The sequence below is a fragment of the Ambystoma mexicanum genome, chromosome 4p (assembly GCF_040938575.1).
Source record: "Ambystoma mexicanum isolate Mex_15411 chromosome 4p, UKY_AmexF1_1, whole genome shotgun sequence".
Taxonomy (NCBI): Eukaryota; Metazoa; Chordata; class Amphibia; order Caudata; family Ambystomatidae; genus Ambystoma; species Ambystoma mexicanum.
In genome coordinates, this window is record NC_090927.1 from 277,107,875 (window position 1) to 277,252,053 (window position 144,179).

At 46.8% G+C, this 144,179-nt stretch overlaps 1 protein-coding gene across 1 annotated transcript; it reads left to right on the top strand.

Moving 5' to 3' along the window:
• The first annotated feature begins 5,545 nt into the window (after positions 1-5,545).
• On the top strand, positions 5,546-104,606 carry ANKRD66 (ankyrin repeat domain 66). The gene is made up of 4 exons (XM_069605822.1): positions 5,546-5,818; positions 42,419-42,577; positions 77,577-77,805; positions 101,536-104,606. The coding sequence occupies exons 2-4, from the start codon at positions 42,430-42,432 to the stop codon at positions 101,753-101,755; spliced, it is 597 nt and encodes a 198-aa protein (XP_069461923.1). The 5' UTR covers positions 5,546-5,818; positions 42,419-42,429; the 3' UTR covers positions 101,756-104,606.
• Positions 104,607-144,179: the final 39,573 nt, after the last annotated feature.

Consider the following 144,179-nt stretch of genomic DNA (forward strand, 5'->3'; position numbering starts at 1 on the left):
AGCTGCTCCTCTGACTGCCCTCACAACTCCGAAGAAACCCAAGAAGGTAACTTGGACCGACGAGTGTGAGAAGGCCTTCAATGGCTTAAAAGACTCCTTGTGCCAGGCCCCTGTCCTCAGGGCCCCTGATTATCAAAGACCTTTTATCGTGCAGACGGACGCCTCTGACACTGGGATAGGAGCTGTACTATCACAAGTAGATGAGAAGGGTAAGGAACACCCTATCGGTTTTATTAGTCGCCAGCTTAAGGACAGAGAGCTCAGATGGTCCACGGTAGAGAAAGAATGTTTCTCTGTTGTGTGGGCCCTAAGGAAGCTGAGGCCCTACCTCTATGGGACCCACTTCACTGTGCAAACTGACCATAAGCCGTTAAAGTGGCTAATGAACATGAAGGGGGAGAATCCAAAGTTGCTTAGGTGGTCCATAAGCCTACAAGGCTTCGACTTCACTATTGAGCATAGGCCAGGTGTCCAACATAGCAATGCTGATGGGTTGTCCAGAATGTTTAACCGACCTGAACAAGAGACTCATCCAGGGGTGGATTAGTTCCCCCTGTCCATAGTCTGGAAGGGGCGAGTGTTAGGAAAGATTTCGTAATTGTAGGTAATTTTCCTTCCATGTGGCAACCCCTAAACTTTTTGCTGTTGTTTTTCACCTTGTTCTTGACTTTGCCAGAGAAGTGCAGCCTTCTGCCGCACTCCTCTGGGCTTTCGCTCCTTTCTTACGGGGAAACTGACATGAGCTTAAGACAGTCAGTACCGGGGAACGCTGTTTCCCGTGGTTTCTTTTATCATGTTGCGGCTTTCGTGTAACATGACACAAGAGGGCACTGTAAGCTAAGTTACAGCTCTCTTGGGTCTCGAGCCTTCTACGGGCCCTAGATACTCGTTTAGGATGGTATCTGATCGGTGCAAGTAATTCAGGGACGGGAATGGTGGCAGCGATCGTTTCTTTGTATTTTGAGTTCCTTTTGGCGTTCTAAGCGCGTTTTCTGCGCTTCACCCAAAATGGTGGCCTGGCTCCCAAAATGGCCAGACCACAAGGCTCCTTTGTCCTGTCCGCTGACCGTCTTGCTCCCTTCACCTTCCCCAGGTCGAGCCGACCCAGGGCCTTCCTTATTTGGGCATGTACTTTCCCGCGAAACACGGATGCTTTCGCGGGCTTCTACATGTCTTGTGTGTGCCTCCAGGATGTGGGCTGGGATCTCTGGTCCCAATACACATCCTGGGTGCCAGAGAGTCTAGGGTGGTGTGAATGCCTGGGACCACCGTGGTCCGTGATTGGTCCACGAATGGTGTGAGTGTTGATGAGCGGATCTCCCATTGGGTCCCCTCCGTTTTGGCGCGAAGGGAACCGTGGATAAGAGGGGGCTGGAAACACCACTAACATGTCGATCTCCTGAGTTCTCACGAAGGAAGGAATACAGGAGCCAAGTATCCTGCAACCAAGAGGCTGGACCGAGGAATCGCTGGTGACCCGCTGAAGGACTCCTCCTCTGCACTGCTGTCGCCTTGTGAAACCCTTTTCACCTTTGATCGAACCAGAAGGCCTGTACTGGTACTTCGACCCTTTGGAATAGCGGGAACAGCTATTCTCGGCATCTTCACCATCTCCTGCCAGTAAGCCTTCGGAAGCGTCTCTGGGCCATCCAGTTGACTGACCAGCTTACACGGGAGTCTTGGTCTGTAACCGCCGCCAGGTTGTGTAGTATTTCGAGTCCTTGTCACTCTCACACGCTTCGTACACTTGGCGTTCCCAGGTCAGAAGTGAGTAGTGTACATTAGGCTCAGATACACACGGCCGCTCCGTTGCCCTGCTGTGGTGACAAAACTGTGCAGGTTTCTTCGATTGGGACGTCTTTTTACTCAACACGACGACGAGGCGTTCCCTGCTCTTCTGAACCTGCCAGCTGCTGAAACTGACGCGGAGAAGCCTGGGTCTGCTTGCATCGGGGACCGGTGAGTAGTTTAGCTAGGATCTGGTCGCCCTCCTGCAGGAGCCCATTGCTTTTCCCCGCTGTGTAAAACAGCACCCTTTTGCCGTACTCGCGCTCTGCTTCTGCCCACTGTGGAGGCTGCGCTTGAGTCGCGGAACTTGTTCTCCTTCAATTGTGCACTGAACAGAACTGCCTGATTTCCTTAGAAGAGACTCTCCTTTTGCCCGTTGGCACCGGCGTGTGCAGGTACTTTTGAGCACAAGGCTCCACTCTTCGCAGGGCTCGGACTTCCATCTAGTTAGGTGCCTCTGAAGACGAACTGAGTCTAAAGCATTGTATCATACTGCCTGTTTTCGTTCCCTTGCAGGTGGACTACACATTTCGTGCATATAACGCTTGCGACTGTCGTATTTGTATATATATTGTGTTGATATGGTATGTGTTGGTTTACTATCGTTATATTGTGATTTTCTCGCTACGGTCATTGTTTTAAAGGCCTTGAAATAAATGTGTATATATTTTTAATATAACAACTGTTTGGAGTAGTTTGTAAGTGATCTTGCTTTGTGTGCTCATTGCGGGCTTTCAGTCACCCTCACCCCTCTTGAGACCTAGTCTTGACCGCTGCGATCGCTACCTTGATTGGTCTGGCTCGTCCAGAGGTTACCCTGTTCCAAGTAATTAGGTTGGCCTTCTGAACTTCTGCGCCACCAGGACAGAGTTCAGAAATCCGTCTTAACAATTGTGTATGCTCTGTATACTGCCTAACTCTTCTTGAGAGAAGTCTGACTGCTCAGCCACAGCTACCAGGTAAATCTGGGTGGTGCAGACTGCTACCAATTGGGTTTACTGCTAACTCCTGTGCTCTTAAACTTTTTGCAGTGGTCCCTAAGGGAACTGCACAGGTTTCTGCCTAACACCCGGGGGTCGGGGGGGTAGGTGAGGGGTGCAGTTCATCCCTACAACCCAGTGCCAACACTTTGCACATGATGACTGCACTTGCCCTTACAGTGCCGTCATGTCACAAGAATGGCATCACTACGTTTCTGGTTCTGTTGATAGTTGGGGACGTACGCATGTGCTGCACTGCACCCACGCACTTCTGAGCCATGTTTCACCCTTCAACATGCCTATTCACTTGTGTGTTGTCAAAGTGACCTGCCATGTATGTATCCATTTGCCTCCCTTCCCTGTATTTCAAGGCACTTGCGTTGTTGCATCCTGTGACACGTGTGCATTTGTTAATATTAATGTTCTTGTAGTGCATGTTGACATGCATTTTGTATGTGTCATGGACACTTCTATTTGACTTACTGCTGTGGCTATTTGGAAATTGTGCCTTGGCTAAGGCTACCTGCCATCTCTTAGTTGACATCTGTAAATTTCGCAAAGATTTATTCCCGCCAGAAGGTTGTGTGTGAAGCAGTTGATATGCAACATGCAGTACATGTGTGGGTTTTGCATTTGACACACATTCATGTCTGCTTTCAGGGTCCCCTTCCATTTCATTGCCACTGCATGCATGCCAGAGTTTGTGTCTTGTGTGACATGGCTGCCTCATGTGTTGGCCCTCAATATAGTGTTGTATATGTGTGTGGTATGTGCTGCTGACATGTGTACTGTTTATTACATTTTTTACAGGTGATGATGCACCAGAAGCAGTGGAGGAGATGGCAGGCAGGGTGAAGGGTTAAGTTCACCAACCCAGCATCAGTGGTGGTCGTGGGGTGGTAGACCACGAAAATCCCTTGGTGCTCCAGGCCATCCTGTACAGGCCTGCCTCTGGGTACGGCTCTGGGGATCTCTCTGACTCTGATGTTGAATCGGATGCTCATGAATCCATGCCGTCGACGGTGGGTGATTCTGCTATGGATTCTGTTCTGTCCGCCAAACCTGCAGTGGGGGTAGACCCCTCAAGGGGCCAGTCAGTGTTGGTATGTCGGCCTGTGGTGGTTACGGTGCAGAGTCACACTCCACACCAGTTGCTCCTGTTCCTGGTGCAGCAGATCGATGGAGGAATGCTGTCCTGCAGCCGCAGGCTCTACCGTCACAGCAAGGTCCACGTCTCCTTGGGCCCCGCAGGCGTGGTGCCCAGCAACGCGGTGGCCGTGCACCACCGGGGAACACTGGGTGGGAACAATCCATGTATGCCATTGCACAGCAACAGGGGGGAGCAATTGAGATGTTGGCTCGAGGCATGGAACGTATGGCTGATTCCATCCTCCTCCCTGATAGGCAGGTGGAGCTCCAGCAGCAGGCAACGCAGTCCATGTGCTGCTCACTCAGGCTGGGCGTGTCGGCGGCCAACAGGGCCCGCCGGGCTGGACTGGTGGCTCTGCGCTCCGCTATTGCTGCTGACGCACAGGCCAACAGGGAAGCCCTGAGGGAAGATTACTCCTCCCTCAGAAGTACTCTGGGTGCTCTCATAAGGGCCCAGGATACACGTGCAGACCAGAGGATGGTGCAGCTGGAACGCACACTCTCGGCTGAACTCCATGCAAGCCAAATTGTACACTCGAAGTGTCTGCCAGTGTTTTGTCAAAGCAGTTTTCTTAGAGTTAATTACTTAATGGGGCGATATACACCTCAGCACTGGGCCAGCCCTGTCAGTAATTGGCCGCTGCCCAAGTTAAGGGCCCGAGCAAAGCTGGCAGCAGTGCCATTACCGAAAGGCTCGTCCCATGGCTGAGGAGTATACCACCATTAGTAACTGTGTAAATCCCTACATGGGTGCTAATGGTGTTTAGTTTATTTAAATACAAAAATAAAAACGTACCTTGCTGCGCTGCCCGGTGCTGCGCCGTGGTTTCCCAAGTCCCCTTTCAATGTTGATGACCGTGACATCATCAACAATGAAACTGATTTGGGAAAGTACGGTGCAGTACCAGGCCATGCAGCAAGGTACGTTTTTCTTTTTTTATTACACACTCTTAGCTCCCTCATAGGAAACTACACAGGTGCTAAGAGGTGAGGGGGGTGGGGAAGGGAAAGAGGAACAGGGAAGGGTCACTGGCTAGCTGCACCTAGGCTGCTCGGAATGTAGGTTTGTTCCAGACAATACAGCCCACATTCCGAGCTTTCTGATTGGCCAGCGCCTCCCTCCAGGGTGCTCATTACAGTTGTAAACGTGCTACTGGTGTAAACAAAATGCCTTAACCAGGTCAGCCATCAGCCACTCGATTTATAAGCACTATGTGTGCCCTTCACTGATGTCCTGTTAAAAACAAGCATTAGCAAAGCCAACAGTTTTGGCTAATGTATGCCAAGCACTGCTATTAGATGTGTAGGTACTCGCATAAGTTTGCACTTGCTACCATCGCTAGCCAGTTAATAGCACTACAGCAGTGCCCGGTAAGTGCCTTTCCCATGCCTAGACAAATGCTTAAACTGTTGGCATTGGCAGCTTGTTAATCATTCGACTGCAACGTGCATAATTTACAATGTCTGGCCGCCTGGGATAATGCGAAACCTAGTTTCCAGATCTCACGAGGCTTCTACGTGCCTATATTATTTTCTGAGAAAGCCTCTGCTGCGCCATTGTCACTTACACGAGGGAGGGGACTGTTGCCATGTGTGCAACCCACAACAAACGTGCACAGAAGCGGGGAGGAGTTGCCAGTGTGGTGTGCCTTTGCCCTCAGCACACAGTAGTGGAGAAACGCGGCATTGTTTGTCTTTCCGCGTTTTAATTTCTCAAGCTTCTGAGGCTTGTTTTCTGCTGATTTAGCGGGGGAAGAATTGCACCCGAACAAAGGCAGGAGACTGGACTCCCTTTTTAAGCGGGGAGATTTCTTTTGCCACCAGGAAACAAGGTGCCCTTCCTCACGTCAGCTCTTGTCGCCCAGCTGCGTCTAGATAATTAGTTAAACAGTGCGGTAACGGTATGTGTAGTTTTCTTTATTTTCTATAAAATAAAATCAAGTTATTTTTAGGAAATAGTATGTGGTGCATGCTCTGTTGTATGGCTGGTAAATGTCAAGCGTATTCTCCGCCACCACAGGTGAAAACTACGAATCCCAACCTAGAAAATATGGAATAAAACAGCATGCACGCACCTGCATAATAGACCTAGCTCCAAGAAGCAGGAGAGCGCTCTGCAAAGAGCATTGCAGCAGGAACATCGGGAGCATGAACAGAGAACAGGATGCGAGGTGTCCACATCCGGTACACTGCACACTTGTAGTGAAGTGCCGAAGCTGAGAATAGAACTCATGACAACATGCTCCAAGGCAGCAAGGACTAGACACAAACCTCACTGCATTGCGATGCCACGTAGCATGCTGCTGAATAGACACAAACTACCAACAACTGAGCAGAAGGGCAAAGGGCCTCACTACAGCAGTGGTGGTAGTGGCACGTTATGTAATTGTGATTTATACCGTGCAGCGCTGCCATTTTCATGGTCTCCAGGCGCTTTGGTGGATTTCAAAAGGAAGGAGTACTGGGAGGGCTTAGTGGGATTGAGAGGGAAAAGCGCAAGAGAGCTTTGATGTGCTGTTGGTAGCTTCAGATCCGAAAAACCGGTCTCTGTGTGCTGGTTTGTTTTTAGCTGGTAGACGTTATGTGGTGTTTGGCGTATGAGTGAGTATGGGGTGATGTGTGTAATGGGTTTAGTTTCTTTTTTGGTTGGGTGTTCCTTAGTGTGTGCTGTTTGTGGTGGTTTTAGGTTTTTGTTGTGGTAGAGGTATGTATGAGTGTGTTTTGTTCTGTGTCTGCGGGTCAGTATGCTGAACATTGGAGAGTTTTTAGTAGGGTCAGTGGACTGTTGCATCACAATTCAGCTACATTCAATACAGTGGATACACTCAACAAGTATTGGAAATGCCAACAGTTTGGGCTTTTGTGTAGGCATGGAAAAGGCACTTGCCAAAGGCTGTCGTATTGGTATTAACTGGTCATTGATTGAAGCAGTTACAAAATGGTGCAAGTGCCTGGGCAGCATGGTGCAAGTGCCTGGGCAGCATGGTGCGAGTGCCTGGGCAGCATGGTGCAAGTGCCTGGGCATCTAATAGCAGTGTCCGGCAAATGCATTATACACAAGCCAAAACTGTTGGCTTTGCCAATGCTCGTTTTTAACAGGACTTCAGTGAGGGACACACATAGTGGTTAGGAATCGAGTGGCTGAAGGCAGCCCAGGTTAAGAAATGTTTATTTCACTAGTAGCGAGCTTATAGCTCCAATTAAGTAATTAACTCTCTGAAGACTGCTTGTAAACAGCACTAGCCCGCACTTCGAGTGCAATGTTTGATGGTAATGCTTAAGTAAAGCGAGCGCAAAGAGTTCCCATGAGGAGTTTTTTTGGGTGGGCCGGGGCAGAAACTGGGTCGGAATGACCATAGGGATTAACATAGGCCGTATATGGTCGGGCAAATAACCAAACAACACCTACAAACTTTGAGTCCCGTCTCATATTCCCTCTCTCCCTATCAGTACTCTAATGCAATAGTTCTATCTAACAGGTTGTGCAAAGGTCACCTAGTAGCCCAAACTAAAAAAGGGTACACAGGTATTCATAGCATGTTAGAATCCGTTTTCCAGGATCTGCAGTGTTGCTAGGACCTGGAACTGGGCATTGTCCCTATTCCTGCTGTGTTTCAGAAGGAGCTAGGGGTGTGCAACCTCCAACACTCCAGATGTTTTGGTTTGCAAACCCTTTCACCCTAGTCAGCATACTCAATGGTGTGGGATCATGGGAGGCATAGTCCAACACATCTAGAGAGCCACTGGTGGCAGACCCTGGACAGGCAGTTAATCCCCCCCAGTAGATCCTCGGTGGGGTGGCGTGCAATCATGCCCTTATTCTTTTCCTTAGTTAGGAAAATGGGTTGGTGCTTTGTGGTGAACTACAGAAGCTGTTTGACTGGAAGTCACTCTATTGAGGTAGGCACAGCACCGCAAGGTTTAAGCACTACCCGGGCTAGAGAAAGGGGTTAACATAACTACAGGGCAAGTACACTTTCTGAAGAGACTGCAATTGTTGCGAAGTGCATGTCATATGATATCTTCAACTTTTAAGCTAACCAAGCGTAAATTGCATTTTGAGAAAGTTCCTTTCACTCTAGTCTCAAATTCAATGTTCTCTCTTGTTTTCACGTCTCTCTATGGCCTTGCACCTTCTTACCTATCTTCTCTAGTCTCCTTTTATTCTTTTACCCGTGTGCTTTGCTCTCAGTCTTTCTCTCTCCTAGGTCCATATCACTGGAACCCTTTTCCTTTGTCCCTCTGCTTTATTACTTGCTGTTCCTTATTCCGTACTACTCTTAAGAATCATCTCCTTCATCTAGAACAGTGGTATTCAATCTGTGGGACGCAAGCCTCTGGGGGGCCGAGGCCTAATGTCCAGGGGGCTGTGCACTCACAGTCTGAAAAAAGAGTCTAGATTCTAGTTTTGAAAAAAGGTAATTTGTTTTCTATTAAACGCTTGTCATCCAAAACGCTTTAGAATACAACTTTTTAAACACACAAATTATTCATGCCCCAATTGAACATTATACTTGACAGGATTTTTAGATGTGCCTTGGAGATGAGCTACTCCAAAGTCATTGATTACAGTTTGTTTCTGGCCTTTCCTGGAATTATTAATATATACCCGATTCACTTGTTTGTATATGTGTTTAGGTGTTTCCATAGCATTCATGTGCTTCCACAACCCTCAGTGGTACGCGCTCTGCGGCACTTTAAACATACTGGAATGCCTTAACAGGCATGGTTCAGACAGACACAGTAGACAGAGTGAGCATCAGAACACATGCTGTATTAACTGGCTTGCTTTGCCCTCCACCCCATGAGGATCTTGTAAGCCCCAACATAGGCCTCTTATTGGAGCGGGGAAGCGAGCGACTGCGCAGGGCCCAGATGACGGGAGGTTGCAGGATTGGCTGTTCACACCAAGAACATGAAGGGCTTTGTCCCTGCTCATTTTTTGCTTTGTATTTCAAGTGCAAATAAAAAAAATGAGTCTCTTTGTTATAAGCAGAGTATTTTTATTGTGTGATTAGATGAGTGCAGACATAGTATTTGGGAGTGACTATCGTTCGAGGGGTGCCCGTTAAGAGCTGCACAATTTGGGTGATTAAAAATATAAGGGGTATATAAAGTTGCAAGAGCAATGGCTGCAAGCAGGTGTTCTTGTCATTCACTTTCTTTCCATGTGTATGGAAGTCGTTTCAGGGCAGTTTAAGTAAATCTACAGTCGTACACTTTTTGCTCAACATGTTTCTATAATGATTTATTTTTTGTCTGCTCTGTTTGGTATGTGATTTGTGTATTTTTTCAAGTCGTCACTATAAAATCAACATTATTTCTGCCCTGGGAATCCTAACATAAATGCATATCTGCAGAGGCTTTGCTGAGGGTTTAGGGGGGCTGAGTGGTCTATAGCCCCGGGTCTTTGGGTTGCAGCCCCGGCCTGATAGAAGCTCAGGGGCTACAACCAAAAGGCTAGTTAGCCTGAGTTCTGACAGTCCCGGCAGTAGCACAGCTCCGGATCTTTTCCAGTCCTAGCAACACCCCTACATATCTGTACCAACCTGAGCTGGCAAGGTATGTGGTGAAGTGATTCACTCGTGGTTTACTAGACTATACGGTAGCACTGAAAAGTAACGGCTTGTGGATAGTGACAATGTTTTCTGGGACTGTGCTGGGAGCAGGATGCGGGGAGCCATGGGATAGTGGTGGGAGCAGGGTGCAGAGAGCCCAGGGGCTTTGTTGGGAGCAGGGTGGAGAAAGCCCAGGGACTACTATACTGCGAGCAGGGTGCAGCGACGATGTACAATAATGTATAGCCTTTTGGACTTACTGTCCATTTGGTATTTTTGGGTGGCCCAGCCTGCCCACATTTTTGCTCAGGGGGACCCAGGTCAAAAAAGTTTGAAGACCACTGATTTAGAAAAACAACTTTGAATACGTTTTCTCAGTTTTTAATATTGCATTTCATTGTACTGAAAACTGTGTCCTTTTTGTTCAGAGCTTTGGCTTAAAGCGCTGTATAATTTACAAATAAAATATAAATACTAAAATAGTACTTTTGTTTTTCTCCTTGTACGTATGGGCCTACAACATGAGTCATTCAAAGCACTCTTGCTTAAAAAGCCAGGATGGGGAAAATGTCAAATGATTTAAGGCGAATTGAGGCTTCTGTGGGCTGAATACATAGGTATGTTGATTGTTGTTGTTGTTGTGTGATTGTTGCCGAAGAGGCATGGGGCAAGACTGAGTTTATGATCATTGGCTCTAGACCTAGACTTGCCAAACTCGCCCCAGTGTATGCATCTTTCCGCATTGTAGACCATGTTCTTCCAACAAAGGAAAAAATAAAAATCTTAGGTGTCACATTTGATCAGACCTTGTGTATGTCTTCCCATGTCAATAGCTTGGTAGCAGCTTCGGCCTTACATATCAGACTTCTTTAGCATATTCGCCCTTTTCTGTCTCAAAAGGGTTGCAAAACGATTGCTCGGGCTACCATCTCTTAAAAAATGGATTACTGTGGCTCATTGCTTAGAGGAGTAGGAAAAACGTATCTTACAAAACTTCAAGTGGTGCCGAATAGTACCATAAGAGTGATCATGGGCTTACGAAAGTTCACACATGTGTCGGAGGTGAGGAGAAAACTGCATTGGTTACCCATTGCAGAGAGGATTGAGTCTAGCCTGCTCACCATCACTTATAAATCTCTTAATGGATCCCTCCCATCATACATTGCAAATAGATTGACAAACCGGAGGCGTGGATCCTCCGCTGTAATGGTAAAAGACTTATGCAAATCCCACAAACCTCATTGGAAATGGTCAGAAAGGGTGCTTTCTGGGCTGCCGCCCCGGTAAAATGGAATGCTCTACATTCAGATGTGAGAAACTGCCCGACATAGGATGCTTTTAAGAAAAAAACTTAAAACTTATTTATTTAAATAAGGTAGTCTGATCAGACCTTTGCATCTTGACTAATTGGCACTCCTTCTCTTCGGTGCCCGTATGTCTCTGAGCCACTTTGGACGCGCCTTATCAATAATATTATGTAATGTAATGGGGTGCTGCAGGTTGTGTTTGCATATTTTACCCACTATCACGTCCAATACTCAGAGTAGCACTGTGGGATAAGACAGCCATATAAAACGGACTTGGGTGGTACCAGGTCAAGTTACGGTAAGAAGGTTTTCATAAATTCAGCACACAAAAGCCAATAAAAACTAAAGGGGGTCGTGGTCACATGACAACAAAGTTAACAAGAAAGTAGATCTCAGCATCCTGCGCGCAGGAGGAGCAGGGAAACAGGAAGCGCAAACATTTCCAGTAGGATGACCCCCATCCAATGGGGGAATTCGACAGAGCGGAAAGTGATGATGTTGTATCCTAGCCCAGTGCACATCGTTATATGGATGCGGCTTGTGTTGGGACACAAGAGGAAGGTTGTGAAGACGAGCAAAGTATGAAAATGAAGAGCGAACTGTGAGCATGAAGCTGGTTCCCGCTAATCATTGGGAAGGACACAACACTGGTGGAGAGCGGGCCACACTCACTTTGTTGCTAGAGCACCACCACATTGTTGCTTGTTGGCTGCGTGCCCACCCAGCTTCTGATTTACTCAAGGTGCACCACCGTTTGAACCGTACACTTTATTTTGTATTTATTTACAACGCGCCGAAAACCTGCAGGCATCAGGGTGCACAAAAACACAGCATTAATGACAGGACAATGCAGACATCTCAGTATACCAGCCATGTTTCTGTTTCTGCCCTGTGTTGTGGCAGCCACATCCTCCCGGCATGCTTCTTCATGAGTATGGATTTATGCGTTTCAGCCTAAGAATCCAGGGCTGGACCGTGTCTGCTCCTGGGGTTGGGGGTGGGGGGGAGTGTGCTGCAAACTGCCTCAACAGTTAACGCACTGCCACATGTGATATTTTCTACCTCACATCACTCGCAGAGTGGCAGCTCGTCAGATGGTCATGAGTCTACTTCCACTGGCAATCCAGCAACTCCTTCTCATGCTGGCAACATCAGCATGGAAACGTTCGCCCTGCAGGTTGCAGGGCCTTCTAATGTATCTGACTCCAGGAGCCTGAGTCCCGGGTGGGTGCACTGGACCCGTGATTCCGACTAGTGCCTTGATGCAACGGGCACTCAAGATGACAAATGCATGGGAGGGGGATTCTTGCTGTCAGTAGGCCTGGCAGTCTGAGACGTCATTTATGAGATGCCTGATGATTCAACTGCCACTTTTTTCAGACCTTAAAGGTAGTCGAAATTGTTATTTTACACCTCACCTGAACACCTAAACATAGAGTTGTTATTTTACACCTCTCCTGAACATAGAGTTGTTATTTTACCCCTCACCGGAACATAGAGTTGTTATTTTACACCTCTCCTGACCATAGAGTTGTTATTTTACACCTCACCTGAACATAGAGTTGTTATTTTACACCTCTCCTGAACATAGAGTTGTTATTTTACACCTCACCTGAACATAGAGTTGTTATTTTACACCTCTCCTGAACACCTAAACATAGAGTTGTTATTTTACACCTCTCCTGAACATAGAGTTGTTATTTTACCCCTCACCGGAACATAGAGTTGTTATTTTACACCTCTCCTGACCATAGAGTTGTTATTTTACACCTCACCTGAACATAGAGTTGTTATTTTACACCTCTCCTGAACATAGAGTTGTTATTTTACACCTCACCAGAACATAGAGTTGTTATTTTACACCTCTCCTGAACACCTAAACATAGAGTTGTTATTTTACACCTCTCCTGAACAGAGAGTTGTTATTTTACCCCTGACCGGAACATAGAGTTGTTATTTTACACCTCTCCTGACCATAGAGTTGTTATTTTACACCTCACCTGAACATAGAGTTGTTATTTTACACCTCTCCTGAACATAGAGTTGTTATTTTACACCTCACCTGAACATAGAGTTGTTATTTTACACCTCACCTGAACATAGAGTTGTTATTTTACACCTCTCCTGACCATAGAGTTGTTATTTTACACCTCACCTGAAGGTAGAGTTGTTATTTTACACCACTCCTGAACAGAGTTGTTATTTTACACCTCACCTGAACATAGAGTTGTTATTTTACACCACTCCTGAACATAGAGTTGTTATTTTACACCTCACCTGAACATAGAGTTGTTATTTTACACCACTCCTGAACATAGAGTTATTTTACACCTCACCTGAACATAGAGTTGTTATTTTACACCTCTCCTGAACATAGAGTTGTTATTTTACACCTCACCTGAACATAGAGTTGTTATTTTACACCTCTCCTGAACATAGAGTTGTTATTTTACACCTCACCTGAACATAGAATTATTTTACACCTCACCTGAACATACACCTCACCTGAACATAGAGTTGTTATTTTACACCTCACCTGAACATAGAGTTGTTATTTTACACCTCTCCTGAACATACACCTCTCCTGAACATAGAGTTGTTATTTTACACCTCACCTGAACATAGAGTTGTTATTTTAGACCTCACCTGAACATAGAGTTGTTATTTTACACCTCTCCTGACATAGAGTTGTTATTTTACACCTCACTTAAACATAGAGTTGTTATTTTATACCTCACCTGAACATAGAGTATGAGAGACACCTGTTTCCAAGGACGACTTAGACCAAAATGGAAACCATGGACAACCTTGTCTTGCATCTGCGGACACATGTAGAACACTGAGAAGGTCACATCACGTGATCGCCAGATGTGAACACTCTGCATTTTGAAAGGAACTATTGCAGAAGCCTTGCACCTCAGATGCACCTCAGATGGCACTCTGCCCTGGTGATTGAGATGGCACTCTGCCCTGGTGATTGAGATGGCATTCTGCCCTGGTGATTGACCCACAAGCTGAAACCATGGGCAAGCTTAATGTAGCGCAATCACTGCCAGCACAAACACATCAAGTGAGGGTGGAATCCCATAGAAGAAATGTGCTTTCCTTGTGGATATGGCGTTCCACAACAGGGTATATGCCTGGCCATGGAAATCGCCTGTAGGGCTTATGGTTGTGAAAACAATTGTTGGGCAGTATGTCATGCCACCAAGAATACTGACATGCCAACACAGATACTTACGTCCCACATGCCCATAGACAATTAGCAGGATGGGAGAGGGAAAGGAAATACTCACATGAATGATGTAAGAAATCACTACCATGCAAGCATCCACGTGAGTAGGGTCACAAGATTCATTATCTCCTCTCCAAGTCTCCACAACATTGTGTCTCTGACTCATCATCACGCGAGAATAGGAAGAAAAGCTATGTTTCCGCACCCTTTCCGCACCAGGAAATGTGGCAGCCACCGAGCCTAGGCCAATCCTGCTGTTAAGGAGGACCGGACGTCACCGCAGTGCCCGTTCATGTGTCTGTCTCTGCACTATAAAGCAAGCCCAGTGTGAGCATTATGCGTCACAGAGAAATCCTAGTCTCCTGCAAGGAATCGGCCACTAAGCCACCATGGCCGTTAGTTGGCTGAATTTCTGAAGGACCCGCTTCCCTTTCCCCAGTTAGATAAACTTTGCGGTGGCGTTTGTGCCATAGCGACCCCAGCAGTACTTCTCATCATGTGGAACGTGCATAGTCTTTGCCGCATCATGAGGGGAGCTGTGCCTGTCCCATCACAGTGTAGCCCTAACACTTGGCCGCAGGAGGCTGCCGATGTATAAACATCACGGGACTTTGCTTGCCAGAAGGTTCTCATAAGCTGCCCTTGGGCTAGAGCCTAGACGCGTGGAAAGCAAAGAAGAACTGAGCTGGGGTTACGCAACTTTGCCAAAGATGGCCGACATGCCTGCATGCTCCTATGCCTTTACTAGAATGAAGACGTGCTAGCATATGGGGGTGGGGGAGGGGTGCACTGCAAACTGAAGGTGGGCACTGTCTGCTAGCACAGACCTGCATGTAGGGCTTACTAGTCAGTTTAAAACTCTCCATGTACACATAGTAGACTTGTAATAGAAATGAATGGTGGCCAGGGCTCAAGTCCTAAAACGAGTGCCTGAAGGCATGCCTTCTTAGACGTTGCATCGTGTTTACAACTCCAATTAAGTCCTTAACTCTCAGAAGACTGCAATGACAAAAAAAAACCTGGCAGGCACTTGGAGTGCAAAGTCTGATGGTAAGGATTGATTAAAGCAAGCTAAAAAAATTCCCACGAGGAGTAGTGTTGGGTGGGGAGAGGCAGGAATTGGTGGGATGGCCATTGGGATTAGCATGGCTCATAACCAAACAACACCCATAGACTGTGTGTCCCTCCTCCTAAGCCATTCCTCCCTATCTGTACTCTACTGCAATAGTTTAGGCTTATAAGTGTCGCTTGCGAATATCACAAATGAAAGATTCAGCTAAATTCTATACCGTGGCTATACTAAAATATTCAGCTAAATTCAATACAGTGGCTATACTCAAAAATTCGGCTAAATTCAATACATTGGCTATACTCAAAAAGTCGGCTACATTCAATACAGTGGATATACTAAAGAATTTCAGCTAAATTCAATACAGTGGCCATACAAAAACAAACAAAAAATCCAAATTCAGTACAGTGGCTACACTTAAAAATAGCACTAAATACTAAATTCAATACAGTGGCTATACTGAACATTTCAGCTAAATCAATACAGTGGCTATACTAAAAGAAATCAGCTAAATTCCATACATTGGCTGTACACAAAAAATCAGTAAATTCAGTACAGTGGCTATACTCAAAGAACCATCTAAATTCAGTACAGTGGCTACTCTTACAAATTCAGCTAATTCAATAAGTGGCTATATTAAATAATTCAGCTAAATTCAACACCTTGGGCCTCATTACAAGTCAGCCGGTCAGGAAAGAACGGTGGTGGTAAATCCGCCACCACCGTTCTTTCCGGACCGGCTGATCTCGAGTTCTGCAGGCGGGAGGTGTCCCTCCCGCCAGCTCTGACCTGGCGGGTTTAACACAACATGGTGCCGGTGTTTCCACTTCCCCACTCCCATGGAGTCCTATCAGACTCCATGGGAATGGGGACTTACAGAATTCCGCCTCCGGAATTCCTGGGTCACCGGGGTTGTAATGCCCCAGTAATTCCGGGAATCATGGAGGCGGAATGGTAATACGAGTCCGGCGGTAACCTGCCGTTTTTTTCGGCTCGGTTACCGCCGGACTCGTAATGAGGCCCATTATTGTCTACAATCAAAAATGCAGTTAATTCAATACCGTGGCTATACTGAAAAGCTCATCTAAATTAAGTACAGTGGCTACACTTAAAGGTCAGCTAAATTTTGGGGGCGCTGTTGCACGAGGCTGAAGATGGCCGCTGCCTGAAAGAGCCCCGGCTCGACTATCCTTTTAATTATACTTGCCTTCCTGCACATGAACAACCCGTGAAGGTCTCAAGTTGGGGTGGCTAGCACTGCTGCAAAGATTCTTCCGTGATTGGAGGGAAACTGAGACCGGGCAGGGCTGGAAGCCGGAGTGCGTCCTGTGAGGGAGCGGACGGCGGGCGCTGTGGTGCTCCTGGGTAGCTAGATCCTGCAGCTGACCCACCCTGCTGATAGAGGAGAGGGACCAACGTCCTGGCGGTGAGTCCCCCTTCTGCCCTGGACCTGGCCCTACAAAGATTCTGGTGGGCAACGAGCAACCCTTGGCACCCCCCCCGAGCTGCTGTGCAGAGCATGAGCTTGTGCCGCGGGCCGCCATATCGTGCTCGCCTGCCCTGGTTCCCCTTGGAGTGTGCTGGAGCATCCACAGGGGTTCCTGCAGCGCCGCAGATGGTGGTGGGCTCTTGCATCTCCCTGTGATTAAACCTGTGGCCCACTGGGCCACTTGGAAATATACCTCTGCTGCACCCCGCTGCCCCTTGCACTTGGAGTATGCTGTGTGGCTCGGGCATAGAGGGCCTTCCTGCGGCCTGTGTGTTCAGCAAGCTGTTGCGCCTCGCCTGGTGGCACGGCCGGCCTTGCTCCTGGGTTTGCCGGATCACGGTTGTGGCCCCTGGCTGCAGGCGGGTATCTTGTGTGGGGACATTTTGGCCAAGACATGGGGAAAGCCTGTGGCTCCCAAATTCCGAGAATGGTATTCCTTTATGACTATGTGGGAACATAGAGAGAAACAATATGCGGCTTCCCTTACGGCCGCCTATTGGCCGCCATTCCGGAGTTATGTGTCTAATGTGGATGATAAGCCGACTGCCTTGCCTTGAGTAGTCAGAAAAGGAGATATTGGCTTATAGGCTAGAAATGAAGAAATGTATCATTGTAACGCTGGTTCCTTTTTCTTTGTTGTGTATGTAATTTGCTTTGCTGTGCTATGCTGATGCCCTATACTGCCATGGTTAGAGGAGCGGGAAACAGGACGCGGAAGCTCCAGGCCTGTATGTTTTGTTTACTGAAACCCAATAAAAAGATGTAAAAAAAAAGAAAAGCAAATTCAATACATTGGCTATACTATAAAATTAAGCTAATTCACTGCAGTGGCTACACCCGAAAATTAATCTAAATTCAATACAGTTCCTACACTCAAAAATTCTGCTAAATTCAATACAGCGACTATACTAAATAATGTATCCAAACTCAGTACAGTGGCTACACTGAAAACTTCAGCTGAATTCAACGCAGTGGCTATACTCAAAAATTCAGTAAATTCGAATTAGTAATAAAGTAGTGGCAGGATTTCAGAAGCACAGCCCTGGCCGTACTCTCAATTCCTACCACCATACCTGGTTGTTGCAGTAGACAGCTTTGTAGGGTCCCGAGGGCTAACAGGTGCAAACAGGCAGTAGGGAGGTGCCCATGGGAGGTGCCCTTTGGCTTGAGCTCTTCACTGGCTGCCTGGGCAAGGCTGCCCAAGGACACCCTATTAAAAGGGCCGCTTCCTGGATGGAAGCACCAATCACGGGAGGGGTGGGTGGGAGTGGGGCGGGCATAAGGACGGGGAAAGGAAGTTAGGGAAATGGAGGCATGGAGAGCATGGATGGCGCGGGAGAGATATAAAAATAAAATATGGCCAAACAGGGTGGATGGGGGCCACTCACCCAATGTTTATCCCACGCTTGGGAGCTGGAGACCCAGACTCGCTCTCATGGACCTGCAGGCACAAACAAAATGTATTGCAAATGCCTCCTTTTTTTTTATAACACTATCTGTATAGAAGCTAGTATCACATGGGATATTTGGGTTTTGGGGTACATAGAAAGTATATCATTTATTGTGGTAAATATGGGATATTTATCCCTTGCAGTTCTTTCTAAATTCCCCATGAAAGAAATATTCCATGCGATTCCAACCTGTAATTAATTAGTATTTTAAAACAAGCATTGGCAAAGCCAACAGTTTTGGCATTGTGTAGGCATGGCATAGGCATTTTCTAGGCACTGCTATAATGGTACTACTGGGCCTTAAGATGCCAACAGCTGAGACATTGTGTGATTACCTGGGCATAAGATAGCAGTGCCTGGCACAAGCCCAAACTGTTGGTTTTGCAAAGCTAGTTTTAATAGGGCTTTTGTGCAAGGAACAGACATTGTTATTACAACACTAGTTCATTTACAGCTTCAGTAAGGTCATTAACTCTCAGCAAACTGCTTAGAAATAACACTGGCAGTCACTGTTCAATGTTACTGCTTGATGTGTCTAGCCTAAAGACATCCCAAGTGGGTGTATTTTGGGCAGAGACTGGCAGGTAGTTGGTGGGAATTGCCATAAGGATTAGCATGGCCTAGGACAGCAAATTGGTGGGTAAATAACCAAACAAAGTTCACAAGATGTGTGCCTCTCCTCACATGTTATTTCCCTCCCAGCTGTACTCCAGTGTAATAGATTTGGCTTAAAGGTGGTACTTAACCACCACCTAATTGCCGTAGCTAAATAGAAAGTTTTTTAAACTACCACGTGTGTTTACCACCATACCTGTAAGAAGGCCGTAAGAGTATGTGCGCGGTTCTTGCACAGTAACCTTCGCCTAGTGTCGGAACAATAGCAATTCCTTAGGAAGGACTTGTGAGCATCTGTACAATGCACACATCAACCTGTTATCCTTATCAGCATGTGCTCTCAGAAAGGTCCTGCGTAGTTAGTATGTATTCCATGCTGAAGACTCATGGCCCATTTCCTGAAGGGGGTGACATCCAACACTGCCCTGTCTATGGCCAGTCCTCCAAGGGCCTTCATCTTCGCAGGTTCTGGTTGGCCTTCATGTTGTGCTAATGTTAGCACTGGCTGGGGCAGACTTGCAACTCTGAATCACAGTCTACAAACTGCCCATAGGTGCATAGGTTGGAGCCACAATTAAATTGTGGTATTTCCAGCTTGGGACACTTGCTTTCTTTCCTTTCCACCAGATACCCTAGAGGCGTATTCAGTAGGGATCTCTAATATGTAGATGCTGTACCCACCCCAACAGCCCTACTGCAGGCCCTTGAGTTGGTTTATTACCCAAGCTGCACCTTGCCCAATTGCTCGTCGGAATTATCTGTGACTGTCAAGAATATAGCTTATTTCCAAAAATGTGAAAATCCCCTCATTGGCTGTTCACAGGTGTGGGGAACATATTAAAAATGTGGTGGGCCGCCACTAAGCACTGCGTGGATCGGCCACACAATAGTTGCAAGAGAAGAACAACGGATACCTTTCAGATCATTTCCTAGGGCCTAACGATATCTCTCCGCTGGTAGTTCCATGCTATAGCAAAGAGATTAGGATCAAACTTGAACTATTGCCTCAAACTTCTTGTTCACTGCGGCCCATCTAAAAGCTTCACTGTCAGTGCCTCGAGGTGGTTGACTCCACAGGACCCAGGTCTATAACTATATGAAATCATTGCTTTTTTCCATTCATTCATTCGTTCTTTCTTTGTACATAGTTCATATTTAGGATGTATTTACAGTTCTTGTGCTCGGCCAACGCTTTCCTCTTTTGCTAAATCAGACTCGGGAGACAGACAAGATGTCATATTTGTAAGTGGAAGTTTATTGTATAAAAAAAGTAAAACCTGGTCTGCCCCTACTTCTACGGTGGTTCTTTGCCCTATCTAATGAAAATAACAAAAAGGTGCTTGTCAGGATGTCTTGCAATCATAAATACTCCTCTGTCCTAAAGCTTTATCTAAGTATGGTCTGACCCAACCACGAATCCACTAACATAACATGAACTCGACCAGAAAGGTCTGTAAGGGAGTCTCCCCTAGAGTTGGCATTGGTGGCTAGTTTCTGACCCCCACCTAAATGTCTTTATAGCCTCTTCCAGACAAACTGCCTACTTGTACAGTTCATACTTCAGGTTTGCTTAATGCCACTGGATTCTCTGATTTGGGTGCCATTCTCTGTTTTGTTGGGATGGCCTGCACATTATCTGCCCTGTATAATATTGTCCTTCATCCCTTTCTGGGGTATCTGCTCCTTCTCCCTAATTGGGAGACTTTTTGTGTACACCTGGCATTGCAGTAGTGCTCATCGCAGCCTTCCTTGGTGTTCGACTTCTCACACCCTGTCTTCGGCTCTTGTGCCATTTTACCAACTTTGTATTTCCTCTCTCTCACCCTGCGTTGTGCTGTTTTGCATTCACCCCATCTTGGCGTATCTTGCATCTTGCCCCATCTGGGAATTTCAGGCTTTTTTGCCTTCCTTGGGTATTCTTGAGTGTTGCTCCCTCTTGGGCTATCCCGTTTCCCACCCTTTCTTGGCTTCCCTTGAGTCTCCCCCATCTTAGGCTATCGGGTTTCTTGCCGCTTCTTGGCTCTTCTTGAGTTTCACCCCCTCTTGGGCTGTCACCAGGCCTTGCCGCCCTCCTGCTTCCTGGGTTGCGCTGTGTACCTTGTCCTCTGCCACAGTGCCCGTTGGGCGAGGTGGTCCCTGTGGCTAGTGCAGCAACTCAACTCTGAGTCCCCTACGGTCCTCTTTCTGCTTTCGGTGTGTCGATTCCTCCCATCGGTACATGACAGGACTTCGGTGTCAATTGCAGTAGGTGCCGGTCAACGTTATGTTTCCCCGTGCAATGTTATTGGGCAACCTGTTGATCCTGTGCTTCAAGCAAGGAGCTAACCCATTAAGGGTCAGAAACCATACCCGGCATTTTTAAAGGGAATTGTACATAATTGCCCTGCTCAGTTCCCATGTAGCCAACAAACAAAGAGGATTCTGTTTTTAAGGGAGGATGAGTACAAATCCTGCTTGGGGATTCCTAGTCCTTTAAGGGGGGCTTACACACAGTGATATCCTTCTTGCCCTGTCCCCTAGAGGGTGTTAAGTGCAGTAGGCTCACCTCCTTAGCCCCAAAGGGGTTGGCGCCCCCTTGTGGAGAAGGGACGAATTCCCTGGATTTGTCACACTCCGCACTGGGTCCTTGTGAGAGCTTACTCAGACAGTGGGTTTATAGTGGTAGATTTTCCATCTCTTCCAAGTATATTTAGTGCTATTAGCCTTTTTCTTTTGGGTGGATTGTCCCATCAGTAGTGGTTGTCTACCTAGGGCAAAAATAAAAAGTTTCATTGCAAATCTACAGACCCAGTGGAATAAGTGATATTAATCAAAATAGGAACACCTCAGTGGCACAATGAATGCATCCCTTCTATTCCTTGCGGCGCTTCCTGTCTGACTCACCATGAGCAAGCCTATTGCTGTAGATAAGTAACCGTGGTCTCTGCAAACAGGTTCACAGTGCCGGGCACTGGGCACTGTGGGGTGTGGTACGTGACTGCTTTTGTGGAAACGTGTAATTGTATCATAATCCATGTCATGGTGTGGACCTGTGGTCCTCCTTATCTATATGGGCATAAAGTCACTCTAATATACACACACGCTCTGTCTAGTGGCGATGGAGTAGATGTTACATCAAACTTTACGTAGGAAAATACAAAAGTGGTTTTTCCCCTGAAAATGTTGCTCCCATCTATGAAAGTTCACCAAATTTGGCATGCATCTGATAGTCAAACCCGAACACACATTCCAAATTTGGCGACGTTTCATCAAAGTTTGCTTCGGTGTTTCTGGGATTTCCACAGAGGCTGAGATATGCACTAATTAGCTAATAATACCTTCCTGCTTTGATTGTTGCCTCACACCTTGGCCTCGGGCTGAAGAGGTGCACGCTGCAAACAGTTCAAACATGTAATCAGCCAGACCTGAGATCCACATTGTAACAGCAACACAAACGTATTGCTATTTCGCAACATGCACTGTAGGCGTAAAGGAACACATTGAATTAAAACAAATATCACAAAACGCTGCACTCCCGCCTTTTCGCTCATGAGCTGGTGGATTGGAGGGGCAAAATGAAATGAAAAGTATACAGCGAAATGAAAAATATTCTGCAAAACGCAATACCACCCATCTGCTGCTCCTCTAACGTGTGGCAGAGCCACCATACATGTGCAGTAGGATTGGAGGGAAATAACAATGAAAACATATTCCACAAAATGTCTTTTTTTCATGTAATGCTATGTTGCTAAGTATTTTCACTCTGCTCATCACCACTGCGGTAGTCTTATGTAGCCTAGGTTTGCCTGGGTAGTGGCGTATTGTGCCAAGGGATTTTTCTTTCCTTCAGATCTAATATCCTAACGGGAAAGAAGGTTTCTCTTCGCAAAGTCCCAGAAACCCACAAGCAGCCCTTGATGTTAGGATCATTACATTGATATGATAGATTGTTTATAATGTGATTAATACCCAGAGGTTTCTAAGCGCAGACCCAGTATCGAACCTGTGTTGCTCCATGTCCTCTTGCTTCCAAGGTGAGCATGTTGCCCCTGAGCTATCCTCCCAAGACATTACAAGGCACACCTCATACAGTAATAGCAACCTAATCATTCCACTACAGTGTCCCGCCAGGGGGGAAAACCAGACAGTGTTCTGTGGGGGGGAAACAGGTGGGAAGATAAGGGAAGTGGGATTGCAATAGGGACAAACAGACACAAGGCTAAAAGGTACAGGGTGGTTAGGAGGAAGGAGTATAGTTGCAATTGTTGCAATCATTTGTAGAGGGTCAAACAAGTGTTAACCCTTTAACTGCCATGGGTTTTCCCCCCAGTGCCAAGGCCCTTTTGGTGATTTCAGTATTTCACCATGCCAAGCCTTCTAACATTTTTTGCTTCGTTAACCCCTTAAGTGCCAAGGACGAGCTATCTCGTCCTTGGCACTGGGGAGGTAATCCCAAGGACGAGATACCTCGTCCTTGGCACTTGGAAAATAGGGAGTAGAATCAGGCCGTAATGTAAAGTAATTTTTAGTAGAGGCTTTTTCTAGTATATTGGTTGTGTGATGCTAGAATTAGTCACTGCATGGTTCTGTGACGGACTCGTGCTAAAGCAGATCCTTGACTTGAGGCGGCTTCTTCAGGAGATAACATTTTTGAATGTTCTTCCTTGTGAACAAAAAGGATAATCTGGGGGTGGCAAGCCGACTGACAAAAGTGCCAGAGCCAAAGGTTGGCAGCTTAAAGTTGAATGCGGGGAACGCAAAAGAGGAAAGAGGGAGGGGAGATAAGGGTAGTCTCCTCCCGCCGAGGACAGTGCATGCTGAGCCACTTGACGAGGAATGAGATTCTGATCAATGTTTGCTTTTGTGATTAAGTGCGGTAGTTGCGGGAAGGCTATCAAATCTTAGAAATATATGTCAATTTATAGCAGGGGAAATTTTTGAAGTTTTGTATTTAATATGTTAAACCTAAATGTTGGCATTTCCAACACTTATAGATGTAAACATAGGCAAGTGTGCCATCCATAGTTCCTTGACATCCTTGTACATTTAACGACTAACTGTCAAAAGGCATAAGATCATAGAGCACAGATTTTAGGAGGGATTTTCAGAACTACTACAGGTGTGGGAGTTCTGAAAAGCCCGCCTAATGGGTAAAGTATTTAAAAGGTAAACCACACTGTGGAAAATAGGCTTCAGAAAGCTCATCACTCCCAATTTCTACAAACTGAGGGGTCACCAGGGAGGAAATCCAGGACACATCTCACAGCCAGGTAAAGGTAGTATAAGAGAGAGGACTTTACAAATTGCTGAGGCCACGTATTCAGGCCATTGTCCCATTGCAGAAGGTTCAAGGGTCACCAGTGCAGTGGCTGGAGTAGGTGTCGGGTTTGGGTCCGGCGAGGAGGCTGCTGCGATCTCTGAAGCAGATGGGGTTCCAGAGAAGTTCCAGCTGGACAGGACAAACAACCTTGCTCAATGTCCACTGCATCTCCCACGATGAAGGAGAACCACCGGGAGACTGCAAGCAAGCCTTGGTAGGCAGTAAAGAAGCCTTGGTCCGGGTTTGGCAGACTCAGACCTTGGCGGCGGTGGAACACAGGCTCCAGGTAGGCCCTCTTCCCAGTGGCAGTCGCTGCAATGAGAGGTCTGGCCCAAGAGCTGAAGAGCTGTCAAGTCCTAAAATCCTGCTAAGGATGGTGTTTGCTGCAGTGATGGTACCTCTTCAGGGAATGGTCAGGCCCCAGGATAATCCAGGGTCACTTCTGAAGTCCACTGATGGTAGGACAGAATTGCAGGGTATGAGAATGATTGGGGCCAGCAGTCTAGGAGAGGAAGGCACAGAAAAAGGTATTTTCTGGACCCTGGAGATGAAGCAGAGGATCTCCAGTGGATGGCTTGGGAATACTGTTTGCTTCAGCTGCAGTCCTCTCGTCTTCTCAGTGCAGTCTTCTCTATACGGATTCGTGGCTCCGGTGGGTGACCTCAAGAATTCCTTCAGAACCTCTCTTCCTATCCAACATTCATGCTGACGGCTGCTCCCGTCTATCAATGGGAAGGTTGTGCACGAGTTAAACAGGTAGTGGCTGTCTAAGCTGCCAAGCAAAATACATTCACTTGGAGAAATGTGGATTGAATCAGAAAGTCCAAATCCCAATTTCAGCCAGTTCCAGTCACATAGACACCTGATCGGTAATCCAAGGCTGGATCCCATGAAAGTGAATCCTCATGTTTGGTGGTTTGTGGCCTGGAAGGGCAAGACGATGGCCAAAATGCAAGATGCCTTAAGATCAGGCCTTGTAACACAAGGAGCAGCCTTTTTGGGTACTGAAAGGGGCATTATTAAAAAGATGCTGTACGTTAGTGCACCAAAGGAAGTTGTAAAACACGGTTCTCTACCACCAGTCTGTTCTTGGCACATCCAATGGCACCCAAAGGCATTGAAAATGTTGCTTAAGTGATACAAAGTGTCCCTGTAACATTCCACTGAAGGAGCGTGGTGTTACAAGGTAAACATATAGGAACATGTACATAGGAACTCTCCCTACACTGGCAGCCACAAGGTCTGACTAGTCCCCACCACACCAAATAGGCTGAGCAGCTAAAAGCAGCCAGGATAACAACACACAGATATAGCTATGCTGTGGGTGCCATTGAAGTCTATGAATGGAAATTAAGTCTAGTTTGAAAAACAGAGTCAGGATCGTGGGAAATTCCCTCATGTCCAAAAAAACAGAGGAGTCCAGAAATGTGACAAATTCCTGCTTTATTAGTCCAAGCAGGGATACGCACACAGATTCTACAGCTCCAAATGCACTCTCAGCTCATTACAGGCCGGCAGTGAGTTTTTAAAATGGATGACCTCACAACCAAAAGATGCATTCCTCGCTCTTAGGCGAAATGGGATTGGTTGAACATTATAGGCATAATTACAGTCTATAGGGGACAGATCATTTGATTGGTCTGGCTAGATCTGGTAGCACCGCCTGGCACCACCCCCATGAGGTCAGTGAAAGCCTTGTCAGTGTCGGAAATTTACCAGCACGGCTTCAATTTGATAGGAACAACCTTATCTGTCTGAATGGGCTTTGTTCTTCAGCTCCAGGTCACGTGTTCAGGGACCGTAAAAAGGATTTTCTCAGCTGGCATTTATGAGGGATTTCGACCTTTTTGTCCTCACAGGTGTTGTATCTTTTCAGCTGACTCAAGCTCTCTGCCCCAGCGTCCGTGGCAGGGCCGGACATGCCTCCAGACCTGCTTTGCATCTCTTCGAAAAGTCAGTGTATCAGGCATCAGCCCTCTGTTTCGAGCTTTCCCAATTTATCAATGCAGCTGTGGTTTCCATTTTGCTTTCATGGCTGTTCATGGTAATTGCTTTTTCGGTGTCAGCAAGGAGGTCATGTGTGTTGTTTTTCACTTGGCTAATGTCTCTGCGGTGTGTTCAGCCATGTTGCCTTTTCATGATTACTTTGGTGATGGCATCTGGGTATGGTCTGTGGGGGTGCTTCAGTGGGTGGCATTCATCATCTTGGGGGTATGTTGGAGGGGGGGTTGAGACCCCCTCAACAGAAAGTTGCAAAAAAGGAAAAAAATCCTTAGCAACAGGCAACGTGTACTAAAGGCCATTGCAATCTGTGGCTTGGCTGTCCTACCGTCTGTGGTGATTCTGATATGTATTATAATGCATTAAGTACTGTAGCTTCCTTTGTCAGAGATGGGCATTACAAATCAATATTTCTGTATATCACTACTAGTGAGAGACTGGCACAACCATTGCTAGCAGACCTAAGGGTGGAGTTGTGAGAGCAACTGCTGCAGTATCTGCTTGCATACAAAAAAGTACCCCTTTTACATAGGGCTTGCCTCTTATCACTAAAATATAGTTTTGATTACAACCCAGTTTAATGGTGCTCACCTTCCCGACATCTGAAGGCTAAGTGGCTGAGCCTTTCTTGCCAGTATTTGTGGCTTTATCTTGCAGGTTGTTGTGAGATGTCCAGGGTGAGGACTTCACTTGCTGAGCCATCGTGCAGGCTGTACCTCTCTGTTCTCCTGAACTGCTGCCTTTGCCCATCTCTCCCATCTCTATGGTGGCCAAATGAACCCCAGGTGAAATGGGCGCACGGCTAAACTTATGACTGACTGTTTCCTGGCTCTGAGGCAAAAGCACCAGTCTCCTTTACTCCTTTCTCCCGGGTCCCAGCCCACCACCTCTTGCTTCCAGGTCTGCATCCATGAGAACAAGGGTTCACAGAGTGTGATTAAAAGAAAAGGCTCAAATCAGAAGCATGCATTATACTCATCCTAGAACTGGGCGATCCAGTCAAAGGAGGTTTTCTGGATTGTCATTCACAGACAATCTGATCATATTCCTGTGTTGCCCCTGGTAATACCTTTTAACAGAATGCCATTTGTAAAGGTTTAGTCTTATGAGTTATATTTTTGTCACATAAAGTAAAGGTGTTTTTCCACAAGTGAATATACTCTGCTAAACATACTCTTTTAACTTATGGCCCATGGTTCTAATATGGTGTCTGTGGTTACATGTGAGTTGACCGCTGGCTCGGAGAGTGAGTAACAATCACTGTCATCCTTACAGTGGGTACGTATATACTTATGCTGCCCTCAGTCCAAACGTTAAATGGCCACATTTCATATACAGAATTTGTGTACAGCTTCCAAAGTACACATGAGAAAGCATGGATCTGGTTTCACATCTTATCTGCCTACACGCACTCAATGGCACTAGTGAGATGGACTGTTATTGCGCAGGTGTCTATTGGCATCTCTAAGTAATGAAAGTTAATAGACAAGGACAGTATAATATTAATCAGGAACGTTTGCTGAGGCTCAAACCCACCTGACAACCATGAGGCTACATTTCATTGCATAAGGTCACATGATAAAACTCATCGATATTTCCAATATTCATTCATTTTTCATATCAGCATCCTATTGCCCTATACAAATGCAAGTTATAGCCATACCTGTTTATTAAAAGAAATAGTTACTAAACTTCCTATCTCAAGATAAGCAATGTCTGGTTGAGTGTCCCCTCTTCAGAACTGACACTGGATGCTTTCAGCCCATCCCAGGAAGCCCTTTGTCATCCTGAGGGACAGTCTCACACATCATCGGCTTGCAAATGTGAAGGCGTCTATGGGTGATTCAGGCTGAACCCATATCCTACTCTTCAAGCATGTTCAACAGGGGGTGCTCAAGGCAGACAGAGCCCTCTGGTGCCTGGGAGGCAGGACGTAGGCGGAGCTAAGGCAGCATTGGAATTCTAAAACAGAAAAGATCCTTTTCACTATTTTGGATTACCTCAGAATGCCTAACTGTGACCCACAGCAGCTCCACTGGGAGCAAGGCTTTCTGGAAATTGTTGCAAGAGGGGAGAACACCCAAATAGAGAGGTGTCCCCATTCAATGCTAGCAGGAGGAATGCAAGCGACCAATCCTCTGCCTAGATTAATCTTTAACGGGGTGGTAAACCCCTAATCTGTTGGTTATTTGTTGGCGCTGTTATCAGTTTGAGGAGGAAGATAGACCCTTCCCCTTATGTCCCTGGTGCACATAAGGGCCACTGTCTGGGCTGACATTGGAGCTTGCTTATAGCTGAGCTGCAAGAGACCAGGACACCTAGGTACCTGAGGCAGAGTGTGTGCCTGGAGGTGCCTCAAACACCTCAGTCTGAGGTGGAGGATGCAGTAGAGCGGTCCAATTCTGTTGTATTCTCTGCAGGAGACCCCCAGAACCCCAACGTCCAGAGGTATTACCTCTGTCACTTGCTATTGCTCAGCAAACAAAGAAAGTACTTTGAGCCTATTTCAAGCCTTTGAGCCACAGCAAACGGTGATCGAGCTGCAACACCACTGCATGCACCCGACACCATCTGACCTTTGAGCTACTGTGACACCTGCAGAGCTGCCTAAGAAAGCCAGGTGAGCTTCCGGGTTTTAAGTAATTCATGCCGTGCTCAAGAATGTTTGCCACTCACCAGTTTTGACAACTCTTGGCGGAATGTTCCACTTCCCCTAACTTCAAGCCACATTTTGAACCCCTGGGAAGCACCTAGAAGACTTCCCAGGTGCTGGTAAGCTGCCTTAAAAAACCTGAGGTAGAGAACATCTGCACTACATGCCATTCCAGGTATCCTCCGCCCCTTGACCAACTGGCATTACCTTAGACACCAAGGACTGGTTCGATTCCAGGCTCCATATTGTATCCAAAAACATTGTCAGTTAATCGTTTTGCCTCATCAAATTCTACAATAATCCCAGTATCAGTCTGTTTATTGAGGCTAACCAGCCGAATTGACTGTGTTTATTTTCTTTGCAGGTCTGGGTATTGGTGTTTTTAATAATTGTTTGTGCATTTTGCGAAGACTGTCATCTTTATAGAACTTTGCTTGAGCATTACCTTTACTTTGGTAGTTGCTGGGCTGTGATGTTTGGAAGCTTCTGCTGCCTAGCCACCTCTCTGGAGGGTATCGTCTGCCATCTACCCACATTACCAAACCCACAAGAAGGAGGTATATTGCTGACTTCTGTCTCTTTAACCTATGTGAATGAAACCCATTATAGCCAAGTTGTAGAACATGTTTGGGCGTAGTGCATAGAAGCTTAAGCTCCCACTTGCACTACTTATGTTTACAATTGGATTTCTCTCCTGCTTGGATCTTCCTACATTTGAGGGAGCCCTTTCAAAAGATGGAAGTCGTTCATTGGCCTATGCAAGGAGATCCTCCGACAATGTCTTCTTGATCTCTTGGATATCATTTAACCTAATCTTGCACTTTCCACAATAGGGGTTGCTTTACCTGAATCTACCAAATCCAAACTCATTTTATTGCTACATTAGTTGCTATACCAAGCATGGAAAAGCATACACAATACACACTTGCATAACTACCGAAGTTGTTGTTACTTCTTAGAAACACATTTTACTTAGGAACAATTTTTAGCACCATGATCTAGATTATATACATACATCAATATACAGTAGCATGCAATAGAACACAGCAGCCTGCTTTAGTTAATACGGTATCTAAAATGAACTCCCTTTCATGTCCAGTCAAACCAGCCTGTGGTCAATTAAGCAGAGCAATTCTACTAAGGTCTTCCTGTTGATTTGATTTCAATATTTGAGATACGGGCTGCTCTGCAGCACCCACCTGCCTCTGCTAAAATCTTAGCCATCAAACATTGCTTCTTTAACTCTTGTTATGAGGGTAACACTAAGGATAACAGCAGGTTGTATTTGCTCATGCTGCCTCAGTTTACCATGCACATGATTATGGGACAGCCAGTATTTACTGCATGCCTTATTCCTTGGAATACCGCATGCGGTAGTCCCGGAGAATCCTTTGTGTCTGGGTGCTAAGATTTTGAGTTTTGTTGGCTTCAGTGAATCTCCTGGAGTTTGTGTGAAGGATTGCCATCTGACAAGGGCATAGGCGCCCTGGCTGTTTTGATATTTATTAAACAGAAAATTATGAGGGTAATACTCTCTCCTAGAGGGTGGTCTGCTGTTTAGATGCACCCCTCTCCACAAACTGCACCAAAAGCATAGTGCACCTGTTCCCTGCTGAATCAGTGTCCTGCAGGCTTAGTGAGCACAGGCGACCTCTGACACCTGCACTGACAGCCAAGCCTTTGCAGGGCAGGGGCTGAAATTAAGATATGCTGTTGTAAACTTGAAACATAAGTCATACCGGAGTTAGGGCATGGTGGCTCGCAAATCTCATAATTATTACAGCCACATCCATTTGATATCATATCTGTGTCAGCAGTCTGAGCCCAGCGCAGTTATGGAGGAGGTATGTGTATTCTGGTCAGACAGATTGGCCCTGCCAAATGACAAGGTAGCCGACTGGATAGCTATACATCTCCTTTTTATCATTTGTGAGGTTGGGTAATACCTCCATCTAGTGAGCCAGCCTCACAGCAGGAGCTGGCTAGGGGAACAGGACGCAAAGGGCACTCCCATCCCAAAAAGCCTAACACAAGGGTGCTGCGTACCAAAAGGGCCTTTGATGCTATTGCCAAGTAAAAGGGTGGAGTTAGTGTGGACAGGGGGAGGTTAGACCAGCTGGAGGAAGATTCCACCATGTCGTTTTCTATCTTTATCACTCTTCCTTCCTGTCCCCTCCACTTCCTTTAACACAAAGCATTTGGGGTCTGATGTCAGAAGGCAAAGTCCATTTTGGGATCGCTGTTGGTTTGTAGATGTGTGAGGGCTGAGTAAGTGGGTTCACCACTACTCACCCTTATACTCCTTCAGAGCAGGAGTCATTTCGCCACAGTTTGTTCTCTGAGTTTGTGCTTGACCCTGCTTTCCTTTTACTCGTTGGTGCCTTGTTCCTTCTTCTGCACCCCTCTTTAACTAACTTCAGACCGTTGCCGCTTGTGAGGGAATCCTATGCTGCTGTTATGTTTTTCCCTCTGCTGCCTGTTGAGTATGCTGCCTTCCTCGTCACTTACAGTTCATTGAGATGTGCTTTGTGCTCTGAATCTCTAGCCCTTTCATTGATCTGGTAGACGCAGTGTCTACGCTGTGAAACTGAATGTACTTTGCTTTTTGTTCAGTCCTTATATTGCCTGGAGTTTCCCAATCCGCTCCCAGGTACCAGCAAATTATGTTGCTAACCTGCTTCATTTTTCTAACGTGAGTAAGCCCGGGCTGACACCCTATGCAATCAATAGTGTGTGCGAGTTACACTTGGCCTCGCTGTACATTTCCTCGGTGCCAGAAAATCACCATTGCACACACCTTGCTATATGTCTCTCCTCCTGTTCTGGTTAAGGTGACTCATGTGTAATCATCATTGCCTCTCAGCATTCACCTTTCCTATGACTACACCCTGCTGTCCTACTGAAAGTCCCTGCTGGCTCCGAGCCTCATATGTTATGCAACATTTGATACTACCATATCTAGGGAAATGTTGCTTAATGGTAAATGTTGCTTGATAGATTTGTAATTGTAATTGTGTATTTGTAAAGCGCTTATACACAAGTGAAGTGCTTCAAAGCACTAAGGGATCAAGGGGATGTCATCATCATTCTTAGGCCTTGAAGATTCCGAATGATCTAACAGTAAAAACTAACATACCAGACCGGGGTATTTCTAGTGTGTGACAAAGAGTGGGGGGAATAAAGGGAGGGGGGGAGCGGGAGAGGAACATGCAAGACAAAAAAGGTTGGTCATCAGTGCGCCTATGCATGCAGGCATAACCAGTTAGGGAGGGGAGCCAGAGGAGGACAGGACAAACAAACATGCTAAGCCTAGTACCTTCAAGGTCTTGCAAGTGAATAGACAGAAGTGCCAGGGACGGGGAGGGGGACAAGTGCGCCCTCTCCAGCAGGGCCCAGGGTTCAGTGCAGAGTGGGTGCCACTCTCATGGAACGTGTTCCGAGTGCAGTAATACAAGGCAGAGTGCGGAGGCCCGGAGGCAAGTGCAGGACTTGCGGGGGAACCTGGGACCTGTGAAGGTCTGCATGTGCACCAAACGACCAGTCTGCTGACTGAGCAGATTTGGGAAGAGAACGAGGGAAGGGGGATCAGGAGAGAAGAGAAAGAGTTTAGCAAGGGAGAGGGAGAGAGAAAGAGGAAGAGAAGAGGAAAGTCTTGAGGAGTTTCTGGAATTTAAGGAGCTCCGGCTCAAGACGGTGAGAGGCAGGGAGGCTGTTCCAGAGGGAGGCACCTGCAGAGGATGAGGATCTAACCCAAAATATCTGTTTGGAAAAACGGCTCACCCGCAGAGAGTTGAAGGAGGCAGAGCGAGGGCTCTGGAGGGAGAGTATTTAGGAAGAGAGCATTGTAGATGGAATAGGACGAAATTACTGAGGTAGAAAAGTCTGACCACCAAAAGTCTGACCCCCATTTATTTGCATATGTATATGTTGGGGGGGTAAAGTTAATAGAAATGTATAGGTGTAAGGTGGGGGAGGGCTGTGGGGGGTCTCCCCCACATATATATATATATATATATATATATTTGATGAGACTGCTTTTCCTACAGTCAAGGTGAGAGGCACTCCCCTGTTCCGCAGAGAATTACCATGAAACTAGTTTCTTGTAGAAAGGTATCTTCTTTATTAAAGAAATCATGCACACCACATGACTGTCAGTAAAATCCACATAAATCGTGGTGCTCCATATTAAATGGCCAAAAAATGACACGTTTCGCGGTTACCTCACCGCTTGATCACAACAAGTAGAAAAGTCTGACCACCAAAAGTCTGACCCCCATTTACTCGCATATGTATATGTTGGGGGGGTAAAGTTAATAGAAATGTATAGGTGTAAGGTGGGGAGGGCTGTGGGGGGTCTCCCCTCACATATATATATATATATATATATATATATATATATATATATATATATATATATATATATATATATATATATATATATATATACCCAATATATATAAAAAAACAGAAAAAAACAGAAAAAACAGACTTTCGGTGGTCGGACTTTTCATCTCGGTCATTTCACGCAGATCCTTGTAGATAGCTTCTCTGAGTCTCTGTAATTTCCCTGCATGCACTAGAACTAGGCACTACATGTTTAACATTTGTAGGAGGTCCAAAGAGGGGACAGGGACCTATATCCAGATTGGGGGCTACCTTTAAAATTCTGGTCAAACCACACATCTACCTCTGCTAATTTTACAAATACAGAAGCCATCTTGTAATATGTTTTAACATGCAGGGTAAGTAGGGAAGAGGGCAACCCTTTCGTAGCTTAGTTTGGCTGTGCCGCTATGTTCACCTGTATCTGTGCCATGGCTCCCAGATCAATGTATAACTTTGTGTAATAGCCAAAAATACTTCTGATCCTTTCCAGCATCTTTTCCAGCTCACCTTTATGCTACTTAGCGGAGCCTTATGGGAGGCTGTGCGTCACCATCTTTTCCTGTCTGCAAAAACTGCCCACCTGAACCTTTTGCTATGGACCAATCATCATGTCCCAAACCATTTGTCCAACTGTGCTCCTACACTACCATTGTTTTTAAGTGTGCTAAGGAAGTGGCTCAGATAGGAATAATTAATTTGTTCAGGTTTTGTCCACAAGTTTAGTTATTTCCACTGTTTTCCAGTGTTCTTCAAACATACCCATCACCAACTTCATGATGTAGGGTATTTTATTATGCACAGCCTGAAGAGGCCACTGACATTTATTTTTGGGGCATCTCAGTTTAGCTGATATTCTTCCTTCTTGCCAGCCTTCTTCCTCCAGAGATTAAAAAAATGCGGCATGCAGGTTCCACAAAGATCCCTGGAGATCTACAGATATGTGAACCTGGCCCTTGGAAGAAATCCTCTTAAATGGCCTCCCTTTCCCCAGATCTTCAAGGCGCTTTGTCGGTATTCTCCCTTGTTTGGTACAGCACCTGTTTTTAGTAGCTAAATTTGCTCTATATACACCGTATTGTAACGCTCACCTGGTATCCACGGGGATGTCACTCAGCCTGTTCTGACCTTTTACGACCTCGAACCCTTCCCTGGAGTCTACTCGACTGGAGACTGGGCCTTGTTTTCTTGGAAAGTGTGCTCTCTGTCCTGCTTTCAGCGCAGGGGCGCGTTGCTTGATGCAGGCTCGTTGCTGCCTAGTTACTTCACTGGCAAGAGTCCAACAGGTATGTATAATGAGTCTTTTGAACAGTTCTCTAACTTCATTCGTTTCCTTCTTTAGATGATGGCCAGCGTCCGGGGATGGCAACGTGCTGCTGAGATGAGTAGCGCTGAAGGTGAGTGAGAGCGCGATGCGCGATGCGACCCTTTCGCATTTGTATTGAACTGAGTTCTTTTTCTGTGTCTTTTAGGTGCTGCAACGTTTTCAGCGTGGATGCCGGTTATGAAGAAGAAATGCGGTGCGTAAGCGCGGTATGCGGCGCCTCTAGATGTTTCCACACTAACCTGGAATGTCTTTTCCCTCTTGCAGATGGATGAGAAGTTCCGGAGACAGAGTTCCCCCAGAGTGGCTGGGATTCAGGTAAGCGTTTAAGGCCCATACAGTCTTTAAAAATAAGCAAAGATTTGCTGAATGCTTACTAATGCCTTTTTTCTGTTCTTTTGCCTTTTCCTTAGGAAGCGGCGTGGCGGGATGGGAAAGACACCGCCGAAGATGCCTGCAGAACAGAAGAAGCTATGAATGATGGGCAGAAGCGCCGCAAGGTAAGGCTGTTCCTAACAGTGTTTTGCAGGAGCTGAGCGCAGAAGAAAGATGCAGGCCTACTGGAGACCGATCCGAACACAGTGAGTGTCACGCTGCAGGTGCAGAAAACACAAAGCATGTTTCTCAGCCTGGATGTGGCTTAAATAGTCTCTGGGTATCCCAGGTGTCTCTGGGCTAAACCACACCCAAAAGACTAGACCACACATGCAGTTCTGGGAACCGAAATATGTGGGGGCATCCATCTTGTCACCATCAATGCACTACAAGTCCAATCCCCAATGTTATCCTATGGGAGTGAGTGAGTCTGGTGCCACAAGCGCCAAGTCTGACTCCAAGTGGGTCTTTGGAGGGATGGAGAGGCCCTTGAGGGCCATGTAGGTGATCGTGGCCTGGCTCCAACCGGAAATCTTGGAGGGCTGGGGAGATGAGGGGCAGGAATCATGACACGTATGCATGCATGCATAGGTATGTGTTGTACTTTCCCCTGCACAACTGTAATATGCATGCAAAACAACTGCCTCATGTAAAACTCATAATGTAAGGCAGACAAGCCTCGAAACACATTGTGTAAAGGTGCATTATAAATACCCAATAAATACCCAATAAATAAAATAAATTACCCACTTTTATCACCCAACCATGTCAGTCTCACTCCAGTGTTATAGAAAGCATACTGAAAGAGAGCTCCTAATACATGTTCTTTAAATACTGCCATTGTTACTACATGTCATTTTGCATTCCTGCACCAGTTTATTGCTTGGAGACATGAAAAACATGCTTATGATTCATGTAGGTAGAGGACGGATACATTTATATAATGCTAAGAGCCTTTCCTTTCTTTTGCCTAAGTGAAACCGCAAGAATATATGTGGACCAAGCTTGCATATGCTTTATTGCAACTAACCATAAGAAGCCATGAAGACACATAGGGAACCTATAGGGGGACTGAAGTGAATCAGGTTGGAAAGAGAGGCCTCAGATACATGGGAGGGGAGACATGATCCCTGCAGCACGAGGCGCGGACCTGGTGTTTGCAGAGCTGGTGTTCACAGCCAGGGGTAAGGGGGGTTGAGGGGTGGAAAATTCCTGGTTCCCGAGGCAGCAAGCCACCTGCAAGAATTACAAAATAAATCCTCATAATTGCAGGAGGAGGGCTTCACTTTGCGGTCCCCTCACACATGACCCAGCAGAACAGGACAATGCTCATTTACTCGTTGTGGGAAGAGAAACTGTTCCCAGCGAGACAGAGTGGAATGATACAAGTGTTGCCCACCAAAACTGCAACCTGCAGGCACTCTCTCAGGCTAGTTGACCAGTGGCAACAATATAGAACACACTGCCCTCCTTATTCCTTCCCATCACCTTCAAAAGGTACACTGAGCTCTGGGACCAGAAAGCTTACCAGGCCTGGGACGACCCGCTCTAGCCAATCCAGAAGCTCCATTTGTGAGATGGTATAAAATGTTGTACGGACAAATGGTCTTCCTGCGACCCTGTAACAGTGTAGTTTATAACTTTTAGCGGTAGTCTCAGGCAGAGCCACCTGATATGAGGACCAATAAACAGTCATTTATATTTTTTATATACATAGTTTGCCCAAACTGACATATGAGGACACCCTGTAGGTTTTTGTAGTGGCTCCGTTTTTGTGGCATCACACATGCATAAAACCTTGTGACACAGGCTCAGAAGCTGAGAATGCTGGAGATGTATTTGTCCTGTATGATCTCTGTCTGTGTTGGATAATAAAGACAGTATATTTTGCCCCATGGCTAAGTCTTCTGTTCTTGCGGCGGGAAGTCTTTGTTGGGCCCAAGTTCTTTTGCTAGGTATCTGGACACATGCTATGAGGCCCCATCCGCAAGCCCTTAACAAGTTGAACTACTTTCAGGACACAGGCCCCCTCCAGGAGAGCGCGTGGTAAGGTCTCCTGCTCATAGTCACGTTTTAACAAAGGCATGCATCAGATGCATGACATTCACAATTACACTAAAATGTTTAACACATTCGTTTCGCATTTCCTCACACCCTCATCAGCTGCCAAGAACAGGGTGGGCTCTGGGCCAATGAGGGCGGGGCCTGCCTCTCATGCCACATTACGACTACTCCATTGGGACTCAATTGGGACAGTGTTTTTTAATTAAAGACTAACCCGGGCATTGTATTCGTTTGGCAACTTCCTGCATTCCTTTTAGGCAGTGGATGGTGCCATGTGAATCCCCAGACATTCCAGCAATAAAGTAAGGGTGCAGTTTACTTTGCCGCCTCCAGCCAGGCTGCTTCCTCTGCACAGACTCTGCTATTATAGACCTGAAGTACCTGCACTTGAGCTTCAGCCCAGCTGCTACTGGTGCTGGAAATCTTGATCACTAGGTACAGCTAAGAGAGTTCCTAAGCATAATTTTGAAAATGGCCCTCTGCACACCTCATGGCGACCCTTGAACAGAGAGATGGTATACAAGTGTGCACCAAATGCAAGAAGGGTCTTGTGGATTCAACCACTGAGAGCAAACCTCTGCAAAGAAGAGGCTGAATACTAGTTGTTTGCCTCTTTGGGTCAAGCTTTCCTACAGATCCCACCTCTTGGGATGCCGATAGGGCCTGGAAACACTCTTTTGGAATCCATTAATCAAGTGAGTTTCTCAGCAGTATTCACGCTCTTGGTGTACATTTGTTTACCTGTGAGTCTCAAGAGGATGCCTGACCTTGCATGGGAATTCTCCTCCTCGCGTAGAGAGGTAGTTACGTGTTGAGCAGAGGCAGCTGCCGGTCATGGTTTGATGGTCTCAGCGGACTACTCGATCACATTCTCATGGATTATGGCATTCCGAAGGTCATCAAATCAGATAATGGCCCACCTTTCACGGGCCAGGACTTTGTGAATTTTGCTCAGTACATGGGTTTTCAACATCGTAACATTACGCCCCTATGGCCCCAGGCCAATGGCAGAGTTGAACGATTTATGATGAATATCAAAAGGGCCCTACAAGTGGCACAGGTGGCAGGCAAGCCATTTGAACAAGTGCATCAACTCCTCAGAGATTACCGTAATACCCCTCACAGCACCACGGGATTGTGCCCGACTGACCTCATGTTCGGTAGGAAAATCAGAACCAGGATCCCTGCAATTCCAGTGGTCATACGAGAGGAAAAACAATGATGGGCTGGCCTGTGCTAAGGACATGGTGGCGATGATGTCGATGAAAGTGTATGCTGATTGGAAAAGAGGTGCCCAGGAAGGGTCCACTGCCGTAAGTGATCAGGTGGTAGCACGACAAGTGAGACAGTGCAAGGAAGATTACACGTTTGCTCCAGAAATCCTGATGGTTACGCGAAAGACTGGCTCCATGATAACAGCAGAAAACGAAGAGGGAAGGACTGTTACAAAGACCATATCCTACTTTATGAACACGGTCTGTGGAAGGCCCATAGGAGTCAAAGGGGATGGGACTCGGAAGATTCCTGCCAAGGAGGAAGTGAAGCATCTGGCGAGGCGTGTGAGGGGCCGGATTAGTAGATTCCAAGAGTAAGCCCGGAAGGTGAGCGAGAAGGAAGACGTGTCCTAGTGAAAATAAAACCTAGAAGACTCCTTGAAGAAATGGGTTGACGGTTATATTCCACGCATCCGCCTCATTATGTGGGAGGCGGGGGTTTGAGGCATATCCCCTCATGAGGGGAAGTGATGTGCAAGGACGGGAAGTCCTAGTTCTGAAATGAAGGTGGTTGAACCAGTCCTGTTGTGCGGGCTCCCTCATTTCAGGCCTGCACTGCCTGAATCGCTGACTGGGAACATGACCCCAGAACCTGCCAGTGGTGCCACCTCTCTCTTTCCAGGATTGCAACGTCGTTTTTGCCTGAGAAAAGGATAATGGCGGGCAGCACTCTGTGGCCAGCAAAGGCCATATTTTTGGCCGGGTGGAATCGTCCATAAATTAGGTCGGAGAAACCATATAGGTGTGCCACATTCATGAATCACAATTTGTGATTTTTCACATCAAACCTAGAAGTATCAAACACATTTTTGGATCTTTGCTGTTGTTGTTAAATGTTGTTTTTATGAGAGCGTTTGGCCAGTAGCATTGCTGCACATTGCTGCATAATAGCCGGTTGTATAATGCAATAACCCATCCAACTGGTCCACATTGGCCAACAAAGCAAGCCCACAGGCCCTTAAAGTATTGCTCTATAGAACAGTCCGGACCTTCGTGTGACTTTAGGGCAGGAACAGGGCTCTCAGGCTTCCAGTTCTCGTGTGGGAAATCCACTCCATATTTCAAGCATATCCATACAAAGAAAAGTTTAAATGCAGTGGGTCTCAAAAGGAGTTTGCCTGTATTATCTGCAATAATAGTGTCAAACAGAACTACCACTACCCCATGCCGCCCCCAGTCATTAAGGGCACGGGTCCACATGATGCAGAGTCATGCGGACCAGTTGGACTCCATGGGGGTTGCCATAGTAACACATGCAGTATTAGCCTATGTGATGATATTGTATCTTGAGATGCTTTTGTGTGGAGGAGATGGCTTCCACTCAACACTCACTGGGTTCATTTGGTGAGTTTCAAGGTGGGAACTTGGAACATAGCACTGTGGTGAGGGTGGCATAACTTCCATCAGCGCCACTTTTTCATGGCACTGCCACACTCTGAACGAGGCCCACGGACTATAAGTGTACATTATTTACACAGCCAGCGGTTAGCTTGAAAACCTGGTGCGATTCTTGCTCTCGAGGACTGGAGTCGGGGACTGGGGCCTGGAATTCAGGAAATAAACCCTCACGAACCTTCCCAATGCGGAAATCTGCATTGCTTTAGTACGTTTTTTATAAACCTCTGATAGCAAAGAATTTCGAAACAATTCAGATCAGGCCCCTTTTAAAAGGGACATTTGTGTTATAAATAACCAGACGTTTGTATAATCTCTCGCCAGACAAGGTCATGTGGAATGCTCTCTTCTGCACAACAAATGGGCCAAGGTGTACCTTGAAGAAGGGCAAGTGCGCATCGCGTCCTGAGCAAGGCCGCCGTGTTCCTGCTCACAGCCGATGGCCGCCCCGGGAGAAGGGCGCATCCCATCAGATAAAGTCCATGCACTTGTGACGTGTGCTCCCGTTACTCAGCGCACTGGATAGCATGCGTTGCTAAGCGATTAGCCCGTCTTGAAAAGATCGACCCGATAGACAGCTAAACTAGAGAAATACATGGGTCTTCAAATGAGCAACTCATGCGAATAAACATTGAAATCATCAAATCACCGTCAAGGACTAATGCATAACAAAAGAGGGCCTTTCGCAGAGGGTCGCGCCTGCACTAGTAGAGGCATGGATGAGGCTTGCAGCAGGTTTTCTCACCCAAAGAAAAGAAAAACATGGACCCTTTTTAAATCGGGGCATGGGTTGAGAATGTAATGCATATGCCCCCTCCCCTTCTTTGCCTACCCCCTCCCACCAGTTAGGCATTCAAAGCCCCCCACCCCCAGACTATTTCTATTCCGTGCACTCACAATGACACACCCCGCGTTCTGCACTATTGTGTGTGCCTGTGTAGTGGCAATGCCCCCCTGCTGGCATTTCAGTGGGGTGGACTGAAGGGCCTCAGGGCGTCTACTTTCGGTTGCAGACTCCACATCAGCCCCCATATCTCCCACTCAGCCCCCTATGACTCCTGATCTGCCTCCTGAGCCTCCCCAGCACCCCACATTCCCGCAGCACCCCGACGGCCTCCTAGGAACCCCGTTACAAACCCCACCCCCACCCCCACACACCCATTCAATCCTACATGACTCCCACACATTGCCCATACCCCCCAGCAGCCCTCCATAGCTCCCCTATGGCCTGCTATGTCTTAAACCTGCCCACATTGCTCCCCTATGCCCCCTGGACCTCCATCACCCCCACGCAATCTCATATGACTCCCACACATGTCACCTGTCTCCCAATGTCTTCATGTGACTTCTATGCAAGTGTTCTGCGTCTTCAAGACCCCATGTCTCCTCCATGATCCCGCCACCACAGCACAATATCTCCTTATCACTCCCATATTTCCCTGTAGCCCCATATCACATGGTTACGCATTTTACTGCCCCCCCCATGACCACCATGCCTCCAAATGTACATCTCTGTTTCCCATACATCTCCCCCCTCGACCTGTACGTCTTACAGTGAGTCCTCAAAATCCCACAGCCCCCTCGCTGGACTCTTCCCCGCCATCGTTCCAGGTCTCCTCATCAGCCATCCATGTCTCCAGCTGAGCCACACCATTGCTGTGCTCATGCCACCTCTTGCCCTCATGTCTCCTCCTCATCACCCCCCTTTTCTGCTCTTTATCCCTTTATGGCATGCTATATTTCTTCATCCATAGCCCATCAATTCTCCACTCTGTCCACCCGCCCCCCGCCTTTCCCCTCAGCTTTCAGTTCTCACCTCCACTATCCATGTCTGGACCGCGTGGTGCCCCATTTCTCAGCACAACTCAGCAAATCCCCAGCACCCTTCAACTCTCCACTGACAATGTCTCGCTGCCCCGCCTTCAGCCCCTAAGAGCAGCCCACCAGCTGATTCGCGTCTGCCATCTGATAACCCTTGCCGCACCTTCAGCCCACATGTCTCCCCCATAGTCTCCCAAATCTTGTGGTCAGACCTCATGTCGACCCCACAGACCGACTAACTGTCCATCAGCTCCCTGAATGTACTCCGTGGTTCGCCACGCCTCCCACTAACCTCGTGTATTTTCAACACCCCATGCCCACCCATCAGCCACCCATGCGTACCTCTCCCACACGTCTGCCACAGTCTCTGCGCCCAATAGCCATGTCTTGACTCACCCATGGCCCCCATATCTAACCATAATGCCTCATGACTCCTCGTGATCCCATCAGACCCCCATGTCCCTGTCACAGTCTCACTCAGGAGACCTTCTTGATGACCCTTTCTCCCCAATGACCTCAGTGGCTCCTCATCTGAACCCATGTCTCCACCACATCCCACATCTTTTAATCAGTCACCATTGTCTCGCCCATGGCCCCCATGTTACCTCTCCCCCTCCTTCGTCTCCCCAGCTATTTCCCCCAACCACGTGGTTACTAGACATGTGCACGAGTTCTGTCTCCATGGCAGCAGCACCCACTTTTTTTTATCAGGCGCTCCAATGCAGCTTCACACTGGCGGCCTGAATACCCTGCTCGCGAGGACATCACTGTATCTGATTGGCTTAATGGGAATGGGGGCTGGTGCCGATAAGCAAGATTGGTTGCATGGAAGAAAACAGAAGCCTATAGCATTTTGGATACAGACGTTATGGAAATGTTGAGGCAGCACCATCCATCTTACGAAGTAGCACAGGCCCTTATCTTCTAAAATGATAAACCTGCGCATAAGTGCTAACTATGGAAAAAAGGTATAGTCTGATTAATTACATTAAAGGAGTGAATCCACAGGGAGTCACATTATTGCAGCACCCCGGCAGCGATACTGACTGGGGCACTCAGGCAAAAACCTGAAACATGAACGGATCTCAAAGAAGCAGCATTGGGATGGCTCATCCATTCTGCACAAAGCATGTCATGTCCAGAGACTGAAGTACTGTGCACTCATACGTGTTGTCCATCTCTTGCCAGCCTGCGCCAGAATGTCCGACAGGACTGAGCTTCATCAAGCGGCGGCCTTGGGAGATTACGACCTAGTGGCAGAGGTTCTGAGGAAAGGAGAATGTGACCCCAACCACAAAGATATCCATTGGAACGACAGGACACCATTACACTGGGCTGCAGCAAAAGGTAAATGACGGCACCTGTCCGTGAGTAATGTCCAGTGGTGGAAATGGAAAAAAAAAATTGGTGGGGGATCCCACAGGGGTGGGGGCGGAGTTTGGGGGAAGGGGGCGGTGTCTGAGGAGGCGGGGGGTTATGGGAGCGGGGCTGGCAGTTGACCTCCGATCAAAGAAAATGTCCAAAATAATAGTTTAAAACGGCGCTATTTCTTTCATGCTGCTTCTTTTCCAAACTAAATATAAATTCCACGTTCAACCAATTCCATGGCGCTGGTGATGAGTTACCTCACTATGCAGATAATAGTTTTGACGAGTGTTGCTTGCTTGGGTACTATTCAAACAGGGTGATTTCTGTTCCCAAAAAGCAACGTTTTCTTTTACTTGAACCCCACCCTGCACAGCTCCTGCAGCTCCCTTCTGAAAGCAGTTGGGTGGCTGCATCGTGTGGGATAGTTCCAATGTCAATAGGGGTATTTATAACTGTTTATTTATTTATTTATTTATGCAATGTTTGTTGGATACAGGTACCCAGCAAGCATTGCATAAATGAATAAATGATCTGGATCCATGCGTACGACAAACATTGCATAAATAAATAAATAAACCGGGTCTTGGCTGAGGACTGTAACTTCCTCTTGTGACCCCTTGCACAGGGTCACCAGAGGAAGTTACAGTTTTCACAGTTTTCTCGGGGGCGTTTTTTTTTCTCTTGTCCCAGCGCTGACTCTGGCCGGATCCCGAGATCCGGCAACACATTTGGTGCCGGATCTCGGATCTGGTGAGAGCTGGCCCAATCGCCAGCGCTGGTTATGTCTGGATCTTTTAGCAGCTGGATCTGCTACATTATCCACAGATCCCAATGTTGGTTTGGCCCAATTCCAGCTTCTACATCCACCATGCACAGCTTTTCGAGGCGCTGTTTATCATAGGTAGCTCCATGTCATTTAACAGGGGTGAAATCACTAAAACCTTAATTTGCTGGACCTGAGCACAGGCGCACTGTTGTTGTTGGGCGAGGGGTCTGTCATAGGCGTCCTTCCAAGCCACTTCCTTTGTCAGCTATGGCTGCAGGCTGGAAAGCCTACCTGGGGCATAGGTGATAGACTGGAGACCAAGGTTTCGATGTGTTGGCAGCTTCATGAATTGGGCAAATGCCTCATCAATTGGGTGACCACTAATTAACTGGGTCACAGGATTCAATCTGCCCCGCCATTGTTAGTTTTAAGCCATTAAATCGGAAACCTGCAGTCTTCATTGGGTATTTAGTTATGCTGCTGGTTTGGATTTTCCCATTGCTTTTTTCATGCGTTTTTATATAGTCACATTTTTTGGGTGCAAGTAAATAAAGCACCAGCTAATTTGTGTCTGGTTATTGTTTTTACAGTGCATATTGAGAGCAGAGGGCATACTGGTATGTACTACATACAACAGAAACAATCTACAGTACAATGCACGTCTTCATTAATCCCAGCTCCACCACCTTACTCAAGTGGTGTTCAGCGGAAGCTGTCTACTCCCCCTTCCCCTGCCCCCTCATCTCCCCTCCCCCAGCCACTAACACCTGGCGGCAGTATCAGGGTCCCATGTGAGAAGGTGTGTACACCTTGGCAATGCCCAGAGGCAGTAACCACCACTTTGCAAGAGGTTAATGTCTCTGAATGGCTGGGGCACCCACACTCAACCCACAGCCAACACAACCAGCCACCTACTGTAAACCCAAAATTCAAAGGCAAGGCAAGAAAGGAAAAAAGGCTGCCAAAACTGTTGTGCACATTTGTATCACTCTACTACAAATTGACAGTGCCATGCCACACTCTGCAATGCTCATTGCCACTCTGAGTTTGTCTAGTTTTGTTTCCGTGTCTACTGTTGCAAAACCAATGAAAACAAGCATCGTCAGAGCAAGGTCTGCCTTTTGTACGGGCATTTATCAGGCATTCGCCATATACCAGTTATTTCCATAATTTGCTCTGCCATTCACAACATATGTGAGGTATTGCTATTACATACAAGCTATTGCCATAAAAAGAACAGGTATTCCCACCACTGACATATTTTGACATCAAATGTCCAGGTACTTGCACAGTATCTCCTTGAAATGTGCCCTCATATGGGCAGGTGCTAATTTAATTGACAATTAAATCACCCTCTGTTAATGCAAAGAGAGAGACCGCAAACTAGAGGTCAGTTGCTGTTCTGTTGCATTGTTACTTACCGCACGGCTGAGGAGGGGGCACACAATGTCTATCTCTTGTCTATTGCCGTTCCACCCTGCACCTGCCCATTGCACCTACTGTACATTTGAAATCTCCACGTCTGACTGCTCTTACAGCAAAGTGGTGCATTCACACCTGGCCTATATACCTCCCCTCCTTTTGTAATGTAAAGACATTGTAGTTGGCAACTGTTAAGGTTGCCTGGCGTTTCCAATTAACTTGCTAATGGACATTTGGCAGCTGTTCTCAGGTACGTACACTAGCATCTGTGGTCATGGATGGTGTAGGGTTAGAGCTGTGAGGGGAAGGTGGCTAAGACTACAGCTAGTAATGTTGATCAATGTTATGTTAAAATACTGTGTTTCTTCTGAGCGTTTGCAGGACTTTATTTCCACAGTCATACAATGCAACATTAAACGTTAATAACCAAATAACTACAAGACAAGATGTGTACAGCTGTTCCTTTTGGGAGATGTATCGCCACTGTATAGCGGAATATGCTGCTGCTCTGTGTTATCCAGCAGGGAACGTTTACCGACAGTACAGGCCCATAACGGAAGGCATTTTAAAATGGGGCTCCATTGCCACCTTGCTACACACACCTTTAAATAAATAGCCTAGTCCTTTTGGGCTACAACTCCCATTAGCTTTAGTCAGCATTGTCAATGCAAAGGGTTCACAGGTGTTGTAGTCCAAAACAAAAGGAGAATCAACGGTTGCAGACCCCCATTAAAAAAACAAAATTGTCTTGGCTAATGCTTGTTTTTGGTTTTGTAGCAGCAAAAATGGAAGTAGAAACAGATATACGCTAGGGGTGGCAATGAGCATTGTATGCTGTGGGACAGTGCAATGCAATTGGCACTTTGTATCAGAGTACATTATGACTTATAGGGAAGGGTTGATGCTCTTCTATGCTTCTTCAGACTTCTTCTTCACAGTGTTGGTGATGAAGCAGGCGGCCAGCAGAGCTTTGCTTGTCTCTTACCCCACCATTGCCTTTTTAGAAATGACCTTTTTTAAGCTTGTTTTGGTCCTTTTGCTTTGACAGCTTAAAGCAATTAAAATACAAAATAATTAATTGAAAACACAGAATGCAAATACAAGTCACAGTTTACAGCGCTGCATGTAGGCTGATGAACTCTTGAAGCAGCATTTACTGTTCCAGCTTGATTGGCTGGAGGTTCTGGTCAGTGACGTGTTCGCTGTAGATCTATGTATCGAGATGTGCATATAGATCTTGAAATAATACATCTATCAAATAGCACAGATTTGGAAATACTTAACAACCCTCTTCATTTTTGGCTTTTGGATAAAATAATTTTGTATTGAGAAGTGCACTATGGTTTGGGCTGCCTTTTTTATTTATTTCTTGGTGCCTGTTTTGGTGGCGATGTCAACCTACCGTAGAGTGCTGTGAAGGGTCGGAAGAAGGAGTCAGACACACAGAAGACATGTTCCAGGTTCCTTTTAATAAAACTAATATGAAAAGGCCTTACTATCCATATCCCTAGAGGAGATACCCTTCCTTACTAAGAAACCAAGGGTGCTCCTCTGTCTTTGCAAAGTTCAAACGGATATTGACCTCGTCCAACTGCCCTATTAGGCCCCACCACTATTTGAAACTAATGTAAATAGACCAAGGGAAGTCTTTTGTTCGCCTGGCCTGTACAGTTCATTCTCCAGTTAAGGTGTATGTCTTTCCTATCTGTGGGACAGACAGTCTCTTTGATCAGTTCCTGTAGCTCTTCAAGCAGACTTTTATCGCTCTTGCGATAGAGGCTCTTCCACTGTAACCGTTCTTGACAATCTGTTTCTTGATATATTTTATTTATTTATTGGACATTTGTATGGCGCCTATACACGTGTTTCCAAGCGCCACAAGACAAGCTATTATTTTCTCAGGTCTTCCTTTTCATAGTACTTGTCTGCAGTGTTCTTCCCCCTCTCCTAGGCTATCTTCACCATCAATTCTCAATCTTATTAATGTCTCTTCCTTTACTGCTTGAATCCCAGAGATATGGGTTTAGCCCGTCTCTTCCAGGCTGTCCAGTTCGGTTCTGACTTCATGTGGGATTTATTACCCAGTCTTGGGTACTGGGACAAGGCTTCACCTTCATACAATAGTTTTCTTTTACCTCAGGCATCTTTGTTATTTGTTTGCACCACAGTGTCCCACTTTCTCATTCTCGTGACTTGCACATGTTTTTGCTGATTTATAATGATATCCCACGGTCCTTCTGCTTCTCCCGGTTGCCCAGATACCTGTCTCTTGATGGGGGCCTGTGGTTGGGCTTGGCACTTTCCCGGGATGATTCGCTCTCGCTCCTGCCTTCTCTGCTTCATGTCCTTGGGTCCACTCTGGTACGGCGTCTCGGAAGTGTCACGCCCTTCCAATTTGGGCAGTCTCTGCCTTGTTCCTTGGGCATCCTGCCCACCACTTCCACTTTGTGGTCACGCCACCCCCGGTTTCTGATTGCTCTCTCGGTCCTGCTGACACTCCTCTCGTGTCTGCACTTGCTGGCCTTCCAGCCTCTCGCACTAGTCTTCTCTCACTCTCCACAAGTTGCGGGCTGCGCAACGGACCTCGGCTCCGCCTCTGGTCGGCATAATGATGTCAGGGGCTTCCCTTGTGCATCAGGTTCTCCTCTTCTCTTCCGCCTCGGCGCAGTTACATATACATCTTGTATTAAAGGGATATCTTCCATTTCTTGTGCACTTGACTTTATTCTTGCATTTCCTTCAGTCAAAGAAAGCGGTGTCCTATTCTTCATCTTACCAGCTAGTGCCATATAGGCAATTGTATAGGTTTGTCTAGGGAGTTCCTCACACGAGTCCTTGTCATGAAAGGGGAAGTCTCTCCTGGTGAGGTCCCACGTGCCTCGACCTCTAGGTAGTGTGTTGCACAGCACACTCACCTCCCTAGCCTCACAGGGTGGGACCCCCACTTAGGGACAATGCTTAATGCTACCTCTGTTCACAACATGAACCTTTTTACGTGGGACCCAGTTGCTGTTAGGTGTGAACTGCTCAGGATAGGGAGATGAGCGATGGGAGGGCCACTTGAGCACTGAAAGAAATTACCTGAGACACGATTATAATATTAAGAAATGTAGTGCAATTCTGTTCCTGTTACTACTCTTTGTGGATTAGGCTTTGACTTTACAAAAGCAAGTAAAATAAATGTAAATAAAGTCAGTGTTGGATGGCCAGAGGGTTCGAACGTGGTGATTAATGTGAAATGGGAATTGTTTGCCTGCTCTTGACTTTTCATCTCGGACATCCAATTCACAAGGTTAGCTGCATACTGCAATGCCTAGGATACCAGTCTCCTTATTTTAGTTCTGTATTTCAGTAATACACGTAATAAAAAACAATACAAGACAAATTGCAAATAAGCTTCGTCAGAGGTGGTATTTGACCCAGCTCTCACGACTGCTCCTCATTCATAAGGCCGTGTCTCAGCCACTGGCCAATTCAATGCAGAGTGAAGGAAGCCCAGAGAAGCACAGACGAGCTTTACCAGAGCCCCAATGAATCCTCGTGCACTCGGCTTGAGAAGAATCTTGCACATGTGCAGTGCTCTTCCTGTCTAGCACTTCTCATGTAGAGATGATTTTCTAATGGGCAGCAAGTTGCGATGTTGGCTCAGAGAGTGTTCTATAATGTGGAACCTGCTACCGAGAAACCGTAGCTCTCGTATTCCCCACATAAGCCTTGGGAATGCAGGCTAGTGTCAGGGGTAACCTAGGCTGTAGGAGGGGTAACATGGGCTGTCTGTACATTAAGCAATAAAACATGGTCTCTCCTGCATTCCCGCGTGCCCCATTCATGCTGTTGCATTTCTGGAGTCTCGCAGCACTGTACAAGGCAGTAACAATCAAGGCACCTTCTGATCTGGAGACTAATGCAACACAAAAAGCCAGGACATTACCATGCTGTCAAAAGAACTACAGGAAGGATAAAAACACACAGGTTTGCCAATGCAACAAAACAGTGCCCTGAAACACGATGCCAATGCATACCAGCATGGCTCCCTCCATTGCCCAAGTAAGAAGAACCTACTCTTTAAAGAACATCTTGTCCGCTGCTGACCACCGGGTCTTGGTCCCACACTGGACCACCGGAGCCACTGCTCTGATTTTCTATCCTCCCCCTCTTTTGTACAGTGCTGTATTGCTTCTCGCTTGGATTAGGGTGTAGAAAATAGCTGTACATTTGTACAAGGCTGTCCATACCTAAGGACTGAGGACCAGCTGTTGAAAACTCACCGCTACTGAACAAAGCCAAAATGAAGAAGCAATCCAACCTTACTGAACTCCCTGACACATATTTCCTAGCCAATGATCATGGAAGCACAACCCCATCATCTACATTAGGCACCTCATGTCACGACTCGCTCCCTTCGCTCCGTTCCCGCCACTTGGGGGTATGTTTTGGGGTTTATTCCCTGCTGGACATTTCCTCCGAACCTAATGCTACAGTGCTGTGATGAATTGAGAGCGCTAAAACCTTATTTTCCAAGTTACTTGCCTTCCGGATCCATTCCAGGTTTTTGGCAGCCAGCATGCTACTTTACTGAAATGACTATGCTTCCCAGAATGCCTGGCTCACTGCTTTACCTCCTCCCTTGCAGGACAAGGTTGGGTGGAGTGTGCTCGTTAAGCAGCTTTAAAAGCCTCAGTTTACTTCAGTCCAGAGCTGGTCATCGTTGCAGTGTTCCTGTTGTGACTAGTCCCTTGTTCCTTGATCCTAGCTTTTGTGCCTAGTTCCTGGCTCCTGTTTCTTGTTCCTCCGCCCTGGATTTCGGATTCATGTGCTAATTGATTTCTGCTTTCTGGATTTCCCGTTCTGTCTTCCTCTGTCTGCAGGCAGCCTTTATCTGTGCTTTACCCTTTGATGCAGCCCAATTTGCCTGTGTTTTCTATTTCTTTGATGCTGTCCTTTGCTACTAAAAAAACTTGATGCATTAGTCTTTCCTTTTTTAGATTGATTTTCCTGCCTTTTCTCCTTGGATGGGTGGGTAAGGTTTCCTTTTGTGATATCATTTTCCCTGCTCCTGATCCTTACTTCCTATTGGGATCCATGCCATGTTTTCCATTTCACTTCTGCATGTATTTCCCATTTGATTATTTAGGTGTGGGGTGCTGTAGTAACTAGTCCCTGTGTGAATGCCTTTTGTTTTCCTCACTATTTCTTTAATCACAATTCCTACTTGCTCCTTGACTTAGGTTTTAGGTATTTAGTTATCCTCCACCCATTGCTGTTATAGCCTTCTGGGTCCTTGTTTGATCAACTGGGTTCGTGGGTTTACTGACATTCAAGTGGTCTTTCCGGTTCTCGTGAGTACTGTTTCTAAGTTCCTTATTCAGTATCATCCAGAGTGTCAGCACACAGAACCTGTCTTTGCTATCTACGTGGGTTTAGCGCTGTCAGTATCTGTAAGAGCATAGTGGGTAAGGAGTTTGCCGACTTTCCTTTCAGTCATAAGGAGGTTCTAAGTGCTTACCCCACATCCCTTTTCATATATAGGTATTTTTGTTTCACTCTATCTGCACTCCTGGTTTTTAGTATTATGAGTCGTGGTTCTTGTGTGCACGTTGTTTGCTTCAAGGTTATTCACTGTGCGATTTTGTGCACATTTCCCTTGCTATATTCGCTGCCTTTGTACTCACCTGATTAATCCTGACAACTCATGACTGGCAGAAGGTACATGATGGAGTACCTCAGGGGTCAATACCTGGACTGTACTCAACATATGTCACAGATGGCCTCGAGAACACACCAACTCCCAGATAAGGTTCACAGGTTTTTATTTGGATTCCCAACTGGCCTATTGACTCTCCCCTCTCTCTAACCTCGGGATGGCCAATCCCACCCTAACCTGTGCTTCCCTCAACTCCAGATTGGTGCTAGTGATTGGTAACCCCTACTATCTAGGCCCACAAAGGGAGCAATCTAGGGTTCTATCCAACAACTTTCCCCAAGGTATGATTCAGGGTTGTACCTTCCAAACACATGGGTCTTTCCCTTCTCTGGTCCTTCTGCACTCTGATATTCCTCTCCCTATTGCTCTGTATAACTCTGCCTTCCTCCTACTCCCTCACTAGTTCTTCCTTCTCTGTCCCTCTGATGTTCCTCTCTCTTTGGTCTACTTCCTCCATTCGATCTTAATTCCTACTTCTCTCCCGATATCACTCTCTCCTTCCCAAACTTCTCCTACTACTCCCTCCGCACCACGGCTTCTCCCACCACCTCACCACTACTACTCCTCCTTCCTCTGTGCTACTACTAATCCCTCCACATTACTACCACTCCCCCTCCACACTAATATGCAGCCCCCCTCCTTCGACCTCCTCAGTCACCCTTTCACTCACTCTCTACTTTTCTACGACCCCTCTCACTCACATAACGTGCACGCACATTATGCACACAGTACCACTTTCTCTCACCAGCCAATGCCTCATCTTTTCTAGAAATTGCCCTGACTCTCCTCCACACTTTACTTCCTCCTATTGGTTTATAGTCCGCCACTTCCTTCTCCTCTGACCTCACCCGAATGATCCACAACGTCCTGTTTTGTCCCTTTTATCTTCATCCTTATTTGCTGACTCTATGTGATGAAATTGACTTCTACCCTGCAAGAGTACAAGGAGGAATAGAGGCTAAAGTGTAAACTCGGCACTCACTTGTCTACAAACCAAGAGCCAACACAATCGCAAAGATAAAACAGGCACAGTTAAGAGATATAACTCCATCGCCTTTTGTGGTAACATGGGCCGGGGGAAGGCTATACTCTCAAAAGGGCATGTGAATGTGGTTCATTAGAAATCCCAACAGTGAAGTATAACAGCCCAAAATAAAGGAATGCCCAATCAAGGTTCTATTTAATAATATATTTAATGAAACACACCATGCACAATAATAACTAACTAGAAAACACTGTAAGCCACCCCCCTGTAGAAAGAACACAGAATATGCAAAGATAGAATAGATGCAGCACCCTTGAAAGATGACAATTCATCACACTGGCCTCTTCTGGTACCCCGGCCCAGTCATGCCTTGCCTTCCCTGCCCAGGAGGTGTTACAAATAATTGAACACATAAAAGGATGCCAGCCACGAATCGGTAATGGTTGCCCGCTACAATCAGAGTTTCAATTCGTATTAGGACACAAAGCATGACTGTGGCAGTTGCTTTTAAAGTGGCGCCCGTGGCTCCATTCTCAGTAAGTAGCCGATGTTGCTGATAGTGCATGTCACCAGGTGAGTCTGCGGCTCTGACTCAGGTGAACGTCGCTGTCGTGGGAAGTGGATGGAAGTATTCCACATCTGCGCTGGTTCTGCTTCCATGTCCTGTAGCAGTTCTCTTAAATGATTCCGCCAGTTGGGGTGTGCTGACATTGAGAGTCTGTGGAGTGTCTCTGGTGGGTTGCTCTATCCGGCTCACTGCTGAGGCTGATGGTTCTTGTAGTTCTCTGGAGAAAAAAACAGAGAAAGGCTATCAGCAATTGATGATAGAGGTTTGGGGTGATCGAGAGTGGTACTGCAATCGATTGCACAGGCATAAACGAAAGGGAACGGGACTAGGGGCCTCCCAACTGGCACCTCCCTCCCGTGGGGTAGGAATGGCTCTGGTTTCTACCCCGGTAAACCCTCCTACCACAGGCTGAGATGGTTCCCTATCCCTCCTTTATGGGGTCAGGCAACTGTCAGGCATACTTAGCTCGTTTTGCGTTGTATAAAACGTAAACCATACATGAGAATGAAAAGGGTGCTGAGCAACGAGGGGATAAGATACAGTGGTAGGATCGGGTATTATAGATAGAAATAGAAGGTGAGAATGTTACTGTACATCTAGAAGGCTGTGGAGGGACTGGGCTCAGAGGGTCAAAGGCAGGGGGATTCTGCAGACTATCGGTCTGAGAGATGCTCTTTGCAGGGCTATATTTCCAGCCCTTTTCTGACTAGCAGGCGGTTGGGGGCCAGTTGGAGAAGGTTTGTTTCCTGGCCTTGACCTTTCTGCAGTTCCTGCAATGTGGCACTGTCCAGAGTTCTGGTATGTCACTGTCCTCCAGAGTTGCTACATCTGCCTGCTGCGGAAGCGAATGATCTAAAGGAGGGAAAGAACTATTTTGAAAATCTTGACACCCATACATTGGGAAAGTGGTAGACACTATAAAGAACAGAGAAGAATCGGATAACGATGTGAATAGACTAGAAAATTGGGTTCAGGCGATAGTATGCTACTTAACTCGAGCAGTTCTGAAAATGGTGTGGGTACATTTAAAAGTACACAATTTACAAGCAACGTGAGCAGTTACCTTTAGCCAGTGGCAGAAAAGGCAATAGCAGTACTTGGTGGTATGCAAATAGGTCTAACACATAGTTGAAGAAGGGAACACATTCAATTCATAGTGCATGAGCAGCTTTCGGATACTCTGTCCCTTTATCACTGCATAGTATTAGCACGCATTGAAATAGATGGCCGCTAAGATTGCTCAGTCGGTTGAGCGATCACCGCTGCAATCGGGGTGTGATCTGCCAGTTGCAGGCTCGCATCCCATTAAGAGCTACTCAGCCTTTCATTCTTCCGAGGTTGGTAAATGATTACCAACCTCAGCTGGGTGATAATTGTTTGGAAACGTTGTGTTGGTAAAAGCGTAATTTAAATACTTTATCATGACATTGTGTTGTGGTGACCGCATCAAGGAAAGTGCTAGCAGATTTCACATTACAAAGAAGAATATTTATAGTACATAACTTTTTAGGGGGGTGATAATTAAGGTTGTGAATTCATCTTAATTGGCAATTGTCTTAACTTCCGCACTTTTCCCCGACCCCCTTCCCCTGCACTTGCGCGATCTGAATGGCACTTGGCCTAGGGGGATCACTGTCTCTGTCTTCCCTCTGTTCCCCCTCCCTTGCCAGGTCGCGCCTTGAAACACTTGTGTGTAGGCGCGTTATAAATGCCATATCGTATCCTATCAATTGCTCTGGACAGTCCTCCAGACCATAATATTCAGCCTGTCATATGTTTACAGAAGAGGAGCGAGCATATGCATGTCAGGCTTGGTGCCACCCCAAAAGAAGCAGTCCAGCCCAACCTGATAAGTCACATCCCTTCTGCACGCAGCCACCTGCAATCCCAAACATGTTTCGGCTTCATTGGGCTTCATCAGCTAGGGTCTCCATAGGCACAGCAGGCCCAGGGGATGTTTTAGACTAGTCAGGGCTGTTCACATTGGGAAGTCTCTAGCGGGAGGAGGAGGGTGGATATTTGTTACACGGTTTCAAAGAAAGCTTTCATAAAGTACAGAATTCATGGGTACAATGAGTGCCTGGGACACGATGATCCCTGGGCCCGTTCCAATTCTGCAGTTCTGTGTGAATAGGACCCCAATGTCCGATTCAGCCCACATATTTTCCAGAGCGTGCTCACTGCATGCCTTTCCAGCTTGGGTTCCGTGGCTGCATAACCTGGCGGATTCCATCGCGTGCTGTGAATTCTAATCTCGCTGGGACTGTGGCTCAGCAGGGTAAAGCCTCCGCTCAGACATGGCCCCTTCCTGATTTTCTCAAGTTCGAATCCCGAGCCGACTCAGACCTTCATCATCGGGTTTGGACACATGAGTACCTTTAACTCGGGTAGCAGGAGAACCGCTGAACCACATGCTGCTGCCCCTCATACTGATAACCTCGGCTGAATGCAGCTTCCGCACAGGGGCGTAGGAGACCCATCAAATCTGGGGGGGACACCTTGGGACTTTTCTTTATTTATTTATTGTTTTTTAGTCAAAGAACTCGACTTTTCACAAAATTAAAATAGAAGTACATATTAAATCACATATATCATCATTGGATAAAACCAGAGAAAAGAAAAAAAGAAAACAGAAGAAAATTAAGAAAAAGAAAAGCAGTTCAGTCAGAGTACAAAATCCTTTTATTTGGCGTCTTACTTCAGAAGGCTCAGTTCAATTAAAAATGTTACCACTTCCCAGGTCAAAAGGCTTTCATGGCCTGCGCATAGCTTGTCTCAAAAAGATTGGGTGCCCACCCACCATTCCTGGCTTGTCCACAAATCTCACAAACTGTACAACCCTCTTAACGGGGGCTTTGCTGCAGACACATGAGTATTTTAGCGGCCCTCACAGCCTTCAGCCAGAACTGGCCAAGAGCACGTCAGATCAGGGGTGGACTGGTAACCAAAAATAATGTTCAAAGTGGCCCAATATTACACATTTTCAGCAGGCTCAACCCTTTTCCTATGAGAAAATTAGAAAATTCATTAGGTTCCCACACAAAAGAGGCCCAGGGTGCAGAGGCCTAACAAGAAATCTTTAGAGTTTCCTATAGGCCAGTCCAGCCCTGCATCAGATCCTGTGGCCAACAGTCCCACTTTTTCGGTTATACCGATGAGATTTATTTTTAAAGTGATAGTACGCAAAGGGTTGCTGAAAGGAGTGACAAGCAGTGTGTTGGTGGTGGGTGACTGTTTAGCTAAGCTTACACTTTTTGGGAGGCTAATAACCTAAGTGTGGTTTGATGAAACTGTGTGAAATGTTCCACTTCACATTTTGTTGCAAGGTTTAAAATGATGCTGTTCCATTCAAGTACATGGGGGATTATGCTTTGTCTGATAGCAAACAGAAACACCTCTGGGTGGATTTGCACCAACCACATGCTGTGCATCCTATTGTGGCAGCCCATTCAAGCGGCTCTGTATTTAAATAAAAAGGTTGGTTAAACGTGATTTGTCAGGATGCTATTTTGGTTTTCATCATGCACTAAAAAATACAAATTGAAAAGGGTGTACATCTTCACCCGGGGATGTCAAGTGCATGCCATTGCCCCCGGAGGGTTGGACGATACCATTTTCATGGTTGGTTGTACCCAGTGCCTTAATTCGGATATGAGATGCATTGTGATGCAATATTTGGGGGTGTTGGCCTAAAAAGAGGCTTGCGCTGCCTAAAATTCCAAGTAACTAATAATGCTTTAAGAGAGGAGTGGCCTGTGTAATTAAAGGACTGGCCTGACAAAGCCAATGGAGTTTACATATGTGCAATAAAAGGGTTAAACATTCTTCTTTAAACTATGTATTTAAATATAGTTAATTGGATGTAAAACATTTCAGCAAAATACGTATTTTCAGATATGAAACAGAACATGAAAAGGGGTCAGTACACCATGCAATCCCACAGTTCTTCTGAAAAGAATCCATTATTCATACATACTAATCAAAGGCATGTTAATCATAATACTTTAATACAATGGCAAAAAGCAAACAATGTATTCTCTTATAATTTCCTTTTCGAAACGTACCTCATTTCAACTGCCTTCAACTGATGTTGTGATTCGAAATATTGCTGAAGGTGACATGTAATGGCAAAGAGCAGTATTGCCACTCATATGTTTAAAGACATTTAGTGACAGAGGTCAGTTAGGAGAGCCCTGTCAGAGCCCTGGCTTTTGGGCAATATTGAGAGACTGCTAGGGCTGAGCTCTGGCTAGCCCTTGCCCACTTAAAGCTCTGTAGCCTCATTCCACTAACCCTTCACTCCTTCCCTTTTCCTTTCCGGTGCAGTTTACAATGTGGATACCCCGGCAGGGGGCACAGTATAGCAACTTCCATACACGCCTGAGTGGTTTGAAAGGACTATGGTGATGATATGGCGCAGTATGAAAGATTTCAATCAAAACATTGTCTTTTACTCGCAGACTTCATCGCCCGAAAGTTTCAAAAACTATTAAAACAAATGTCCAAAAATCACTAGACCACAACTCCCGGAACCATTAGACCACATCTGATGTCACAACTGGATCACATCTCCAATAACCACTAGACCCCATCATCTGCAACCATTACACCACGTCTCCTGTTACCACTAGGCCACATCTGTTGTAACCACTAGACACAGCTCGTAGAACTACTACAACACATAGGTTTGCACCACCAGACCACATCTCCAGGAACTAGTAGACCACATCTCCAGTAACCACAAGAACACATTGCCTGTAACCACTAACTGTAATCTTATGCATCATAAGACCACATCTTCTGTAACCACCAGACCAAATCTACTGTTACCACTAATAAACCACATTACATGTCACCAGTAGAGCATATCTTGTGTAACCACTGGAATGCATTTATCTGTAATCTAACCACTAGACCACCTGTTTTGTAACCACTATATCACATCTCCTGTAACCACTACACCACATCTACTGTAACCACTAGACCACAGGTCATGCCGGCACTATTAGCTCATGCATGTGTTCTGTGGGCTCATGGCCTTGCATAGAATTAAAGGCCCACCGGGCACACTGCCTTTTTGTGCTCGCATGCTACAGCATCCCTGCAGGCCTGGGACAGCGCAGGTGGGTCTGCACGGTTCTCATGGAGCCCCCATGGGAGGGGTTACTCACTGGCAAGCGTTTCAGGTGGCTAGGGGTAAGCGCTGGAAAAGATGCCTGCTTGCCTTAAATTTGAGGACTGGGGGCACGTTGGATAGGTCAGGAGTGGGGTCATTTTGGATTGGCGCAAACTGTGAGTGGCCCACATCCCCATGTAGACAAGCGTGAGAGCAAGAGCATCAGCCAGGGGCTGCGCATTCCTTTACGCTGCTCTCTACTGCGCCGACGTGTCCCGTTTGCAGCCACTTCGTAGCGCTACCTCCCGCCTGATGCCGGAGGGTTGTATACATGGATGACTTGACCTCTCCCGTGGTGAGGTAGGATATTGAGAGGCCCACTCTCGGGTGCCGCCGCGCCCAAGGCATATGCCTCTGCCAAGAGCAAGGGGAGGGTGCTTGCATTGCTTCTTAAAATGGCGCCACACTAGGCTGCTCCCAATGGACCTCTATTTGCTGCAAAATGGGAAAGGAACGCCTAGGGTCCTCCACTCCCCACCTGTATTTAGGGGCACCCTGTGCGTGGAGTTTCACAGCCTTCCAAGCAGGCTCAGAGTGTTGTTTTGTTTTGTCTCCATTATATGGACTGCCTATTTTATTCTCGTTACTTATACTTGCAAGAAAGTCATAGACACACCCGGTTGCACACAACATGGCTAGGTGCATTGCCCCGAAAGACCTCCCCAAATGGAACAATTCACAACCAAGAGAGCATTTAAAACCCACACACTTTACGTGGCCTAGACACTCACTGCATTATAAACAGAATTGCGCTCTAAGCAACACCTCCCACCTCCCCATTCAAATGCGCGCTGCGCCCCACCAGCACTGTGGCCCGGCCTGCAATCAGGGGGACCAGGCCAGCCCATTTTGACTTACCTTGAGGTCGCCGTCTCATCGAGTCTCTGCCTCTCAGGGGGTTGTTGCCGGCATGACAGCGTCGCAGGAGTAGTTGGACAGTTGGAGTCGAGTGACACACTCCCAGCATGCGTCGCTGCCTGCTGCTTGCCATGGCTTCTGGAAGGTGAGGGGGAGGAGGCTGCGCAGCTGTGCGCTGCGCACTCAGGGCTGGCACGTGCAGTATGTTCCCGGGACTCTGGGCCCGGCAGATGGGGAGCAGGTGGGTCACCTGGCCTAAGCCCCGCCAGCCTGGTACCTTCCTGCCTGCTGCTCTTTTTCACCACTTAGCAAACCCCACACACCTTGTGCCTTCCTTCACCATCACTGTCTTGTGGCCAATGCTGGATTTGCCTTTTATGGACTTCATTCATTCACTCTGCGTCACTCTTTCTCAACTCTCATGCTGGACTTCCTTTGCATCTTGTACTCATGGTGGCCCTGAATCATGCTGTTCCCATCTTCATCTTGTATCCTGGCTTGCAACATTATGTGTTACTAATAACTTCTGCAATTGTATTCGCTCTCCACTCTTGCTTTTCCACTCTTTTTGACTGCTTACTCTCTTTTCTCTCCTCCTTTCCCTTCTCCCTTTTCCTATCTCCTCCCCTTACTTTCTTCTATGCACTTACTCTATCAGAATTGTCGCTGGACCTAATATGATAGCAACCTCGTCTGTTTCCTCCACCCTCCCATTACTGTTTTTTTCCTCCCCACCACACCTCCAGCACTATCTGAAATGTCGTCAGGCCTAGTATGATAGTCGCTTGTTTTGTTCCTCCCCTCCCTTTCTGCACCCCTCTCCCTCACCTTTTGTTTTTCTCCGGCTCTACCAGAAATGTCGTCAGGCATAGTATGGTAATCGCCTGTCTGTTTCCATTTCCTTCCCACTCTCCCCCTCCGTTCCTTATCTATGTCTTAGCTCTTGCACTATCTGAAATGTCGTCAGGCCGAGTACGATAGTTAATTTCACATCCTTACTGTTCATGGCCTGTAAGAATGTGGTTATATTTTCCCTTGTTCCCTCCCTTGCCTTGAAGCGCTTTGAAACACATTGTGTATAGGCGCTATATAAATAAACAATCATATCATATCAATGCGCAGGCGTGGAGGGGAGAGGGACGCACAACAATCTTCTCCTGCTGCTGCTTAAACAGCTGAACTGCGGGCAAAGTAATCTTAGAGTCAAGTTTGCACGCATCACTCTGTAAAAACATGTACCATACATGACAACTCACTGTCATTGACACTTTAGGCAGGGAGCTGGCTTCAAGTTGACAGTGCGTACGAAAGGAGTCTTGGGGTTTCCTGTCTCCTTTGTTTTAGCTTCGGCAGCCAGGCCCCATGTGGACCTGTTTGAAGTATACTCGATTAGTATGTTAATTGGCCCCACCATCTGCAGAGGGTAAACAAACAGACATGGCGGATCCATTGAGCCTTTGAAAGTTAATTAGGCTGCCATGGCAGGAGGAAGGTTTTGCACCTCCCCCTTCTGAGATGCATCGTGTACTTCACCTGTCAGATCCCAACTAAATATGACACGGATGACTACGCCTGTAGGCTGTGTCCACCCATAGTACACAGGTCTATGTGTATGTCGTGCGGTGAGCATAGGAAAATGTGTGCGCATTAGCTCCACACGTTATCCAGCGGTTGAGCTACTATCATTCAATTTCATAGAACATTTCTAAAAAGCCCAGGTGAGCGCACACCCACTGTGCGGATGGACAAATTCCTCACAGTCCAAGTATAGGGTGACCTGATTTGAGGGGTTATGGAGGAGAGTAAAGGAACTTTAAATCTTGTTGAATACCTGTCACGATGTAGAAGGTGGATTGGTGCCCTTTATCTGCAATTTAGCCTACCTGTGCAATTTGATATTAGCCTACCTGTGCAATTTGATATTAGCCTACCTGTGCAATTGATACTGGCCTACTTGTGCAATCGATATCAGCCCACCTAATGCAATTGATATTAGCCTACCTGTGCAATTGATATTGGCCTAACTGTGCAATTTGATATTAGCCTACCTGTGCAATTGATACTGGCCTACTTGTTCAATTGATATTAGCCTACCTGTGCAATTGATATTAGCCTACCTGTGCAATTGATATTAGCCTACCTGTGCAATTGATATTGGCCTACCTGTGCAATTTGATATTAGCCTACCTGTGCAAGTGTTACTGGCCTATGTGTGCAATTGATATTAGCCTACCTGTGCAATTGATATTAGCCTACCTGTGCAATTGATACTGGCCTACTTGTGCAATTGATATTAGCCTACCTATGCAATTGATATTAGCCTACCTGTGCAACTGATACTGGCCTACTTGTGCAATTGATATTAGCCTACTTATGCAATTGATACTAGCCTACATATGCAACTGATACTGGCCTACCTATGCAATTGATATTAGCCTACCTGTGCAACTGATACTGGCCCATTGGTGCAATTGATGTTAGCCTACCTATGCAATTGATATTAGCCTACCTATGCAATTGATATTAGCCTACCTGTGCAATTGATATTAGCCACCTGTGCAATTGATATTAGCCTACCTGTGCAATTGATATTAGCCTACCTGTGCAATTGATACTGGACTACTTGTACTATTGACACTAGCCTACTTGTGCAACTTATTTCTTTGCCTACCCCAACCCACTAGTGCAATTGTTGTACAATCAACACTAACCTGCTACTAGCCTACTAAGTGAATCTCACCTGACCCAAAACACCATCTGAGATCCCACGGCATAGCCCTGAACATGCTTGACAACCTGAGTACCATACCTCTAGTATTTACATTCAGCCTCCTAGTCACTATGTCTCTAGCCAGCCGCCTAACGCGCCCTCCTCTGGATAGAACTATGAGACTTAGATCCAGACTATCCCGGCTCTATGATCCTAAAAATACCAATAACCGTACAGTGTTACCCTCTCCTAACACCCGGATCCCGTCCAATATAGTAAAAAAAAACCTTGCTAGCCCCAATAAACATGAAACCAAACCTCCCTCCAACATCACAAATAAAAGCACACTATCCCAATCGGGATAACTTATCAACGCCAGATCCCTAGTAGCCCATGCCTCTGAAATTGCAGATACTTTGCACAATGAGAATCTAGACCTACTAGCCGTAACTGAAACTTGGCTCCATGACGCGGCAGGTCCTGCCCTCATGATTGCAATACCCGAGGGCTACCAGATACTCAGAGTGGATAGGCCTAACTCTCGCGGTGGCGGCCTAGCTATCATCGCCAAAACTAGCCTCTCCATTAGACTTGCCACTCCAACTACATGTCCCTCATCCGAAGTTCTCATGGCTAAACTTCCCCTATCTAACAACCGTACTTTAACGATCCACCTGATATACAGACCCCCTGGCCCACTAGGAACCTTTGAGGAGGACCTTACAGATATCATAACTAGCAACACTAAAATCCACTCACAAACCCTGCTACTGGGGGATTTCAACCTCGACTTCAATGAGGCTGGAAACAAACACACCCAAGCTATAGCTGCACTTCTCAAAGATCACAGACTCTCACAAAAAGTACTATCCCCCACCCACATCAAAGGTAGAACCTTGGATTGGGTGGCTGACTCGAACTGTAACATTATTATTACAGATAATGTACCACAATTATGGTCCGACCATCACCTCATTACTTTCTCAGCCACACTCGACCTCCTTAGTCCTAAAACCATTGAGATGGCACCCCCACTCCCCACAAGAAGCAAAAAGGACATCACAGCAGAAAAACTACCCCCGCACCTCCTCCCTTCTCTGAATAATGTTAACAATAATGCTGACCCTAAATCTCTAGTGGAAATCTTCAATACTGCAATGTCCCAAGCCTTGGACTCCGCCTCCCCACTAAAAATGCACAAAGCCAGACAAAAATACCACCTCAACGCATGGTTCACACCTCAACTTAAAGAGTTGAGATTACAGAAAAGAAAATTGCAAACGATCTGGTGCCACTCCCCGACTACTGTCAATAAGACTAAATTAACAGAACTCTCCAAATACTACAAAAAAGAAATAACCAATACAAAACAAAATATATTCAATGATAGAATTGCAAAAGCTAGCTCCAACACTAAGGAACTGTTCTCCATCCTCCGTGAAATGGAAGTCCCAACTCCACCGGCAGACACTGTCCCGAAGGACAAGCCATGGTGCAATGCAATTCAAAAAGCCCTCCTAAACAAAATCACTACACTCCAACAACAGAAAATAGCAATCAAAAAAGCCTCTCTGCCCCCCTCTGAGCAACAACCATCCCCTGACACAGGGTGTAACACAACTACACCATTTACCTTTAAAGAAATCTCTATTCTTGACACGGAAAAAATCATTCTCTCTCTAAAACCATCTAACTGCAAGGTCGACAGTTGCCCGGCACAAATCATAAAGGATGCGGCTAGAGACCTTGCCCCATTTATCTCCAAGCTCATAAACACCTCCTTTAAAACCAATACAGTAACTAATAACCTCAAAGAATCCTGGGTCCTCCCCCTGCTTAAAAAACAAACACTAGACCCGACCATCCCTACCAATTGTAGACCAATTATCACTGTCCCCTTTCTACTTAAAATTATTGATAGAGCAGCCTATATTCAAATTCAGGAATACCTAGAAGCTAATCACCTACTAGGATCACGACAGTCTGGCTTCCGCCCACTCCACGGTACGGAAACTGCCTTGCTAGACCTTAAGACTCAAATTGACGAGTTGAAGGACAAGGGACAAACAGCTATGCTACTTCTCCTGGACCTCTCTGCAGCGTTCGACCTAGTGGATCACGCAGTCTTATGTAACCATCTTAGATCGGCGGCGCACTTCTCAGGGGAAGTCATAGCCTGGGTCCAATCCTTCCTGGCCAACAGGACAATGCAAGTCTTTTCCCCACAAATGGCTGCTGACCCAACTCAAATCTCCTGTGGAGTACCCCAAGGATCCTGTGTCTCACCCACTATGTATAACATCTTTACTAAGCCTTTGTTCGACAATTGGACAGACTGGGTATCACCTACACAAATTACGCAGATGATACCCAGATCCTCATTCCCCTTTCGGGCAACTTTTTGGAGGACAAAGCCTTAGTAAACAGAGTATACCTCCTCATTCAGGCATGGATGGCATCTCACGGCCTCTGCCTGAATGACGATAAAACTGAGATACTAATCCTAGGCTCTGAAACTAACATAAAAAAACTTAGCCCTAACTATACCGCCTTCAATATCGACAACAATCTCATCAAGGTGATGGCAGTGGTCAAAACACTAGGCTTCTATCTTGATGCCACTCTCTCGCTTAAGAAACAAGTCAACTCACTTGCATCCTCCACAGCTTATACCTGTAAGCTTATCCGAGCTTGCAGACCATTCCTCTCTACCTCGAGTTGCATCACCCTCGCCAATGCCCTTGTAATGTCGAGATTAGACTACTGTAACACTCTCTATTCAGGTGCCAACAAAAATATCATCGACAAAATACAAAGAATGTAAAATAACACCCTAAGAGCAGCACTGAATATCCCTAGGAGAGAACACTCTCTGATGCTAGAAGAGAGGTTCACTGGCTAAAAATATCTGACAGGATCCTTCTAAAAACAGCCTGCCTTACCTCCAAATGCTTAAACAACATGGCCCCACCCTACCTTGCGGAAAGGATAAATAGAAGATCGTCCACACGTCCAACGAGAACAGCCAGTGCCCATACCCTGGAAATGCCTAGATTTAAAAGTGTCACAGCTGGAGGATCTAGCTTCCCAGTTATTGCAGCACAAACTTGGAATGCACTACCGCTTGACCTCTGAAAGGAACAACCATATCCTAAATTTAGACTCAATGGGCCTCATTACACGGAAGGCGGTAAGGGTTAACGGTCACCGTTAATGGTACCGGTGACCGTTAACCCTTACCGCCTTACTACAAGGTCTCTTTGCGGGTAGGTACTTTAACACCTGCTGTTTAGCAGGCGTTAAAAACGAACCCGCAAAGGGACCAGGGTGCTAATTACGGTACCGCAATTTGCGCTACCGTAATTAGCACCTTCCCCATTCCCATTATGCCCTATGGGGCAAAAATGGGAATGGGGAAGGGCAATGGGGGAAGGGGGAATTACCGCCCCGCCAACCTTGGAATAGGGCGGTAATTCCCCTTTCCACCAAGGCGGTGCCAGTATTTTACCGGCATGGACCAAGGTGCTAAAAGTACCTTGGTCCTTCGCCTACCGTGAAAAGAGGCCCAATGTAATTAAATGGCTATGAACGAATGACTGTTAGCCTACCTTCTCGGTACCTTGCACTCCTGTCTCTGCTGCATGTCTCTTAACTTGCTTCCTTCTGTATGCCACTGTAACCATCCTGGCAACCTATTTTCAAACTGTCTTGTATATTTTATGCTTCTTTGTACACATTGGGCCTCATTAAAACCCTGGCGTTGGACCATGGTGCTCTTAGCACCATGGTCCATGCCGGATTCCGCCATGGTGGATGGCGGATTTACCACCCCATTCCAAGGTTGGCAGGGTGGTAAATCCCCATTCACCATGGCCCCTTCCCCATTCCCATTTTTGGCCCATAGGGCTCAATGGGAATGGGGAAGGCGCTAATTACGGCACTGTAAATTACGGTGCCGTAATTAGCACCAAGGTCCCTTAGCGGGTTGGACTTTAACGCCTGCAAAAAGCAGCCGTTAAAGTGTGAATCTGGCGTTAAGGGTTTAACGGCGCCGCAGCCTTTTACGGCGCCGTTAACCCCTTAACGCCAGGGTTGAAATGAGGCCCATTATGTAACCAAGTTTAAGCTGTCTTGACCTCTACAGCCCCCGCTACCTAATGGGTTTGGCGCGCAATACCAAATAAATAAATAAATAAACAAACAAACAAACAAACAAAATCCGGATGTGCTGAACATCTTTACATTTTGTATTCTATTTAAATGGCTGCGAGGGGAGGGGGGTCCCCATATGCCTTCATTCAACCTAATCTGCCCATTCACCCCAAACCCCCACATCCCTGCCTGCACTGCCTTTTTGGTGAACAGTTGAAGTTTTGAACAAATATGCATTATCTTTCTATTTTGACAAAAATGCACATTTGTGATTGTGCATGCCATGGAAAAGGCACTTAGTACTGAAGCTGATGTCCATTAACGGTGAGCGCCATACCTGCGTCTCTGCCACTGGCAACCTCCCTCCCCGCAAACCGGTTTATTATTTTCACATGCACATATTTGTCACACCAAAAAGCGTTTATTTTGGGTGAAATGTATAATTTTCCTCGCATTATATATGAAGCATGCTTTTTTCAAAAAGGACCCTCTGTTGATTCCCCGCACATGTCCTTGGTATAAGGAGAGATGCACGTAGCTCATGGGGGAAACTGAGGGGGATAAATGCCATTGTATCCCCCCACTTAAAATTTTGGGGGGGATTTGAACCCCCCGTCGCCCCCATGTCCTACGCCCATGCTTCCACAGGCTGTGCCTGCGTTTTCTGTGCCTGGGTTTTCTGTGCCAGCAGGCACCTGACGAACTTCTTGAAAGTGAATGAGGCAATCGTTTTTAGCATGGTTGTATGCAATGCAGCCAGATCTGCACTGCGCGCATGTGTGTGGCTGAGATCTCGTGCAGAGAAATCCATGGACGCTTGGCCGGATACCGCGCTTCCTATGTTTTTCACTGCACCCATGCAATGACTCCCTGATCCTTCTCTGCCATGTCTGGGGATACAGCAGAACCACAGTGCAGACCGCTCTTTACTGCGACTTAACAGCGGGCATCGTTATGAGCCCGTCAATCTCATCATCAAAGAAACCTTAAATGTGCCAGCTCTTTGTACTCAATGTACTGAGGCACCAAGGTCTCACTCAAGCAGGAACCCACATACATTTGATTAGCCACACGGGCTCCATGAAGTTGAACAATAATAAACATTTAAACACATCAGAACCGTATAACTTGAAACACTCTATAACATAATCCTGCAGACATGCTGGCTGTTTTCTGGACTCTCTCTGAGGGTACCTCCTCCCTTCTACCTGCTCTGGGACAACTTCCACCTCAACATCAGGAGCACCATGTTCTTCAGTGTTCCAAGAGGCCTCTTCGTCAGGGAGATCCTGAACATGCTTATCACTGTGACTACTGTAACTATCAGCACAGGAGTAGTATGGAACACTCACTTCTTGCATGGGGTTCCTGGCATCCATCTTCTTGAAGAAACAAGAGGTCCTGGCCACTGTGTCACGACCATTGGATGCCGTCACCATAGACACTTTTACATCCACGATTTCCAAAGGTCTGGGCTCATACGCGAGAGATAGTTTGCCTTCTGGGTGTCAGCACCTCACCAGCACGGTGTCTCCAGCTGCTAAGTTGTAGTCCAGCAGACCTCATCTGATGCTCTCATTGTTGTTCCTCACGCTCCTGTCTTCCGAACACCTGCTTATTGACAATCACACCTGGTGCTTGATTGTCTGGGTCAGGTATCAAACCCTGGGGACATCTGCCAAATAATGCTTCTGCTGGGGGAACCCCACATAGAACGGTTTGGTGTGGTGTGTTACTCACACAGGAACTGATAGAGGGTATGTTTGAGACATAGTCCCTTGCTATGGGTGGTCTGGAATGCCTTGTTCAGCGTTCTCATAAACCGCTCTGCTTTGCCATTCGCCCGGGCACACAGAGGTGAGATATTTTGATGGTGATTGCCACATTCTTGCAGAAAGATTGCCAACCCCTCACCCTGAAACAGTGGCCCATTGTCCAAGCATATTTCCTCCAGAAAACCACAGGATGCAGAGATCTTCTCCAGCACCGGTAACACATTGCCCAGCGCATTGGATGACACAATCTCCACCTACTGGTATCTCGACCACTGATCGATCGCCACCAAAATATGAGTGTTCTGGCCAGTGAAGCCAAAACCAATGTGCACGATTTGTCATGGCCTGTCACTGTGTGGCATGGATTAAATCTAGGACTCCCTTTGTATCGGAGCGAAGGCCTGACACCAGAAACATCTCCTCATAAAGTCATCAATGCTGTCCTCCAACCCCAGAAACCACACCTTCATGCGTAGGTGTGACTTTTATTTGGCCGCCTCTTCATGCCCTTGGGACCAGCTTGGAGGGAATGACAAACCTCGAGCCTCTCAACACTACGACATCATCCGCAAATGTCAATTCACCCCTGACTCTCCACAACTATTGCAGTGCCATTCTGGCAGAAGACGTTCACTTGGCCAGATTAGCCAGCCCCAATTTCCAGTCACCTTTTTCCACCGCCTTACAAGGACATCGAGTTTGGTCTGGCAGCTTCCATAGGGAGACAAACAAAATAATCAGTCTCCGCAGCCTCTTCAGCAACGGCAGAACAAAGGTTGGCAGGATGTCTTGACAAATAGTCTGCAGGGTTGTCATGGCCATGGCGATAGACCAACTGCACTTGGTAATCCAACAACGCTGGTATCCACTTTTCAATCCTGACTTGCAGCTTGGATGAGGATTAGTCCATAATTGGAATCAGGGACTTATGATCCATGACCACAGTGTGAGAAACAAAAGGGTGTCTCACCCGCTAGTCCTAGGGGACTTGTCATCCAGGTGGGCAGGACACGGCCATCACCTTTGGATCCAGTTCCTGGGGGTAGACCAGTGCGGGAGGATCACCTGGGTGAGGGGTCTTCAGGAAGTTGGGGTGAGGCAACCGATGGTGAGAAATGGAATTCCCCCTTTTTTGTTCATCTACCCCATCCAATTTTATAGGATTTTCCAAAGTCCCAACTCCCCCCACCCCCTTTTCACAAACACTGGGCCGCGGAAGAGGGTGACTGAGAGTAACCAGACTAACTCTCTCACATTGTACTAGACATGTCCCGTTAATCGGGTAAGGCAAAGTCAGGTACTTTACACTAAGTGCATACACCTGATACCAGTTAGCTCTCCTCACATGAATAAAAGGCAACACCTAAAGAAACACTCTGAACAAGGCGGAACATGCATACGAGCAGAACTTCCGTGATGAGGGCACACCCACTGGAGCAGAGCAACGGACCAAGGGACGTGAGCAGCAGGCTGAAAACCCCAAGGGTTCCCTACTGGAGGTCGTTGCCTCTGACAGACTGCGAAAAACACATGGAGAAGGCCAGATACCATAAGTGAAGATTGCATTGTGTTCCAAGGACGTCACTGACCATCCCGGGTGAACGGCAGAGTTGGGGAGGGAAGGCCAATCCTGTGGTACTAACCTTGACTCGTGATTTGAAAATAGCAAAACAAGAAAGAAGCGCTCACAGCCGGTGAGATGACAAGTGACCTGCGAGACTGCTGCGTGTTAAAGCCAATGAAGTAGCAACAATAAATCACAAGTGAAGCCTGCATGCATGTGGATGAGATGCGAATAAAGGCAGACCTGTGAATGAACTTTGAAGTAAAAGGCAGCTGTGAGATCAGTGATACTAAGTAACAGAGTGGTCCAGCGAAAGGAAGTAGCCCTTTTGAAAGTCTCTGTGAAAGGTACTTTGTTTGTATTTATAAAGTAAACCGACAGAAAAAGCAAATTAACTGAAAGAAAACGTGAACTTTGAGTCAAAATGGTCCTGGTCTGGTAAAAGAACCAGGCACATTCAAAAGTCTTTGACATCCGAAAGGGGTCCGAGCACGATTGAGGGAGACCCGAAGTACAAAAAGCTTGGGGAAAGGAGCCCCTTGCATGTATGTGTTGAATGTGATGTGAGAGGTCTGAGCCCAACAGAGGGGGCCCTACATTTGTATTTTTGTATTTTTATTTATAAAATCTTTATATAGCGCTTTACGCCAAAGCGCTTTACAAGAGGACCAAAAGAATAAAATAAGCATTGTAAAACAACATGTGAATCAAGTAACAGAAAGCAATACATGCAACAATTTACAGCAGTTTATTTGAATGCAGAGGTGTAACATGAGTGATGTAAGACTGTAGTGGGAGAGGCAACAAGGAGGAGTTAGGATGGGTGGTAGGATCAAGAGAGAGAGGTAGTAGAATATGTCAGGGTGGGGATTGGAGGAAATTTGATTTTAGAGAAGATCGGAAAGAGGGGTAGGAGGAGATAGAGCGGATAGGGAGAGGGAGACGGTTCCAATAGTAAGGAGCAAGAAGTTGGAAGGAACAGAAGCGGGCTGGGGCGCAGGGTGATGGAAGAGGAGCGAGTAGGAAAAGATCGGCAGACTGGAGGGGGCGAGAAGGGGTGTAGAAAGTGAGGAGAGAGGAAAGGTAAGGTGGAGCAAGACCATAGAGGGATTTGAAAACGAGACAGAGGAAATTAAATTTAAGCTGGGAGTGAAAAGGGAGCCAGCCTAAGGAGGAGACAGAAGAGGAGATGGAATCATAAGGTGAAAGAAGAAAGAAGGGGTGGTAGCAGAGTGGTATATACCTTTAAGGGGGAAGATATGGCAGTGAGAGAGATATGGTGGGAGAGGGTGAGATTAGAATACATGTGAACGCCAAGATTGCGAGCATGGGGAGAGATAGGGAGCTGAGAAGGGGAGAAGAGAATAGATGGTGGGGGGAGGGAGGAGGATGTGTGTTAGCAGGGAAGAAAAGGACTTCTGTTTTGTCTGTATTGAGAGTTAGAAAGTGAGAGGACAGCCAATGGTTAATCACAGAAACGAAGGAAGAGAGCTTAAAGTGGATATCAGAGGTGAAGGAAGAGAAGGAGAGGAAGAGTTGGGTGTCATCAGCATAGACATGATGTAAGACACCGAAGGAGGAGATGATAGGAGCCAGGAAGGAAGTGTAGAGTGAGAAGAGAAAGGAGCCTTGGGGAACGCCATGATTGAGAGGATAGATAGGGGAAGTTTTACCGCCCCAGGAAACAGGAAAGGTGCGATTGGAAAGATGGGAGGAGAACCAGTTGAGGACAGAGTGTTTGAGACCAAGGGAGGAGAGAGAGTTTAGGAGTAGAGGGTGATCAACAGTATCGAAGGCAGCAGAGTGGTCGAGAAGGATAAGTATGGAGGAGTGCTTAGAGTAGCGAGCAGAGAGGAGAGAGTTAAGAACAGAAGTGAGGGCAGTTTCAGAGGTGGTCGGTAAGGCAGATCAAGGGGGGCAGGAGGCGCAGTAGAGTAAACAGAACAGTGGTTAAGGTGAGTAGGAAGCGCCTAAGTTGTAGGGTACGTTGTGGGACAATAAAGGCGAAGGAGGGAGGAAGCTGTGGAGGGCTGGCAGGCAATACAGGAAGGCAGGGCAGGTGGGATGAAGGGTGCAGTAGGAATGAGACAGTTCATGTTGCTGGTGAAGATAAAAAGAGGAGGCAGGTAGCAACAAGTTGGTAAAGTCAATGATGGCAGAGAGGTCCAGTGTTCACGAGGAGGAGCTGTAACGAAGCTGACAAGCTGTGGCAGCAGGCACAGTGGAGAGTGCACATTGGCCCGGTGGGTAAAGACCAGGATGGCAGAGAGAACCAGGGTCACTGTAGCTGTAGCAGAGGAGCAGTAGTAGAGGTGCTGTAGCGAAGCTGACAAGCACTGGCAGCAGGCACAGTGGCGAGTACACAGTGTGTAAAGTTCAGGATGGCAGGGAAAAAAACAATTGTCTCGAGGAGGAGCTGTAACGAAGCTGACACGCTGTGGCAGCAGCACAGTGGAGAGTGAACGGGAGGAGCTGTTGCGAAGCAGACAATCTGTGGCAGCTGCTACAGTGGAGAGTACACAGTGGGCCGGTGGGAAAAGACCAGGATTGCAGAGAGAACCAGGGTCATTGTAGCTGTAGCAGAGGAGCTGTACTAGAGGTACTGTAGCGAAGCTGACAAGCTGTGGCAGCAGGCACAGTGGTGAGTACACAGTGTGTAAAGTCCAGGATGGCAGGAAAAAACAACAATCTCGAGGAGGAGCTGTAGCAAAGTTGTCGAGGAGTGTCAGCAGGCACAGTGGAGAGAACACAGAGGGCCAGAAGGGGGGGGGGGGGTGAGCTGTTGTTGTCAAAAATGGGGACCAGGATTGAGGGGTAAGTAGTGACCACTAGGAGAAGCAGGGGTGCAGTAAGGTACAATGGCAGCTGGAGCCAGTCACCAACTGGGTGGAAGGGGGGGAAGGGGGGGCGGGGGTGCAGTAAGGTACAATGGCAGTCGAACCCAGTCACCAACAGGGTGGAAGGGGGGGGCTCAGCTGGGGAACAGTGGGAAGCACCACCAGCACTGGATGCAGATAACGCCAGCTGGACAGGGAAAGCTGTCGGGAGGGCTGAAGGAGAAAGCGAGACGCTATGGGCGGGTCAGGTGGGAATGAGGGAGATAGCAGAAAACATGAACTGTGTGCTGTATGGTCTGAGCCCGGCAGAGGAGGACTTACATGAACTGTGTGCTGTAAGGTCTGAGCCCAGCAGAGGGGGACCTACATGAACTGTGTGCTGTAAGGTCTGAGCCCGGCAGAGGGGGACCTACATGAACTGTGTGCTGTAAGGTCTGAGCCCAGCAGAGGGGGACCTTTGTGAACTTTACGTTGGAAGGAAAAAAACTTTGTGAACTTTACGTCAAGAAAGAGACTTTAAAGTGGAAGGCCAAAAAAACAGTGCCATTCTTGTATGGCAACATTTCTGCAGGGATATTATCACATAGAACCCTGCTTAGTGTGTTAGAAACCGAGCCAGAGTGTGTCGTCCTGCCTATGAGGACAACCTTACTCCGTGAGGTTTAACGTGAGGAGGAGAGCTGGCTCAACTACCTTTATTCTTTTGAACACTGATTTTTCCTTTGCATTCTTTTACACCTTTTGTACAAGAGATAGGGCAGGCGTTAGGTTTTGTTAGCATAGGCCATTTTGATTTGACAGACTCCACTAGGACTCTTTTATTTATAGTTTGATGGTTGTGAATACTCCCATCTTAGTTATAGGGCAGAAAAGGAGATTCTCCAACCCCAACGTTTTTCAATAACGGTTTTACAAATTGTATCCATTGTGTCTGCATCATACTTGTGATACCATGCCTTCCCTTCTACAGTTACAGGTTCACCATAAATGTACAGATAAAAATGCCAGGAGCCCCACAATACCACCAGAGCCTCCTTTTCAATCTGTGAATATCGATGTTAAGCAGCCGGCAACGCCCCGCTGGCAAACGCCACTGGCTTCACACAACCCCACTTGTCAATCTGGGTCAGCACATCCTCCAGCCCTAACAGGCTCACATCCACGACAACCTCTAATGCCATCTCAAGATCGAAAAAAGGCTGTGGGCTGTCAGCAGGCAGTGCCTCCTTGATCTCTGCAATTGCTGACTGCTCAAGGGGAGACCACCTCCAAGGAGTGCACTTCTTAGTTAGGCTGCGTAACGGCTCTGATATGGTTGCCAGATCCTTGATCAAGCCACCACAGTATGTTACCATCACTAGGAAACTCCATACCTCAGACACGTTCTCTGGGGGTGTGGCTTCCTTAATGTCCTTCACCACAGCCAGATCTGCTGAAAATCCTCCTTCCTGGAACACAAACCCAAAGAATTTGAGTCGCCTCTGCATGAACTCTCACTTCTCCTATTGCAGGGTTAGGCTGAGTGAGCAGATGCGTTCCAACACCTTCTCCAGCCTTTCCAGATGTTCACCCTCTGATCTGGCAAACACTAAGATATCATCACTAATGTTCAACGCACCAGGGCAGGGTTGGCGTCAGCGTGCCTCTGATTGAATTTTAGAAACATTCTGCAGCGGTGGACACCCCAAAATTGAGCCTCTTATATCAGTAGAGCCCCTTGTGGGTGGAAAATGTTGTAATGTATCGATTCGCCAGGTGTAGGACCAGCTTGTGGCGCCCTGCGCTGAGGTCCAGCTTGCAGAAGATTACAGCCCCCTGCAAGTCTGCCACAATTTCATCTAGGGTAGGTGTTATATGCCTCTCCTGCTTGATGGCTTTGTTGGGGAGGCGGATGTTCACACAGATGTGCACTGAGTTGGGTTGCTTCCGTTTACGAGCCACCACAATCAGGGAGACCCAAGGGGTGGGACCTTCCACCTGCTCGATAATGTCTTGCTTGACCAGATTGTCCAGTTCCTTCTCAACGTTTCCCTCAGATGAAAAGGGACTCTTTGATGTTTGAGGGCCACCAGCTGCACTGACCTGTCTACGTGAAAGCAAATTGGCTCCCCCTTCATCAGTTCAATCCCAAAAAACACATCTGAGAACTTGGAAACAAGTGTCTTCCTTGTACACCACGAATGCAAATTTTATAATGTCTAGGGCTTCAGCCGCAACACATCTCAGGAGCTTGTCTTCACTGACCTTGGAAACATACAATCTCGCCTTAATCTTCTTCCCTCTAGTGGGGGAGGATGGTCCTGCCACTGAACGTGAATATGTGCACTTTGGGGTCGCCCAACTCAGGAGGACCATCCAGCGTGTCAAAGTGTGATTGGGCCATCGCATTCACACACACCTCGCAACAGGGCTAGCGTGTCTGCTTCTGCTTGATTTCTTTCACTCTGGAAATGAAGAACACATACTCTCCATATTCCTCCTCCATGCATGAAGGCTCCTTCTGCATCTTGACCAGGTTTATTTGTGCCACCCTCAGCGGCTGTCATGGGGCAACTGGCAGAGGCCTGGCTGGGCCACTGGGTGGGGCAACAGGCACAGGAGTGTAGCACACCATTGCAAAATGGTTGGAAATACTGCACCTTCTGCATGTATGCCCCTTAGCTGGACAGTCAGTGTAGTGTGGCAAAACATACACACACTGCGTGCAAAGCGGAGTCACATCAGTCCATTTCTCTTTCTTAGGCCATGCCTTCTTCCTGATCGGCTGTTGTCTGCTCGCAGCAGCACGCACATCTTTCAACTTAATAGTCTTCATAGCAGCATCCATTTTGAACGTCGACCAGCCCGTGGGACTGGCCCAACTGAAGGATGCGAGCCAGTGTGATGCCAGACTCCCTCAAAATCTGCATTCTCATCTTGCTGGATGAACAGCCCTGAATCAGTTGCTAGCAAACCACCTCTTCCTCATTGTTCCACCCACATGGCGTAGCCAGATGCCTCAACCTGCCATGAAACACATCCAGCGATTCATCATCTCTTTGGTTGGCCGAGCACATCACACATCGTTCGTAGTCTATATTCACCATCGGGGTGAAATATTCCCTCCACACAGCTCTGGCCACCAGATACGGATTGTCCACAGACCGCAGTGTCTTAAAAATCTTGTGTACAATGGGGCCAGCAGAATACAACAGTGTAGCTTTCTTGGCTTCATTGTCTCTTCCCCCACAGCCACAAAATACTTCTCCAACCTCTCCATCCATAGATTCCACCTCCGGCCTAGACTGGACGGGGCACCCAAGACATCATATTCCACCACTAGGCCCAGTGCACCCTGTTGTCTTGGCACCACCACAGGCACAGCGCCTGCATTATCTGGATTGTCAACCATCTTGATGAAAGAAGATTGGTCACCACCAACCTAATCAGTGATTCTGAGCACACAAGCAATCCCGGGGGAGTTGCAACTCAAGCGTGGGAAGGCACCTCCAGGCGTGCCACCACCATAGCCTCACAGAGACCACACGCCCAGCAGGTCACTGCTACACAGGCGGGAGATGAGTGTGCTATGACGTGGGGAAGCACACAAAAAGAGACAGAGAGGGAGAAAAACAACAACAAAATCCTCCCCTATTCTTTTCTTTTTGTTTTTTTGGTTCCCTGAGGTGCACAAGCACTCCAATGAGGAGCCACAACCCCAGGGAGAAGAAACCATTAAGGAGAACAGTCCAGGGTGTGCCCAGTGGAGCTCAGAGCTACTCACATGGTGATTACACTCACCATGTGCGTTGGGGAGCTGGCGTGCTGCTCTGAGCAAGCACACAGCACGTGCAGTCTCTGGCATCGTTGAAGCCACACGGCTTCAGTCGGTCGGGGGGCGTGAGGCAGCACATTGGTGACGATGAAGCAGGAACCCACAAACACTTAATGTACCACACGGGACTCATGTTTGACTTTCGGGCTCCGCTCGTGCACTGAGAACCTTTGCGGTGCAACATGTATCACCGGTCTTAGGGACCTCACCACACTCAAGTCAAACTGTTATTGCCATTAGGTTTATAAGAGAGATAGAGAGAGGGGCTGACGAGCAACCAGCTGATCGGCCCCCAACACACAGATCTCTTGGTTGATGTTATCTGCGGAACGACGATGTACTAATCAGATAAACCCAGACATGTTTCCGTTTTTCTTTTAAATCCATGATCTTGTTCCTGATCATTTAGGCGCTTTTTCTTCTGAAGCAATGCTCATCCTACGAATGCGTCATCATTACTGATATTTCCTTAGAAATAACTTGCATATCTATGACCGCCACACTTGTGCACAGTGATCCTACACCACCCAAGCTGCAAGATCTGGTGCCAGCAGGTGGCAGGTGGAGACACATTCACTGTATTTAAAAAGCAAACGTTTTCTACGCTTGCTGAATTTAATCTGTTTAATAATTAAATATAGTAAATTTGAAAACTGTACATACATCCCATAACGTATAGATGTAGCCAAATGGCCATAGTTGTGTTATACTTCCACTGGCACATGTATCTAGCAGGAAAAGTGAAGTGCGCTCGGACTATGTATGCCAGTTTAAGATTTATTTTACATTTCTTGTGTTTTGGTTTATACAAAACTTTCACAAGAAAAAGATACCAAGAAAAGATAGAGTAAGATGAACATTTTCTAAAATGACAATACTCGACATAATACGATAAACTATTTCATACATTTTATACATGAATAATCCAAAAAAGCACAAGAGCAATTCTTTTTAATTGCATCTGTGTTTCTCTCTCACACTATGAAGCATTCTTTAGCTTATTTGACTTGGGCTAAAATGTAATTGATGGTTCTAGTCCCGGCTATCGTTAATGATATCATAGAGCCGTCAAGCAGCCCCTACCAAACATGTTCCACTCATAGACACATTTTGCTAAATGATGCAATCGTAATTAAAGGGTTGCATTGCAATCAGTATTTTTTCTTTTATCATTATCTGAAAGAGTTGTATTTTTTATTTCCCTTTCCATTATTGTTTAACAAAGTGATGCCCCTATGCCTGCATTTACATATCATGATCTGCTTAAGAGTTTGTAGACAGAGGAAATTAAGAATCTGAGACTTTTGTTTGATTGTGGCGCTTCTGTGTTTCTCAACTTTCAAGCATAGTAAAGAATTTAAAAACGTGTTTTTTTTTTATTTTATTTTTTATTTTTTTTTATTTGTTTGGCTGATATTCAACCTTTCAAATATTTAATATAAAACAACATAAGAAAGAAAGATAGAGGAAGGATTATTTTGAGTCTGTCAGTACATAACAATTTAGAATTCATTACATTTCATCTTCAACACATGAACAAAGAAAAATATATTACACCTCTTTATACTTACAACATTCCATATTAATAGAGGATAGTAGATATAAATTTAACTAAAGCAGTTAAAATCGCTGAGCATTCACTATTAATTACTAGGCCCCAAATTTCTTCCTCAGTGTGAAAGCAATAAAGCTGTAGAGAATTTTTAAAATATATTTGCCAAGGTGTCTCTAATGCAGAACATGACACTACTAGGTGTTTAAGGGTTTCAATACAGTTATTATCATTACAAAACCGACACCATTTGCTAAGGTTCTTATCGCGTCTAGACAGAATTTCATATGTAGGATGAAGATTTAAGCGCATTCTTAACGTGGTTTTGATTGCTACGATACTAAGGTATGCTTACCAGAAAAACATTGAATGCTTGCTGGGAGCAAATCCTCATTCATAATTTAGAGACTAGTTATCAAGCCTGTTATCTGATTGACTGCTGCTTGGCATGTGCAACCTAGGCATGTTACTCAGCCTTGCACACATGGGCTTGCTAGGCGTGCATATGCTATGTCCTACATTGGCTGCTAAATGGCGTCAGCTTCTTAAAGGCTCTTTGGATTTTGAAAGAGATTTATACCTAAACTACAGGCCTGCTTGTGATATGATATGATAAGTTATTTATAATGCGCTTAATACCCAGAGGTTTCTAAGTGCGGACCTGGGAATCGAACCTGTGTTGCTCCGTGTCATCTTGCTTCCAAGGCGAGCATGTTGCCTCCAAGGCGAGCATGTTGCCGCTGAGCTATCCTCCCGAGACTTATAAATGGCTGTGACACAAAGTTTAAGAATATTTCTTTAAAGTGGTATTTGTTCACTGGTTTAATGCTTGTTCATTTATGCTGCAGGTAAAGACACCGGTGGTGGCATTACCACATATGCTCCATGGGGGGGAGGTGGCGGGGGTGGATGATGGGGGGGAAGGGTAAAAGATGCTGTGGGATAGCGAGATAACGGGAGAGAGATAAGGAAAAAGGAAAATATAACGCATAAGCAGTCGCTGGAACATTTACTGGTGGCCTAAATGAACCATCAGCTACAAACAGATGTGGGGTATCACATATAGATCCCTTGACTCTTTTTGTTCTCTGTAAGGGCAAGCCGACACCGTGAAGCTGCTGATGGACAAAGGTGCGCGTGGCTGCCTGAGAACCGACGAGGGGTGGACCCCAGCTCACTTTGCCGCCGAGTCTGGACGATTGGTGGTCCTCAGGGCGCTTCATTCCCTGCATGCACCAGTGGATTTGCCAGATCTGTGCGGAAACACCCCTAAAAGGATTGCGGAAATCTACGGACACAAGGAGTGCATAAAGTACCTGGAGACGTGAGTACTGCTCAAAGAAAAAAATCTATTTTTTGTTTGAAGACGTCATCAGGACCTATATCATTATATCCCATGACTGCAGACAAAAGGGCTAGGACCCCATCTACCCTTCCCATGTACTTCCTATTTTGTAATACCCGAGCATATTTGACCCCTTACTCTATGCACTTTCTGTTGTTTCTCTCAATGCTTTTGGTGTTTTTGCCCCCACCTTTTCTACTTGATGCAATCACTATCTTTTCTTGTACTCATTTTCAGAATGTTGCTCCTGGTTCTAAAGTCTGATTTCATGTTCTTGCAGTGACCTTCTGATGAAAATGCACATGTTTTGTGTCGTTCTTATCTCTTTATCCACTTGTGAAATGTATGCATGCATGCATGTATTTATATAATGCTTTTCCATAGCACATACATAGGTGAGGAGCAATGGAGGGGAAATGACACGCTATGAAGCATGTCATGGGGTGGTGGTTAGATTGGGGATTGGGCTCTTAAGTTTGGTAACATTATCCGCTGATAAAGAAAGCCTCTGCAGACCTAAACCGTCTGGCCAATGATCAACATATTACTGTGATGCCTTTTTAGGGAAGACCATTGAGTGTGTAGGTTCCATTCAGCTTCATAGATGTATTGTTGAGGCTCTATTCCAGGCTCCTCCCCAGTTAGGCTTCTGTGTGGGGTGCAGCACCGTGACAGCGATCCTTCGGGTATTGAATGATATGCTTTGTTTGCTTGATGTTGGTGATGCCAGTCTCCTGGTATTGTTGATTCTCTCTGTGGCTTTCAACAAAATCATCAATCATGGTGTCCTTAAGATCTTGGAGCAGGGGATAGGTTTCAGGGACAGGACTTGCCCGCTTTCCTGGCCTGCTGTTTCCAGCTTGTCAGACTGGAAACAGTTGAAACACTTGTGTATAGGCGCGTTATAAATACAGGGCCATTTTAAGCATTTCTGGGGCCCTGGGCATGGGCATCTTTGGGGCCCCCCTACACCAAATCAGAGGAATTAAGAGATCAAGAATATCTGGTGGAATCCCCCCTACCCACACCGTGTTCATAACCTATAGGTTGATTTGCTGCCTCGCAGCATTCAAAATAAGCATGTTTACTCCCTTTAAGCCCCCTTACCCTATCCATACGTGCTCTAATCAGAATAATAAACAAGTAGCATTTGAAGGCCAACATTAGCAATCTACAAAGAGGTTACTTCACTTCAGGTATAGAAACAGGATACTTTTTATCAATAGCATCCGGGAAGGTATGCAGCCTGCCTGTAGTATTAATGCATGACTGTATGTAAAAGGTACATTTAACCCAGAATAGGCAGATAACTCACATTAGCTGCCCCAGAGAATGCAAAAGTGCTCAAGCATGGATGGAGTAGACCAAGTGTAAGGAAGGAGAAAGCTACACATAGCATAGCATGGATAGTGAATGTAGATTAGAAGCTACCAGGACGCTGTCGCTATTCAGACAGACTGAGATTAGAAGTGGGACATGGTTTTCAAATAGTGTTGCCATTGGAAATCAAGGGAACAAGTGCCAGTGGTGTGCAGTATATCAATGCTCACTATTGTAGTGGAAGCAACCCTATAGCCAGTGAAACCATGAGTGTAGCTTTTATGAAGATCATACCCTGAGAAGGAAATCACTCTGAATGGCTGATGATTCTGAAAGGATTAGGGACTGGCAATTCTGAGAGGTTAGGCAATGCACGATTAAATGAGATGCCCAGGATCACACATTGGTTAAGGGGTGAAGATGGGATTTGTGCCAACTCTGCAATTTCTGCATTTGAACGCTTTCTTTTTCAGCTCTTACCATGTACTAAAACAATTTAATTTTATAAAACTGACTTGCAATGTACACAAATCACATTTCCATCCTGACCATTTTTAAAACCAAAATATTACAGAAGGGTGTTAGGCACAAATGGGAATGATTCTAGCTTCATTCTCTGCATCATCAATGGAAGTATATAAGTACCAGCATACCAATCGATGTGATTTTACAGATTTAATCTAGGTATGTCTTTTGTACTTTTAAGCTTTAATTACTTCCAAAACAATGGCTTGTGAAATTGTTATTCATAAACGTGCAGAAAAACCTTTGACTTTTATACAAAAATCAAAACGTTTCTTGTGTCAAACGAGCAGACCTTAATATTTGCCTGCCCAAGGCCTAAAACATCTGGTCCGCTCTCTCCTGTCTACCACCCCTTTCACTCAAATGGCTTATATAAGAAGAAAGTTCAAGTAATGAGCTAAACGATGCCAACAGCATGCAAGAAGGCAAACCTCACAGAAGACAGTACAGTAATGCAAGAGATATTATATGATCTGACCAGGATCACTGTATTGTCTGCTGGTGAAGCCAGGATACACGCATGAACACTTTGGTCCCACATGCTTGAATTTGGATACTTTTTCACCTCTTGGACTAATAGTTTATGCTTATCTTTGGAAGGGATTGCCTAGGTTTTAGAACGCCCCATCTGAACAAACCAATTTCTAGACCTTCATCATACGAATGACATGTTAGTTTTTATGGCATACCCTATCTGGTGCAGGAACATTGCTGATAATAGCACCTCTTACGCTGTAAAACCGAGTACATATGCAGGTAGGTTTATAAACTTCCGACATAGGAAAGGATCAGCCAGCCTTGCTGGAATGTGCTCTTCTAATCTTTCATATGAACACATATTTATGCAATGAGTGCTTAACACACTGAGCTAACCTCTGAACCATTGTGGCACTCCATTTATCAATATGGATTTCAACTTTGGCTATTGCAATGATCAACAAAATTCCCACAGGAAGGAAAGAATGCTACAGAAGTTGTGCCGCACAAACTATTTATTCCCCAGTGAACACAGAAAGCATTAAATGATTAATTGATTGAGGCAGAATGTACTTGTCAAAACAGGCAGGCAATGGGTTTAGCGCCTCAGCAGCATGCCATAAAATCTCCCAGAGTGTCCTATTTAATTCTGGTGAACAATGGAATGTTACTTTAGATCAGGCAGCTTTGAGGGGGCCCCCTCCAAGGTGGCGGCCCTGGGCAAGTGCCCCTTTTGCCTCCCATAAAAACGTCTCTGTATAAATGACATATCATATCAGATTGAGGGAATATGCGCCTGTCCCCTTTTCTGTGTCCTATCCATCATGTCTTCCATTTCATGTGACTTCTGCATGGAGCCCTTGGGAGATCTACTCACTGGGCGGGGCATTTCCCTGCCCTTGGAAGTGTTTGGCACTCTCTCCTATCTGAAGGCGTCACCCTCCGGGAAGTTTGCATTGTTGAACTGTTTGCGAGAGATTAAGCAGTGGATGTCAACACATCTTTTAAACTGAAGGCCAGCCACAGAGAGCTGCTTTTCCTCTCGGCGAGCCAGTTGTCTGCTGCCTACACAGTTGCTTATGAGGTAGAGGATGGGTGGGTCCGTCCCTGGTGTCCTTTGACACATGGCGTGCTTTCTGCTGCTCGCATGATGAATGTTTCAGTCCTATGTAGAGCAGATTGCCAGAGCTTGAGAAGTCCACCTTTTATTGCTTACTACCATTGAACCCGATTATTTGGGTGGATTTGGGGAACAGTATCCTCGTTAGTTTGCCTGCCACCGCTCTTGCCTCTTTAAAGGTGTTGATGCCCGCAACCGCCAGACTGTTGACTCTTGCTAGGAGATATGAGCATGTGACTTCTCTGGAGAATCGCCACTGCCCACTAACCGTTCAGTATAGTAGCAGAGCACTGGGGTGGCGGAGGGAGGCAACTGAACCCCTTGCAACTCTCCTTCTTCCTCAGGTGCCCGAGCCCCCCCCCCCCCCTCTCCTCTCTGTGATAGCTCTGCAGGTTACACCCATTCGAAAAAGGAAACTGCACCTGGGAGCAGGTTATAGTAGCACATCTGTTGCAGTTTCTATTCACGCAAAATAATGCTGCCTTTGCTGTGTGCCTTGCATGTTCCTCCTTTGGCTTTCTGGTTGTGGCTTCAGGTGATCTGATGGTTGAGTCCTGCTGCTCCTGGGCCCAGGCGTATTAGAGGAGGTAAGTTTACAATCCCAGGGCCTGCAATGTGTGCACGTTTGTGTGAGTTTGCATGTGTGAGTGCATGTGAGTTAGTGAGTCTGTGTGCGTGTGTGTGTGCGTGCGTGCGTGACTGTGTGTGTGTGTGTGTGAGAAACTAAGCGTCTGTGCACGTGCATGGGGGCATATGGTTTGTTGGAGGGCGGCCAGACCAGCATCATGAAAGTGAAACACAGTGAAAGTGATTTATCCAAATAATACTGCCCTATATCAGCATGGACACAGCATTGTGAAGTGATTTAAAGTAGGAATTCCTCCATATCACGGGGCACAACATAAGCAGAGTGATATACAGTGACGAAGCCAGCATATTTCGTTAACATAGCATAATAAAAGTGGTTTATAAAGGCATTGATGGCAAATGTTGTGAACATCTTCATGAAAGTGGTTTACAGTGGCACGGTTAGCATATTGTGTGGGCACAACATCATCAAAGTGATTTAGAGTATGCAAACTGCCATACATTGTGGACACATCATTATAAGGCGATTTACAGTGCCAATGCTGACATATATTATGAGCGCATCACAAACGTGATTAACAACAGCAATGCTGACATACGTTGTGGACACAGCTGCTTCAAACATATTTACAATGGCAATGATGGCATTGTGAGAGCAGCATCATTAATGTGAGTTACAATGGCAATGCTGCTAAATTTTGTGAAGGGTAGGGTTATGGAAATATTTAAAAATGCTCTTGTGTACTGTGGGAGATCTAGCATCTATTGAATTTCATTTTATGTGTCGCCATAGATAAACATATTTTAAGCATATGGCATATAGCATTTTATTTTGGGAGACTGCACTGTAAAAGTCACAATTTTTGACAGCACTGTGCCTTTCAGGAAAAAGATGCTGATAACAACTTGTACTGGCACCTTTTCTGGACCGGCATACCCCGAGTCTTGCTGTAGGGGCAGTGAACTACCAGCAGACCAGACCTGCCGCTAGTTCAGGTCTCTACTGGTAGATCATTCACTGAAGCACCGGTGCTTCAGTGGTCCCCATACCATGGAGTCCAATGGGACTCAATGGGAATGGGAACTTGCCGTTACTCCGCCGCCGGTAATATCATGGTAATACCAGGATATTGTGTGGCGGACCCAGTAAGCAGAGGTTGCCTAGCAACCTTGTAATGAAGCCCATTATTTCAAAAATGTTCTCCAGGGGATGCCTCCACAGCACATTAACAGCATTATTTTGGGCTCCCTGATCAAGCTCAGTCACTGTTCTAATTTTGGGAGCTATTTAGGTCTTTCCACAGAAAATGTTCACCAGCCGCAGTTGACGGTGAATCATTTTGAATGTTGATGCTCCTTCAGGAGCTGCTCAGCCCCCTTGGCACCAAAATATATCCCCCCTCACTGCTTAAGCAGGGTATATGTTTTACAAATGCATGCTGCGCACATTAGGCAATGCATCATGGTAACTCAGTCTAGTTTGCATGGAAACTATTTATTTATTTATTTTATTTTTGTATTTGTATAGCGCCTACAGCCCAAAGGCATCGAGGCGCTGTTACAAGAAGGTGTCTTAGTTACGAGAACAGAAGGCAATGCATAGGTGACATGGAGCAAGTGCCTAAGAAAATGCAGTTATATTCAGGGATAGATGCCTAGAAGCACCATGGTCTGTGTTTCTGTGAGTTGCTACCTTTGGAAATGAGTAGGCGTAGAAGATATTCCACCTGAAATCAAGCCTGTTCTTCTTTTTATGTAATGGGAATGGGGAGGGAGGTAATAATGGGCACATTACAAATGGCCCGTTATTACCTCCCTCTTCCCCTCGCGGGACCGGGAAAAGACGTCTGATTTTACCAGGCGTCCTTACAGGGTCCCGCAAAGGGAATCTCGTAATTGTGCATCCTGTAATAAAGGGTGCCGGTCCTGTACCGGCACCCTTCATTACGGGAGCGCAAGCCTCGTAATGAGGCCCTATGTGTTGTATAGGAAACACAAGGCTTGGTTGCGGACATCATTTTTCTGGCCCGAATTTAATTCGACAATAGACTGCGAGTCATACCCTAAGCTCAAATGTAATGCTAATGTACCTTCTTGTTATTTTAATTTATTTATTTTACATTTGTAATGCCCACTAAACCCATAGGCATCAAGGCGCAACATACGTGGTAGAGAAAAAAGGAGAAGCAGAAGGAGAAAATGGTCAGTAGTTACAAGACAGCGTTAAAGTTAGTACATTACGTGAAGAGCCAAGTTTTCAGTTTTTTCCGGAAGACCCAATAAGACTTTTCCACCCTCTGAGTAGGGGATAATGAGTTCCATAGTTTTGTTGCAATGGCTGGGAGGCTTGCGCCTCCTGCCCTTGCTAGCCTGTAGTGGGCTGGATGAGCCTGTTTGCATAGTCCTTTCTGGTCAGTCTTGTGGATATGGCTCTCTGACATTTCTGGGTGAGATAAGAGGGGGCAGACTTAGAGGGGCATCTATGGGTGATTGATAACGTTTTGATTACAATTCTTTCCAGTATCGGGAGCCAATGTCCCTTACTTTTGGCTGCGGTGATGTGCTCTCATTTGGGAATGTTTAGTTCAGAGCGGAGTGCGTTATTTTGGATAATTTGTAATTTGTGGATATTTCTCTTGGCTGTGTCGGCAAACAAGGCATTGCAGTAGTCAAGTCTAGCGCCTATGATGTAATGGACATGGAGCTGTCAAAGGGTCTACAGGCGTTAATCAGTTTAGTAGTGTAAGCAACTGATGAGGCGTTACCGTTGACTTGGCGTGGGAGAGAGAGGGTGGCATCAAGGTAAACCCTCAGAGTTTCTACAGACTGGGAGACTGGGATGCAATTTCCGTCGATGTTGGAAGATGCATATTCCTGGCTAAGGATCTGGAGCACTGTGGGTAGGCCAACAACGTCATCATTTAGACAGAGAAAGTTAGCATCCATCCACTGTTGTATGGTGTAATAGATAGCATTAAGCTTCTAAGAGTCTTGGTGATAGTTGCTGTAGAGGGGGAAGAGGATATTGGTAACATTCATGTAGTTAGTGTAGGAGATAACCATTGCATCAAAGAAGTTAAAAAGAGGTTTTGTGAATATGTTTAGAGTGTAGGAGAGATACATGAGCCTTGGGGAATACCACAGGAGATGGAATCAGGAGGGGCACTAGTATTGTCAGCAAATACTGGAATTGTTCTGTCTTTCAGGAATGAAGCGACCCAACTGGAGGCTTCTGGTGAGAAATTGTCCAAAGATGTTAGGTGGTGGCAGAGGATATCGTGATCCACTAAGTCAAAAAGCTGCCGAGAGGTCCAGTAGTAGGAAAGACCCAAAAAGACAGAAAATAAAATTCAGAATGAAATATTTGTTCGAATTTCGGCCAAACAAAAATTTAGAATTGCTGAAAAATCCAGTCAAATGCCCCATTCTGTGGCATTATAGTGAAATACAGGGAGCGGGGGCTGCGGGGGTGTCCCCTGCACCCTGTTCACTACAAGGTCAGCCGGGGTAGAAAGTAAAAATGAAAAGAAAAGGACCCTTCAATTCCTGTTTCTAATCACTTCTGTGATTGGGAGCAGGCATCCCAGGGACACAGTGAGTTGGCGGAAAACACAGTGGAGTGTGCCGCCGACGGGTAGTAAGGTGGTGGGTGGGATAGGGGGATCTGAAATGGTTGCAGAAAGAAAAAAACAAATGTTATTTTCGAACAAATAACATTCAGTCTTTTCTTCCTCTGTCATTTTGGATTCTGAAAATTCACCCAAATTCTCAGTAGTAGTATGAGGGCTCATTTTCCTTCCTTCCTAAATTTCATCTGACTGGTTCTTTAGATCGAGCAAGGAGGTTTCAAGTCCCATATCCTGGGCGGAACCCAGATTGCTGAGTTCCTAGTATGTGTTTGGACTCCAAGTAATGCTGAATTTGTATATGAGCTGCTCTATCCAGGATCTTCAAAAGGAAGGGGGCCGTTGTGATCGGCTGGTAGTTTGTGAGGGTAGTGGGCTCCAGTGATGGGTTTTTTAGCAATGGGAGTACCCAGGCTTCTTTCAGACTTATAGGAACTCTGCAGGCGGTAGAAGAGGGAATGAAGGGTACAAGGGTAGAGGCGCAGTCTTTGATAATTGCAGCCGGGCAGGCCTCTCCTTTGCAGTTGGAGGGCTTTAAGCTTTTAAGTAAGGAGGTCACTTGGTCCTAAGAGATGGGGTTGAAGCAGGATGGGGTGAGGTCTTGTAGAGCTTTGGTATTCAGGGACGACTGAAGCAGAAGACTATTGGGGTTGGTGGAAGCTTGCTTCTGTAGTATGTTTGTGTGTAGCATGGCGATTTTGTCCTGGAGGGCATTTTGGACCTTAGTGCCCCATTCCCTGTCTTTAGAGAAATCGGGTGTAGGAAGGGAGGCATTTAGAATTTTCTAAGAATGGTGAAGATTTCTCGGGTGTTGGACTTCGCGTTGCCGATTCTAGTGTTGTAGGTGGCTGATTTAGCTGCTAGCATGGCTGTCTTGTAGGTTTTGGCTGCTATGTTGAAGAAGGATTTGAGAAGGTCAGAAGGGGAATTTTTCCATTTGTTCTCAGCTTCTCATTTCTTGGCATGGAGTGCTAGAAGGTCTGGTGAAAACCAGGAGATGAGGTGTGTAGTGGGTTTAGCTTTGCAAAGAGCCTGTGGTACAATTGTGTTGACTGCTTGCTGCAACGTGTTTGCATATAGGTCTGCAAGCTTGTCTGGGTCAAGCTGGTCAAGGTGCGCTGGTTGTAGCCTGTCAAGCAAGGGATGGATAGGTTCTTTGGTTAGTTTCCGTGAACTACGAGCAATGGACTGTGGCAAAAGGGGATGTTGCTACGGCTGGAAGGCTCTTAAGGGCAATGAGGAAGGTAATGATGTGGTGGTTGGTTCAAGTGCATGGGCTGTTGGACATGACAGTGATTTGACAGTTAAAGACAGTGATCAAGTCCAGGATTCTGCCTTTTTGGTGGGGAGGTGCAGAGATGCATTGTTCTAAGTCTAGTGCCTTGAGGGCATTCGCTACACTGGTCACGTTCAGGTCATTAGGGTCATTGAGACCTAGGTTAAGGTCGCCAAGAAGAATAGTTTTGGAAGTCGGTTTGATATTAGTGCTTAGCAGGTGGAGTGGCTGCTCCTCAAAGGAGGTCAGGAGACCCGGGGGATGGTAGAGGACATGCATACTGATCGTCTTTGTATAAGATAGAGGCATTTTGTGGGAAAGTACGTCGCATAGACCCAGCTGTGTCGATGAGTTTTGTCTGATGGAGAGGGTGTCTCTTGTTATCAGGGCAACCTCCCCACCTCTAGTGTCTGGTCTGTCCCAGTGAAAGATGGTGTAGCTGGGGTAAATCACGATGGAGAGACATAGGCCAGAGGTGGCATGGTGCCACGTTTCAGAGAGAGCAAGCACATCAAGGTTATTAGTGGTGATAAGGTCATGTATTTTGAGGAAATGGGCTTGAATTGACCTGACATTAATATGTGCGCATTTGTGTGGAGGGGGGTGAGTTGTGGTTGGAGACACAGGCTTTCTTATCAGAGTCTGTGGTGGATCATGCCAGATACTCTTGAGGTGCAGCGCTGCGAGCTTGACTTGGGAAGAAGCGCGGGGGTAGTAGGAAGACTTGGTAGAATATCCAGGGGGCGCTGGCCATTAACATCGACCTTCATGAGGGGGGTATATCCTGTGGTTTTTCTGCAGGGGTGGTGGCCAATTTGGCAGAATCGTGGTTGTATTTATGGGGAGGATGCAGGAGCTCCAATTGGCAGGCCTCTGGTAGGGGTGCTGGAGAGTGGCTGGTCGTGTGTTGGGCAAATTGGTATGGCATTGGCTTTGAAGGTCAAGTGGTGGTGTGATAGAAGTTCACTATTTGGCTTAAGCTTGCCTGATTTATGCAAGGAGCCACAGATCTAAGTAGGCTTAGTGTGGCAGCCAAGCCGGGCATTCCTGGAATGCATGGGCATTTCGCCCCCTCCCCCACTCCCTTTGGTTGCCTGTGATGCTGCGCGTGCCCCCCACCCCCTCATGGTTGCCTCTGATGCTGTGTGGACCCCCCACCCCCTCATGGTTTCCTCTGATGCTGTGTGTGCCCCCCACCCCCTCATGGTTGCCTCTGATGCTGTATGTGCCCCCTAACCCCCATGGTCACCTGTGATACTGTGTGTGCCTCCCAAACCACGCCCATGGTCGCCTGTGATGCTATGTGTGTCCCCCCCCCGCTCGCCTGTGAAGCTGTGTGTGCCCACCAACCCCCCATGGTCACCTGTGGTGCTGTGTGCGCCCCCCACCCTCCCTCTCGCTTTCCTCCCCCTTCCCTTTTCCCTCACTTCCAAGCCACGCCCGCCTAAACGGACTCTCTGCATTTGTATGCTGCTGCCCCCTGCAACTTGGGGTTGGGCAACATGTTTATGCCACCTAAACTGACTTTCTGCACTTGCGTGCTGCTGCCGCCCTGCAACATGGGGTTAGGCAACATGTATGTTTTTACAAGCACTTGTGTAACTAAGCAAGCCGCCTCGCAACATGGGGTTAGGCAACATGTATGTCTCTGCAAGCACTTTCTAACTAAGTAAGTCTTCTGTAACAGCGCCACGATGTCCAAGGGCTGTTGTGTGCTTTATAAATATTGTATTTAGGGCAGGACCCATATAGATATTTATCTATTAAGATGTACTGCTCTATCCCTCCCCCCATCCCATGCACTTGCGTGATCTGAATGACCCCTGGACTAGTAGGATCGTTGTCTGTCCTCCCTTTGTGCCCCCTCCCTTGCCTTGTCGCGCCTTGAAACTTTTGTGTATAGGTGCGTTATAAATGCCATATCATATGATATCATACGATATCATATCATAGATGCAAATAAATAAATAAATAAATTGAGAAGGGGAGCACCATGAAGGCAGTTCTGGTTCTGAGTGATGGAGTCATTTTTCCATGGTAGGCGGTCGCCTGGAGGTTCCAGGGCCGCTACTCACATTCATCTCTTTGTGGGAGTTACGGGGAGCGGGCAAGTGGAACTGTTCTATTTAGAGCCTATGCCTACATAGAGAGGGGAGTAAGGGGATGGGCATGATGACACATGAATATAAATTGATCGAAAGCAAGAAAGGGGTCGCAATGTAATGTGGGAAGTATGGCAGTACATACCTTATATGAGCATCAGGGCGAGGGGCGTAACGGACCAGACAGATCCATACCGGCATTGTCCTTCTGAGCAAGGCCGCAGCTTCGTCTGCCTGTGAGGGGCTGGTAGGCAGTATAGTGCTGCAAGCATCCAATCGGGAGCCATATTTAGGGTTATAGAGGCAGAATTACAGTCACAAAGATCGCAGGGTGTGGAAGCCTGCCAAAGCAGGCTTGTTTCTTTGCCGGCCACAGTGTTGGCCATCTTGGAAGGTAATCTGTGCAGGGTACAAGTCAAGGGCCTTCTTGGACGTTGTGGTGGTTGCAGTTTCTGGGCCCAGAAGGCATGAACCTGTATGGTTGTTGCTAATGGCACAGGGCCAGACAGATAATGGCCTTATGTGGAGGGCTTCAGTGCGAGGCACCGGCTTCGTCTGATGGCTCGGTGCTGGTGGGCAATATAATGCTGCAAGCGGCCAATCGGGAGTCACATTCAGGGTCATATAGGCGGAATTACACTCACGAAGTTCCTGGGGTGTGGAAGCCTGCTGGAGTGGGCTTGTTTCTTGGCTGATCATGGAGTCAGCCATCTTGTTAGGTACTCTGTGCAGGGTACCTGCTCCTGAAGGAAAGTCAAGGGCCTTCTTGGGTGTTGTGGTGGCCACAGTCTCAGGGTACAGAAGGCATGGACTTCTATAGTTTTTGCTAATGGCGGAGGGCCAAACAGGCGCTGGCCTTATGTGGGGGCAAGACCACGGCTTGCATGCCGGCTCCGTGCCGGTGGGCAGTGTAGTGCTGAACGCGGCCAATCGGAAGCCACATTTTGTATTTGGTTTACATTGCTTTATTTTCTGTTTATGCATTTTTTATTTGTGTTTTTTTTAATTGACATCAATTTATGAAACTGAACTAGTGAACAAACAGCAAGGTCCATCCCCCCTCCCAGCCCTTTCCTGCTCCACACCATGTCCATACACCATACAGTACAAACACTCCATTTATAAACTAAGCAGTAGGAACAGCAAACATGTGTCTTAAAACAGGCTCATGTTCTTCTGCCTCCCCGGATATGACTTTCTCCACAGTGACATCCTGTGCAGGTCCTGCGCCCATTCCCCCTTGTCGTGGGCTTCACTGATTTCCAACCGTGCTGGACAGAGATGTCACGGATGACAGGGCAGGACCCATACCCTGTGGCCAAGGCCTTAGTTTGGTTCCATCCCCAATTTATGCTCAAGAAAAAGATGCTTTATTGGCCAGCATGGCAACTGGGTGGTATACATAGCTTATGTGGGGAATAATAGATGCCCTTTGATGTCCTGCGAACAGCAAAGGGAATGGGCGATGCTCCTATGGCGAAAGCAGTGTCATTCGTTAAGACAAACACAGTAGAGAAAGATCTATGCTTACTCCCGGTGCTCGTGGGATGCAAAGGTCATATGGCCACCATGGTTTACTCTCTCCTTCATACGGCCGAGCCCAGCAACCTCAAACTATCATTAAAATGGTCTCGGGAATTGGGGCGCGAGGCCCAGAATACAAGCATGGAATGAGATGGGCCAGAACATTAGGCGGCTGCCATTGAACTACGGAGAGAGAGCCAGGCAGGTCAACTGTTGAGTAGGGTTTCACTAGACCCATGATAGGATGGCCGAGGGGAGGAAGGATTGACTCTGAGGTCTATTGGGATGGCAATCATAGGAAAGGAACACTTTATATGGGAGTGCAGATTCTCAAGGGAGGTCACAGACATGATGAACACTGCACTTAGGAGTGACTGGGACTTGGATTTTGAGCCACTGATACTAGGGTGCGACTCTGCAGAAGACGACTTGACATACCTGCAGACATGCTTTGCTGTTTAAAGCATTCATGGCTGCTGCAAAGTAGTTTTAATGTGTTTAATGACACTCTGATGCACTTTTGTCTGGTTCTCGACCAATATTTAACCAACCAGGTCCTTGGCATCAGCAGCTGCCGAGGGTAGAGTCTTCCATTTCTTGCTGTAATGTGTGTGTGAGGGAGCTGCAGGATGTGTGTCGGTATGCTGTTCCAGAGTACTGGTGCATAGCATGAGAAAACGTATATTCTTGTTTTCCGGCCTAGCAATGTTTATTTTCTATTTATTTTATTTAACATTTGTAGTGCGTGTCAAAACCTGAGGCATCAGGGCGCTGGTTACATGAATCGGATGTGGCGAGATACAAGTACATAGGTACATGTACATAACAGAGATACAGGTGCAGAGATAGGAGGAAGGTAGTACTACAGCAACAGATGACAATTAGATAATGAGGGCGGGGCCAGTGGCTATGTGGTATGTATGTTGCCCTCGGCTAGGGTGTCCTGGGAGAACAGGAAGTTTTTGCGCTGCTTGCGGAAGACCCCATGTGGTTCCACACTCAAGTTGTGTGGGAGAGCGTTCCAATGTCTGGCAGCAATGGCGGGGAAGCTAGCGCCCCCAGCTCGTTTCAGTCTGTAGGGTGGGATGGTTAGGCAGTTGGAGTGGAGCGATCGGGTGGGTCTGGAGGATTGCATTTTTAGTATTTTCTGCAAGAGGTATCTTGGTGCAGTGTTGGTTATGCATTTATGTGTGATGGCTAGTGCTTTGAAAAGGATGCGCTGCCCAATGGGTAGCCAGTGGGCCTTTTTCCTGGCCGCTGAAATGTGGGTGCTGTTTGAAATATTTAGCGCAGCTCTGAGGGCGTTGTTTTGAATTACCTGCAGTTTGTTAAGATTTCGAGTTGAGGTGCCTGCAAATAGTGCGTTACAGTAGCCCAGCCTAGACCCTATGAGGGCTCTTGCAATCGTGAGACAGCTGTCTTGGGACAGGAACTGCCTGAAGACATGAATGAGTTTTGTCGTGTATGACTCTGAGGAGGCAATGGCCCTGACCTGTCTCTTTAGGGACAGGGTGGCGTCCAGGTATACGCCCATGGTTTTTACGATGTTAAGTACTGGTATAGTAATTCCGACAATGATAAAGGTTTTGTAGTTGTCAAGTTTGTTGAGGGTGGTCTGGGAGCCTGTCAGGAGGATCTCGGTTCTCTCATCTTTTAGGCATAGCATGTTGGCGGCCTTCCATGATTGGATCGTATGATAGATGGAGTTCAGGGCAGTGGAGTCGGTAGCTTAGTTGCCTGAGATTGGTATAAGTATTTGCTTGTTTGCCTCGTAGTTTGTGTATGCAATTCCTAGACTGTCTAGAATGACTAGGATGTCAAATACGGGTTTTATGAATATACTATACAGTGTTGGTGAGACACAGGAGCCTTGGGTACTGTTGGACAGGAAGGACGAGATCCAGGTAGTGGCTTGTTCTGAGAAATGTGCAGCTGAGGCGAGGTGCTGGCAGAGGATGTGATGGTCAACCAGGTTGAAGGCTGTTGACAGGTCAAAAAAGGAGTAGGAGGGGAACCTTGCCAGAGTCTTTGGCCTTGTCCGTCTATTTTTCTAGATCTAGGAGTGCTGATTCAGTGCTGTATCCTGGTCTAAATCCTGATTGCCTTAGGCCCAGGAGGTTGTTGACTTTCAAGAAGGACTGGATTTGGATATAGGCTACTCAGTCCAGTATTTTGAGTAGGAATGGGACCGTGCTGATGGGGCGATAATTGGTGGGGATGTCAGGTTCTAATGAGGGTTTGTTTTTTTAGCAGGGGGAGGACCCATGCATCCTTGAGGTTGGTAGGTACTTCGCAGGTGGCGAAGGAGGCATTAATCAGGGCACTGATAAAGGGTGCCAGCTCCAGGGCGCAGTCCTTGATCATGGTAGCTCGGCAGGTGTCTCCTTGGCATCTTGTGGGTTTCAGGCTTTGCTCAAGGTTTCTTGTGACGAGATTGGCCTGAAGTGGAACTCTAGGGCTGCAGGTAGTAGTGGGAGTGTCTTAGAGGGGGTGGTTAGAGTAAGGGAGTTCTGTTTCAGCAAAATCTTTTTCTGAAGGGAGGCCAGTTTGTCAAGCAGTGCATTTTGAATGTTGACGCACCATGCCTCGTCTTTGTTGCAACTGTCTTTGGGGATGGTCGGTGTTTCTTGTTCGCGTAGAATAGCAAAGAGTTCTCGCGAGCTAGTGCTGGAGTTGGCAATTCTTTTGTTGTAAATGGATTTTTTGGCCCGGAGGAGGACATTTTTGTAGATTTTGGCTATCAATAGCAAGTTGCTTTTATTTGCGTTCTTCCAGGTGGTTTCGGCTTCTTGTTTTTTATAAGTGCATGGCTTTAAGGTCTGGAGTGAACTAGGAGTTGCAGTGCGAGAGGGGTCTGGCATTTGGCTGAGTGAGCAGTGCCACAGTGTTAATGACTTTTGCCATGGTTGAGTTGTAGATCTCAGCCAGGGCTGTCGGGTTGTCCAGCATGGTTGCTGGGTGGGTGGTAATTTCTGATAGTAATGAAAGGATATTTGTTGCTGTGATGCTTTTTGAGTTGCGCGAGAGGCTGGGGTGCTTGTGGTCGCTGGTATTGGTGGGATTCTTCTGGAGGTTATGGTGATGGGGCAGTTCATTACGACAATCCAGTCGAGTATCCGTTTCTTGGTGTGGGTGGGGCATTGGATGCATTGGGAAAATCCAAGTGCATTTAGTGCGTTGGCGAGGGAAAGGACGTTGCTGTTGTTAATGTCGTTGAATCCCAGGTTCAGGTTGCCCAGGAGAACAATTTGTGAAGAGGGCTTGGAGTAGGAAGCTAGGACCTGTACGATGTCTTCTTCAAAGGTAGAGATTGGACCTGGTGCTCTGTATACTATGCGGATGGTTAGTGTGAGGTGTGAGAGAGGGTGACTTTGAGGGACAGTAGTTCACTGGAGGTGGGCGTGTCATTGTTGATTTCTCTAATGGCAAAGGGGTCTTTGGCAATCAAGGCTAGCCCTCCTCCTTTGGAGTGTGATCTGTCTTTCCTGAATAAAGTGTCGTTGGGTGGGGTGGCTAGTGTTAGGGCGCGGGTCTGCGGATGGGTGCAGCCAGGTTTCTGATCTTGCGAGTAGATTGAGATCTTGTGTGTTGATGAGGTCTGTGATATCCAGTGCATATGCAGTTAGTGATCTAGCAGTAGCTAGTGCCCCCTGTAATGGGCAGGAAGGTGTTGTGGGTCTTAGTTCAGTTTTACGTTTGGTTGTTGGTCTTTGAGTTTGGGTATTGTATGTTATTGCAGGTGTGGGCCTTGTTGCTGGAGAATGAGCTAGGGCATTGCGTGTTGTTATGGGCGTTTGCAATGAGGTGACATTCACAGCACACCATACTCTCTGGTACCCAGGATGTGTATTGGAACTAGACAGTCCAGCCCACATCCTGGGGGCGCACACTCAAGGCATGCAGAAGCCTGCAAAAGCTTGCCGCTTCGTGGGAAAATGCATGCCCAAATGAGGACTGACCGGGGTCGGCTCGACCTGGGGAAGGCGAAGGGGCAGGATGGCCAAAGGACAGGACAGAGAACCTCGTGGCGTGGCATTTTGGAGCCAGGCCACCTAACCGTGCCAAAAACGGTAATCACGGTTTACCTGGCAAGAAAGGATTGAAAATACACTAAAAGATAAACTGCCACCAGCCGTGTCCAAGGCACATCTGTACTTCTCCTAGAAAAAATCCTTTGAGAGTAACTAGGGCCTTTAGAAATGACAGGAAGACCCAAGTGCACTGTACTGCAAGGTACTGTGTGCACTTGCAACATGTTGCAGAAAAGTTGAACCATTGACAAGGACTAAGAGAAACAAAGTCTCCCAGTACTGACTGTCTTTACAGGGCATGTCAGTTTCCCCATAAGGAATGAGCGAAAAGCCTAGGGGAGTGCAGCAGAAGGCTGTGCAGTCTATGGTGTTTAAACAAAGCAAAATGTTGGGGGATACACAACTGGAGGGAAAATTACACATGAAATGGAAATCTTTCCTAACACTCGCCCCTCCCAGACCAAGGACAGGGGGAATTAATCCACCCGTTGATGAGTCTCATGTTCAGGTTGGTTAAACATTCTGGACAACCCATCAGCATTGCTATGTTGGACACCTGGCCTATGCTCAATAGTGCAGTCAAAGTCTTGAAGGCTTATGGACCACCTGAGCAACTTTGGATTGTGGTCAGTTTGCACAGTGAAGTGGGTCCCATAGAGGTAGGGCCTCAGCTTCCTTTGGGCCCACACAACAGAGAAACATTCTTTCTCTACTGTGGATCATCTGAGCTCTCTGTCCTTAAGTTGGTGACTAATGAAGCCAATAGGGCGCTCCATAGGGCGTTCCTTACCCTTCTCATCTACTTGTGATAGTACAATTCCTATCCCATTGTCAGAGGCATCTGTCTGCACAATAAAAGGTATTTGGTAAACAGGGGCCCTGAGAACAGGGGGCTGGCACAAGGAGTCTTTTAAGTCATTGAAGGCCTTCCCACACTCTTCAGACCAAGAAGTTGCCTTCTTGGGGTTCCTAGGAGTTGTGAGAGCAGTCAGAGGGGCAGCTATGGTGCCATAGTCTGCCATGAAGTTTCTGTAGTACCCAGTGAGTCCTAAAAAGGCTCTCACTTGGATTTGAGTAGTGGGGGTAGGCCAGTCTTTTTACTGCTTGTACTTTACTGGGTAGAGGCTGTATCCTCCGTCCACCTATTTCATGTCCAAAGTAGAACACGGATCCTTGTCCAATCTGACACTTACTGGACTTTATGGTCAAGTGGGCCTTTTTAAGAGCCTGCAACACAATTTTAATACGTTTCACATGATCCTGCCAGGTGGCACTGAAAACTGCTATATCATCCAGATATGCAAGACAGAATTCATCCAACCCATTGAGGACATGATTCACAAGCCTCTGGAAAGTGGCAGGGGCATTCTTCAACCCAAAAGACATTACCCTGAATTGGTAAATACCTTCTAGTGTTGAGAAAGCTGTCTTTTCCTTGGCATGTTCTGCAAGGGCTTTTTGTCAATAGCCTGCAGTGAGGTCAAATGTGCTGTGGGAGGCACCCAAAGTATCCACCAGCTCATCTGTTCTAGGCAAGGGGTGTGCATCTGTCTTGGTGACAGCATTCAGAACCCTGTAGTCCACACAGAACCTCAACTCAGAGGTGCCTGCCTTTGGAACCAAAACCAAGGACGACTGGAGGGTTCAATCACCCCAAGATCCAACACGTTGTTGACCTTTGTCTTAATGTAAGACCTTACTTTGTCTGACATCCTGTATCCCCTACTTTTGGTAGGTACACTGTCTCCTGTGTCAATGCCATGTTTGCACCAAGGTGTCAAACCAGGAGACTGTGAGGGGGAAAATTGCCTCAGCAAACTTTTCACCTCTGCTTGTTGATCAGCAGTCAGGTGAGGGGCCACTTGGACACCCTCAATGGAGCTATCTGAAGGACTGCCCTGGAACAGGTCAGGCAGAGGTTCTGACTCCTCCTCCTCAACATCTGAAGCCAGCACCAGTGTAACAATTTCAACTCTTGGGATGAAAGCCTTCAGTCTATGTACATTGAACACTTTCGGAGCCTGACCAGCCCTTCCAAGGTCCACTAAATAGTGGACCTCACCCAGTGACTTCACCACTGTGTAAGGGCCTGGCCATTTGTCCTGTAAAGCTCTAGGCCTTATAGGATTCATGATCTGGACTTGCTGACCAGTGTGCTGACCGGTGTGAAATTGATGAGGAGAGCCTTCTGGTAATACCAATGTTTCACCAGTGCTTGCCCTGCCTTCAGGTTCTCACTAGCCAGACCCATTGGTAGTACCATTCCCTTTCTGAGCCCTAGCACATAGTCTTCTATGTTGGCAGTGATGGGATTGGGTATCTCCCATCCCTCCTTGACTATGGCTAAGGGTCCCCTCACAGGGCGACCAAACAGAGGTTTGAAGGAGATGAAGCCAACACACTCCTGAGGTACCTCTCTGTAGGCAAACAGTAAGCATGGTAATAGAAGACCCAATTTTCTTCTTTGGGGCTCTTGCAGAGCCCCAATCATGCTTTTTAAGGTTCTGTTAAACCTTTCAACAAGACCATTGGTTTGTGGGTGGTATGCGGATGAAAACGTATTGGTGACACCACATTCCTTCCACATGGCCTGCATATACTTTGACATAATGTTGCTGCCCCTATCAGACACAACTTCTTTAGGGAAGCCAACCCTAGTAAATATGCCAGTAAAGCTTTTGCAACTGACTTGGAAGTCACAGTCTTCAATGGGATGGCCTCAGGATACCTAGTGGCATGGTTGACCAGCACCAGGATAAACCTATTGCCTGAGGGTGTTTGGGGGTCAAGGGGACCAACAATGTCAATCCCTACCCTCACAAATAGTACCCCACAACTGGGAGTGGCACCAATGGAGCTTGGATTGTTATGTCACTTTTTCCAGATATCTGGCAGGTGGCACAACTCCTACAGTGACTTTCTACTTGCACCCCCATCATCTTGGGCCAGTAGAAATGCATGGATAACCTTTGCTTGGTTCTCTTGATGCCAAGGTGACCAGCAAGGGGCACTTCATGCACCTGCTGCAGGAGGAAGGGTCTTAACGCAAGGGGAACCACCAACCCCCTATGGTCTCCTTCTGTAGACGCCGTAGGCTCACTGTACAGGAGCCCACCTTCCCAATAAATCCTATGCTTCCCAGGAGGTTCACCTCCAATCTGGGAGTAGGCCTGTCTTCTTAGGCCTTTCAGAGATGGCCACTCACGTTGGCCCCTACTGAATTCAATCCTGTCAGGACCACCTTCTACTAACAATCAACCTCAGTGGTAGGTGAGTTAGCGGGAATATTTTCTTTCCCTCTTTTGTCTTTCTTGACTCCTTTAGCTTTGGGTTTCCCCTTTGGCTTGGGCTTTGCAATGGTCTTGGCCAGGGCAGCCCTTGTGTGTGACCTTGTGCAGGGTCTCTATGCTGTGTCTCCCACAAGCCCTAAAGCTCTGACTGAGATCATTGCCCAGCAAGACCTTTCCTGAGACATCTCTCTGAATGCTCACTAGAATCCTGACCACTGTATCATTTATAGTAAGATTTATAGGCATAACTGGGAACTTGAGAGGTGGGCCATCAGCCAACTTAGTGGGTAACAGAAGAGCTTTAGCAACTTCCTCTGGGTCTACTAAGGTAGAATCCACTACAGTTCTGCTGCACCTGCTATCCCTAAGGGCAGGAGTATCACATGCAAAGTACTGTTGCGCGGCAAAAACATTGAAATACTAAGGGGTCATCATACATGGGAAGGTGGTGCATTAGCAAATCCAAATACTTCATGTAAAAGTTAAACTGAATTTTCTGAAAATCCTAATGGACATTTTGTGATAATTTTCTATGCCTTTTTCAGTTTTCCTCTAAGCCCCCCAGAAATTGGTCGCTGGCTCTATCCCCTCACAATGGAAATGATATTACTTATTTGATTTAGAAAGTATTCAGGTCAAGATTTACAGCTTGGGGCTCAGCCAGTTCATGCTGAGTTTATCCTGAGCAGGGGATGTGCTGCACATGTGACTGCTCTCCTCTATGCCAGCTCGCTCTCACTCTGCACTCTTTCTGTGGCATGCGCTCATGCAGCCTGAAGTATTGCGAGAGAACCTCCGAAGCCGCTCTCACGATAGCGCTCCACATATTCTTTCACTTGCTTGGCTCGCATTTGACTCTTTGAGCCAGACCCCCTGGCACACCCGTGAATTCTCTGGCTTTCCCAGCACTACTCATCCAATGGAGTTGAGAGTGAGGGAGAGGACAAGAACACACGTGTTGCTTCCAGGTAGGATGGGGAAATTATTTCTAACAGTTCCACCATGTTTCCTGAAATTGACGAGCTTGGAAAAAAGCATGATCTTTCCTTGCATTCTAATACCAAATGTTGAAAACCAGGCATGCAAATTCATTGAGCTAATCGGGCTCCAACCCCTCACCCCCCCTTCATGGGAGCTGAGGGACGGGGCTTCTGTGCAGGGCCTTTGTTAACAGCGAAGCAGTTTAACTTTGGTGTCCTGTTGTGTCCTGCCACGGCTCTGAAGGTCAGCCAGTGCGGGCTAGGGCCCAATCTGCTCAATGGTGTTGCGCCACTGGTTACGAGTGCATAGGCTCTGCTGACAGCCCAGACACAGCTGAAGGCAACACTCACTTGAAAGCAGAGAAATGTGTTACAGCTGTAAGCTGCAGTTATCGGTGTGTGCGTGCTTCCCTTCACTGGAGAAGAGCCCTTCTAAATACAGCACTTGTAACACGAATAAACAACTTTCTTGGCACAGGATGCAGCACTGACTCTACTTGAACTTTCCTCCTCACTTTCAAAACTGTTTTTATTGGAAGAAGGTGTGGTTTTGAAATCTAATGTAAGATTTGTATGGAATTTAAAGACATTGTGAAGTGCATCAGGAGTAACAGTGCTGACAGGGCGGGTGCAGGTCAGAAGCACCCGAGTCTTGAGGAATGATCTTCAGTGGTTTTGGGGATATGTTATGAAATGGAGAGAACCCGATGTCTGATCTCTTTAAGTGCTTTGTGGAAACCTTGGTTATGTAAAGCATTTTGTATTTGTATTTATTATAATTTATATAGCGTTTTACGCCAAAGCGCTTTACAAGAAGAACAAGCAAAATACAACAAGCATTACATAACAAATTAATCAAAACCAGAAAACATTACAAGGAACAATTTACATTATTGGTAAGGTTAAGCATCATAGGAGAGGGACAGAGTGAGAGAGAGAGAAGGAGGTGTGAGTAGAGGTAGAGTCAGAAGTAAGTGAGGAAGCAAAGGTGTTAGGGAGGAGAATGGAAGAGATAGGATTTTAGAGAAGTGCGGAATGAAAGCTATGAGGGAATAGAGCGGATGGGGAGGTGTAGGCGGTTCCAGTGGAAAGGAGCAAGTAGTTGGAAGGAGCGGAAGTAAGAAGGGGCGCAGGGTGGAAAAGGAGGAGAGAGAAGGAACTGATCAGCAGAGCGGGGTGAACGAGAAGGAGTATAGAAAGTGAGAAAGGATGATAGGTAAGGAGGGGCAAGTCCGTACAGGGATTTGAAGACTAGACAGAGGAATTTAAATTTGAGCTGGGAGTGAAATGAGAGCCAACCTAGTGAGATAAGAGAAGAAGAGATGGAATCATGAGGTGAGAGAAGAGAGAGGGTGCAGATGGCAGAGTGGTAGACAGATTTGAGGGGGGAGAGGTGAGTGGAGGGGAGTCCAAAGAAAAAAGTAGAGCAGTAGAAGAGTCTGGAGAAGATGAGGGAGGTGATTAAGAGTTCAGTAGCATGGAAGGTTACGAAGGGTCAAATTCTACAGATGTTATAAAGGTGAAAGCGACAGGATCTGGCAGTAAGATAAATGTGATCAGATGGAGAGAGGTGGGAATCAATGTGAAGACCAAGGTTGCGGGCGTGAGGAGAGAAGGAGAGTTGGGAGGGGGGAAAGAGAACAAAAGATGGAGGGGAAGGAGGAGGAAGTGTGTTGGCAGGGAAGAATAGGACTTCGGTTTTATCTGCATTAAGAGTAAGAAAGTGAGAGGACATCCAAGATTTAATAGCAGAAAGGCAAGAAGACAGCTTATGGTGGATGTGGGCAGAGAAGGAGGAGAAAGAGAGGAAGAGCTAGGTATCATCAGCATAGAAATGGTGTGAGACACCAAAGGAGGAGATAATGGGAGCTAAGAAGAAAGTGTACAGTGAGAAGAGAAAGGGGCCAAGGACAGAACCTTGAGGAACGCAGTGGTTGAGAGGATAGGTAGGAGAAGTGCACCCACCCCAGGAGACTGAAAAGGTGCGGTTAGAGAGATAGGAGGAGAACCAGTTGAGGACAGAGTCTTCGAGGCCAAAAGAAGAGAGAGAGTTAAGGAGAAGAGTGTGGTCAGCAGTATCAAAGGCAGCAGAGAGATCAAGGAGGATAACAATAGAGGAATGCTTGGAGTAGCTTGCCGAAAGGAGAGGGTTGGGAACAGAGATGGGAGCAGTTTTATTGTTAGCCCCAGCATTCAGATGAATACATTTTTAGGCAATTGAAATTGTGATGTGGGTTTAGTACTTGCATGCCAGGGGAGTGATTGGAAGGGTGGGTGGAGGACAGGAGAACGTTCATTCTCACAGCAGTCCTTAAGTAGGTGCGTTCAGACTTAAAGAAGAGAGTTAACTGCCTGTAACATTGAAGCTGCACTAGAATAGTCCAATTAGAATGCGTAATGAGTTTAGATGCCCCTACACAAGTAAGTTTGCCCCTTCACCCCATAGTAACTGAAGTTAGTACCTCTCCCAACATTTGAAGGGTTAGCCCCTGCCTACAATTTAGCCTAGTTGCACCCCTGTATTTGCGCAGTTGCATTTTGTTAGGCACAAGGGTGAGGCAAGCCTTTCCCAAAACTGGCAGTGTTTAAGTTTCACAGTGTTTGTGCAGAAAAATGTACTTGAACTAACTTATATTGCGCTTTAAAATGTACTATTTGATAGTTGGTCCCCACACCAGACCTTGGGGGTAGAACAGTGGGAGCAGTGTCTCCAAGTTTGCCCGGCCCATATTCTGAAGTGTCCCCTGCCATCACCAGTTAACTCCCCTAGAACTGCATAAGCAGACGAAGTGATCTCTTTGTGTCATTCTGCACTGTTTACATTTTGTCCCCTTTCTTTGTTTCCCATAGAGCTGAAGCGGAATGCCAAGATTTCCGTCTCATGGCAGAATTAAAGGGCGAGCCCTTTGACGAGACAGATGAAGACTGGGAAACCAAGAAGCGAGAGCATGAGGAACGTGAGAAGATCAAAGAAAAGCAACGTGCAACAACTGCAGACGAGCCTGCGCTAGCGCCCACCATTTTGGCTAAGAAAAGCCGCAGCAAGGAGCCAAAGGCAGGAAGACGTTAAGCTGCGTCGGACAAAGCTGAAGGTTAAAAGATAAACAGCAGGAAGGAACAAGTTATTTTGGAAGCCTTGGGGCGCCCTTTCACTAATATCGTTAAAGCAGCGTGACATTGAAAGCTGTTATTGGAGTAAGAGCTAGCTAAACATAATCTTCTCTATGTTCACAACTACGTTACTAAGCGCTGCAGCTTCTCACTGCCTAAGCATCTTGGAATGTTCTGGCCCATACTGTTGGCATGCGTGATGTGCGTGACCATGCACACACGGAGTTCCAAAGGGCGGTCATATTGAAAAAGAATTCCCCTCTTGCACAATCCTTCCTGAAAAATAGGTCGCTATGACAGTGGCAAACCAAACAAGGCAAAGTCATTGAAACAGAAGAAAAATGTCTCCATGTATTGCATAGACAAAACCTTGCCGTTGTGTAAATACCCAATCCATGGAGACTTTTTGGAGGTGAACAAGCTGCCAAGTTTGTAGTACTCTTTAACTTTTATGACAGTGGAAAAATTGATGGCTTCCGATCGGGCGCCTTACGCTCTTTGGTACCAAGAGACTGTGAATATTATGGAGTTCTGATATCCATCATTAGGAAACCACCGATAAGATTTTTAGGTCTGTTTAAAAGCAATCCTGTTCACAGGTGCATAAAAGCTGCATGCATATTTTTTGCACCGGTAGCCTGCTGTGTCTCAAAGCTAGAAGCTGTGGGCCTTGAAGATGTTGCCGAGCACTTAACAATAGCATTTACATGGTGTTGTCAATGTATGATGTTGACACAGATGACTAGTGAATAATGTCGCAAGAGCAAAGGTATGCCAGGGAGGCAGAGGTTACCAGACATTCTGACAGTTCCTTCTCCTTACTTAGTCAACCTGTGCTGATGCAAAGATCCGGTTTCGTTTACAACCTGTTGGGAGAAAAGGTAGTGCAGGGCGAGCCTGAAATATAACTGTCCCCCAAAGGGAATGTTTGTAAACTGGTCTTCCAAGAACAACGTATTGGGCAGCGCTCAGTTGATCAATCTTGATTTGTATTATTATTTGTAACTGGGATTTGCAAAGTATGAAACGTTGCTGAAACCCATGCATCCACGCAACAGTAACGACACATTTTAAACATAAATATATAGTTGACATTAAGATAGAACATTCCTTGCAACATCTAGAAATCATGAAATCAACATTTTAAAGTAAAGCCCAGCAGGATGTTGAATAAAAACCCTTTCATAAACACATGCTTGGCTGGTAAAATGTGCTTATAGTGAGGTGTTAACGTATGAATATAATGTAATGTTATAATCCCTTTATATTATGAGAGTATTCAATAGTTCTTGATGTACTACTGTTTGCCATTACTGCCACTACACCTGCAAGGCTATGATGCTAAACCATACTCATTCAATGTTCAGCAATGAACTTCTACATCTCATTTTCACTATCAATTAATGCATATTATTAACCCCATGTGCAGGGCATCTACATGCATATTAGGACCTCCCCCAGACACTTGCCTTTAACTATGGTGTTGACTATGTCCTCCAACTCTAATGCAACAAGAACTATTGCAGTGTCCAAATCGTGCAACAGAGCCAGTGACAGCATGGAAGCCGATAAGTTGCTTATTAATAATAATAAAACCTTTTTAAAATTCTATTAGCACCCTTGGAATCTTCAGCCACCTATCACGATGCAGGGAGCAGCAGCATTATCAGTTTCACTCTCCACCTTCTAATTGGATGCCATTTCCCCGCCTCCCTGCTCTTACCTGTCACTCTTCTGCTGCCCCCAACTCGCTGTCTCCTCGCCCAGCTCCCGTCACCCATTCCTCCTGCTCCTGACTGTCCATTCCCGCCTCTCCCATTCTGCTTCCATTCTTACTGAGTTGCATTGGAGGTTGCCTCCCCTACTCTGGTTGTGCGTTGTCCTTTGTTTGTTTCAGCACCCAGCACCGCATTCTCTCATGTGCCTACTCAAATTGGCGTACATTGTTTGATGATCCCCTGGCCATTACGCACTTGCTCTGAGGTGTTAATGGACTATGGGGTAGGCTTTACGGTGTGGCAATGGACCTGCTGGCCCCGGTATTGTCCTCATTTAGCTATGGCTATTACCTCAGGACTGTGGTGTCGTGTCTGGACATGTGAGCACACAGGCCAGGCAGATCAGCGTTGGGGGCAACCAGCATACTCTTTAGTGGGGAGAGTTGCAGGCTGGCTCATGGGGGGCACACAGGCCAGCCCAAGGGGTTGCTGGGGGCACCCAGCAGACACACGCACAGTTCTTGCTGCAGAGATCACCCTGGTGGCCGTGGTCACACAGCAAGACCTCAGCTGCCGGGGATCCCGGACAAGCAGCGGATCTGTGGTCTCATAGAGGGACAGTGGCCTGGGGGCACCCTGGTCACACATGCTGATCCACCGGCCCAACGAAATGAGGCACAGAAACACGGCGCCATTACGTGGCGTCTTCCGCTGGTCTGAAGCACATGCCTGCAGAGACTCCTTTCACTAACATCCTGTCATGACGAAGTCATGATACTATCTCCATAAAAGGGCAATAGATGTCCTTAAAGGGGCAACACCACACGTGGGATGTTACAAAACGGCTCAGCACTCCACCAATACCATTCTGGCTTAAGTGTTAAATAAGATAAGACCCACACAGTTTGCCAAAGAGGAAACAAAACAAATTTACTTTGTCAAATCGTGCCACGTAAATTACATTTGTTTTCGGTGTACAGTAAGTATAATGAAATACACATAACCAATAGCTTTTTTAACGAATAATAAATAACGACAAAATATCGATTTTTTTGTTATAAGTATATTTGGGGTGGGGGCTGGGGTATGGTATTGAAATGGGGGGCGGGGTAATAAAGCTAGGGAAAGGAGGTATTTGAGGGAGGACCGGCCAAATTTAAAAAGAAAAAAATTGATATTTGTTCGTTATTCTTAATTAGTTTAAAAAGTTTTCGCAATTATTTCATTTGTTATTATCACATGGAACCTTTGTTTTCATCTCTGGTATGCTGTGTGTGGCATTTTGCCTTTCAATACCCAACACAATGCAAAAACGCTGGTATTCAAATGCAAAATTAAAATTTGGAATGTATAAAATCAAGATGACAAATCATAATTATCTTTGCTAATTGCAGAATGCCCATTAGAGCCACGTGTGAGTAGAAAGTAGAAAGGTGCCGCTAGTCCTTTGCCAGTTACACTGCAAGGGTTCGCATTGGTGAAGTGGGGTGTCTGAAAGACTCCTTGCAGGTTACAAAGAGATATCCCAGCATTAGTGATGATATGTAGTGGGCAATGTATATGGTGGGTGAGCAGCTAGCCAACAGGGTGTTGTGCAACTATCTACAGCGTGAGCTCACATCTGGGCGGCTGTGGGGGAGGATTCCCTGCCTACCTTACTCACTCCACATGCAGAAGGCAGGGGTGCATCATATGAACCCCACGGTAGCCTCTGCCCCTCCAATAGGTTTCCCAGAGAGAATAGAGATGTTCTCATAACCCGAGACTGCTTGTTATTGCTTCACAGTTGGGAAATCATTATTGTGTAATGAAGGGAGAGTATAACTTACACAAGCCAAACACACCGTTTAACATGTTTGAACGCTTCTAAATAGGAAACAGCTGACACAAAACAAATTCAAAACGTTCCATTCCCATGCTGGTGCTGGCAATTACTCATGTAAAACCCCTTACTGGGGGTCTGGGCCAGCGGAAGTGAGTAACCCCATATGAAAAGGAAGTCTGCAATGGTAATAGGGTGGGCTGCTGGAGACAGAGTGTTTGAGTGGGACTGACAGAGAGGGGAGCCTGTTTGACACAAAGGGAGTCATAAAAGGGAGCAGAGGAGAGCAGAGGAAGGAAGGCTGAAGGAACACAAGCAGAGTAAATGAGTAGGTGGAAGAGAGAGGCTTCATGGATGGTGGGAGGAACATCGGGAGAGTAAAGGGGGAGGCATCAAAGTAGGGCGTGAAGGAACATTAGAGGAACCTCAAAGTAGAGAAGATGAGGCAGTGATAAGTTTGAAGGAAGGGTGGAGGAACACTAATGGAGTGAAGAATGTGGGGGCAGAAAGAAGTAAAGGGAGCAAACAGCGGATGATTGAACCATTGAAGGAGGAGGGCTTGAAGAGAGTTATCATTTTGCGCTTTGAGGCCTATACAAGAATTGCAAATAAATAAATAACGAGGGATTAAGGAGGAGGATGGACATTTGACATCACAGGAGATGTGGAAGATCAGTGGAGAGAAGATGTTGATGAACCCGGAGTCACAAACGGGTACACCTGGCAGGAGTAGAGAAACAAGCTTGTGACACAGTCTCGAGGATGTACAGGGGTACAGGAAGGAGGGGAGAGATGCTGGTGCAGCGTGTGTTAGGAAACTGGTGTTTAGGAGGCAGCAGTGAGTGGGCTGGTTTTTGTCTTTGTATTTCTTCAAGAGAAGGTTGTCCTTTTGAAAGGAAATGACTTACAAGCTAGTCAATAACAAACATAGAACAGAGGCAGTCCTAGCATGAGGTACATTTATATAGAGCACGTTTGGATTGAATGTCGTATAATGGATGGTGGGGGGTAAAAGTAGGCACATTTACCACAGATAGGGTTTGGGGGACATGCCAATATTTTTAATATGACTTTATATAATATATTTGAACATTACATAGAGTAGTAGTGAGGGCAGGATTCATAAAAGGTGGTTTGGATAGTTAGTCTGGATAGGAGGGTGCCAGGTTTGTGTGGCTCCTTCCATTGCTAGAAGGTGGAGATTGAGCTTTGTTTCAAAAAGTTCCCCCTGAAAAGATGGCCTTGATGTCCAGGGGAAGAACATTCTGGTGGAGTGGGGCAAGTAGGGAAAAGGAGCAAAAGTGGAAGGGGGGCATGGTGGGCAAGGGACTGACATGTTGTGAAGAAACAAGAAGTGGAGGATTAGAGAGGGAGAGTATAGTGAGATGCATTCAGTGAGGTACGAGGGGGCTACACCATGGATGGATTAATAGACGAGTAGCACGAATCTGAAGAGAGCGATTTTGCATGGATAGCCATCTTGCATGGTGGTGAGAACAACGTATTGCCCTTCGCCCCCACGAAGGAGGGTTCATTGGGTTGTTACCTAGTGAAGCTCGAGGTCACCTTGGGCACGTCGGATGGCCCTACAGAAAAGGTCATCCCCTCCCAGAACTAAAAATGCTTCCAAACATAATTTCAAACCTTCGTGCCCACCCCTTAGAAAGGGAAAGAAAAGCCCATTGGGAGGAGGAGGGTCAGATCTGCTTAGTACCGTCAAACTGCCTCACAAGCCACGCATTTTTCACAGACTTCACAAACGTGGGGCTGTGGTGAACTCCAGAGTTCCTTCTATGTTTGTAAAAATCAGCAAAACAACAGTTATCTTTTGGGGGATGTTTCGGATGCGGACCTATTAGACGGTGCTGAATCTTGGAACTGGCCCCCGAAAGACCAGTTGTCTGATGGTTGGGTCTCGAAGTCGCCCCGGCTGTGTTTATTCCATTAGATTTTAAGGCAACTCATCGTAGTCCGAAGTCTAAACAACCATCCTTTCCTACTTCTTCAAAGGGTAACTCCAGATGTCAGGGCCTGGGGGGTTTCTTTGCTTCTGGACATGCCTCTTTACCTTCGCTTCACTGGCAACTGGGAAAACAACCAGCGGTGGTCCCCACAAGGGTCCCGTTTCCCCTGACTTCAAGCGAAACGGCCAGCGGGCCCGCAATAGTGGCTCGGGCCGATACTTCCTTGACAACCTTATCAGAGGGACCGTGTGCCCAAGAACCAATGGGGCCGTGTGCCCAAGAACCAAACTTTGTTCATCAACCATGGTTAGCGAGGTGGTGGCGCAGGTTCCATAGTGCGGAGGTCCCTGGGATACGAACACAAATGTGGATGAGATAACTGCTCGAATCAAGAAACTAAAAGATCTTTCGCGACCCGGGCCCTGACGGCCTAACAAACGCAATGCTTAGGGAGCACCCGGAAGCTTGGGCCACCTTTATAGCTTTCCTCTTTGGCCAGATTTCTTCACGCCAGGAAGTCCTGAGCTCTTGGAGGAGAGCAATGGTGGTTTTCGATCCATCAAAAAGGGGATCAGAAAGATCCTAGGAATTACCGCTCTATCGCTCTCCTTGACGTGATCGGCAAACTGTTTGGCGCATTTGTTTTGGACCATGTTCATGGTTGGTGTAGGGCCATTGATAGCTACGATCACTTTCCAAGTGGCTTAGTGAAGGGTTTGGGAATGGCCGTCAATATTTTTTTGTTGCAGATCCTGAAGGAATCTTCTCAACGGAGAAAAGTAAAAATCCACATGGTTTTCGTGGACCTTGTACAGGCCTTAGACCTGGTAGACAGAGGTCTGCTCTGGTCTAAAATGGAGAAGAGGAACTGTCCGTTAGCCTTCTTGGAACTGATTAAGGCCATGCACTCTAACACCTCTCTACGAGTCCGACTAAATCAAGCAGGGCTATTGTCCAAGGAAATCAGGACCTCGAGAAGTGTGAAACAGGGGTGCCTTATGGCCCTGGCACTTTTCAACTTTTACCTGGTGGACATGCCGGAGGCCTTTAAATGTATAAGATCCTTTCCTCCCAAGGTAGGCGGTGTTCTCCTCTCCCGACTATTATACACCGATGACGTAGTACTCATCGATCAGACTCCGGTGGGCCTTCCGAGGCAACTCGAAGCCCTTCACAACTACATCACTCAGAACGGGCTCGAGATCAATATAGAGAAGACCAAAACTATGAGTTTTGGCTTACCAGCCAAAGCCAAGAATCGGCCCGCATGGCAAGTTGGTGGTAAGAAGATTGAGCATGTGGCCTCTTTAAAATATCTAGGGATCTGGTTAAGCAACCAAAGATCAGAATCCCCTATGTTATCCTACCTCATTGGAAAAACCTTACTGCCCAGGAGCGTGCAATAAATAGGAAATTTGGTTGTTTCTCAATTCTCCCAGTTATTCGATTTTACAAGGCCAAAGTTATTCCAACTATTATCTACGTGGCTGAACCGATGCTGTCTATTTCAAATCCTCTTTGGTCCAGTTTAGAAGGTTTTTTTTTAAAGCGCCTGTTGGGGGTCCCCCAATCGATGCCGATCCCCGTTCTTTCGCCGTGAACTGGACCTCTCATCTTTGAGATGCTCAGTTACTTGAAATAGACTGGCCTTCTTTGGCAAATGTTTCGCTACTTCAGGACCTCCAATTCTAGATCGTATTCATAACGAAACAAAAGAGAAATATAATCCATCTCTGCAAGGCTGGCTCCAAGACATGACAAACTGTCTGGACTCTATTCGCAGTCGACTGGATCAACTGGTGACAAACCCCAACCGAGTGAAAGCAAAACTGAAAACTTACAATTGGATTCAAACCATGGAAGGGGCAAGTAGTTGCCAATTGGTGACTCACCTAACTCCGGATGGCTAGAAACTGAACAGTTTACGCCCTTATCTGAAAAATTTCGGGACAAGAAAGTAAGGGACCAATTTCTGTGTGTCCGCTTGAACTTATATTCTACAAATGAAATTCGAGGAATCCAAGGCCTGTCTAAAGAAAATCACTTTTGTTTATCCGGAAACACAGACGAGATAGAAACACGGGTTCATATTGTGACGAGGTGCCCTGGCTTGAGAGACCTCCGCACAACTTACTTTAGATCCCTGTTCTCTGACTTTGTGGACTCGGATCCCTCGGCTTGGTGGAATCTATTGACAAATGGATCAAGAACTAAAAACGTAATTACTTTAGTTCAATTTCTCGACAGACTTTCCTTTGATCTAGGTACAGTTATGTGATGCAGACCAGGTTTTAATTTTATTGTTTTTGCCTATTCTTCTTTTTGGTCGTTAAGAGTTAATTGTTTAATATTTTTGTGGTGGTCTGGTTTTAACAGATTATGTAGTGCATCAGTTTATTAGTAATTATTTTGTTTTACTGTGACTGATATTGCTAAAAAATGTTTACAATTTAAACGCAATAAACAAATTAAAATAAATGTTCATAAGGCAGTGTGGAACCATCCAGTGGTGGATGACAGGCCGTTGGTTATGCATTCCGAGATTGCATGGGTGAAGGAGAGGAAGATGATTCATATCAGGGAATAATTAGTAAAAAGTTGATAGGTAAAGCCTAAGGAGGCAATGAGTTTGTCGAGAGAGGAGGTATATAGAGTGAAGAGTAGTGATCAGAGTACTCGTCTTTGAGGAACGCTCATGGGAAGGAGGGTCAGGAAGGAGGTGCTGGAGTCCCTTTAGATGGAGAAGGGGCAGGCAGAGAGATCGGAGGACACCCAGTCGAGTAGGGTGTTGTGGAAGCAAAGGAGAGAAAGAATTTCAACGAGGGAGGCTGGTGGGCCACATGATCAGGAACCTTAGACTGGGTGCTTGTCAGGGCACTAATCCAACGGTCTCTCAGCCTGAATAGACTCGTACCTAGCAGAAACATTGCTCCTTATTTGTGAGAAGCTGTGAAATAACTAGGGTCACTTCTCCTTTGGACTTTGAGGTGAAGGTAGAAGAGACATTCCCCCACTTTGTAACCCGGCAGCAAGAGAGTTACCAATGAGCACCATGGATTGCAAGGCGTTTTCCATCACCAGTACAGTGAGATTCAGGAGAAGTGCCAGAAGGTTTTCTAGAGACATACTTTTTCAAGAACTGTTTTATGTTGTTTTGTACTTGTGCATGGCAGACGTCCTAGGCCTGATAAGTTATTCTTCTCTTAGGCTTTCTTTTAGCATAAAGAACTAGAATCCCTTGTGACCGGTGGGGCACGGTAGCTGGTGTGCTGACCTAGAGAGGCCTTACGAACGGGAGGTAGGAAGAGTTGAGATTGTATCAGTTGGACGACCTAGCGGGCCAGTTTGTTTTCATTGGAGTTGTCTGCTTTCTACTTTTCAAAACCTCTTGGAAAAAACACATGGTGAATACATTGGCCTTTATGAATGAGAGTTTAGTCTCAGACCGTGTTTCCCCACTTCATGGCCCCTCCAACCTTTTAATCAGGTATTGCAAAGTCGCACTTAGCAGCTTCATAGTTAATCAAGAGCAATTGGAAGGGGTTCCCAGTTCAGATTACCTTAGGCTTCGAACTTGGCATATGCTATGCTGCGGAAAGATCAGATCTCTAAGACCACCGCTAGGCTTTCCCAATTTTCCCCAAAGAATGCTGTTTTAATAACTTCAGATGTTGGTCAGTTTCAAACAATGGAGCACCTATTGGCCTTGTCTGGGTGCTCAGTGGTAGGACTTTAGTGTGAAATACTAGTCTGCCTATGTGCTTATTGTATTTATTTGTGCATGCTTATCTGTATACACTTTGGGGAATTCTACAACACCACACCTTTCTCTGTATGCCCGCCCCCCCTTACCGTTCTCCTTTGACCTCCCTTCTGTTGATGCATACCTACCTGCAACCACCCCACCCACTCTTATAACAGAAAACAAATGCATTTTCAGAGGCACCTTAGAAATCAGCACTTCTGGGTATCCTGTAACACTTCACCCTTCCCTTTATCCTCTCCCTACAGCACGTTCCTGATATGGAATGTGCCAAGGACTGTAAATGGTCAGTTCCCTCTTCTGCAGGGTAACTTACAAATCCAACACTATAATAAAAGGCTAAATGTATGTTTGTCCGATGCAGTAACTTTGCCTGTTGTGACTGCTAGAGGGAGCTGTTGCCCTAGGATACACAGAGACAATGCCAATTTGCATAGCATCGCCTGTTGTCACCGATAGAGGGAGCTGTTGGCTTAGGGTATATAGTGGTCCTTCTGTGGCGAACCTGCACTTTGGCCCTGTACACGGGCCTGTACACTAGTCAACAATAAATAAATATAGGGGCATGGTGGCAAACACCAGTGCAAAGCCCTATCAAGCAGAATCTCGAAAGGTGTGTCTATTTCTGGGGGATGTGGGACTTCTGCAGCATTATGAAAACAAGATATTGAAAGAAATATTGAACATACATTTCGGAACAGCTAATGATGTAGTCCATCTAGAATAGTGGCACTTAGCTTGGTTGATACTTTGCTTTTCTAGGTTTTCCTCTGGGTGAACCCGCAGGGTGGCCTCCCAAGGTCTGTTCTCCAAGATGCTTTGAATGCAAAAAAGCAAGCCTAACATTCCTTGGCTTGGCTGCGTGCAAATGTCATTACAGTACCTCGGCCTGAGGGATCGCTAAGGATAATCCATCTGTGCTTGTAACTTCCTCAGCCAGTCTTGTTAAAGGGTTTACGTGGCTTATTACGTTGCAATCGGAATGAGAAATGCCACAAGAACAGACATCTAATGATCCATTGAGACGGGGACTTTACATTGAGGAGGTTATAACTTGTTGCATGCAAACAAGGTGCGGATTACATGTCTTGTCTGTGGAAGAGTAGCTCAGCGACTTGTCAGAGCACAGTAGCCTTTGCCAATGGCTACAGCAGGGGGCTGTGACCTTGGGCTCTCCAAATGATCGCTCCAGATATTATGGACTGCAACTCCCATCAGTCCAAGACATCATAGTCTATGGGGAGCGATCACAGCAGTTGTAGTCCAAACCATCTGTTGAGGCAAACGATGGCAAACCCCTAGTCCAGAGAAACCCTGGAACATGAGCTCTTCATGGTATCATTGAAAAAGACAAGCCTGGATTACCCACCCTCCTCCCCTCTTGGGGAAGGGAGAGGAGTGTACAATGAAATGACTTTCTGAGGAAGTTATGACGTTGCCGGATAAAAGGGATTTTGTAAATTGTTTTATGTTGCTGGGGGATCTTGGAAGATTAGTTTACAGCTTTCGATGTTATCGAGATAATATGCGATAATTGAATATATTTACTTGTAATCATCCATTTGCCTGTCATTTAGAACACTAATGTAGCAAGATGTGTTTTGAATGTATTTTCTATGTTTCATGGAAAACAATCTGAAAGAAATATTTCTTTTTCTCCGAACATTAAACATACAAAATTTGCCCTACCAAAGCTTTCGAAGGCTCCCTTTTATTGTGTGCCTCTTTTTCTGTTACAAAATATACGAAAAATCAATTCACAGTGACCTCACTCTCCTCCAGGTACAGAGACCAGCAGCAGGAGATCTATCTTCTTGTCTTGAACCCCTACCAAAAGCTAAATAGAGCATCTACAATGGTTCGGACGGGCCAATTAGTGTCCAAAACCAAAAACAAACTATCACCCCCATGCAAGATGACTTTAATGTTGTGTATCTTATGCTTGCCGGTTTAGATCAGCCAAGAATTGTATGTTCTCGTTAGGAAAAAGTGATGATCTTGTGTAGCCCCTGACTGGTTGTGTCCAAAGTGACGCAAACACCCTTCTCATTGCTCGTCGCAGCGTTCCACTCACTTAGTTGAACATGTATTATTGAATACATGCATGGATTATCTATCATACTTCGGAAACTATTGTGGCGTCCATGGTGCATTTCAAGATCTGCTACACTGCATAAGGCCTCCGGTATGTCAGTCGTCATCTGTTGCACAATCATAGCACAGCTAAAGCCTGGCTTAACAATTTAATGTGGATGTGTTTTGAGACAATACAATCACAAAGTTACAATGAATACACATAAACCATGCCAGCCTGCTAATGTCTAAGGCAGTGAAGGGTGGAACTCCTCCATAAAACATAGATCTCACCTAAACCTATCCCTTAGGAAGTGGGATCGCAGAAGCTCCACAGTCATGCCGTGATCCCTGTACCTGACCGAAAAAGGCCTGCTTCCTGTTTTTTTCCTTTTGCAGTTCTTTGTTTTCAGACTGGCAATGTGGCTTTTGGTGTTGTGCTGGCCTCTGGCCAGGACATGTTTTTGGCCAGCTCCTTGAATATATGGGTGATGTGGTTGAATTTTCTTAGTCATGTGATGAGATTTGTTGCTGCAGGCTGGGCAGCTTTCCGGGGGGTAAAGGTAGCATTTGACAATCTTGTGAGTAGGGCATTGCTACCATCGAGAGGGGAGACAACCAGGGCTTGGACAGCTGTTCTGAAACTTGGAGCAGCGATGACAGACTGGACTTTGCAGAGGAGCACCAGCTGGTACAATGCTGCTTGGGTCTTCTCGGCGATTAATGTTTCGTATGATTATTCACAGTCCATAGTAAAGCTGAGAGATTTTGCACTGATGAGAGGTGAGGTGTGAATTCTTTGAGCTTCATGTCAGTCAGCCAACTCTGGATTTGGGCATGCTTGACAGGGTTTTATAGGAGAATAAATGCAGTCCTTTTAGCAATGAGCTCCGGGTAGGCACTTGACAGCCCGTCCATCTTGAAGCAGGAGAGCTTGACAGGAGATTTTCCAAATGGGTGCTCTCACATACCTTGCACCTATCTTAAAAAAGAGGTACCAAAAGAGTGTGTCCAGCCCTTGCCTGTGAAGGAAACCTCCATAGCAGTTACCTAAGCTCTGGTTCCAATGGACTTGTTCCTCCCATTAGTTTTTCATCTATGTATCTCCCAATGCAGCTGCTCTTTGGAAACCTTTCCACCGCTAGGGAGTGCAGCGTTGGCTCCACAGCGGTTCCGCCTAATGCCTATAGATGTCTTCTGCTGGACCTGACATCGAGGCCAGTGTATATAGAACACTGCACTCCGTGACCTCAGTTCCTTTTTTCTGCTCACTCTGCTCTCTTTAGGAACACCGCTCTTAAACCAAATTTTGTTTTCTCGATTCTTTAGCTTCCACTTTTCAAACCCTGCATGGATTGTGGGTGCCAAATATCTGTTTCAGACCCGTAGCCGCATTTGCCTTTACTGTCTTGGTGAAGGCCACGACATGCAGGACTGCGCGTCGTGCCAACCAATCCACCCAAAGGCGCTTTGAGAACAAGAGGCAAAACGTTTAAGCTTCCTCCACAAGGAGAGCAGTGCTAAACTGACCCGTTCGAGGTCGCTTGGCAAAGACCATGGAACCGAGGAATGGTCTCCAGCCCGAAAGGACATGAGGAAGAAGAAACAGAGCAAGAGGTCAAAATCTCCTTGGCGGTTTTTCACGGCAACACTCTTATTCGCCTTCGAAGAAGAGGAGGCACCACTCCAAGGACGTCCTGGAGGAAGTGGCCCTGGAGGTGCCTTTTCCCCACCCAGACCTCTACTCCTGAGGAATTTTGAGGACATTTATGATGAGGAGGACCAACCAGTCTCTTTAGGGCTGGAACCCCTTCACCTTAGGGAAGTCCGAGAGTTTGTAGTGGAGTTTTATGAGGAATAAGGGGACTTGGTGGACCTTGCAGCCAACATTTAGAAGGCAAATGGTCTTGACATCTTGCCAGAGGTGGACATGCTCAGTGCTGCCACCTTGGGCAAACCACAGGCCGCTTTCGAGCGTCTGATAGTGAAGGTGTTCGACACCTTAGGGTTGTCTGCCCCTTCATGTCCGAAGGTGCAGTATCAGCTAACTGACATTGCTTTGTGAGAGTCTAAAGAAGGAGACACTATTGCCTTTCAATCAGGCAGTAGAGGGGACAGTGCTGGAACTATGGCCCAAACCGGCTTCAGTTCTCCCAGTGGACCACAACCTGGCAGAAAAGCATATTACGGCACCCTTAGACCCAATGCTCTTTTCTGCCGATGCTTCCCCGTAAAGCTTGACGGGACAGGCCACTACTGCGAACCGTTAAACCACGTCTTTCCTGTCTTTGCTCAATGACAAAAAGAGTAAGGGACCGGATACATGGGGCAGTCCAGCAACAGCTTCCTGTGAGCCCTGCAGGCAGGGGAGGGGTTTTCATCACTTTACCACTTATGCCCAAAGAGATAGAGGCCAAGCCCCATCGGGCAAGCAAGGGCAGCATTGTATCCAGAGGAGGCACGAATGTGCAGGACCAGCCTATCCCCCCCTCCTGTGGCAGACATGCAAATATGGTATTTAGGGCCGATACCCCTCCCTCCTGTCCAACATTGTAAAATCCAGGAGTATTGTCTATTTAGGTAGCTAAGCTGCCCTTATTCAAGGCAAAGTACATTGGAAATAGGTAACAATATACACCCGTATTTAGGGCAACATAGGACATAAAAGTATACGTACATTCGGCACAAAAATTTAACAAAGAATATAGATTTCTGATGTAAAATATAGGTTAGTAAAAGCCTTTGTATTATAAATGGCTGTAGGCCTCAGAATCCCAAGAGTGATTAAAAAAAGCAGACACAGAAATGTAGCGCCATGTGCAGAAAGCAAAGGTACAGTGAGATGGCAGAAATCAAATAACAGAGCTGTGTGGAACTCAGACAGATAGTCACCCAGACAAGGGTTCTGAGATAGGAGAAGGGCCTGACGCACAGATCTTGGCAGCAACATAAACCATGCAAGTCATTCAGAACTACTCCAAAACCAGGTGCACCATTTAGCACAGTTAAATAGGAGAACATTTGATTTTTAACGGTGTTGTTTACAAATGAAAGTGGCTATAGTCAGAAAAAGATAAGATGGGGAATTTAGCCAATAGAAAACTAAACAGTCTATTTATATTCAGTTTTTAAAGGTTGCAACACAGGCTTTGTGATTTCAGAAAAATGGAAAACCCCTAGTCATCATGAATGTGCATAGGAAGTCATGTGTTTCAGGAAATGTTTTTGTCCAATGGGACAATAAATTGGCCAATTAGAATGTGTTAAAATCTAAGGGTCAGATTAGCATAAAACAATGGCTTGTGTTAACAGCTCCCAGCCAGCTGAGCATAAAACCTTTGCTGTTTGCACAATTCCGTCTCTGAAGGGACGTTTATTGAAGTATGACTGGGCCATGGCCTCCTTATCACTTCCAACTCTATTGTGCCCTCTGCGGCCCCTGCCGTGAAGCCTCTCTGAAGTAGATGCCCGCCAACAGTCCCCTCTGGGAGGCAGCATTTCCCTGTTTGAAAAGGAATAGAACAATACCGTCTCCAATGGCTAGACCTGACAGGCCATACAACAGGGGCACTGCCTTCCTTTTTTGCCATACGCTCTCCAATCCAGCATCCCTTGTGTGAGGGGTCAGCAATGCGAGACAGACAACTGTTTGATGATTGTTGAAAGCATGTCATTTTATTAGAGAACAAGTCAAATAAAATTGCTTCACTATCCCTACTCTGCTGAGTATTTCCCTGCCTACCCAAAGCTAACGGGAAACACTCTAACACAGGATGTCTGGCCCTCACACTAAACAACAAATATACAAAGAAAATATATAGCAATTCAAAAACATAAACAACATTCACAGTTTCTTGATAACCTCTCAGTGACCTAGGCGGATTCCCTTCCCCAGGATTCAGTGTATTCTGCTCCAATGTTCAATCAAATAAAGAAATAAGGAAATCCTTGGAGGTAAGACAGTCTCAAATCAGTTCTTGATGTTACAATATATAAGTAAAGGTTTGTTAACCAAAGTTCCAACAACAGCAAATCTTTTCTCCTTGGTGAAATATGGACTTTCCACTTCCTCCGAATAGCACCAATGGTAATCCCAGTCACAATGCTTTGTCACCTCTTCCAACAATCCAAGAAGACTTGCCACAGTTCACAAGAAATACACGTTCTATCACAGTCAGTGAAACATAGTTCTTTGTTAATAGTTAGAATGTCGTTAGTTACAGAATTAGGATTCACAGTAAGTATATTATTCAGGATAATTGCACAGTGCTGCTACTTCCACTTCAACAACTTCACTTCTGCTCACATTTACCATGACAACAGTCTCTTTGCCTCATAGTACTTCACTTTGTTTAGGCTTCTACAATGTTGCATCGATTGACAACCAGATATACCACCACAGCTTCAGTACTTTGGCTACTACTACAGCTTCAGTAATTTTGGAATTCAAGACAGTTCTGACACGATTCACTTTCAAGTACTTAAACACCTTTAAGTAGGCACTCTTCCTTTTAATATCTCTCTTAAAAAGGGGCAGCCTCTTTGCCTTTATTGTCTTTCTGCCATGAAAACAACTTAGATTTGTCTTTATGACCCACTTCTCTCCTCTCACAGTCTTTGGCAATATAGGTCGTGTCAACTTCAAATAATCTTTACACGCAGCCAGTTTCCCTTCCCCAACTTTGCCTTCACCTTACTGCCAACTGTTAGCCCACACAATTACCCAAAAGCCTTGGTGCCACTCACGTGGCTTCAGGTAATGCTTGCACACTTGTATCTTAGACAACAGTGAACTGTTATTAGGTTCACAGTAAGAGTTAGATTGCTTTTTGGCTCTGAGAAAGGTTGTTTTGACTCTTAGTATGGGGAGGCTCTTGGCTTGGGCAATGCTTGCTATTCTCTTCAATTATAGATGCATTGTTTAACTGCTTCACTTCTTTGGGAATCTTTGGGAATAACAATTAGGCAAACGCAACCATTTCTTGATGTTGTTTTCAAAGGTTGAAGGTTTTAACAATGGTCTTGTCAACATTAGGTTTTCAGCAGTGGCCTTCGCAACTTTCACTCTTTTAATCAGGGACACGCAACCACTTTTCATAAAGTTTACAGTCCTTAAGGGTTTAACCATGGTCCTTAGCAACGTTTGCTCTTCATGCAAGTAGAAAGGATTTATCCAATACACGCGAGGGTAACTTTTCCATTGTGCCTTTATTAAAACTTCGACGAATAACTTCAACTTAAAACAGGTAATGGCTTATGGTCATTATGATGTCCCTGAATCATATATAAAAACCGTGGCTCTGGGCAGAAGTATTATAAAACCTGAACAAGCCTTACTCATGGAAAGGAATCTAGAAGTGTTCCCTTAAATAGAGTGTCTTCCTCTGTAACTACACATTCTAATGATTTATCCTTAAATAACTTTAAGGGAGCAAATATCCCCTTAAACATCAGAAGTTATTTAAGAGAACTACATTTGTTGTTGGGGACTATGAGTCTCATAATCCCACAAGTACTGGGATGAGGAAGAGGGATGAAGAGGCATGCAGTAGCAGTAGTCAGGCAATTAAGCCTAATAGTGCACACCTGAAGGAACATGCAAAGCATAAAAGCCCCCCTCAGGTGCAGGCAATAAGAAGGAGCTGGAACTGTGACTGGAGTGCAAGCTGTAGCAATAGAAGCAGAAAGAAGAAGGCACGAAGCTGGCAAACCAAGCAGAAGTGGGAGAACCATAGGGACGCCGGAACGTGGATACAGCAGATTTCACCTGCTTGTTCTGAGAGGGTCCTGTTCCCCAAACTCTGAAGTGCAGAGGCTGCGCAGCAGAATGCATGCAGGAAAGCTGCCTTTCCCCCATGTGAACCTGACTGCTGTGGTTGGCGTGCAGAGAACGTGTCGTTGATCAAAGCAAAGGAGCTGTTATCATGCCGTGGGTCTGAAGAGCAAGAGGGGCTCCTTAAATGTGTGGCCGTACCAGAGACACCTTCAGCGAGGAAGGGTGTGGGTCCCTGTAAGGCCAGAAGCACTAGAAGTTGTGGCAGAAGTCGTGGAAGTCGTGTGAACCGCAGAACAAGGATTACAGAACCCATGTGAGTGAAACCTGGTCTTCTAAATCCTTGCGTGAGCACTGCCGGCAACAGTATCCAGCTTCCTATTCACTCGCGTGTAGTCAGAAGCAAGTTGAAGTTATTCGTCGAAGTTTTAATAAAGGCACAATGGAAAGGTTACCCTTGCGTGTATTGGATAAATCCTTTCTGCTTGCATGAAGAGCAAACGTTGCTAAGGACCATGATTAAACCCTTAAGGACTGTAAACTTTATGAAGAAGTGGTTGCATGTCCCTGATTAAAAGAGTGAATGTTGCGAAGGCCACTGCTGAAAACCTAATGTTGACAAGACCATTGTTAAAACCTTCAACCTTTGAAAACAACATCAAGAAATGGTTGCGTTTGCCAAATTGTTATTCCCAAAGATTCCCAAAGAAGTGAAGCAGTTAAACAATGCATCTATATGCAGCCCAGGGACCAACTTATGCCAGCCCTCCACCGGCACAGAAAGCCCAGGCCCCATCTGACACACGCAGCTCAGCTTGGACTTTCTCCTGGGCCTACCACTGATACCTCAGCAGCCGGGCCTCCTGTGGCATAAGCGTCCTGACATTACTGCCTCCCAGGTGATCACCCCCCATCACCAGGACATCACTTGGGTCCTACCTGACATACACGGTCCCAGTCAAGGTACTGCTGTGGGCCCAATGCTGCTGCTACTGTACAGTTGGCCCGGGGTACAAGAGACCACGAGTAGCCAAATCGCTGTGTGGGATCACCTCCAGGCAGCCATGGCAAGGCTGCCAGCATCAAGTAAGAACACATGTCATTCAAAAGACCTTTTGTAAATACATAAAGTGCACTTTATAGATGGTGAATATTTTTAAAGACTATTTTTTCTTTTTAATGCAGCTGCTTAGTTAGTAGGCATAGTTTTCTTTTAAACTTGCGTGTGATTTAAAATCTTTTTTGTTAAAAAAATCTTTTTAAAAACACTGGTGTATTGTAATGGTGTTGTTCCAATTCCATCTAGGGCAAAGCCAGAGACCTAAAAGGCATCTACCTTTTTTTAAAGCAACCATACATCAGCACCTTGTTGTCCGTGTATCCTGAGCCGCCTGTTGTGTTGCTAGAAATGTAACAGTGCCACTGCTTTGTTGTGGGGATTAGGGTCTTTCTCGTGTTACTTGCCTTCTCTCTGCTTGGCCTGCCTATCCCATCCCATCATGGCACAACCGGGGGCAATCCAAGAACTGCAGGGAGAGTGGGGGTCACTTAGACAGCTAAGAGGGCAACAGGGATGTGTTGAAGGAAATATATATGTAATTCAGTGAATCGCCTTGCCCGCCTAGACCTGTCTCCCACTTAGTGTGCCCACACACCATGGCCCCTCCCCCATTACATCACATTTTGTGATTCCACATTCACAAAGGACAATTGTTGGTTTTATATTTAGCTTTTTAAACACCAATCTGGGCCAGCAACCCTTTGTTGTCATTCCCCTTGGGGTTAATGATCGCTCTGGAGTCTCTGACACATCACCGTTCATGGCTTTGTCATGGGTGGATGGCACGGGATCTGCAACCCTGAGCATTTTCACTTCTCGTTATCTGAGCGCCACAGTCAGCAGCAGCATGCATGCAGATGCCAGTACTTCAGGCACATCCAATGTTATCTATACACGTGGTAGGGCGCAACTAATAAGATTGCGAGTTCCCTCTTGGGGGGGTGGAGTGATGTCTGTGAGGAGGAGGAGGAGGAGGATCTCCTCACTCCCATGGGGCCCGGGCTGGTGCTGTAGATGGTTGTTTGTTCATAGCTCACCTCCCATTTCCTGAAGGGTGCAGGGCATCTCTCGGGAGGATAGCTCAGGGGCAATGTGCTGGCCTTGGAAGCAAGACCACACGGAGCAACACAGGTTCGATCCCCGGGTCTGCGCTTAGAAACCTCTGGGTATTAAGCGTGTTATAAATAACCTAGCATATTATATCTATTATGCATATTGCTGTTTGATATACCCTTTGCAAGATCTGTTTATTTGGAAAATGTTAGGGTTGTGCTAGCTGCTGCCATTATAGTGGGCCTAATGAGTCCCCCCCCTTGCAGTTGTCCTGTAGAGTCAAAGCTGTACTTTGAGTTCACTCTGGTCGCCAGAGTTGTACTGGTGCCACACTTAAGGCATGAGGAGATGGAAGCAAGCAAGTAAGGAGAAGCCAAGTCTGGAATTCAAGAAGACTGTATTCTTTAGGCCTTTCAAAGGCGGAAGGGCTTGGCAGCGCCCAGGGCTAAGATCCTTGGGTAAGAAGGATGTCATCACTGTCAACTGTCAGTTCTCCAAGGGACCCTCCTACACATCTGCCCTGAGAGGAGTCGCCTTGCGGTGGATGGATCCAAAAGGCAGTAAAATGATCAAGGGAGAGCACAAGAATCTGCTGACCCACCCTGTGTTACATCCTTCCCTTTTAAGTCTAAGGGTATAAGGGCGTACAGTGAAAAGCGGTAGGTATGACCACGGTCTGGGTGATGGAATGCGGCTTCTTGCGACACTCTCATTGTCAAAGAAACTCTGCCTGCACTAGACTGCACCCGACTGCACCATAGCCGCCCAGTGGCGCCATGTCATGCGTGGCACCGTGACCCAGTTCTAGCTTCCACTCTGCATGCTGGGACCTGTAGGCCCATATGTATAGATTACAAAACTGCAGGGTAAACTATAGATGGGTTACAGCAAACTTCAGAGGGAACGACAGAGGCTGGAAACGTCTAAGTGAACAGCTACAAACGTTTGATTGCCGTTAACAGGGTGTGTACATAATGCATATACCCTTAAACAGTATTATCATTTAGTCACAATATATATACATATGTATGTAATGTATTAGCCAGGATCAGAGAGCCGAGGTCCAGACTAAGCATTCTCCATTGTGTGTGTAAAAGCATAGCTTCTGAGTCACGCAGATTGAGGAAACCTGGAGTGTTTACTGAGGACCTCAAGCAAATGCAGCCGTGCATAAACTGCCACTGACCTGGGATGCCCCCGCGCTTCCACCCACACACCAGCCATTCAAAATGCAGCTATGGACGAGCCGTCTAGAAAAGGGTGGCTCCGGCGACGAGAGCGGAGCCGAATCCTGCTGACTGAGAGCCAGACAATGGCTCTTGTGCAAAGAGCTGAATCTGCAGAATGTCCCTGAATGTAAAGAGAAACATATAGGCGACGGAATTCCCTTCCTACACAGCTGCCAACTCACATTCCCTGCACCGAGCCACAGAAAGCTAGTGGCGTCAACACTATTCGCCAGACAATGTGTTCCACGCTATCAAAAAACCCCAGGAAGGCCATATCTTTCGTCTTCTTTTAGTTTCTGCCTTACTGACTGCGTGTAACGGTCGCCATTCTTTTACCAGTGTGGTTCTCGCATCCAGTAGGGCTCTCTGCTGTGGTCTGGCTGTGCATATCCACACTCTGACATTGTTTCGAATGTGCACCAGGTTATGAAATGAATGTTCACATTTGTTCAACTCTGCAAATGAAAGCATTTTCAAACCAATTCCTTTTAATTGCCATGTTTCCAATGATCCCTGTGTGACAAGGATGGACTTATTACATTCCGGACATGGTGGATGCAGAGAAAAACAGAAGTAACAGGCGTTCCCTGGTTTTCTGCCACACGCCCATATTCTTTGCGAGGGACAATCAGTTATCTGCAGTTGGTCCGGATGTTATGTGTCCCGCCCTACACGTGGTGCAGCTACAATAGGGTATTTGGGTGTGGGGTGGCAGACATGGTGCACAGTGTGGATCAGGGGCGCAAAATAAACCTATGTTTCAGCGAGGGCTAACTGGTGACGGGAGGGGCAAACTTGGGTGCTCCGCCCCCTCCATTCTACTCAAATAATTGCCTGGTGTGGGGCCCAAGTATCGAATGGTAGCCTCCCAGCCTTACACAAAAGCATGCACACACACATTTAGACATTCACTCATTTAAACATCCCATTCACCATACACTCGCTCATTTACATGCGGACCCTGCCCCTCATATATCATACACTCATTCACATACTCATTCACACATACATTATCTACACTCTCTGTCAGGGCTGGCCGGCCTTAGGGTAGGGCAGGCCGGGCGACCGCCCGGGGCGCCATAGCCTCCCACCACGCCAGCTCGGGAGAGTCTTTCAAGGGCTCCCCCGAGCTGGCATACTGGGAGAAGGCGGGACAGGCGCCCTTTTGTTATTAAATGCACCTGCGGCGACAGAGTGCATTTAATAACAATAGGATGCTGATAGCATCAGCGCCCTATTGAGATGATTACCTCCTCGCTCTGACGTGGGAGAGAGGCGTTTTCATTAGAATAGGGCACCCATGCATTAGTATGAGCGCCCTATCCCACTGATTAACTCCCTGCTCAGGCGCCAAAGTGGGCAGTTAAAAAATAAATTACCTCTGCCCGCATTGACCAGGGACACGCAGGGAGGGGGGAAGCCACATTTTTCTGAAGCAACCCAGGGCGCTGCCGCCTCTAAGGCCAGCACTGCCCTCCTTGCCCACATGCATACATACATAATGAACAAACACCCTTTAACACTGCTAGTTTCAGAAAAAGGCTTCTCTCGCCTCTTTGCCTAACAAAAAGCACGAGTGCACATCAGCCCCTTCCCCTCGGATGTGAAAAAACAAATAATGTTGTTATATCTTCGCTCACATCCATGGGGAGGGGGCTGGTGTGTGCATTTGATTTTTGTTAGGGAGAGAGGCGCGGGAAGCCTTTCTTGAAACTAGCAGCTTTAAAGTTTGTCTGCATTTGTGCAAATAAATGTTACTGCACAAAAACAGTAACACTTTAAAGTCGATGGTTTTAGCTCTCTAACAAAAAGCTATGTGTGGTAGCCCCGCCCCTCAGCTCGCATTTCGGAGGGGGTGGGGAGACGCTGAAACCCGTTTAGCTCAATGGCGTTGCGCGCCTGGTGGGGATGGATGCACAAGCGAACCCAATGGCATTAGAAATGGGTTCTCCCCACCCGGCCCATGCTCCAAGGTTTTAAACACACATGGGTTGGTAGGGGGATTTATCACACACATGCAATGGCCCGGGGTATGAGCTCTTTCCATGTGTGAATCCCTGTTCTAAATGCACCAGGTGCGAACTGCACTGACGCACGTCCAGTAATATCCGGACCATGCATTGCAGCAATGGTCAGGATGGAGACCATAGATTTATAGATGGGTAGCTATCAACTACAGGGATATATTGCTTCGAGGGGCACAGAGCCACCCTCCCTCATCCCCTCATTCGGGAGCGTGTGAACCTCCATCTAGTAAAGCGAAAGATTACCTGGATTCCTCCCGCCCACCCCCGCGTACCTCACCCCAGCAAGCAGAATCTGCATGTCGGACATTTTGTCAGCGATGCAGCTGCCACGCTGAGAACGGAAGAGCGCAGGAGCTGCAGCTTTGATGAAATGTCAGACGCATCACTCTCATAGTGGCAACGGACCGGCAGTTTGTTTTGATCGCTTTCTCTGCTTTTCTCGCTCCCGGGGTATGGAACAGCAAGAGGATACAGTATTTTAAACGTATACCGTTCTTTCATCGACGGCAATTTTTTCGATGGGTTTTTAATGAAAATGTTTTGCTGACAAAACCCATCTAAAAATACAGGGGTGGTTGGAAACGGCATATATAGGGTTGAGGGGATGGGAGTAGCAAAAACAACAGGCAAGGGGTGGCTTTGGGGGGAACCCACCAAAAATAAAAAATGAACATTTTTCAACGTGTTTTTTCGGCAAAACATTTTTGTTAAAAAAAAATCAAAAAAATAGCCGTCGATGAAAGAACTTAGAACCATTTTAAAACAGACATACCACTTGGTGAGAGAGACCCTCTGCAAGAGTGAGCCTCTGGATCTACTTTCTGTGTTCTGCCAAAAAGCATTGGGGTTAATGGAAACTATTGCCTCCGTGCATCTGGATCTCTGGTTCGGTATTCTGATGTGGGAGGCATGCACAGTATAACAATCTGAACTCTCAGAAGAAACTTGCGAGAAGGCCGTGTCTTGCATGCCTTCAAAGAACAAATGACTTACTTCTTGGTAATGTTCTTTCTGATGGACGTTCCTCCCACGGATTCCTCACCTTTGAAATCTATCTCCCAGCGCAGCTGCTCTTATGAAACGTTTCCACCCCCAGGGGATGCTGCACGGCTTCCCATCATCTTTGCATCAGCTCCACCCAGTGCCTCTACGCCCCCATGCTGGACATAACGTTGGGGCCAGCATATAGAAAGGCACCATGTACTGTGACCTCAATTCCACTCTTTATGGTAATGGTAATGTTTATTTATAAAGCGCCTATACACAGGCAGTGTTTCAAACTGCTCAAGGAGGGTGGGAACACAGGGAAAAACAACAGCCGCTCAGGGCCATTGAAATTCAGAGACGATCTGCACAGGCATAGTAAGTGAAAATTATATATTTAACAGTTGAGATAGAGCGAATAGGCCTGACGGCGAATCTGCGTTTTTTACAAAGTGCACATTAAGGGGTGAAGACAATGGAGAACAGACAGAACTATCTTCAGGTAGAGATGCATTCAGATCGTCCAAGTGCAAGACGGTCAAGGGAGGGGGTGGTCCAAGTGCACCCAGTCAGTAGAGACTGGGTTAAGTGCGGAGAGAGAAGCTCTCTTGGATTTATTCAGAAGTGCAGTGAGGAGGATGGGGTGCAGGGCTCTGAGGCAAGTGCAAAGAGGACTGGCGGGGGTGCCAGGGACCTGTGAGAGTCTGAGGTACACCAGGCGGCCGGTCAGCAAAGCTGTATGGAAGAGGAGGGAGAGCTGGAAAGAGCAGAGAGCTAGGTTAGCAGGGTAGGGAGAGAGAGAGAAGGAGGAGGAGAAGAGGAAGGTCTTGAGGAGTTTCCAGAATTTAAGAAGATCAGGCTCATGACGGAGGGTGGCAAGGAGGCTATTCCAGAGGGAGGCGCCTGCTGAGGATAAGGATCTCCCTCCAAATCTCTGCTTGGAGAACCGGCTCACTCGCAGAAGGTTGGAGGTAGATGAACAGAGGGGCAGTATTTAGGTAGGCAAAGTTGCAGGTAAATTGGTCCCAGGCCCCAGAAAACCTTGTGGACAATGCAGAGGGTCTTGAATTTGATCCTTGAAGCCAGGGGGAGCCAGTGCAGGGATTTCAGTGCTGGAGAGATGCGGTCCCTGGGCTTGAGACCAAGGATAACTCGCGGTTCTGTTCTGGATGAGTTGCAGAGGGTGCAAGGCAGAAGCAGGGAGGTTGAGGAAGAGGCTGTTGCAGAAGTCCAGCCTAGAGAGAACCAGGGCTCTGGAAACAGTGAGACGCTGGGGGACCCTAGCACTCTGATGGTGAGGGACGGCAGAACCAAGGTGTACTAGCTAACCGCAAATAGGGGCGGGTTTGGTGGACGATGAGAAATCTGTGAGCGGAACGTCCATCAGAAAGAACACTGCAGAGAGTAAATTGTTCTTCTAATGGACTCCTTCCAGCCATGGATTCTTCATCTTTGATAGATTCCCAAAGCAGTACAGAGACCTATAGGAGGGAGGATAGCAAGGACACCACCTAAACGAGAAAACTCTTAGGGACCGCTCTGCCAAAATGAACATCCTGACCAGGTACAGCATCCCAGAACCTGTGCAAAGAAGCTCATGTCTCTGCCTAGCATATGTCCAAAAAGAGGACTCCACATTGCAGAGCAGAGGTGGTAGCCAGCCCCCTGCGGGAATGAACTCTGAGACCCTCAGGGACCTCTTGCCAGCCAGATCATAGCATTCAGAGAGGCAAAAATTGATTCACCTTGCCACGGTTTCTTTAGTCAAAGCCCTGCAAGCTCAGGCACTAGCATACCCAACGAAAAGATGGTCATCTGTTATGGCCTCCCTTGTCCAAGAGACCTAGAACTTGAAGACCTGAATTGGATCCAGCCGACGGAAACGCGCATCTGCCTTGCAAGGATGGGATGGAGGAAAGAAGACCGGGAGATGGATCTTTTGAGAGCGATGCAAGTCTGAGACCACCTTCTTGAGGTAGAATGGTCTAACTCTCAAAGCCCCCTTTACCTTGGAGAAACCCAAGTAGGGAGCCTCAAAAGAAAACGTCTCGAGCTCACTCACCCACAACTCACTCACAAACCAGAAGTGATGGCGACCAGGAAATGTACCTTAACAGTGAGCAACCTTAATTAACAAGAATAAAGGGGCTCAAATGGAGCGCCCCGCAAAAACATTAACACAAATTTCAAATCCCATACCGGGACAACAAACTGGCATAGAGGAAACATACTAGAAAGACCACTGAGGAATTGCATAATCATGGGGATCGTGAAAAAGGAGCCTTGCTCTGAGGTCCTCTTGTAGACCGAAATGGCTGCAAGATACCCTTTCACTGTACCAATCTGCAGGCCCGTCCTGGGCAAGAGACAGAAGAATATCCAACACAGATGGTGTGGAGCAAGTAAAAGGGCCCAGATCCCTCACCCGGCACTAAGCTGAAAATGATGACACATGCAGGCATAGATGGACTTGGTGGCTGGTCTTCTAGCAAAGAGGAGTACGTTCAGAACATCCTCCGACAGATCCCATTCCTTGTACCTTAGTCTTTCATCAGCCAGGCATGCAGAGATTCATTGCAGGACCCTCCCCGAATGGGAGAGGAGGTCCGTCCTCTACGGCAGATACTGGGGAGACCAGATGTCGATGTCCGGAAGTTCTGGGCACCACATTCTCTGGGACAAGTCCAGAGCGATCAAGACATTGTGGACCTGAACAGATGCAGTCTCCTGAGAACAAGCGTTATGACAGGGATTGGCGGGAATGCATAGAGCAGGTCGAAGTCCCACACGACTGTCAAGGCATCCCCCATAGCTCCCTGACAAGGAACTCCCTGGGGCAGAACCACTTGCACTTCCTGTTCACCCTAGAAGGGGTCCACTGGAGGACTATTCCAAAGGGTGATATTCCCCTTCAGAACTTCTTGACAGAGCTCCCACTCGTGTGAGTTAAAGACTGCGTGCTCAATGTATCTGTCAGCACTTTCCCCTTGCCAGCCAGGTGTGCTGCAGTCAGAGACACGCAATCGCCAGAGCCCAGAACCACGATCACATTACTGATGCAAGGAGGCCACACCCCCAACTTGTTCAGGTAATGCATGGCTACAGTGTTGTCCGTCAGGACCAACTCTGTCTTGCCCTTCACAAAGAGGAGGAAAACAGCCAGGGCCAGCTCCATTAGACTGGTGTGCTCCTGTCCCTCTGATGGGGACCATAGTCCGCTCAACATAAAGTCTGTGATGATTCACCAGGTCTCGTCACTTCTCCCCAGGTTGGAGCCCTTTCCTATGAGACTAGGGAGGGGAGGCTGCTGTCCAATAGTCCCCCTAGGGCAGGTAATATGCGGGAGACCTTCATAGGTAGGGACTCCCCTCCTGGGACGTTCACCTGGGGAAAAGCCTCCATACATCCACCAGCACATAAACCCCTTCCTCATTGTCACCCTTTTCACCCACTATGGACCATATGCTATTGTGAGACACAGACTGTTCCAAATGGGAAGTATAGTGGTACGAGGAAGAACACAAAACGCACCTGGAATGGATATGTGGAAAAGCAACCAGCTACTGTGACAAGGTGGTCGTCAGGAGGCACAAGGAAAGAACAAGGAACTCTTAAGATGGTGTTGACATTACACAAACGCAGAGTCAACAAAATAAAACAACAAGCAAGAAAGGACCCAGAGATTCCATGAGTGCAGCCTGGGAAGTTCAAACTGGGCATTTTGGAGCCAAAGCCAAGCAGGTCCTCGAGAGGGAAGAGGCAAGCCGAAGAACGACCCCGTGACTGCCAGCAGTACCCTGCCGGAGAGCCAAGCAATACAATAGAGAGGAGAAGCAGACGGCAAGAAGCAAATCCCACAGCCCCGTGAAGAACCGATTAAGTATTCCTGCAAAGTAGGTAACGTAAAAGATAGAAAGTCCAGGTGGGGTCCAGGTGAAGGAAAAGTAAATCAAGAGTGCATCGGGAATTACCTCCCTCAGTGCAGTGATCAAGCGCATACCACTGCTGAAGCAGGAATTAAGGAAGAGTGCATCAGGAGTTATCTCCCTTGGCGCAGTGGACTAGTCCATACCACTGCTCCAGTAGCGTGCAACAGGAGTCACCTCTCTTGTTGCAGTGGCCATGCCAATACCACTGCTCCAGCAGAATGCATCGGGAGGCATCTCCCTCCTTGCAGTGTACTAGCCAATACCACTGCTCCAGCAGAGTGCATCGAGAGTCATTTCCCTCATTGCAGTGGCCAAGCAAATACCATAATAATTATATTTGTTCTTTTATAACACGCTTAATACTGGAGCCAGTATCTAAGCGCGAGCCAGGGATTCGAACCTGCGTTGCTTTTGTCTTGCTCCAAGACAAACACATTGCCCCTGAGCTGTCCTCCCGGTTCGCTAGCAGGCAGGCATCGGGAGTCATCACACTTGTTGCAGTGGTCCAACCTCTACCAGTGCTCACGTAGACTGGCAAAAGCTTTACAAAGATACAGAGGAGCCTGGAAACAATATTAATCATCCAGACATTAAAGCAAAGGCAAATAAGGCCGTGAGCTTTTCTACTTCCTGGAAAGAGTTAAAGGGACTGATAAAAGCTTTCTGCAAAAGCGCTGAAGGATCGCCGTGTAGATCTTTGATAAAAGAATCAGGGCAAGGGAGTAATTCCCCTGGCCCTGTTTTGAAGAGACTTTAAAAGAATTATTATCACAATAAAAATGAAACAAGACACTAGGAGAAGGGAGTTATTCTCCTGGTGAAGGAAGTTTACTTTTGTTATGGACTATTGGTTTCTGTGTTACAGTAAGATTGCTGGACAGAGGATGGAGAACATATTATTTGTGCACAAACATTCTGGCAGGACCCTAATGTTTTCCTAGATTGAGGCAGGGCAAACCCTTAGAAGTGGGGGAGATACGTTTTCCTTAGATAAATAAAGGTTTGCAGCCCCAAACATGACCCCCGCCTTGTCAGTCTCCTTCTTTTACACCCTTACAGGTCTTGGAGATATGTGCCCTAGCCTGTCAGCCACACATCCGTAACTAGAGTCACCTGTGACCAAGGTTGATGAAACAACAACCCTTTTAGGAGGTTGTCTTTCACAGACCTCCACTGTAGGTCTCCGGACACTCTCTCTTCGAGACCAGAAGATGGTACGATGTCTCTCCCTGAAATTGTGACCACTGAGTTCAGAAGTCACTGCAGCGACCTCATAAGCAGTCGTGCCTCTGGTACCACAAGGATGCAGGAGGCTATAAGACCCAGTAAATGCAGAAAAGCGAGGCTGGAACTCTTGTCTGTGGTTGCAGAATGTGGACCATCTTGTAGATGTTCACCACTCTGTCCTTTTGTGGGAATCCCTAGCTCATGCGAGTGGCCAAGACCACTCTGATAAATCAGAGGCACTGGGATGATGAAACCTGAGATTTCTTGAAGTTCAGGGAGAAGCCCAAGCTGTGCAGCAGGTTGCACCTTCGATACAGGTCTGTGGAGCAGGCTTGGAAGAGCCAGCCTTCCAGATAGGGAAAAATATGAATGCCTTCCTTTTTGAGGCGAGCCACCACCACTGATAGTACCTTGGTGAAAACCCTGAGTGCCAAAGAGAGTTCAAAAGGTAGGACCATGACCTTTTAGGGCCAGTTCCCTACTGTGAACCTCAGGTACTTTCTCTGCTTTTTGTGAATGGCCACATCGAAGTAAGCATCCTGGAGATCCAGGAAGATTAGCCATTCATTCAGGTTCATTGCCTGGAGAATCTGGGTCAGAGTGACCATCTTGAATTGTCCTTTCGCAAGAACCACTTCAGAAGCCGCAGATCTAGGATGGGTCTCAGACCGCTGTCCTTCTTCAGCACCAGAAAATAGGTTGAATAACAACCCCTGCCTAGTTCTAAGCAGGTTACGAGTTCTAAGGGCCCTTCTACCAGAAGGTGACCAGCAGGAGAGGTTCTGGAGACAAGTGTGAAAAATCCTACAGATCACGCACTGAAACACTGCCTGAAGTCACCTCCCAGGTGGCCAGGGAAAGGAGGGAAAGGCAGACGCTTCCTGATCCTCACTTTGGGGGCGGTGTACTACAGAGGGTCACCTGGGAGGAGACAAGGCCCACGGTGGTGAGGAGATCCCATGGGAAGAGACACAGTATGTGTCCTTTGAAAGGGAACATCTTTCCAAATTGCCAAAACAGGTAATGGCTTATGGTCATTATGATGTCCCTGAATCACATATAAAAACCGTGGCTCTGGGCAGAAGTATTATAAAACCTGAACAAGCCTTACCCATAGAAAGACCCTTCAAAGTATTTCAGGATAAACACCTTCCTTCCTCCCTAAGTAATTAATTAATCTTTTATAATGCGCTTAATACCGGTGACCAGTCTCTAAGCGCGGACTCTGATTTGTACCTGTGTTGCTCTGCATTTTCTTGCTTCCGAAACAAACCTGTAGCACCTGAGCTGTCCTGCCGGCATTGCCAGAGCAGCCCAGGGAGATGTGGTGCCGGTGCAGCTTGAGTGAGGGCTAGCCCCTGATGTGTACGAGTCGCTGCTGTGCTTTCCCTCTGCAGCGGGGAGTGCTGTGTATGTCAGATGGGGCTAGGCAGTGGTGACGTGTGTGGTGCCCTTCCTTTCACACAGAGTGCTGCACTGCAGGAAATACTCCCGGGCCGCCTTAGTGAAGAGTTACACAGTTCCCCTCCTGGCAACAGGGCACTGCAATCAATGACATGATAAATGAGATTGTTTTTCTTAGGTAATGAGCAGTGATAGAAGTGTAGAAAAAATTTAGTGGAACTGTGATTCCTGTGCGGGACAGATTAGGAAGGAAGGGAGCAGTGTACCATATATTTTTCAAGGGTTGCAGTCATGCTGGTTGACATCCAATTGAGTTTAAACAGATTTCAGTTCAGCTGTAACTGATATCCGGTGGTAAAATTTAGAAGTGTGCTTTAACTTCACAAAGAACAGTTCCGGAATGGTGAAAATGGTGCAAAAAGTAGTGGAGCTGTTAACAGTAAACAAATACAAGTAGCGGAACACCGCTCCCGACCGTTCCCGCTCACTTCGACCACTGGTATTGAGCCTGTCAAGTGGTGCACCAGCATGGCCCCCCCTTAGTGAGGGTTTGCAAACAACTGGCTGACAGCGTCCTGCTTGAGCGCCTGAGGCAACTTTTCTGATTGCTTATATTTCAAAGGATCCCTCGTGTGACACACATGCTCGAGGGACCCTTCATTTCAGGTATGATATGATATGATATGATATGGTATTTGTAACGCGCCTATACACAGGTGTTTCAAGGCGCGACGAGGCAGGGAGGGGAGGGACAAGGGGAGACAGACAACGATCCTACTAGGCCAGGTATCATTCAGATCGCGCAAGTGCAGGGGTGGGGGAGGGGGAAAAAGTGCAAGGGGAAGGGGAGGGGGGGAAGTGCATTACAAGGTAAGTGGCGTAAAGTAATAAATAAATAAATAAATAGGGCCAGCTGGTGGCAAGTGCGAGGTAAGTGCAGAGCAAGTGCTGGGGAAGGGGGGGCTGTAGGGATACAGAGACAGTCCCGCAGTGCAAAGGGGTTCCAGGGCATCAGTGCAAGAGGAGAGTGGCTGGGCCCAGGACCGAGGCCGTCTAGAGTGGTCCAGTTGCAGGATAAGTGCAGTTTCAGTGAAGAATTAATTAGCTGTTCAGCAGGGGAGAGGGAGAGAGAAAGCAGAAGCAAAGAGGAAGGTTTTGAGGTGCTTCCGGAACCGGAGATGGTTCTCCTCAAGTTTCAGGGAGGCAGGAAGGCTGTTCCAGAGGGAGGCCCCTGCCACGGAGAGAGATCTACCCCCAGCTCGTTGCTTCGAGAAGCAGCTAACCCTGAGGGAATTGGAGGTGAAGCCTGGGGATCCCAGGCTGTACCAACCCCTTTTTTCTTCTTTTATTTTTTTTAAACACGTGCCTTACTCACTGCCTCTTTTAATGGGGGAGAGGGCAGGGGTTACATGCCCTCCCTCCTTTGAAGTATCCACAGCCATGAGTATAGCCTTTGCTTGATTTTTTAAAGAGTCCATCTATGATCTTGGTTTGTGGCTATTGATTGCCACTCACCACCCTGAACCTAAGGCACCACCCCCAGTACCCCTTAACTCCCAGAAACCTGCTTTAAGGGTGGAGGAATGGAAGAAGGAGAGGAACCAACAACAGGAACCTCGCACTGAATCCCTAGTGAATAGTATGTTAATTTCATAACTCGCCTTCTCTCCCTGATGGAATGACGGAGAGCAGTCAGGGCAAGGTCTATGGTTTCCTCCTGAACCAACCCTTCTGCCAAATCAGGGCCTGTCTTGAATAATGGAGGCAGCAGTAAGGTATTCTCGGCCATGTCCAGCCTAGCAGGGATGATGGAGGTGTGTTCAGGATAGTTTTCAGTAGGAATCTCAGATGGAACAACAATAGGTTGGGGTTTAGGCTCTCTAGGGATGGGGTCTGAACACGTAGGTGTTAGAACTGACACTTAACCGCTGATCAGGGTGATGATATTGCAGACACCAGGCTGATCGCTCTCTGCATTGGTGTCGTCATCGGCTTCATGGTGGCTTTCCACCGGTTTCAGCGTCACAGTAGCTGGATTGGTATTCTGGGACTGAGCCAGCAAGTGCTCTTCCTGCTCGTCTGCGTGGCTTCATGGCTGTCTCGTCACAGGCCATGCAGGAGAGACATCTTTGACCCCTTCTTGTGTCAGCTCGACCTTATCCCAGACTGGGAGCAGGTTGTTTCTATGCAAGGTCTTGACGTTCCTTGGCCATCCTTCCTCCCGCAGTTAGTAGACCGGGAGCTCTCCCAGCTGATGCTCTATGATGAAGGTTGGACTCCCACTTATCACCCTGCTCGTTCTGCGATAGTCACATTTCCTTCCCTGTTAGAAGTCCCTAGGCACCTTTTTGGGCTATTACTATAAGGGGTGCTTTAAGAGGTGAAAGCCTTTTATGGAGTAGGAGCACAACATCTGTTTCTACCTTTTGTGTGAATGAAAAGATATGGAAACCTATAATCATGTGAGATTTACCTCATTTATTTTTTATTTTATTGGACATTTGTATGGCGCCTATACCCACGTGTTTCCAGGCGACACATGAGACAACATCGGGGTGGGGAGGGCATGGGAGTCAAAAAGTAGAGCAACGAAGACGGTTATATTGGCCTTGTGACATTCCTACCGTGCAAGTACATGACAAGGTGGAAAGTGCAGGGGGCAGAGGGGACTTTTTTATTGGAATATGGCACAATGCAAGCGGGTAATGTGCCAGTATTTCAAAGACACATGATTTTACAGTTGCCAGAAGGAGCAAGCAGCATGTTACCGCTTTATGAACCACCAAAACCACCTAAAAAATAATTCCTTCCTTTCACCAGTTATGGAGTAACCTGCGTGAAAAAAAATTATCATGCAAATAGTTGGGCAAACAAACCCTAAATTCGTGCAATATCTTCCTGTATTCCTTCTGTTGTGACCCTTCTTCCCTCCCCACAGCACAGCACAGGAGACCTGGGAAGGCATAAATAAAGCGGGATCATGCTGTGTGGCCTGACTATTGACATAGGAGTTCGCTAAAATGATGTCATAGCAGGAGAATACAGCATTTCGAAACATCTTCATATGCTTATGGCATATTGCGCAAGCCATACACAACATCCTCTGACTTTCTCATACACTGAAACCAGGACACAGCACTCACCGATAAGAGGAAACACCCTGTCTCCTACAACCGGAAACAGCGCAGAGATGGCAATATATTTTCTTACGCACTGGAAATTGAGCACTATATACAACACAAGGAAACAATACAAAATTTGAATTACAAATAGTAAGTCCATTTATGAAGAAGCACAACAAGTCCACAGTGGGTTGTGGGTGGTAACACAGTGCACACCTCACCACATAAAACTGAATAGCCAACCACAATCTTCTGATAACATAGCCATAGGTCACAGAAAACAGCACAGATAACAAAACTATTAGGCAATAAGCCACGAGCAGGGGGAGCATTACCGCTTCGGGTAATGCCCCGGGGCCGATAGTTACAGGCCTGGGGCATTCCCTGAAGCTGTAATGCCCCCCCTGCTTGGGGCTTAATGCTATTAGTACCCCGGTCCATAAGGCGTACCCAGGCCCATAAGGCCGGGGAACTAAAAGCAGTATTTTTCAGTTGTAAAACGGTCTTTCGTTTCACAAAAAATTGCCCCGAAGGAAGGGAAACGAACACGTTCTCCCTTTCCATGGTGGCAATTGAAAAATATAAAAAAAATAAGCAACCAAAATGGCCACCATGGAACGGTATAAGGGAGTACACATAGTTCCTTCTCCCTTTCCACGGCGGCCATCAAAAAAGTAGGAAAAAAGGAAACGAAGAAAATGGCGCCATGGAAAGGAGAGACAGGACTGTAGTCCCTTCTTCTTTTCCTTGGTGTCGTGTCGCAGATCGGGAGCGGATGCGCTGGAGACAGAAGTGTTCCCAGTGCATCTGCTCCCGAAAAGGATCCAAAAGGAGAAGTTAATTGGGGGGGGGAATTTGTGGATTAGGAAGGGGATGGGTGGCAGGGGGAGGGGAGCACTTACCTTGTTCCCCGGCAGGAAGATGGGAAGATGGTGGCCTCCAGCACTGAGGAGGCTCGGAGCAGTGGGATTACCATCGGGTAATGCCCCTGTTCCGAGCTCGCTTATTGACTAGGATTCAGCCACATCCCTCGCCCCGCCGGTTACTAATAGGGTACAGGGCTTCTGGAGAAACCCTTTTCAACCCACTAAATGCCATGACCATGGCGCCACAGGAAGGTAGAAAACCCAGCTAATACTTTTTGGCAGGTATGGCAAAATTTTCCAGGAATTGGAACCAGCCTGCAATTATAGGATAGTTTATTGCATCTTTGACTCCACGCTCTCCTTCTCTGCCCACATCTCTGATGTCTCTAAAAGTCAAACATCCTACTGCACCTCCTCAGAGGTATTCTCCCTTTCCTCTCCTTCCCCCAGAAGCTCACTGTCTCTTGAGCCCTGGTTCTCTCTAGGTTGGATTATTGCAACATCCTTCCTGCTGCTACTCTCCCCCCTTTGCAACTTATATCCAGAACAGTACTGCTAGACTTGTCGTTGGCATCAATCCCTGGGATCGTATCTCTGCAGTCCTGAAATCTCTTCACTTGCTCCCAGTGGCTGCAAGGATTAAATTCAAAACCCTTTGCATTGTCCACAAGGCCTTCTGGGGCCTGGGTCCAAAATACCTTCAGCTGCCCCTCCGTAAACATCTTCCCTCCCAAGCTCTTTGCTCCTCCACCTCTAACTCCCTCAAGGTCAGTAGTTTTTTAAAGAAACAAGCTGGGGGGAGATCTGTGTCTTCGGCTGAGGCCTCCCTCTGGATCAGCTTCCCTACCACTCTGAAACCTGAGGAGAACCATCTCTGTTCCGGAAGCACCTCAAGACCTTCCTCTTTTCTGCCTTCCCCCCTCCTCTCCTGTGTTGCTCTGTTCTGTCCCGGCATCGTGCACCTGGCCACACTCTGATTCTCGGGCCCAGCTACCTGCTCACGCTGCCGCCCACCCGCACTGCCTCCTGGCAACCCCTTGCACTGGGGGCTGTATCTGTTACCCTAAAGCCCCCCTCTTTTTTTCTGTTTTTCTGCACTTATCAAACACACCCTTTGCCTTCAACCTAGCACATGCCTCTTGCTGGCTGCACTGTTTGCTGCTGTTTGCTGCTTTTATTATTTATTTATGCATGTTGTATGTATTCATTTATTTATTTTTATTTCCTTTTCGTCCAGCACTTTCCACCTCTCCCCCTTCCAATGCACTTTCCCCTTTTCCCTCTCCCATGCACTTGCGCGTTCTCAATGTCACTGGGCCTAGTAAGATCGTTGTTTTGTTCTCCCTTGTTCCCTTCCCTTGTCGCGCTCTGAAACACTTGTGTACGAGCGCTATACAAACAAAATATCAATATCAATTTATTTATTTTTGTATGTATTTCAGCACGCAAAACCCTCAGGCATCTAGGCGCTAGTTGCAGAACGTGCATGGTACATTGTTGAGATGCAAGAATAATCATATGTTTAAAGACATGAATGGTGTGTGTACACAGCCTGGAAAAGCCTCACCTCGTCATTCAGGGGGCTACATCAGGCAGCAAATAAGTCAAATAGGTATGGCTACACAGACTGGCAAAGCCTCACCTCAGGTTTCAGAGGGCTACACCAGGCAGCATATGAGTCAAATAGGTATGATTAAACAGACTGGCAAAGCCTCACCTCATGTTACAGGGGGCTACATCAGGCAGCATGTGAGTCAAATAGGTACGATTACAGAGACTAGCAAAGGCACATCTCATGGAGTGGGGCGCAACATCAAAGAATCTGCCACACAGTAAGGACTCCATAGGTAGTTGAAAAATAAATAGTGAGCATAGGGGGAAGGTCTCGCCCACATGAATGCCACTCAAAATGCATTGTGAGCACAAAAAACACAAAATGGTTGCACAAATCTAAAGACACGTAAATTCGATTTTTTGAAAACTGTCACATGTTGGGGAAAGTCAAAATTGGTGCGATATGGGTAGGAGAGGAGTACAGCAAGTTAACATAAACATTGGAGTACCGCAGGTCTAAATCAAGGGAAACATCTGGTAGGACAAGCCATCAGTGTGCATACTGGGAAAGCTCATGGTAAATGGCCAGGGGCTACATCAGTTATACGCGTTGTTGTATGGGTTCCTTAGGCTGTGAAAAAGAAGGCGCTGAGAGTGTGTCCAGGCCAATGAGCATGGCAGCATCGAGTGGGGGCTGCTGATGAACACTCAGGTAGAGACGGACGGGTGGGGCCTAGGGCGGGATAGGGTGGGTGGAATGCGGGGAGGAAAGGGATGCAAGGTAGGTGATATGGCAGTCTCATCTGTGGCAGCAGAGACAGCGAGGAAGGTATCGAGGACCTGAAGAGCAGGTCTTTTTAGCATCCGGGCGGTGGCGTACATTGCATTACAGGGCTGTGCGCTAGTGAGAGGGGGCGCAGTAGACTTACCTGCTCTAGTAGCTGGAGCCAGGAGCCAAAGCAGAGAGCACATACAGGAGGGATGATCCACAGAGTAATTCCATCACCGGCTGAGACCGGCAGAGGCATCAGGAGATGGCCTTAGCAATAGGCCTTTGCAAGTTTGACCTAATGTCTTTAGGGAGCCAGAATGACACTATTTGAAGGGCATAGCCAGTGTCTAAAAGGAGCATGCTTGTGACTGTATGACAGGGGCAGGAAATAGGACATATATGTTCCAAGGAACCCGCAACAAATGTCTAATTGAAGCATGTATGTTACTTTTTTGTGACCAGAACATCCCGTTTCTTAAAGGAACCTTCCTGATACTTTATGACAGGTGCAGCAAATGTGTAATTAGAACGTTCGTGTTACTTATTGGCAGATAGAGGAAAGAACCTGCAAACCAATGGATGGTGCCTCTGTACCGACAGAAACACCTAGTGTCATTGGCGACCCGCAAAAGAGTACGCATCACCAGGCCTGCAAAAATAGAGGGTTTGCACCAGTTGGGCCAGTCACTTTTTGAGGAGCACCTTCTGCACCTGCACTCTAAGTTGATGGTGCTGTTGTGTGTGGTAAACTCACAGAAGGACGTCAACACACAGCAAAAGTGAGTCGTTGCAGGAGGGAAGTACCACGAGAGCCATGGCAATGTGAGAAGTACATCTCAAAAACAGTTATGTAGGGTGAAACCTACGAAAGGAGGTCTGTAATCCACATCACCCAGTCATAGGAGTGTGTAACTGGTGCCAACAGAATCTGTAGAAATGAATGAGCATTCACCACACTGTCAATGCAGCAAGGGGAGTCACATCCCACCCATACTACACAACTATCGCCACAAAGATCACACAGCAAAAACCTTCCACTTGAAAATTAGCCAGGTCTTCCACACTACACATCAAAACAGAATGATTGTTACTTTTGTTGTTGAGGGCACATAACTGATTCACACTGGTCTTTTAGAGCAGTCATGTTTTGGATCCGAACGGAACCTCGCATTGTTTTTAGGAATTTGAGAGATCTAAGATGGGAAATCCAGCTGCAAGGGGACTCTCTCCCCAAGGCTTGGTATTTACATGCAGGAATAGTCATCATACCTTTTTAAGAAGATCACAAGGCCCTGAAGAGGGACTAGCTGCTGATTTCCTCCCTCAGAAAAGAGGGATCAACTCCACCAGTGGCACTATGAGTTGAAGTGCAGGTTATACTCCACTCGGAGCCAATGGGGTGAACAAAGATCGGGTGTAATAGCAACATTTTATCCCAGTCTCACAAACGTAAGTTATCCAATATCGTATGCATGCAGACCCAGATATACTCCACTACTATAGTCAAGCCAGGCTGAAGTAACAGAAGCGGCCTGCCAAAAAGTGCATAATTCTGCTTAGACATTTCCATTAAGATACTGAAGAGAGGGTCCCTGCACGATGCCCATCACTGTTTGGACAACCCCCGGGAGGGCCAGCAAAGTGTACATATGCGAACAGATATTCTCTCAGACAATCATTTAAATCTTATCCAGCTGACGTCCTCACGGATACATTAACCGCTACACTGATCATGGATGCAGGTACCTCACTGGACCTGATTGACTAGTGACAAATATCCAGATGTGCTGACGTCATTAGAGACACCACGACATAGTAACGTGAGCCACGAAGCAAACTCGCATCCATGCACAAAGTTACAGACACACACATGCACACACGAAGAATATGCTTACACAGTTCCATAGATAGAGGACAGATACATACACAGATACATAAACAGTTCCCAGCTAAGCAGACAAGAACTGACGTGTTGTTTTACAACGTTGCAGCCCTGCAGGGACTCTCTAAGGCAAAGTGGTTATATGATGGCAACAATGGGGACACATAGGGCCTCATTACACGGAAGGCGGTGAGCCATGGCGCTATTAGCGCCATGGCTCATGCCGGTAAAATACCAGCACCGCCTTGGCGGAAAGGGGATTTACCACCCCATTCCAAGGTTGGAGGGGCGGTAAATCCCCCTTCCGCCATTGCCCTTCCCCATTCCCATTTCTGCCCCATAGGGCTCTATGGGAATGGGGAAGGCGCTAATTATGGCACCGCAATTTTGCGGTGCCGTAATTAGCTCTGAGGTCCCTTAGCGGGTTGGTTTTTAACGCCTGCAAAAAGCAGGCGTTAAATCACCAACCCGCAAAGGGACCTCGTAGTACGGCGGTAAGGGTTAACGGTCACTGTTGCCATTAACGGTGACCGTTAACCCTTACCGCCGTCCGTGTAATGAGGCCCATAGTCTTTCTCATCACCTTGATGAGTTACACAGAGTGCTGAGAACAGAGCTGGGTCCCAGGCCTGAGGAGGCCCGCATCAGCCAATCAAGGAACACAAATCCAGGGGTGGATGGCAAAGGGCACGGGCCAATGGTAATCCTGCAACCCTGCAACAATGTAATAGATCGTTTGTGGGGAAGGCTAAGGTAAAGCCACCTGACATGAGAGAGCCAGTCAGCTAACCTCTATAGGTGCCGTCTATGGGCACTACCACCCCAGCCACCCAATCGTGTATACTCATAGGTTTTTTGGGCAGAACCCCAACTTGTGACGCCACACACCAACAAAAACCCCTGACACAGGGTCAGGAGCTGTGATTGCTGGAGATGTTATTTCCTGTATGATCCCTGTCTGTTATAAAAAATAAAGCACAGTTCTAACTTGCCCTTGGCTGAGTCCTCCGTCAGTATGCCAGGGAGAGTTTGTTGGGCCCTGGGTATTCTGAACAGTAATTGTGTAGCATAAACCCTGGTCCTCTGGCATACTTAAATAATAATCGGTGCTGCCAAACTTGCTTATTTGAGGTGTTGGGGTTAGACAGAGTGCAGAAAAAAAGCCAGATTTCTAACCCAGTTTATAGGAGTCGAACAGACACCAAGAGGCTTAGGCAGGAACGATTGAAATGCCCTCACTAACAGGATGACCTCGGACTATGAGGAAAAAACTCTACTCAATTGCCCTCCATTCAGCACCCACCTCCCTCCACCATATGGAGGAAGATCTTTTTTTCACCCACCTACCTATTTGAACAAAGGCCAAACAAATCGATCAGATCTACGAGGGAGAGCATGTAATGATTGAACAAAAGAGGAGAACGAGCCTTACCCTGGGGAACACCATATTCAATTTTGGGCTAGCGGGACTAAGAAGGTGGCAGGGAAAATGGCAAAATGGATGAAAGCAAAATGTGGGCAGGCCCGTGAATGTCCATATAAAGTGCTAGATCTGACAGGACCTCTATCGAAAATAATGGACTTAGCAGAAAGAGCGAGAGACACTGGGGAAGAAGTAGGCCCAGAGGCTCTAGCAAACTGGGCCCAGAGAGCTGGGCCCAGAGAGCAGTGTGCCTACTAGGTAATGCAAAATGCGCTATCTCTTCAGAAAGGAGACGAGAAAGGAGACAAGGCCTCCTACTGATCCTACTGAAAATAGATGCAAAGCTAGGAGACATAGCCACATATGACGCAGGGGAGACAGCACAAGGGCTCTTATCTGGAGAAATGCTCAGTAAAGAAATGGGGAAGTTCGTAGGGACCTACACCTCGCTAGAGGAGGCGCAGGCCTCAATAAGAAAAATCTTCCCAAGCAGAGTTTCAGATGGGACCGGCCTCTTCCAAGGAACTAGGAGACCTCACAGCAACAGAGAGCAGTATTGGGAAAGCAGGGAGCAAGACTCCAGAGGATGCTTCCCCAGAAGTCGTAGAGGTTGAGAACCAGGCAGAGGTCAAGGCCCCACCACAGGTGAGAGCACACTTAAATCCTCCCATTGCGGCGAGGACACAGAAGTTTTGACAAAATTGGTGCACGCTTTCCAGCGATGCATGGGTCCTGCAAACAGCCAGAGGGATACAGTTAGAATTCATACAAAACCCAATGCAAGCAAGCATCCTGCAAGCAATCCACATGGCACAACTAGACAAAGAAAGCTTACACCACGAGCTGAAGAGAGCCATTGAGCGATACTCTGCAACTCTGCGATTCATAAGCAACATGTTCCTGGTACACAGAAAAGAGAAAGTGAGACCGGTCATACAGTTGAAAGAGTTTAACAGCTGGGTACTGTACCGACATTTCAAAATGGGGGGCCTACACCAACTTCGAGACACGCTAAGGGAAGGGGACTGACTGACAAGGATAGACTTGAAAGACGCCTACCTCTCTGTACCGGTCCACAAGGAATATCAATCATTCCCGGCATTTGCCGACGGACAGTTGTGGCGTCGGTACCATGGGCATTTACCAAGCTCATGAAGTCAGTAGCAGTAGCGATCAGGGAGAAGGGGATCCGGATGATCATCTACTTGGATGATATACTGTTACTAGCAGACAACAGGGAGACTCTCAGATACCAGATGACATGGGTGGAAGAGCTCCTCTCCTCACTAGGGTTCCCAGTGATTCAGGAGAAGTCAGACATGACACCGGCAAGGAGACTAGATTTCTTAGGTTTTGTGCTGGACATCAAATGACACTAGAGCTACCAGCCAGGACGATTTGCGACATCAAGAAGATCAGGTTATGCCTATCCAAAGAAGTAATATCCCTAAGAGGGCTGGTGAGAATCGTAGGGCTACTAGCGTCATCCATCCAAGCCATCTTTCTGGGCCCCCTACATTACCGGTCCTTACAGAGACTGAAAATAAGACACCTCGGACAAGGTTTGAGATACCATCAAACAGTACCTCTGGATCACAAATCCATCACAGAAATGGAATGGTTGTTGAAGAACATGGACGCCTGGAATGGCGACCCATCTTTGGAGACCGACCAGACCTAGTCATAGAATCAGATGCCAGCAGAATAGGATGGGAGCACGTTGCGGATCGCTAGAATCAGGAGGGAAATGCAGCACAGAAGAACTGCAGCTTCACATAAACTGTGTGGAGCTCCTAGCGGGCACCTTTGTGATCAAGAGATTCACGAAAGGGAAAGTGTACTTGTGCATTCTGCTGAAGATGGACAACATCTCAACAGTGAAGTACATCAATCACCTAGGAGGGACAAGATCCAAACTTCTAGCCGAGCTAGCGATGGACTTTTGGCACTTTTGTCTCCAGTCACAGCAGAATACCTGCCACGCACCCTCAAAGTAGTAGCGCACTAGAATTCCCGATACCTGACAGACTCCAGTGACTGGAAGCTGGACTCAGGGATATTTCCACGGCTAGACCAACTATGGGGGCCAGTATATACAAACCTGTTTGCGTCGCGGCTGAACGCACAGCACAGAAAGACAGCTACTATAGCTGGAGGTTAGACCCTTCAGCTCTAGGGACCGATGCTTTTCTGAAAAGATTGGAGAGGGAGACTACCCTATGCATTTCCCTCCTTTGTGATGATGAGCAGCGTTTTAGCGAAAATGAGATGAGAGAGAGCGGAGCTAGTGCTCGTAGCTCCAATATGGAAATCCCAGGTGTGATTACCCACCCTGATGGAGCTGACCGCGGCTTTCCCTCGGTTACTACCGGACGGAGATGGCCTGCTCACGGACCCAGTTGGGTTGTATCATCCGCTGAGAATGAAAGGGACTCTCCCGTTGAGGGTGTGCTTGTCAGGGATGGCACTCTATTAAGAGTGGCACAGGACACCCAAAAAGGGTTTGGGTGGTTGTGCCTAAATAAAGTGGACAGATAAGCACACACACAGCTGAAAGGAAAGAGAACGAAGAGTAGGCAAGAGTAGCAAGGAAAGGTACAGAATGAATTCCCTCTTGCGGTGTATGCATATATAGGAAAAGAGTATTCCACGAACCTTAGGAAATACTCAAGCCTTCTGCACAGTTTGCTATAACAGAGGCCCACGCTGTTTGCTCATGACTTGGAACAGCAGCTATG

Excerpts from the sequence above, each read along its gene's own strand:
- ANKRD66 (XM_069605822.1), top strand. The coding sequence starts at position 42,430 with ATGTCCGACAGGACTGAGCTTCATCAAGCGGCGGCCTTGGGAGATTAC. Across the intron at positions 42,578-77,576 it reads ACACTGGGCTGCAGCAAAAG|GGCAAGCCGACACCGTGAAG; the intron begins GTAAATGACGGC and ends GTTCTCTGTAAG. Across the intron at positions 77,806-101,535 it reads TGCATAAAGTACCTGGAGAC|AGCTGAAGCGGAATGCCAAG; the intron begins GTGAGTACTGCT and ends TGTTTCCCATAG.